This window comes from Oncorhynchus gorbuscha, linkage group LG26, assembly GCF_021184085.1.
Source record: "Oncorhynchus gorbuscha isolate QuinsamMale2020 ecotype Even-year linkage group LG26, OgorEven_v1.0, whole genome shotgun sequence".
In the NCBI taxonomy this organism is placed as follows: Eukaryota; Metazoa; Chordata; class Actinopteri; order Salmoniformes; family Salmonidae; genus Oncorhynchus; species Oncorhynchus gorbuscha.
Genome location: NC_060198.1, coordinates 38,786,074 through 38,930,252, shown reverse-complemented (window position 1 = coordinate 38,930,252; position 144,179 = coordinate 38,786,074). Strand labels below are relative to the sequence as shown.

The 144,179-nt window shown below is 42.7% G+C and overlaps 2 protein-coding genes and 1 long non-coding RNA gene across 7 annotated transcripts; all 3 read left to right on the top strand.

The window, feature by feature from the left end:
* The first annotated feature begins 40,539 nt into the window (after nucleotides 1-40,539).
* Nucleotides 40,540-108,045, top strand: LOC124015164 (protein shisa-6-like). 5 transcript variants are annotated; one of them, XM_046330163.1, is made up of 9 exons: nucleotides 40,540-40,656; nucleotides 41,208-42,203; nucleotides 48,316-48,464; nucleotides 54,281-54,373; nucleotides 55,177-55,248; nucleotides 97,995-98,060; nucleotides 99,208-99,228; nucleotides 100,327-100,467; nucleotides 103,733-108,045. In XM_046330163.1, the coding sequence occupies exons 2-9, from the start codon at nucleotides 41,659-41,661 to the stop codon at nucleotides 104,359-104,361; spliced, it is 1,716 nt and encodes a 571-aa protein (XP_046186119.1). In that variant the 5' UTR covers nucleotides 40,540-40,656; nucleotides 41,208-41,658; the 3' UTR covers nucleotides 104,362-108,045. The 5 variants fall into 5 exon arrangements, with proteins under 5 accessions (XP_046186119.1, XP_046186117.1, XP_046186120.1 ...); XM_046330161.1 differs by having other exon boundaries at nucleotides 100,327-100,494; XM_046330164.1 differs by lacking the exon at nucleotides 55,177-55,248 and having other exon boundaries at nucleotides 100,327-100,494.
* Nucleotides 108,046-130,882: 22,837 nt separating this feature from the next.
* On the top strand, nucleotides 130,883-132,617 carry LOC124015167 (phosphoinositide-interacting protein-like). The gene is made up of 2 exons (XM_046330170.1): nucleotides 130,883-131,009; nucleotides 131,614-132,617. The coding sequence occupies exon 2, from the start codon at nucleotides 131,639-131,641 to the stop codon at nucleotides 132,041-132,043; it is 405 nt and encodes a 134-aa protein (XP_046186126.1). The 5' UTR covers nucleotides 130,883-131,009; nucleotides 131,614-131,638; the 3' UTR covers nucleotides 132,044-132,617.
* A 959-nt stretch (nucleotides 132,618-133,576) lies between these two features.
* On the top strand, nucleotides 133,577-136,950 carry LOC124016259. The gene is made up of 3 exons (XR_006835332.1): nucleotides 133,577-134,146; nucleotides 134,655-136,637; nucleotides 136,743-136,950. It is a non-coding gene; the product is annotated as an uncharacterized LOC124016259 (long non-coding RNA).
* The last annotated feature ends 7,229 nt before the right edge of the window (nucleotides 136,951-144,179 follow it).

The window sequence follows — 144,179 nt, the reverse complement described above, 5'->3', positions numbered from 1 at the left end:
ATTATATATATCATTTTTGACAAAACAGAATGAGCAATAGCAGAAGGAGCAATTACAGAGTACGGAAACTAAATATACATGCATGTGAATGGTGTGTATTGACAGAATGGACAGTATATGAATAGAAAAGGTGTGTACAGCAGTAGTTATATAGGATGAGCCATGACTAGACTAGATTACAGTATATACATATTAAGTGCTATATTAAGTGCTATAAACATTAAAGTGACCAGTGTTCAATGACTCTAAGTACAAGGTTCAGGGCAGGGTACTGGGAGAAAGCCAGCGATTGCTGGCCTGGAGATGGTCAGTCTCTCTGTCCCAGCACTGATGCTCCTGTACTGTCTCCATCTTGTAGATGGTAGCGGGGTGAACAGGCCGTGGCTCAGCTGACTGAGTTCCTTGATGAGCGTCTTGGCATTTCTATGACACTGGGTGCTGTAGATGTTGCGAGAACAAAATTGCAAGATTAGGGTATTATAATGTTGTTATTGCATCAAATCGTTATTTTATGCAACAGAATAAGGGGTTGTTAGAACGCTCATCTATGTGTGTTCTACTGAGAATGGGCCTCTGGAAGATTTACGATGTCTTTGGGTGATAGCGCATTCCAGAGCATGAGTTAATGTTTCTGTACTCGGGTACCAGGGGGAGATGGCTCCAGTATAGAGTTGAGTGTCTCCACACAATGAGGACAGTTTTTACAGCAGATCCTTGTGACCCATTCCATACATCTGATGTTTGTCATGTAGACTGAAGGAGGATTGACTTTGCTATAAAATGCTGTGGCTCAAACCAGCTCGTTGAGTTCTCAGTGATCACCTATAGGGGTGATTACCGACCAGCTCCATTACTGCAGTAATTAAATAATAACGTTTGATTGTTTTGAAAAAATCCAAAAGTCTCTCCTTTTGATTATAATAATTCCAGCACAATGTCCCGGAGGGCAGGTAGCGTGCTTCCGGTGATGTGTTGGGCTGACCGCACCACCGTCTGGAGAGCCCTACGGATGTGAGCCTTGCAGTTGTCGTACCAGGCGGTGATACAGCCCGGTAGGATGCTCTCGATGGTCTCTGACAGACACGTGTATGCAGTCACTCGATCTTTCAAGTAGTGACAGAAATCCTGTAATTCTTGTGGGGCCTACTGCAGGTAATACTTCATAGTTACAGTACAATCATTACGACTTCCTATACAGGTTAGCCTGTAAAGAATAGCCATTTTATTCAATGCTCTAGCCACTAGGCTACCCTGCCGCCCCATACCATGTGTATGTGACCAATAAAATGTGATTTGATTCATACAATACTTGATCTAACAAGTGTGACAGTAATGCTGTCTTGCTTGTTCAGTTAATGCTTAACAGTTACAGTATAATGATTCATTCTTCCTGTACAGGTTAGCCTGCAAAGAATAGCCATTGTATTAGCTCTGCTTATTCAGCCCATGCTTTTCATGCTCCTAATTAAAGTGCATATCTCTATAAATTCCATTGCATTGTTTCCCATTGTCTTCCATTACTTTTACATTCATGGTTTTTCTTTCTTTCAGATTCAATACTAGTTTAATTGACAGTTTCGTGAAGGCAGCAGAAACTTAGGATTTATTTTTAACAAGAGAGAGAAAGAGAGAATGTGAAATGGAAAGGGTCAAAGCTAAATGAGTAATTCTTTATGAAGTGTTGCTCATCATGAAAGTATCTCAGTCTTCCTGTGTCCTCTGGATGTGTGGTGTCATGAAGTACACAAAGGAAAACCCCATTTGTTAATATAGTATTTGGCGCTGGAGGATTCCCCTTTATTTCTGTATACTTAAACATTTATCTCTGTGTCTTTGTGTCTGCTCCAAGCTGGATAGACTTTGCCCAGCATCGCAACTGGCGAGATAAGTCTAGCTCTACACATGAATGTAAAACTGTAATAGAGGTAAATCCCAAGTTTCTGCTGCCTTCAAGAAACTGTCAATCAAACTAGTCTTGAATCAGAAAGGAAGAAAAACCATGATTGTAAAAGTAATGGAAGACAATGGGAAACAATGCAATGGAATTTATAGAGATATGCACTTTAATTAGGAGCATGAAAAGCATGGGCTGAATAAGCAGAGCTAATACAATGGCTATTCTTTGCAGGCTAACCTGTACAGGAAGAATGAATCATTATACTGTAACTGTTAAGCATTAACTGAACAAGCAAGACAGCATTACTGTCACACTTGTTAGATCAAGTATTGTATGAATCAAATCACATTTTATTGGTCACATACACATGGTATGGGGCGGCAGGGTAGCCTAGTGGCTAGAGCATTGTACTAGCAACCGAAAGGTTGCAAGTTCAAATCCCCGAGCTGACAAGGTACAAATCTGTCGTTCTGCCCCTGAACAGGCAGTTAACCCACTGTTCCTAGGCCGCCATTGAAAATAAGAATTTGTTCTTAACTGACTTGCCTAGTTAAAAAAAGGTAAAATAAAAAATGGTTAGCAGATGTTAATGCGAGTGTAGCGAAAAGCTTGTGCTTCTAGTTGCGTCAGTCCAGTAATATCTAACAGGTAATCTAACACATTCACAACAACTACCTTGTACACACAAATGTGAAGGGATGGAATAAGAATATGTACATATAAATGTATGAGCGATGGCCGTCGGTATGAAATACAGTATATTTACACATATGAGATGAGTAATGTAAACATTATTAAAGTGGCATTATTTAAAGTGACTAGTGATACCTTTATTAAATCCATTCATTATGTTTACACGTGTCCTTCAAATGTAAATGTATTGCAATGATTTTTTTGCCACTATTTTATCCTTGTCTACAGTTGGTTGATGTAGAGTATGTGCATACAGGGTTACATTCCTTATAGATTTATACAGTATCTCACATTTGTAAATGTATCGAATGCTCCCTTAGCTCTGTTCCACCATTTATGAGTTCAGTCTATGGGAAGATGCCCTTCAAAGTTCTCCTGGGGTAAAGCTGAGAATGTGTATGCAGTTGATAAAGACAGTGGGCCTATTGCACTTGTCCTCCACACCATCACAGCCGTGCTTCTTGTTGCAGAGATAAGGAGGTGGTTGCCTTGTGGGATCAGACGCCGTCAAATCACAGATCAGGAAGAGGCTGTCGAGCAGGAAGAGGAAGACCGGGCAGGGAGTGTGTGTGTGTGTGTGTATGTGTGTCTGTGTGTGTGTGAGTGTTCACTCTGGTAATCATGAAGAGACACACCTATTGATAAGCTGCTGTCCTTGTCCACTGACACTGGACATCTGGCCTGACCTAGTATCCCCCAGCTAAGTGAACAGGGCTGAATGATAATCATGTTTTAACAGCCTCCCCACCCACATTAACCTTTATGAACAGGTGTTTGTACAGACCTCTGTTTGTTTGTCTACCCTTCTGCATTGTCGCTAACATTGTCCTACGAGGTCTAACTGCTGCCTGGGGGCATTTTTGAGTACGTATTGTGACTATTAAACTCTCATACTTAGTGAGGATGAATGGAATTGTAGTACTTAAATAGGATTATACAAGTAAAGAGGAAATAGCTGTAAAATATGATCTTGCCTGTTGTTTTTCACGGTGCAGCATGTTGACAGAATGGGCCAGAACAGGAGCACCTGTAACAGGAGCACCGGTAACTTGACAGCCGTGGAGGAGAGGTTTAAAAGAGGATGGTCTGGATGTGCCTGTCCTGGTTCTGCCAGCCTAACAGTGACGAACAGCTACATTAATCAACCCTGTCCAGCAGACAAGGGGTGAGTCCAAAATGAACACTTCACCAAATTTAGCCGCTACTGAAAGGTTACTTCCGCCTCCCCAGGAATACCCTGACCCACTTCTCCCTCTCCCTCCATATGTCTCCCCCTGCAATCTTCCTCTCCATTCTCTCCCCCTGTTTCTTTATTCAAGAGAATCTTCCCTTTGTTGATATTAAGGTTCACTTCCCTGAACAGTTACTATGGGAAAATATGAAGTTGGTTTTGGCAGACTGAAGCACTATATGGTATTGTTATGCTGATGACTTTGTGGTTGGATTGATTACACAATCTAGGCTACTTTGCATTGCTGCTTGTCATATCGAAATAATAGAGACTACATTGTCAGGGTCAAAATACTTAACCTGTAAACAACTGTATAGAAGAAGAGGATCTGATGCACCAATAGGATACCATTTAGGGTGTAAACACATTGGGTAGGTTTGGTGCTGCAGAGCCTGGCTCCAGAGTGATGGGCCTGATTGTTCTGGGGAGATAAGACTCAGGCTTCTCTGATGTAGACAGCTTCCTTTCACACAAAGACACAAAGAAGTGGATTGCATTGATTTAGTATTGATTCAAGGACCCAGACTTTGGAGATCTCTCCAGTTAGTTCTCGTCTAGCTGGGAGTGTGTTGAAGGAAGCAGATAATGTTGTGAGAGAGTGAGACAGCCAGATAACACAGTTAGAAAGCAATAGAGAGGAATTATATTATTGTGGAGCTATGATTTTCTCGCCCATCTAAAGGCTCCTGGTAGCGTCCCAATGGCCAATGAGATGTACTTTTGTCACGGTAGAATGAGCACCTGTCTGTTGAGCCTACAGGCTGCTGGTGGCCCGTTAGTTATGGTGAGAGAGAGTATGGCCATTTATCAGCTTGGGCGATTTCTTAAATGAGCACATATTGGGGCAGGTGACAGAGCAGCACGAGAGGAGATTAGGCCTGTAAATTGGCTGTAGCCAGAGAGCCGAAGTGACAGCAGGCATCTCCCCTGGATCTAATAGGAGCTAGGCTGTCTGTCTGTGGGCTCCTACTGCACAGGGTCTGTTCCACTATTCACAGTCAATTCCGGGGGCACTGGAGAGCAAGGTGCTGGGATCACGTTTTGAGGTATGACCCAGGTGCAGACAGTGTTGAAGAAACAAAAGCTTATTCTTTAAACTGGGGCAGGCAAATGACAGGTCAAGGCAGGCAGGGGTCAATAATCCAGAAAGGGTGTAAGGCACCGGAACAGTAGGCAGGCTCAGGGTCAGGTCAGGCAGAGGTCAGTAATCCAGAGTAGTGGGGCAAAGGTACAGGACGACAGGCAGACTCAGGGTCATGGCAGGCTGAACCGAGAAAATAAAAAACAGGAGCAAGTACAGGCGGGAGCAGGGAAACAAAACGCTGGTAGATTCTACAAACTAAAACGAATTGGCAACAGACAAACAGAGAACACACGTATAAATACACAGGGGATAATGGGGAAGCTGGGCAACATCTGGAGGGGGGTCGGGACGAGCACAAAGACAGGTGAAACAGATCAGGGCGTGAGAGCTGGAGTACCTACGGTATCCACGATAGGGGAAAACTGGGGACAGGAAGGGAGTTGTCGCTGTTGTAATAATGGCATGCATGAAGGGGCCCTGGCAGAATTTTTGTCATGGTTTCTAATGCTAAATCAGAACAAGGGAAATAGACAGTCCATCATGACAATGACCCAAATGTAGAGACTTTAATTCTGCACAAATGTGAACTTGGAATTCAAAGAACTGTGTATCCCTAAAAACAAATGCAAAAACAGGAACCTCATTGTATAATGGATGTTTTCATATTGCCAGATTTGTGACTGTGTCTGTTTACAGATGATAAATCCCACACTTGTATTTTGAGTATGACTGCAGTCAGCCTGTTATTAATTGGCGTAGGTTTTGCTAAATGGGGTACTTGAAGAACAGCACAGCCTTGGCCATGCAGAGCATGAGAGATGTGAAAAGGCCACTGATGAATTTAAAACAATAGAGTCGACCAAGGAAAGAGGATCATATATTAAGTCATACAGACAAGATAAGTATGGGGATCAATTATATTTGTCGCAGATACAAAGGTTGATGGATTATGGCTGTTCCCAAACAGTAAATTAAAATGCAGTATATTTACCTCTCCAAGTGCCTCTTCTGCAAAAACATGTGATTGGGGCAGTCAGCAGGATGGAATTATAAGTGTCTTTGGCGGTTGGTTAAGACTCATTAAAGAGTTCTATAGTTGGGATCCTACTGAGTCTGTGTGCTTCTGAATAGCCCAGAAAATAAATATTGTGTTTCACCCATACTTTTTTCTCTCCCAGGGATTTATATTAAAGAGAACGTGGGCGTGCGGCAATCAGCTAATGGCTAGGCTGGCCGCAAGCTGAAGGCTATTAGCTGTGGTGTTGCACGGCAATTAGCTTGTGATTGCAAGAGACAGCTGAGACATGGCTGGTTTTCTCTGTGGACGATCTACTGTAGCGTTCCACTTAATGGGATGCTACTTCAAATGTTTCCCTTTATTTTTACGAGTAAAACTTTCCCAAACGACATAACATGGACAACATGTGTATTCCTTCACAGCTCAAAGGGACATTTGCAGATCTCTTTCACAAAACAGCTATGAATTGGCAGTAATCATTTCGACCTGCAAAAACATTCCCTGATAATAGTATGCTGTTGACCTCCACTGGATCATCATGACTCTGTCATCCATATGGGTCATTCATGTTCACTACTCTCCATTCTCCTCCCTCTCTCCTTCTCTATGCCTCTGAACATAACATGTTCTCTGCCATCGAGCTGTCACCACTCAACTGTAACCATGAACCATTGCAATTTCTGCCTTTTAGAAACATGTGCAAGCTGTTAAAAAAATAAATATATATACATATGTACTGTATATGTATTTATATGTGTGTGTATATGTCTGTATTTATATGTGTATGTATGTATATGTGTGTATGAATGTATGTGTGTGTCTGTATGTACAGTTGAAGTCGGAAGTTTACATACACCTTAGCCAAATAAATTTAAACTCAGTTTTTCACAATTCCTGACATTTAATCCCAGTAAAAATTCCCTGTTTTCGCTCAGTTAGGATCACCACTTTATTTTAAGAATGTGAAATTTCAGAATAATAGTAGAGAGAATGATTTATTTCAGCTTTTATTTCTTTCATCACATTTCTATTGGGTCAGAAGTTTACATACACTCAATTAATATTTGGTAGCTTTGCCTTTAAATTGTTTAGCTTGGGTATAAATGTTTCGGGTAGCCTTCCACAAGCTTTTCACAATAAATTGGGTGAATTTTATCCCATTCCTCCTGACAGAGCTGGTGTAACTGAGTCAGGTTTGTAGGCCTCCTTACTCACACTCGCTTTTTCAGTTCTGCCCACAAATCTTCTACAGGATTGAGGTCATGGCTTTGTGATGGCCACTCCAATACCTTGATTTTGTTGTCCTCAAGACATTTTGCCACAACTTTGGAAGTTTGCTTGGGGGCATTGTCCATTTGGAAGACCCATTTGCGACCAAGCTTTAACGTCCTGACTGATGTCTTAAGATGTTGCTTCAATATATCCACAGAATATTCCAACCTCATGATGCCATCTATTTTGTGAAGTGCACCAGTCCCTCCTGCAGCAAAGCACCCCCACAACATGATGCTGCCACCCCCGTGCTTCACGGTTGTGATGTTGTTCTTTGGCTTGCAAGCCTCCCCCTTCTTCCTCCAAACATAACGATGATCATTATTGCCAAACAGTTCTATTTTTGTTTAATCAGACCAATGGACATTTCTCCAAAAAGTACAATCTTTGTCCCCACGTGCAGTTGCAAACCGCAGTCTGGCTTTTTTATGGCGGCTTTGGAGCAGTGGCTTCTTCCTTGCTGAGCGGCATATCAGGTTATGTTATGTTACTGTTTAAAGGCACAGTCAACTTAGTGTATGTGAAACAATGAATTATAATTGAAATAATGTGTCTGTAAACAAATGTTGGAAAAATGACTTGTGTCATGCACAAAGTAGATGTCCTAACCAACTTGCCAAAACTATAGTTTGTGAACAAGAAATTTGTGGAGTGGTTGAAAAACGAGTTTTAATGACTCCAACATACAGTGGGGCAAAAAAGTATTTAGTCAGCCACCAATTGCGCAAGTTCTCCCACTTAAAAAGAGGAGAGAGGCCTGTAATTTTCATCATAGGTACACTTCAACCACGACAGACAAAACGAGAAAAAAAATCCAGAAAATCACATTGTAGGAGTTTTTATGAATTTATTTGCAAATTATGGTGGAAAATAAGTATTTGGTCACCTACAAACAAGCAAGATTTCTGGCTCTCACAGACCTGTAACATCTTCTTTAAGAGGCTCCTCTGTCCTTCACTCATTACCTGTATTAATGGCACCTGTTTGAACTTGTTATCAGTATAAAAGACACCTGTCCACAACCACAAACAGTCACACTCCAAACTCCACTATGGCCAAGACCAAAGAGCTGTCAAAGGACACCAGAAACAAAACTGTAGACCTGCACCAGGCTGGGAAGACTGAATCTGCAATAGGTAAGCAGCTTGGTTTGAATAAATTAACTGTGGTAGCAATTATTAGGTAATGGAAGACATAAAAGACCACTCATAATCTCCCTCGATCTGGGGCTCCACGCAAGATCTCACCGGTAGGGTCAAAATTATCACAAGAATGGTGAGCAAAAATCCCAGAACCACACGGGGGGACCTAGTGAATGACCTGCAGATAGCTGGGACCAAAGTAACAAAGTCTTACCATCAGTAACACACTACGCAGCTCGGGACTCAAATCCTGCAGTGCCAGACGTGTCCCCCTGCTTAAGCCAGTACATGTCCAGGCCCGTCTGAAGTTGGCTAGAGAGCATTTGGATGATCCAGAAAAAGATTGGGAGAATGTCATATGGTCAGATGAAACCAAAATATAACTTTTTGGTAAAAACTCAACTCGTCGTGTTTGGAGGACAAAGAATGCTGAGTTGCATCCAAAGAACACCATACCTACTGTGAAGCATGGGGGTGGAAACATCATGCTTTGGGGCTGTTTTTCTGCAAAGAGACCAGGACAACTGATCTGTGTAAAGGAAAGAATGAATGGGGCCATGTATCGTGATATTTTGAGTGAAAACCTCCTTCCATCAGCAAGGGCCCTGAAGATGAAACGTGGCTGGGTCTTTCAGCATGACAATGATCCCAAACACACCGCCCGGGCAACGAAGGAGTGGCTTCGTAAGAAGCATTTCAAGGTCCTGTCGTGGCCTAGTCAGTCTCCAGATCTCAACCCCATAGCAAATCTTTGGAGGGAGTGGAAAGTCTGTGTTGCCCAGCAACCGCCCCAAAACATCACTGCTCTAGAGGAGATCTGCATGGAGGAATGGGCCAAAATACCAGCAACAGTGTGTGAAAACCTTGTGAAGACTTACAGAAAACGTTTGACCTCTGTCATTGCCAACAAAGGGTATATAACAAAGTATTGAGATTTGTTATTGACCAAATACTTATTTTCCACCATAATTTGCAAATAAACTCATTAAAAATCCTACAATGTAATTTTCTCTTTCTCATTTTGTCTGTCATAGTTGAAGTGTACCTATGATGAAAATTACAGGCCTCTCATATTTTTAAGTGGGAGAACTTGAACAATTGATGGCTGACTAAATACTTTTTTGCCCCACTGTAATTGTATGTAATCTTCCGACTTCAACAGTACATACAGACACAAACATACATATACATACAGTACCTGTTATGCAGGTGAATGAGGACCCAAAAGCGACTTGGCGAAAACAGAGTTTTTAATCCAGTAAAGTTACTTTACAAACAAAAGGCATAATACTACTCGTAATGACGAGAACAGACTGGAGACTTGATCAAGAACTGCAGGTTGCCTCGGGAAGGCACTTGAACGTAGCAGACTCAGACACCTGCTCACCACGCAGCATCTGAGGGAAACACGACACGACAGGGCAATACATAGACACAGCACGGTGAACAATAGACAAGGATCCGACAGGACAGGAACGGAAAACAAGGGAAGAAATAGGGACTCTAATCAGGGGAAAAGATAAGGAACAGGTGTGGGAAGACTAAATGATGATTAGGGGAATAGGAACAGCTGGGAGCAGGAACGGAACGATAGAGAGAGGAGAGAGAGGGAGGGGAGAGAGAGGGATAGAAAAAGGGAACGAACCTAATAAGACCAGCAGGGGGAAACGAACAGAAGGGAAAGCATAATGACAAGACAATCTAAGACAAAACATGACAGTACCCCCCCACTCACCGAGCGCCTCCTGGCGCACTCGAGGAGGAATCCTGGCGGCAACGGAGGAAATCATCAATAAGTGAACGGTCCAGCACGTCCCGAGACGGAACCCAACTCCTCTCCTCAGGACCGTAAACCCTCCCAATCCACTAAGTATTGGTGACCCCGTCCCCGAGAACGCATGTCCATGATCTTACGTACCTTGTAAATAGGTGCGCTCTCGACAAGGACGGGGGGGGAGGGAAGACGAACGGGGGTGCGAAGAAAGGGCTTGACACAGGAGACATGGAAGACAGGATGGACGCGACGAAGATGTCGCGGAAGAAGCAGTCGCACAGCGACAGGATTGACGACCTGGGAGACACGGAACGGACCAATGAACCGCGGAGTCAACTTACGAGAAGCTGTCGTAAGAGGAAGGTTGCGAGTGGAAAGCCACACTCTCTGGCCGCAACAATACCTTGGACTCTTAATCCTGCGTTTATTGGCGGCTCTCACAGTCTGTGCCCTGTAACGGCAAAGTGCAGACCTCACCCTCCTCCAGGTGCGCTCACAACGTTGGACAAACGCTTGAGCGGAGGGAACGCTGGACTCGGCAAGCTGGGATGAGAACAGAGGAGGCTGGTAACCCAGACTACTCTGAAACGGAGATAACCCGGTAGCAGACGAAGGAAGCGAGTTGTGAGCGTATTCTGCCCAGGGAGCTGTTCTGCCCAAGACGCAGGGTTTCTGAAAGAAAGGCTGCGTAGTATGCGACCAATCGTCTGATTGGCCCTCTCTGCTTGACCGTTAGACTGGGGATGAAACCCGGAAGAGAGACTGACGGACGCACCAATCAAACGACAGAACTCCCTCCAAAACTGTGACGTGAATTGCGGGCCTCTGTCTGAAACGGCGTCTAACGGGAGGCCATGAATTCTGAACACATTCTCGATGATGATTTGTGCCGTCTCCTTAGCGGAAGGAGGTTTAGCGAGGGGAATGAAATGTGCCGCCTTAGAGAACCTATCGACAACCGTAAGAATCACAGTCTTCCCCGCAGACAAAGGCAGACCGGTAATGAAGTCTAGGGCGATGTGAGACCATGGTCGAGAAGGAATGGGGAGCGGTCTGAGACGACCGGCAGGAGGAGAGTTACCCGACTTAGTCTGCGCGCAGTCCGAACAAGCAGCCACGAAACGGCGCGTGTCACGCTCCTGAGTCGGCCACCAAAAGCGCTGGCGAATAGACGCAAGAGTGCCTCGAACACCGGGATGACCAGCTAACTTGGCAGAGTGAGCCCACTGAAGAACAGCCAGACGAGTGGAAACAGGAACGAAAAGGAGGTTACTAGGACAAGCGCGCGGCGACGCAGTGTGCGTGAGTGCTTGCTTAACCTGTCTTTCAATTCCCCAGACTGTCAACCCGACAACACGCCCATAAGGAAGAATCCCCTCGGGATCAGTAGAAGCCACAGAAGAACTAAACAGACGGGATAAGGCATCAGGCTTGGTGTTTTTGCTACCCGGACGGTAAGAAATCACAAACTCGAAACGAGCGAAAAACAACGCCCAACGAGCTTGACGGGCATTAAGTCGTTTGGCAGAACGGATGTACTCAAGGTTCTTATGGTCTGTCCAAACGACAAAAGGAACGGTCGCCCCCTCCAACCACTGTCGCCATTCGCCTAGGGCTAAGCGGATGGCGAGCAGTTCACGGTTACCCACATCATAGTTGCGCTCAGATGGCGACAGGCGATGAGAAAAATAAGCGCAAGGATGAACCTTATCGTCAGACTGGAAGCGCTGGGATAGAATGGCTCCCACGCCTACCTCTGAAGCGTCAACCTCGACAATGAATTGTCTAGTGACGTTAGGAGTAACGAGGATAGGAGCGGACGTAAAACGTTCTTTTAGAAGATCAAAAGCTCCCTGGGCGGAACCGGACCACTTAAAACACGTCTTGACAGAAGTAAGAGCTGTGAGAGGGGCAGCAACTTGACCGAAATTACGAATGAAACGCCGATAGAAATTAGCGAAACCTAAAAAGCGCTGCAACTCGACACGTGACCTTGGAGCGGGCCAATCACTGACAGCTTGGACCTTAGCGGAATCCATCTGAATGCCTTCAGCGGAAATAACGGAACCGAGAAAAGTAACGGAGGAGACATGAAAAGAGCACTTCTCAGCCTTTACGTAGAGACAATTCTCTAAAAGGCGCTGTAGAACACGTCAAACGTGCTGAACATGAATCTCGAGTGACGGTGAAAAAATCAGGATATCGTCAAGATAGACAAAAACAAAGATGTTCAGCATGTCTCTCAGAACATCATTAACTAATGCCTGAAAAACAGCTGGCGCATTGGCGAGACCAAACGGCAGAACCCGGTACTCAAAATGCCCTAACGGAGTGTTAAACGCCGTTTTCCACTCGTCCCCCTCTCTGATGCGCACGAGATGGTAAGCGTTACGAAGGTCCAACTTAGTAAAGCACCTGGCTCCCTGCAGAATCTCGAAGGCTGATGACATAAGGGGAAGCGGATAACGATTCTTAACCGTTATGTCATTCAGCCCTCGATAATCCACGCAGGGGCGCAGAGTACCGTCCTTCTTCTTAACAAAAAAGAACCCCGCCCCGGCCGGAGAGGAAGAAGGCACTATGGTACCGGCGTCAAGAGACACAGATAAATAATCCTCGAGAGCCTTACGTTCGGGAGCCGACAGAGAGTATAGTCTACCCCGAGGAGGAGTGGTCCCCGGAAGGAGAGCAATACTACAATCATACGACCGGTGAGGAGGAAGGGAGTTGGCTCGGGACCGACTGAAGACCGTGCGCAGATCATGATATTCCTCCGGCACTCCTGTCAAATCGCCAGGTTCCTCCTGAGAAGTGGGGACAGAAGAAATGGGAGGGATGGCAGACATTAATCACTTCACATGACAAGAAACGTTCCAGGATAGGATAGAATTACTAGACCAATTAATAGAAGGATTATGACATACTAGCCAGGGATGACCCAAAACAACAGGTGTAAAAGGTGAACGAAAAATCAAAAAGAAATAGTCTCACTGTGGTTACCAGATACTGTGAGAGTTAAAGGTAGTGTCTCAAATCTGATACTGGGAAGATGACTACCATCTAAGGCAAACATGGGCGTAGGCTTGTCTAACTGTCTGAAAGGAATGTCATGTTTCCGAGCCCATGCTTCGTCCATGAAACAACCCTCAGCCCCAGAGTCAATCAAGGCACTGCATGTAGCACCCGAACCGGTCCAGCGTAGATGGACCGACATAGTAGTACAGGATCTAGATGAAGAGACCTGAGTAGTAGCGCTCACCAGTAGCCCTCCGCTTACTGATGAGCTCTGGCCTTTACTGGACATGAATTGACAAAATGTCCATCAAATCCGCAATAGAGGCACAGGCGGTTGGTGATCCTCCGTTCCCTCTCCTTGGTCGAGATGCGAATACCTCCCAGCTGCATGGGCTCAGTCTCTGAGCCAGAGGAGGAGATGGTTGCGATGCGGAGCAGGGAAACACCGTTGACGCGAGCTCTCTTCCACGAGCTTGGTGACGAAGATCTACCCGTCGTTCTATGCGGATGGCGAGAGCAATCAAAGAGTCCACACTGGAAGGAACCTCCCGAGAGAGAATCTCATCTTTGACCACTGCGTGGAGTCCCTCCAGAAAACGAGCGAGCAGCGCCGGCTCGTTCCAGTCACTAGAGGCAGCAAGAGTGCGAAACTCTATAGAGTAATCCGTTATGGATCGATCACCTTGGCATAGGGAAGCCAGGGCCCTAGAAGCCTCCCCACCAAAAACTGAACGGTCAAAAACCCGAATCATCTCCTCTTTAAAGTTCTGGTAATTGTTAGAACAATCAGCCCTTGCCTCCCAGATAGCTGTGCCCCACTCTCGAGCCCGGCCAGTAAGGAGTGAAATGACGTAAGCAACCCGAGCTCTCTCGCTAGAGTATGTGTTGGGTTGGAGAGAGAACACAATATCACACTGGGTGAGAAAGGAGCGGCACTCCGTGGGCTGCCCGGAGTAGCAAGGTGGGTTATTAACCCTAGGTTCCGGAGGCTCGGCAGGCCAGGAAGTAACAGGTGGCACGAGACGAAGACTCTGGAACTGTCCAGAGAGGTCGGAAACCTGAGCGGCCAGGTTCTCCACGGCATGGCGAGCAGCAGACAATTCCTGCTCGTGTCTGCCGAGCATGGCTCCTTGGATCTCGACGGCAGTGTTACGAGTATCTGTAGTCGCTGGGTCCATTCCTTGGTCGGATCCTTCTGTTATGCAGGTGAATGAGGACCCAAAAGCGACTTGGCGAAAACAGAGTTTTTAATCCAGTAAAGTTACTTTACAAACAAAAGGCATAATACTACTCGTAATGACGAGAACAGACTGGAGACTTGATCAAGAACTGCAGGTTGCCTCGGGAAGGCACTTGAACGTAGCAGACTCAGACACCTGCTCACCACGCAGCATCTGAGGGAAACACGACACGACAGGGCAATACATAGACACAGCACGGTGAACAATAGACAAGGATCCGACAGGACAGGAACGGAAAACAAGGGAAGAAATAGGGACTCTAATCAGGGGAAAAGATAAGGAACAGGTGTGGGAAGACTAAATGATGATTAGGGGAATAGGAACAGCTGGGAGCAGGAACGGAACGATAGAGAGAGGAGAGAGAGGGAGGGGGAGAGAGAGGGATAGAAAAAGGGAACGAACCTAATAAGACCAGCAGGGGGAAACGAACAGAAGGGAAAGCATAATGACAAGACAATCTAAGACAAAACATGACAGTACCAGTCAAGACACACCTACTCATTCAAGTTTTTTTTTACTATTTTAAAAAATAATAAAAATGTCAGGAATTGAGTTCTGAGTTCAAATGTATTTGGCTAGGTTGTATGTCATCTTCCGACTTCAACTGTATATATATTTGCAAAAAAATATATGGGGGATTGGAAGTGACGCAGACATTGATGGAAGCTACAATCTATCTGCAATATTAAAGCTGATCTACCCCCTTAAAAAAAAACATGCAAACTGTTAGACTCTTTCAAGGAACCATTATTTCTATGCGCAACACCAGTGTGTGTGTGTCCGCTTGTGTATCTTGCGTGTACGTGTGTGTCTGTGTGTGCGTTTGTGCGCATTTGTCTGTGTGTGCATGTGTGTGTTTGATTGCTATATTTCTCCTTTCTCCTGTAACAGTTATACAATATTAAAGCCACAGCACAGATGTAGAGGAAGAGGGTGATAGTCATGCTGATTTTTGTCTGGTACATGTTGTCAAGAAGGAGGACAAGGGGGACAGCTCCAATGTACCAACAGTACTGTAGTGGAGGGACCAGGGCTCCAATGTACCAACAGTACTGTAGTGGAGGGACCAGGGCTCTGATGTACCAACAGTACTGTAGTGGAGGGACCAGGGCTCTGATGGACCAACAGTACTGTAGTGGAGGGACCTGGGCTCTGATGGACCAACAGTACTGTAGTGGAGGGACCAGGGCTCTGATGGACCAACAGTACTGTAGTGGAGGGACCAGGGCTCCAATGTACCAACAGTACTGTAGTGGAGGGACCAGGGCTCTGATGTACCAACAGAACTGTAGCGGAGGGACCAGGGCTCTGATGTACCAACAGTACTGTAGAGAAGGGACCAGGGCTCTGATGTACCAACAGTACTGTAGTGGAGGGACCAGGGCTCTGATGGACCAACAGTACTGTAGTGGAGGGACCAGGGCTCTGATGTACCAACAGTACTGTAGTGGAGGGACCAGGGCTCTGATGTACCAACAGTACTGTAGCGGAGGGACCAGGGCTCTGATGTACCAACAGTACTGTAGTGGATGGACCAGGGCTCTGATGTACCAACATTACTGTAGCGGAGGGACCAGGGCTCTGATGTACCAACAGTACTGTAGTGGAGGGACCAGGGCTCTGATGTACAAACTGTACTGTAGTGGAGGGACCAGGGCTCTGATGTATCAACAGTACTGTAGTGAAGGGACCAGGGCTCTGATGTACCAACAGAACTGTAGTAGAGGGACCAGGGCTCGGATGTACCAACAGTACTGTAGTGGAGGGACCAGGGCTCTGATGTACCAACAGTACTGTAGTGGAGGGACCAGGGCTCTGATGTACCAACAGAACTGTAGTAAAGGGACCAGGGCTCGGATGTACCAACAGAACTGTAGTAGAGGGACCAGGGCTCGGATGTACCAACAGAACTGTAGTAGAGGGACCAGGGCTCGGATGTACCAACAGAACTGTAGTAGAGGGACCAGGGCTCGGATGTACCAACAGAACTGTAGTAGAGGGACCAGGGCTCTGATGTACCAACAGAACTGTAGTAGAGGGACCAGGGCTCGGATGTACCAACAGAACTGTAGTAGAGGGACCAGGGCTCGGATGTACAAACAGAACTGTAGTAAAGGGACCAGGGCTCGGATGTACCAACAGAACTGTAGTAGAGGGACCAGGGCTCGGATGTACCAACAGAACTGTAGTAAAGGGACCAGGGCTCGGATGTACCAACAGAACTATAGTAGAGGGACCAGGGCTCGGATGTACAAACAGAACTGTAGTAAAGGGACCAGGGCTCGGATGTACCAACAGAACTGTAGTAGAGGGACCAGGGCTCGGATGTACAAACAGAACTGTAGTAAAGGGACCAGGGCTCGGATGTACCAACAGAACTGTAGTAGAGGGACCAGGGCTCTGATGTACAAACAGTACAGTCGTGAAGGGACCAGGGAATTCAAGTCTTCCCGTTTTATCTCCAACAACTAACTTGGCTTCAAAGATAATGTCATGTTTGTCATTTATTGTCATGTCTTGTCCCTGTGCTCCCCATGCTATTCGTTTCCCTCTGCTGGTCTTGTTTGGTTCTATCCCTCTCTCTCCCCCTCCCTCTCTCACTCTCTCGCTCTCTCTTCTCTCTGTCGTTCCGTTCCTGCTCCCAGCTGTTCCTATTCCCCTAATCATCATTTAGTCTTCCCACACCTGTTCCCGATCCTTTCCCCTGATTAGAGTCCCTATTTATTCCTTTGTGATCCGTTCCTGTTCCGTCGGTTGTATTGTATTCACCATGCTGTGATTGCGTTTCGCCCTGTCCTGTCGTGTTTTTGCCGTGATTGTGTATCACCCTGTCCTGTCGTGTTTTGTGCCTTCATCAGATGCTGCGTGTGAGCAGGTGTCTCAGTCGACTACGGCCTGCGCCTACCCGAAGCGACCTGCAGTCTGTGGCCGCTTCTCCAGTTGTTTTCCCCTCTACAAATCTAGAGGATTTCTGTTATTCCGTTTTGGACTTTAATAAACTCTGTTTCTGTTAAGTCGCGTTTGGGTCCTCTTTCACCTGCATGACAGAAGGAACCGACCAAGGAATGGACCCAGCGACTTCAGACGCTCGTTACACTGCCGTCGAGATCCAAGGAGCCATGCTCGGCAGACACGAGCAGGAATTGTCTGCTGCTCGCCATGCCGTGGAGAACCTGGCCGCTCAGGTTTCCGACCTCTCTGGACAGTTCCAGAGTCTACGTCTCGTGCCACCTGTTACTCCCTGGCCTGCCGAGCCTCCAGAACCCAGGGTTAATAACCCACCTTGCTACTCCGGGCAGCCCACTGAGTGCCGCTCCTTTCTCACGCAGTGTGAGATTGTGTTCTCTCTCCAACCCCACACATACTCTAGAGAGAGAGCTCGGGTTGCTTACGTCATTTCACTCCTTACTGGCCGGGCTCGAGAATGGGGCACAGCTATCTGGGAGGCAAGGGCTGATTGCTCTAACAGATTCCAGAACTTTAAAGAGGAGATGATTCGGGTTTTTGACCGTTCAGTTTTTGGTGGGGAGGCTTCTAGGGCCCTGGCTTCCTTATGCCAAGGTGAACGGTCCATAACGGATTATTCCATTGAGTTTCGCACTCTTGCTGCCTCTAGTGAGTGGAACGAGCCGGCGCTGCTCGCTCGTTTTCTGGAGGGACTCCACGCAGTGGTTAAGGATGAGATTCTCTCCCGGGAGGTTCCATCAGATGTGGATTCTTTGATTGCTCTCGCCATCCGCATAGAACGACGGGTAGATCTTCGTCACCGGGCTCGTGGAAGAGAGCTCGCATCAACGGTGTTTCCCTGCTCCGCATCGCAACCATCTCCCTCCTCTGGCTTTGAGACTGAGCCCATGCAGCTGGGAGGGATTCGCATCTCGAATAAGGAGAGGGAACGGAGGATCACCAACCGCCTGTGCCTCTATTGCGGAGTTGCTGGACATTTTGTTAATTCATGTCCAGTAAGAGGCCAGAGTCCATCAGTAAGCGGAGGGCTACTGGTGAGCGCTACTACTCAGGTCCCTTCATCTAGATCTTGTACTACTATGTCGGTCCATCTACGCTGGACCGGTTCGGGTGCTACATGCAGTGCTTTGATTGACTCTGGGGCTGAGGGTTGTTTCATGGACGAAGCATGGGTTCGGAAACATAACATTCCTTTCAGACCGTTAGACAGGCCTACGCCCATGTTTGCCTTAGATGGTAGTCATCTTCCCAGTATCAAATTTGAGACACTACCTTTAACTCTCACAGTATCTGGTAACCACAGTGAGACTATTTCTTTTTTGATTTTCCGTTCACCGTTTACACCTGTTGTTTTGGGTCATCCCTGGCTAGTATGTCATAATCCTTCTATTAATTGGTCTAGTAATTCTATCCTATCCTGGAACGTTTCTTGTCATGTGAAGTGTTTAATGTCTGCCATCCCTCCCGTTTCTTCTGTTCCTACTTCTCAGGAGGAACCTGGCGATTTGACAGGAGTGCCGGAGGAATATCATGATCTGCGCACGGTCTTCAGTCGGTCCCGAGCCAACTCCCTTCCTCCTCACCGGTCGTATGATTGTAGTATTGATCTCCTTCCGGGGACCACTCCTCCTCGAGGTAGACTATACTCTCTGTCGGCTCCCGAACGTAAGGCTCTCGAGGATTATTTGTCTGTGTCTCTTGACGCCGGTACCATAGTGCCTTCTTCTTCTCCGGCCGGGGCGGGGTTCTTTTTGTTAAAAAGAAGGACGGTACTCTGCGCCCCTGCGTGGATTATCGAGGGCTGAATGACATAACGGTTAAGAATCGTTATCCGCTTCCCCTTATGTCATCAGCCTTCGAGATTCTGCAGGGAGCCAGGTGCTTTACTAAGTTGGACCTTCGTAACGCTTACCATCTCGTGCGCATCAGAGAGGGGGACGAGTGGAAAACGGCGTTTAACACTCCGTTAGGGCATTTTGAGTACCGGGTTCTGCCGTTCGGTCTCGCCAATGCGCCAGCTGTTTTTCAGGCATTAGTTAATGATGTTCTGAGAGACATGCTGAACATTTTTGTTTTTGTCTATCTTGACGATATCCTGATTTTTTCTCCGTCACTCGAGATTAATGTTCAGCACGTTCGACGTGTTCTACAGCGCCTTTTAGAGAATTGTCTCTACGTAAAGGCTGAGAAGTGCTCTTTTCATGTCTCCTCCGTTACTTTTCTCGGTTCCGTTATTTCCGCTGAAGGCATTCAGATGGATTCCGCTAAGGTCCAAGCTGTCAGTGATTGGCCCGTTCCAAGGTCACGTGTCGAGTTGCAGCGCTTTTTAGGTTTCGCTAATTTCTATCGGCGTTTCATTCGTAATTTCGGTCAAGTTGCTGCCCCTCTCACAGCTCTTACTTCTGTTAAGACGTGTTTTAAGTGGTCCGGTTCCGCCCAGGGAGCTTTTGATCTTCTAAAAGAACGTTTTACGTCCGCTCCTATCCTCGTTACTCCTGACGTCACTAGACAATTCATTGTCGAGGTTGACGCTTCAGAGGTAGGCGTGGGAGCCATCCTATCCCAGCGCTTCCAGTCTGACGATAAGGTTCATCCTTGCGCTTATTTTTCTCATCGCCTGTCGCCATCTGAGCGCAACTATGATGTGGGTAACCGTGAACTGCTCGCCATCCGCTTAGCCCTAGGCGAATGGCGACAGTGGTTGGAGGGGGCGACCGTTCCTTTTGTCGTTTGGACAGACCATAAGAACCTTGAGTACATCCGTTCTGCCAAACGACTTAATGCCCGTCAAGCTCGTTGGGCGTTGTTTTTCGCTCGTTTCGAGTTTGTGATTTCTTACCGTCCGGGTAGCAAGAACACCAAGCCTGATGCCTTATCCCGTCTGTTTAGTTCTTCTGTGGCTTCTACTGATCCCGAGGGGATTCTTCCTTATGGGCGTGTTGTCGGGTTAACAGTCTGGGGAATTGAAAGACAGGTTAAGCAAGCACTCACGCACACTGCGTCGCGCGCGCTTGTCCTAGTAACCTCCTTTTCGTTCCTGTTTCCACTCGTCTGGCTGTTCTTCAGTGGGCTCACTCTGCCAAGTTAGCTGGTCATCCCGGTGTTCGAGGCACTCTTGCGTCTATTCGCCAGCGCTTTTGGTGGCCGACTCAGGAGCGTGACACGCGCCGTTTCGTGGCTGCTTGTTCGGACTGCGCGCAGACTAAGTCGGGTAACTCTCCTCCTGCCGGTCGTCTCAGACCGCTCCCCATTCCTTCTCGACCATGGTCTCACATTGCCTTAGACTTCATTACCGGTCTGCCTTTGTCTGCGGGGAAGACTGTGATTCTGACGGTTGTCGATAGGTTCTCTAAGGCGGCACATTTCATTCCCCTCGCTAAACTTCCTTCCGCTAAGGAGACGGCACAAATCATTATTGAGAATGTATTCAGAATTCATGGCCTCCCGTTAGACGCCGTTTCAGACAGAGGCCCGCAATTCACGTCACAGTTTTGGAGGGAGTTCTGTCGTTTGATTGGTGCGTCCGTCAGTCTCTCTTCCGGGTTTCATCCCCAGTCTAACGGTCAAGCAGAGAGGGCCAATCAGACGATTGGTCGCATACTACGCAGCCTTTCTTTCAGAAACCCTGCGTCTTGGGCAGAACAGCTCCCCTGGGCAGAATACGCTCACAATTCGCTTCCTTCGTCTGCTACCGGGTTATCTCCGTTTCAGAGTAGTCTGGGTTACCAGCCTCCTCTGTTCTCATCCCAGCTTGCCGAGTCCAGCGTTCCCTCCGCTCAAGCGTTTGTCCAACGTTGTGAGCGCACCTGGAGGAGGGTGAGGTCTGCACTTTGCCGTTACAGGGCACAGACGGTGAGAGCCGCCAATAAACGCAGGATTAAGAGTCCAAGGTATTGTTGCGGCCAGAGAGTGTGGCTTTCCACTCGCAACCTTCCTCTTACGACAGCTTCTCGTAAGTTGACTCCGCGGTTCATTGGTCCGTTCCGTGTCTCCCAGGTCGTCAATCCTGTCGCTGTGCGACTGCTTCTTCCGCGACATCTTCGTCGCGTCCATCCTGTCTTCCATGTCTCCTGTGTTAAGCCCTTTCTTCGCACCCCCGTTCGTCTTCCCTCCCCCTCCCGTCCTTGTCGAGAGCGCACCTATTTACAAGGTACATAAGATTATGGACATGCGTTCTCGGGACGGGGTCACCAATACCTAGTGGATTGGGAGGGTTACGGTCCTGAGGAGAGGAGTTGGGTTCCGTCTCGGGACGTGCTGGACCGTTCGCTCATCGATGATTTCCTCCGTTGCCGCCAGGATTCCTCCTCGAGTGCGCCAGGAGGCGCTCGGTGAGTGGGGGGGTACTGTCATGTTTGTCATTTATTGTCATGTCTTGTCCCTGTGCTCCCCATGCTATTCGTTTCCCTCTGCTGGTCTTGTTTGGTTCTATCCCTCTCTCTCCCCCTCCCTCTCTCACTCTCTCGCTCTCTCTTCTCTCTGTCGTTCCGTTCCTGCTCCCAGCTGTTCCTATTCCCCTAATCATCATTTAGTCTTCCCACACCTGTTCCCGATCCTTTCCCCTGATTAGAGTCCCTATTTATTCCTTTGTGATCCGTTCCTGTTCCGTCGGTTGTATTGTATTCACCATGCTGTGATTGCGTTTCGCCCTGTCCTGTCGTGTTTTTGCCGTGATTGTGTATCACCCTGTCCTGTCGTGTTTTGTGCCTTCATCAGATGCTGCGTGTGAGCAGGTGTCTCAGTCGACTACGGCCTGCGCCTACCCGAAGCGACCTGCAGTCTGTGGCCGCTTCTCCAGTTGTTTTCCCCCTCTACAAATCTAGAGGATTTCTGTTATTCCGTTTTGGACTTTAATAAACTCTGTTTCTGTTAAGTCGCGTTTGGGTCCTCTTTCACCTGCATGACAGATAATCTTGAGCTGAATGCAAAGAGACCAAATTAATACTCTTCTTGAAGCTATTGTATAAAGCCCTCAAAGCATTAAGTCATGGTTTGATTAAGTCATTTAGATATTAGAAGTACATGAGATTTTGTCTTGATGATAATCCGTGGTCTCTGTGTAAATGTATTTTTATTGTTAAAAAAAGTTAAACTCTTTCCAGTGACTAGAAAATGACCACCTCTACCTGAACTGTCTCTTAATCTATATTTCAATTTCACAGTGACTGGTGATACCTCAATATTGTATTATAAATCATGCTATATAGGCATAATCTTTTATGGGTACCACAAACTCCCTAACACAAGCACACAATTATACGTGTATGTACTGATTAGCGAACCCGTAGCACTCACGTCTGTAGCCATGAAATGCTTTGAAAGGCTGGTCATGGCTCACATCAACACCATTATCCGAGAAACACTAGACCCATTCCAATTTGCATACCACACCAACAGATCCACAGATGATGCAATCTCTATTGCACTCCACACTGCCCTTTCCCACCTGGAGAAAGGAACACCTATGTGAGAATGCTATTCATTGACTACAGCTCAGCATTCACCTCCATAATGCCCTCAAAGCTCATCACTAAGCTAAGGACCTTGGGACTAAACACCTCCCTCAACTGGATACTGGATACTGGACTTCCTGATGGGCCGCCCCCATGTGGTAAGGGTAGGTAACAACACATCCCCCACCCTGATCCTCAACACGGGGGCACCTCAGGGATGCGTGCTCAGCCCTCTCCTGTACTCCCTGTTCACTCATGACTGTAGGGCCAGGCACGACTCCAACACCATCATTAACTTTGCTGATGACACAACAGTGGTAGGCCTGATCACCGACAACGATGAGACAGCCTATAGGGAGGTCAGAGACCTGACCATGTGGTGCAAGGACAGCAACCTCTCCCTCAACATGATCAAGACAAAGGAGATGATTGTGGACTACAGTCCGGAGCTGTAATGGAGCAGGTTGAGAGCTTCAGGTTCCTTGGTGTCCACATCACCAACAAACTAACATGGTCCAAGCACACCAAGACAGTCGTGAAAAGGACACAACAAAACGTATTCCCCCTCAGGAAACTGAAAAGATTTTGCAACGGTCCTCAGATCCTCAAAAGATTTTACAGCTGCACCATAGAGAGCATCCTGAAGGGTTGCATCACAGAGGGTAGTGCGTACGGCCCAGTCCATATCCCAGGGCCAAGCTTCCTGCCATCCAGGACCTCTATACCAGGCGGTGTCAGAGGAAGGCCCTAAAAATGATCAAAGACCCCAGCCACCCTAGTCATGGACTTTTCTCTCTGCTACCACACGGCAAGCGGTACCGGAGCGCCAAGTCTAGGTCCAAGAGGCTTTTAAAAAGCTTTTACCCCCAAGCCATAAGTTTCCTGAACAGCTAATCCAACGGCTACCTAGACTATTTGCATTGCCCCCCCTTCCCCCCATTGCCCCTGCACATTGACACATTGACTCTGTACCGGTACCCCTGTATATAGCCCTGCTATTGTTATTTACTGCTGCTCTTAAACTATTTGTTATTCGTATCTGTTGCAAGCATTTCTCTGTAAGGTCTACAACTGTTAAATTCGGCACATGTAATAAATATAATTTCATTTAATTTTAATTTTATTTATCTCCAACAACTCACTTGGCTTCAAAGATAATCTTGAGCTGAATGCAAATAGACCAAATTAATACTCTTCTTGAAGCTATTGTATAAAGCCCTCAAAGCATTAAGTCATGGTTTGATTAAGTCATTTAGATATTAGAAGTACATGATATTTTGACTTGATGATAATCCGTGGTCTCTGTGTAAATGCATTTTTCTTGTTAAAAAAGTTCAACTCTTTCCAGTGACTAGAAAATGACCACCTCTACCTGAACTTTCTCTTAATCTATATTCCAATTTCACAGTGACTGGTGATACCTCAATATTGTATTATAAATCATGCTATGTAGGCTTAATCTTTTATGGGTACCAAACATTCACTAACTCAAGCACACAAATATAAGTGTGTGTACTGTAGCTCATTATTCATTTACATTTACATTTAAGTCATTTAGCAGACGCTCTTATCCAGAGCGACTTACAAATTGGTGCATTCACCTTATGACATCCATTTAACTACCTAGTTACATCTTTCCCCTCACGGTTGCTCCACGCCATTCTGTTCTTAATGTAACCGAAAAGGTACACTTAGAGAAAAGGCTGTCCCCTTAGGAGAACCCTTTTTTGGTTCCATGGAGAACCCTATATGGTTACACATAAACCCTTTGGGGCTCCATTTAGAACCCTCTGTGGAAAAGGTACGACATGGAACCCAAAATGGTTCTTCAAAGGGTTCTCCTACGGGGACAGCCGCAGAACCATTTTAGGCTCTAGATAGCATTTTTTTTCTCCCTTTGATGTTACATGGTCTGATTGATTGAGTCATGTAGGCTGCGTTTAGACAGCTCTGAAAAAGATGTTAAAATATTTGATGTGATTTATGAAAAGACCAGTTGGTGGAAACAAGATCAGAATTGGGCTGCCTTTCTAAACGCAGCCGTATAGACCTGTTTCTTTATCTGCATTGTCTTCTCAGTAAATATTGTAGTTGTAGTAAGTAGAAGAATCCCACAGTGTCTTTACTCTAAATGCGAATCATCAGTGAGAGCCATCCATCTGGGGCTTCTCAGTGACAGGGGTAGGGGTGTGATAGACTTTCTTCAATAGGATCCACAAGATTCCTGTCTCTGTTGATGATTCCTGGGGAAATTACCCATGATGCAGCCCTTATCCTTGGGCCAATTCCTAAAACAGCGGAGGAGCCTAGTGAAGAAACCCAGATATTGTGTTTATATATATATTTTTTGTCTACATTCTACATTTCGTCCCTCCCTCTTCTTCCAGTGTGCCATGTTGAGGTGCCTGGGAGAGCAGCTCCATTGCCATCAGCTTCATTGTGTACCTTGAAAAGAGTGTACATGAAAAGAGAGTGAGATGACTCCCCTGCGGTGGTTTAATGATTTATTGCACAGCCTTCTTGCTCTTCTCATCTCACTTGTAAGGGGGGGAAGAGAGAGTTTAACAAGCACACTTGTTTTCACCCAGCCCTCAGATAGTTCCCATTTAGAGCAATGAGAAATGTGCCATGGTGCCACTCTGTGCAGCTGTGACCCAGTTCATAGACTCTCACCAGCACAGTGTCAGTGGGGAGGACACCAGATCCAGAGTGGGCACACACATTTGATTTGCTGGGGCATACACACCATCCCCCTACACTGGCACTGCCACAGCTTTCTATAGTGACAACCTTCTAATGACAGATGAAGGCAAAAACGGCATTTGTTGACTTCAGATGTGGTCATCATATCTTATTTAAAAAAAGTGAACTTAGTTCTTTTTAATTTCTTAGCTCGTCAAGAGACTTGCTGTATTTAACAGCAGTTAATTCTGTATAAGACTAGTCATGGCATCCATTTTGGCAGAGAACCTTACAACCTGGCAGAGGAACACTGCACTTTAGAGAAAGACTTTATTCATGGTATCTGTGCCCAGGTACTCCAAGTCGGAGAAAGGAAGTGACTGCACCTGATGAAACCGTAAACCCCATTGGGATTCTCATTAGCTGACAAGATTTAGCACTTAGAATAGTGCATATTGATTTCATACCAAGTCTAAGGGACTAGGGCAATCCAATTTCACATTTTGAAAGGAACATCAAATAAAATGAGCTTATTAAATAGAAAAAATACTTTTAAAATAAAGTTTTAAATAGATTTTAACAGTAAGAGAGATGAACAGGGCAATATAGCACCTTGCTGCTATGTCTGTGAACGCATATCTGCCTTGTTAAAATGTTAACAATTAAGTCCATATTTTCCCTTTGAAAGTTTGAGATCTTGAAGTTGAATGCAGTCTTGACCATTCACTCTGTTCTATCTTGTCTCATCCTGTCCTCAACTTCAACTCTTCGGAATAATAGTTGCTAGTGAAATATTGAAAATTATTTCCTTACCAGCATCTGATAACCATCCATTCTAATCCTTTAGTGTGATTAGACCCAAATTCAATCAGTTTTCTGGCTAATTATCTTTCATTCATTGTGGGAACATCATATCTTTCATCAGTAGTTTAGAGAGTCTCCATTATTAGAGCTTTAGAAACAGCTGGCCACAGGGTTGGTTTACTATGGGCCTTCTGCATTTAAACTGGGGGATAACTTTACTGACTCTGGCACAGGTTGATTCTGTGTCAATACACAATTACACTTGCGTGGATGTACTCATTTACATTTACATTACATTTAAGTCATTTAGCAGACGCTCTTATCCAGAGCGACTTACAAATTGGTGCATTCACCTTGTGACATCCAGTGGAACAGTCACTTTACAATAGTGCATCTAAATCTTAAAGGGGGGGGGTGAGAGGGATTACTTATCCTATCCTAGGTATTCCTTAAAGAGGTGGGGTTTCAGGTGTCTCCGGAAGGTGGTGATTGACTCCGCTGTCCTGGCGTCGTGAGGGAGTTTGTTCCACCATTGGGAGGCCAGAGCAGCGAACAGTTTTGACTGGGCTGAGCGGGAGCTGTACTTCCTCAGTGGTAGGGAGGCGAGCAGGCCAGAGGTGGATGAACGCAGTGCCCTTGTTTGGGTGTAGGGCCTGATCAGAGCCTGGAGGTACTGAGGTGCCGTTCCCCTCACAGCTCCGTAGGCAAGCACCATGGTCTTGTAGCGGATGCGAGCTTCAACTGGAAGCCAGTGGAGAGAGCAGAGGAGCGGGGTGACGTGAGAGAACTTGGGATGGTTGAACACCAGACGGGCTGCGGCGTTCTGGATGAGTTGTAGGGGTTTAATGGCACAGGCAAGGAGCCCAGCCAACAGCGAGTTGCAGTAATCCAGACGGGAGATGACAAGTGCCTGGATTAGGACCTGCGCCGCTTCCTGTGTGAGGCAGGGTCGTACTCTGCGGATGTTGTAGAGCATGAACCTACAGGAACGGGCCACCGCCTTGATGTTAGTTGAGAACGACAGGGTGTTGTCCAGGATCACGCCAAGGTTCTTAGCGCTCTGGGAGGAGGACACAATGGAGTTGTCATGGAACGGGCAGTCCTTCCCCGGGAGGAAGAGCAGCTCCGTCTTGCCGAGGTTCAGCTTGAGGTGGTGATCCGTCATCCACACTGATATGTCTGCCAGACATGACCAGATTCGCCACCTGGTCATCAGAAGGGGAAAAGGAGAAGATTAATTGTGTGTCGTCTGCATAGCAATGATAGGAGAGACCATGTGAGGTTATGACAGAGCCAAGTGACTTGGTGTATAGCGAGAATAGGAGAGGGCCTAGAACAGAGCCCTGGGGGACACCAGTGGTGAGAGCGCGTGGTGAGGAGACAGATTCTCGCCACGCCACCTGGTAGGAGCGACCTGTCAGGTAGGACGCAATCCAAGCGTGGGCCGCGCCGGAGATGCCCAACTCGGAGAGGGTGGAGAGGAGGATCTGATGGTTCACAGTATCGAAGGCAGCCGATAGATCTAGAAGGATGAGAGCAGAGGAGAGAGAGTTAGCTTTAGCAGTGCGGAGCGCCTCCGTGATACAGAGGAGAGCAGTCTCAGTTGAATGACTAGTCTTGAAACCTGACTGATTTGGATCAAGAAGGTCATTCAGAGAGAGATAGCGGGAGAGCTGGCCAAGAACGGCACGTTCAAGAGTTTTGGAGAGAAAAGAAAGAAGGGATACTGATCTGTAGTTGTTGACATCGGAGGGATCGAGTGTAGGTTTTTTCAGAAGGGGTGCAACTCTCGCTCTCTTGTGTGGTCCTTCTGTAGCTCAGTTGGTAGAGCATGACGCTTGTAACGCCAGGGTAGTGGGTTCGATCCCCGGGACCACCCATACGTAGAATGTATGCACACATGACTGTAAGTCGCTTTGGATAAAAGCGTCTGCTAAATGGGATATATATAAGACGGAAGGGACGTAGCCAGCGGTCAGGGATGAGTTGATGAGCGAGGTGAGGTAAGGGAGAAGGTCTCCGGAAATGGTCTGGAGGGGATAGGGTCAAGCGGGCAGGTTGTTGGGCGGCCGGCCGTCACAAGACGCGAGATTTCATCTGGGGAGAAAGAGGTCAGAGCACAGGGTAGGGCAGTGTGAGCAGAACCAGCGGTGTCGTTTGACTTAGCAAACGAGGATCGGATGTCGTCGACCTTCTTTTCAAAATGGTTGACGAAGTCATCTGCAGAGAGGGAGGAGGGGGGAGGGAGAAGGTGGCAAAGAGCTTCCTAGGGTTAGAGGCAGATGCTTGGAATTTAGAGTGGTAGAAAGTGGCTTTAGCAGCAGAGACAGAGGAGGAAAATGTAGAGAGGAGGGAGTGAAAGGATGCGGTGGACGTTAGCTAGCTGGCTAGCTGGCTAGCTGCTGGGCAGAGCAGTGAAGACTACGTTAGGACGGCGAAATACGATAATTACGCAATTATCTTTGATACAAAGACGGCTATGTAGCTAGCTAAGAAGAAATTGCTAAGATTAGACAAATCAAACCGTTGTGCTATAATGAAATGTAATGAAAAAGTTATACTACCTGCGGAGCGAAGTGCCGATGCGACCGCTCGCTCCAACCCGGAAGTGCTCAGTCACAACGGTGTTGGAGCCAAAACCTCTCAGCATTTTATAGTTTAACAAATGACCCAATACAGTGCTCTCTAAATGCCTAATTCATTCCTAGATCTATTTTTAGCTTCTTAAAAAAATAATTTCCTACAGTAGCAATACAGTGATCTCCCTCATCTCTATATGAACTATGACCACACCATTCAACAGATTCAACAGTGCATTGGATATAGGAACAGCTTGTGTGTAGAGCTCAGTCATCCATGGGGACAGAGTTGTTGATGCACCTGTCAGTTCTGTGTCCTGTGCCTGGAGCTGTCTGAGTGGAGATACCTGCCCTTATTAAGACTCATGTACAATCACTGCATCTGGCTGATGGACCTTTGTGTTTTGATGTCATTTCTCCATTCCATACAACACAGGACTCCCCCTTGATGATCCTTTTCATATGACATTGATTTATAAGGAGGTTATTACAACTGACAATGATGGATAATGCTCCTGTATTTATGATAATTATATTGAGATTGAACATGTTTCAGATATTTCAAAAGTCAAAAACGATTAAAAAGTAAAAGAAGTGAAAGAAAGACCTGTTGCTATGGTTCCGTGAGCATTTATTTATTTGAAAGTAAACATTTGAAGAATGTGAAGTTTCCTCTCAGGATATTTCCTCTTTACCCAGACACCATTTTCTTCTATTTTGTCTTGCCTGTAGTTGACAGCCTTCCAACAACTTCCACATGGCATAGACAGCAAAACCTATCCAACAACATATCATTTGTAAACACATTGCAACTACATGAAAATGACTCCTTAGTTTGCCTTGCCTGTCATGTGAAAACACAGTTTGTCACGTAGTTCAAGTTTCGCAATCAGAAAATATCTAGCTCTTGAAAGGTTTCAAACAGGCTGAATGATTGAAGTCTGTCAGAGCTGCAATTACTAGTGCAGATAAATGACTAGTGCAGTGACATGGGAGCAAAGAAAAGAGTGAAGTGGACAAGCCAAGTCCGCTGGGCTTCAGTGAGCCTGTCAATGAACCACATACTTCAAGAGAAAGCCTGAAAGTTTCCCGGGCTGAGAAACCTTCCCCTAGAATGGCATGGTCTTAGTGCCTAATTGGGCTGATTAAAAGAACTCCTAAGCCGGCACTTTTGATTAAGTGGAGTGATGGGGGTGATACAGCCTGCCTGTCAGGTGGGCCAGGCCTATTAGATGGACAGAATGAAGGGGAGTTCACATTTTCCTCCATCGCCACATTCAGGGAGAGAAAGAAATGAACACATCAATCGTTATGAAATCATTATGGGCTGTAGCCATCAAATGTACAGTTACATCTGCAGATATGAAGTCACATCTACATCTACACATATAAAGTTACATCTACAGTATCTACTTCTACAAATATAAAGTCACATCTCCACGGTACTTACATCTATAAATATAAAGTCACATCTACAGTATTTACATCTACAAATATAAAGTCACTTCTACAGTATCTACATCTACAAATGTAAAGTCACATCTACAGTATCTACGCCTACAAATATAAGTCACATCTACAGTACCTACATCTACAAATATAAAGGTACATCTACGGTATCTACATCTAAAAATATAAAGTCACATCTACAGTATCTACACCTACAAATATAAAGTAACTCCTACAGTATCTACACCTACAAATATAAAGTTACATTACAGTATCTACACCTACAAATATAAAGTCAAACTACAGTATCTACATCTAAAATATAAAGTTACATTACAGTATCTACACCTACAAATATAAAGTCAAACTACAGTATCTACATCTAAAATATAAACTTACATCTACAGTATCTACCTCTCCAAATATAAAGTCACATCAACAGTATCTACATCTACAAATATAAACTTACATCTACAGTATCTACCTCTCCAAATATAAAGTCACATCAACAGTATCTACATCTACAAATATAAAGTTACATCTATAAATGTAAAGTCAAATCTACAAATATAAAATCACATCAACAGTATATACATCTATAAATATAAAGTCACTTCTACAGTATCTACACCTACAAATATAAATCACATTTACAGTATCTACATCTCCAAATATAAAGTTACATCAACCATATCTACATCTAGATCTAGTCACTTCTACATTATCTACATCTACAAATATAAAGTCACTTCTACAGTATCTACATCTCCAAATATAAAGTTACATCAACCATATCTACATCTAGATCTAGTCACTTCTACATTATCTACATCTACAAATATAAAGTCACTTCTACAGTATCTACACCTACAAATATAAAGTTACATTACAGTATCTACACCTACAAATATAAAGTCAAACTACAGTATCTACATCTAAAATATAAAGTTACATTACAGTATCTACACCTACAAATATAAAGTCAAACTACAGTATCTACATCTAAAATATAAACTTACAACTACAGTATCTACCTCTCCAAATATAAAGTCACATCAACAGTATCTACATCTACAAATATAAACTTACATCTACAGTATCTACCTCTCCAAGTATAAAGTCACATCAACAGTATCTACATCTACAAATATAAAGTTACATCTATAAATGTAAAGTCAAATCTACAAATATAAAATCACATCAACAGTATATACATCTATAAATATAAAGTCACTTCTACAGTATCTACACCTACAAATATAAATCACATTTACAGTATCTACATCTCCAAATATAAAGTTACATCAACCATATCTACATCTAGATCTAGTCACTTCTACATTATCTACATCTACAAATATAAAGTCACTTCTACAGTATCTACATCTCCAAATATAAAGTTACATCAACCATATCTACATCTAGATCTAGTCACTTCTACATTATCTACATCTACAAATATAAAGTCACTTCTACAGTATCTACATCTACAAATATAAACTTACATCTACAGTATCTACCTCTCCAAATATAAAGTCACATCTACATCTACAATTATAAAGTCACTTCTACAGTATCTACATCTTCAAATATAAACTTACATATTCAGTATCTACATCTACAAATATAAAGTCACATCTACATCTACAAATATAAACTTACATCTACAAATATAAAGTCACATCTACATCTACAATTATAAAGTCACATCTACAGTATCTACATCTCCAAATATAAAGTCACTTCTACAGTATCAACATCTACAAATATAAAGTCACATGTACATCTACAATTATAAAGTCACATCTACAGTATCTACATCTCCAAATATAAAGTCACTTCTACAGTATCTACATCTACAAATATAAAGTCACATCTACATCTACAATTATAAAGTCACACCTACAGTATCTACATCTACAAATATAAAGTCACTTCTACAGTATCTACATCTCCAAATATAAAGTTACATCAACCATATCTACATCTAGATCTAGTCACTTCTACATTATCTACATCTACAAATATAAAGTCACTTCTACAGTATCTACACCTACAAATATAAAGTTACATTACAGTATCTACACCTACAAATATAAAGTCAAACTACAGTATCTACATCTAAAATATAAAGTTACATTACAGTATCTACACCTACAAATATAAAGTCAAACTACAGTATCTACATCTAAAATATAAACTTACAACTACAGTATCTACCTCTCCAAATATAAAGTCACATCAACAGTATCTACATCTACAAATATAAACTTACATCTACAGTATCTACCTCTCCAAGTATAAAGTCACATCAACAGTATCTACATCTACAAATATAAAGTTACATCTATAAATGTAAAGTCAAATCTACAAATATAAAATCACATCAACAGTATATACATCTATAAATATAAAGTCACTTCTACAGTATCTACACCTACAAATATAAATCACATTTACAGTATCTACATCTCCAAATATAAAGTTACATCAACCATATCTACATCTAGATCTAGTCACTTCTACATTATCTACATCTACAAATATAAAGTCACTTCTACAGTATCTACATCTCCAAATATAAAGTTACATCAACCATATCTACATCTAGATCTAGTCACTTCTACATTATCTACATCTACAAATATAAACTTACATCTACAGTATCTACCTCTCCAAATATAAAGTCACATCTACATCTACAATTATAAAGTCACTTCTACAGTATCTACATCTTCAAATATAAACTTACATATTCAGTATCTACATCTACAAATATAAAGTCACATCTACATCTACAAATATAAACTTACATCTACAAATATAAAGTCACATCTACATCTACAATTATAAAGTCACATCTACAGTATCTACATCTCCAAATATAAAGTCACTTCTACAGTATCTACATCTACAAATATAAAGTCACATGTACATCTACAATTATAAAGTCACATCTACAGTATCTACATCTCCAAATATAAAGTCACTTCTACAGTATCTACATCTACAAATATAAAGTCACATCTACATCTACAATTATAAAGTCACACCTACAGTATCTACATCTACAAATATAAAGTCACTTCTACATTATCTACATCTACAAATATAAAGTCACATCTACAGTATCTATATCTCCAAATATAAAGTCACATCTACAGTATCTACATCTACAAATATGAAGTCACTTCTACAGTATCTACATCTACAAATATAAAGTCACATCTACATCTACAAATATAAAGTCACATCTACAGTATCTACATCTCCAAATATAAAGTCACATCTACAGTATCTACATCTCCAAATATAAAGTCATTTCTACAGTATATACATCTACAAAAATAGTCACATCTACAGTATCTACATCTACAATTATAAAGTCACATCTACAGTATCTACATCTACAAATATAAAGTCACTTCTACATTATCTACATCTACAAATATAAAGTCACATCTACATCTACAAATATAAACTTACATCTACATCTACAAATATAAAGTCACATCTACATCTAGAAATATAAAGTCACTTCTACATTATCTTCATCTACAAATATAAAGTCACATGTACATCTACAAATATAAACTTACATCTACAGTATCTACATCTGCAAATATTAAGTCGCATCTACAGTATCTACATCTACAAATATAAAGTCACTTCTACAGTATCTACATCTACAAATATAAAGTCACATCTACAAATATAGAGTCACATCTACATCTACATATATAAAATCACATCTACAGTATCTACATCTACAAATATAAAGTCACATCTACAGTATCTACATCTCCAAATATAAAGTTGTGTCTACAGTACAGTATGTAGCCTGCTGTATCTGTTTCTCCAGGAGCTTCTAGGAACTGACAAACCACATTTCATTCCTGAGCTGATGCTAGAAGGTATCATTCATATAATATGCATAATCTAACAGCTCTCTAGTACATCTTGTTTTGGTCAACTCTTCACTATTCTCCGTATTTTACTCAAGTCTTGTGATTTGAGAGTAATCTTCTTTAATCCAACGTTTTTCATGGCACAATACAGCACTTGTAATTGGCAGATAGCATACCATTTTCTTTGAAAAAATATTGGAACAAAAATGTGATTCAATTTAAAAACAATAACAAGAAAAGGAGAGGAGAGGCTTCTATGAGATCCTGAGGGCATGTGCCATAATTAAATTTGGATGCCACAAAAAACAGTTTGTTACTTGGCTCTATTCCAATGACTTACTGTATGTGTGCTGTGTACTCTGCGACTTTGTCAGTGTGCCCCTGCACCCCTGCTGGGTCCGCCTGGTCCCTGTAGGCCAGAGCCTGCATGATCTTCTGGCCATCTTGATAGGACATTCTACGTTGCCAACACACAGCAGGGCAAACACAGACACACACACACTAACCACAAGGGGCAGTTTTCTCTTGAAGGGATGAAACTGAGCCTCTCAGTATAATTTAGGAACAGCAGTCTCTGAAAGACATTGGGTAGTTGGAAACTTGGCATTGACAGGTTGGGGTGGGATGAAGATTTGACATGTGTGGAGAGAGTCACATTGAGGCTGTGGGTCTAAGGTATCTCTCACACCTGGTTTAATTGGTCATTTCAGATCAGATTTACCCTGAAATATGTGCCTGCTAGTTTTTACACATTTTGTAGTGTGGAACTAATGCAGGTAAATTGGGTAAAAATATCTTGACCTCTGATCTGATCAGGACTTATTATGCGAGAGATTGGGAATCAAATCAAATCAAACTCAGCAAATGGTATGTGTGAAAGCTACATTAGACCAGAGAGGATGTGCTCTCTCTCTCCCCTTCCCTACTTTTCATCTCATCCACTGTCTGTCTTAAGTAGCACTTTGAAAACTCCGCCAGATGAATTTTGCAGGAGCTACTTAATAATGCCTTGTGATCTGAGGGAGAGGGAGAGAAAGAGTTAGAGGAAGAGAGAGAGAGAGAGAGAGAGAGAGAGAGACTGGGGTATAAGAATAGCTGGTAGTTCAGGATTAACAGATAACTACTCTTTCATATGAACCATGTGATGACAAGATGCCCATTACATGAATCATTGAAGTTTCAAAGATCTGTTTTGCTACTGCCGCAGACATTGAAAAAACTAAGTTAAAAATTCAGTCCAAGAACAATCTTTTGAGAAGACATGAGAGGAAATGGCCACTATGGAAACAGGCCTATTCCTACTCATACTACTGTAGCGGCTTGGTACAACCCTCTAAACTATCTTACTTCAACACCTCCTTACAATAACCATTGGCATTTCCCTCAGTTAACTTCCTTTTCTTCAATTAATTGACAATAGAAATATCTTATGAAATTCCTTTTGGCCCTATTTTTTATAAAAACATTTATTTGAAGAAGAAAAAAGCTTTACATTCCTGGTTGCCTATAGCCTCACTTGTCACTTATCTCTACACCATTAATTATTCATATATAAAGGCAGTGTCTTTTGTAAAGTTTTGATATGTACATAAAATCTAAGGAACTACCAGGGCTGGTCATGGTTACTGTCGCTCCAAGTGCCAAGGTAATTTGAGATGTATACAGTTTCATGCATGTTAAACTGTGTGCAAAGTCCCCCAGAGACTCTCTTTCCACCAAGCATTGGTATCCTCTCAGTCCTGGTCCAGCGACAGTTTGTGATGTAATTCCAAAGCTGTGACATTTACGTCCAAATGGTAATTGATTCAGAGGAAGCTGTTGGTATGCAGCTACAATTTAACAACCCGTCTCAGGGGGTGTCAAGCTGTGGGAAGGAGAAACAGGAAATGAGTTGTACTGAATGTTTACCGAATGCCAATTTGAGACTGCCCACGTTCCACACCACAGAGAGGGCAGCCAAGCCCGGGGAACTGTGTAAGAGGAGATTGGAACAGATTCCTTGTTCTCCACGTTCTGCTTAGCGGCTTACCTTACTATACAAACATCCAGGCCCAGCACAACCCTGGTAGTGAGACAACCCTGGTAGTGAGGCTACTATTGATTGGGGCCTGAAGGAAAAAGGAACCTAGTACATGCTATCCAAGCTCTGTGCTGTGTTTACTGGTGCGGCATAGACTCCACCACTGCAACGCCAAGCCGCCACAACAGGGACAGACAAGCAATAGTAATCCCCCAACTTCCACAGACGCTGTCAAGCTTTTCCCAAGGAAAGTCTGGCATCAACCTCAATACAAACCACCCAGGATTCCAAATAAATGCTGAAAGAGTCCCTCACAATTACTTCTCAACAGTATTGACCATGTTCATTTATGAAGCTGACATCGTAAAGACGAATGCAGTAATGACGGGCATTAAACATGACCCTTTGGCGATCATCAGCAGTGGTCATTTTGTGCTATTGTCCTCATTACACTTCTCTATAACAGCTGTGTATACCAATGTGCTTATAGCTACTCATTTATCATGAACCACATTAAGAGGCAATTAAGGAAACATAATGTTATCACGGCAGAAGAAAATTGTATATCTGTTCTCTTAATGTTGTTCAGAGTGATAACAAGAGAACACTCATAATGGTCCTGTAGACATTTTCACTGTGTTCGTGTGTCTGTAGCCTACTTGTGCTGGAGGTGATGGACTGCCAGTCTCAGTTAGTGAAGGACCAGGTTAGTGTACAATTGTATTTCCCTGCAGTGGTTGAGTTATTAAAATGGTGTTTTCCTCCAAACAACAACCAATCTTAGCTGCCATGATGCCTTCCCAGAAATGCATGTTTGTTCATCCAAAAGCAACTGTGACACAGTGCTGCCTGTCCTCTGTTCCCCCACAGAAATAAAATGAACCCCCAAGGTCGACAATATGTCCACATCCAATATGTCCACCTCGATTGTGCAATGATGTTGTTATGTCTCCATTAACTGTGTCCTGGACTTATCATGATGTTCAATACCCAAATAGTGAACTACATCACACAGTGTCACGTCAAGTAAGTAACAAAGCGGTCCACATGGAAGTTTAACTGACCCTTCTACTATGCCCTTCCTCTGAATCACAGAGCACTGACGTGTTGGAGGGAGATAAGGTTTTGCTGGCGTTAACCGCTAACAGCACACCACACAGACAGCCACTCCTTTCATGGTCTGAGCGTGCCAGCAGCAGCAGCAGTTGCCTCAGTCAGTGTTGGCTGTGCAGCTTTGCTGGGGCTGATAAAGAGAAAGAGGGAGAGAGAGGCAGTGCTGCTACAGCTTTGCTCTAATTTCCCCCAGACTGGCTGCTGTTCCTCTTTACTCTGTCTCTCTCTGATAGTATGGTGTGGTGGAACAGACACAGGCCAGAACCGCCTCCTCCTCCTCTCTCTAACCATAACACTTTCCCTCCGTCCCTCCATACTCACTTTCTCTCCACATGCCACATGGGTCTTAACTTTCTTTGACACATTCCACTGGACCATGTTGTGGTTCTTTACTATGTGTCGGTGCATTCCACTGGACCATGTTGTGGTTCTTTACTATGTGTCGGTGCATTCCACTGGACCATGTTGTGGTTCTTTACTATGTGTCGGTGCATTCCACTGGACCATGTTGTGGTTCTTTACTATGTGTCGGTGCATTCCACTGGACCATGTTGTGGTTCTTTACTATGTGTCGGTGCATTCCACTGGACCATGTTGTGGTTCTTTACTATGTGTCGGTGCATTCCACTGGACCATGTTGTGGTTCTTTACTATGTGTCGGTGCATTCCACTGGACCATGTTGTGGTTCTTTACTATGTGTCGGTGCATTCCACTGGACCATGTTGTGGTTCTTTACTATGTGTCGGTGCATTCCACTGGACCATGTTGTGGTTCTTTACTATGTGTCGGTGCATTCCACTGGACCATGTTGTGGTTCTTTACTATGTGTCGGTGCATTCCACTGGACCATGTTGTGGTTCTTTACTATGTGTCGGTGCATTCCACTGGACCATGTTGTGGTTCTTTACTATGTGTCGGTGCATTCCACTGGACCATGTTGTGGTTCTTTACTATGTGTCGGTGCATTCCACTGGACCATGTTGTGGTTCTTTACTATGTGTCGGTGCATTCCACTGGACCATGTTGTGGTTCTTTACTATGTGTCGGTGCATTTCACGAAAAACGGCATGAAAGCAACCATATAAATACGGCAAAAGTGTTTGAAGTCAGTAACAACTATGCCCTTCTGGCTTCACTCTGAAATTGGAGATAAGTAGTAGGCCACACAGAAGCTGCCTAGTATGCCCCAAATGACTAACTTTGATAACATCAGCGCTGATAACATCGGCTAATTTCCCCATGCCTATCTGCTCTTGAGAGGAGATCGCTTGGGCCTGTCAAAATGAGGGAGATAGGGTGCCATTACATATGTTCTCATTAAATTGAAAGGTGTATTGGTTGTTTGAAGTGGGTTTACTTCTGCATCTCAGAGGACATTCATGTAGATTTAGCATAACCCTTCCAGACTCAATGATTTTGTGACTTTGGAATACACGGATGTGGGCTGATGGTACTTCTAGGAATTCAAATCTTATAAAATCGCATACAAATGCCTTAAAATCAATTCATTTTTCAAAGAGTATTTGCTTTTTGATAAAAATTTGGACAGTTCCATTAACTCAAAAATACCTAAACATTTCAACATTACACACTACTCTGTTTAGCATAAGAACTGGGGCAGACATTTTGGTTATGCTCTGAGCTGAAGCCCAAAAAGAGATCCACATACAGTCCTCGATTGAAAGAGCCGGTTTTTAGACACACAGCAAACTGATGTGGTGCAGTAGGTGGGGCATATTTATGATGTCATAACAATGACAACTCATTATTGTCACTTGGTCTTCTGTTTGGAGAAAATATAACATTAGACAGTATTGTTTCCAATTAGTTGTTGTTTCAAGATGTTGCTCATTCCACTTAATTGGGAGAAAACAAGAGAGCAGAATTCCCAGGTTGGAACCCTAATGATTTCATTCTTCGGAGGAATGGTCTCATTATTCCTGAGCCAATGTCGACCCAGTCGTTACCTGTCAATGCTTTTTGCTGAGGCTAGCTTTCTCCGCACTAAGCTGTTAAACATTAATGGACAATCCTTCTTCCCTTTGTGCTCGATGTGACATCTGATGTGTCATTTTGACTGACAGAGAGTCGGGGGGCTAATTTGCAAATGCTGCCATCCATAGCATCCAGAAGAAACACATTTATCAAAAGCCCTGTGCCCTTTTCTTTTCTCCTTGTCATATTAGCTTCTGAACACTGTCAGGGCAGCGTGGAGTTTATGGATTTCATTTCAAAGGCCTCGCTGTTTTCAACATGCAACTCAACGTGTGGACAAGGTTAAAAAAGGCTACCTCATTAAACCATGGGCCACAAAGTAACTTGATGTGCTTGGAGAGTAATAGTATCTCATCATATCGTTATACTCATACTGTAATATGGGGCAAACACAACTGAAAGTACACAAACCTGTCAAATGAAAAATGAGGTGGGAAAGTACATCAAATATGTAGAGTTCTCTGAAACGATAAGGATTGTTAGATTTAGATTGCACAAGGTCTCCCAGGAACCTCCACTGAACTAGGGGCTGAAGTCAATTATGTAGGCCATTGTTCTTTTTCAGTCTCCACTGCCTCGTCCAAAATTACATGGAGGTTGAACATGATGCAGTGTCTTTCATTGAAAATTAGGCTACTGCGGTTTCTGGAGCCTCCTATAAGTAAGTGTGTTAGCTTTAATGCAGCTTTTTCACTGAATATTAACCAACTGCTTTCCGTTGTAATGTATGTGGTCTCTCTTTCCAGTGAGCCACATTCCAGATTAGATATCAATGTATTAGGAAATATAGCCACTTTTCTGAACACCAGAATGGAACATTCCAATAGCCTGGAGACAAACTCTGCTATCATGACATGTTAAACTGTGTATTAGCATCATATTGTGGCATGTTATTGTATTACCTAAAGCAGATCATTCCCAATCTCTCGCATAATAGGGCATAATAAAAGCCAACTATATAGAAGCACCAACAATTGCAACATGCTGCTGTTACATGGTATGAGTGAACGCATCATTGTGCAGTAGAGCGAAGATTTACACCACCAACGTTGCACTCTGAAAGAGAAAGCTCTAATGCAGTTCTAGAATGATCCAGATTACTGAGTGCAGCCTGTAGGCATGACCGAGCACACTGCTGTCAGGGGCCGATTTCTAATTAACTGAGGTACCTGTATTGGTGACGTAGATGCGCTCATGTGGAGGGGGGAGTGAGGGATGGAGTCGGGTCGGAGCAGAGCGGGGTCTCACGCGGAGCTGAGGTACTTTGGTTCAGTCTGTGGCAGAATCGAGAGAACCAGTTGCCGGACACCATCAACGGGTAAGTGCTTATCTGTTTCGTTGCTGTGTGATTTTGGTTGTCTTGTTTGTGCAAAAGTTTCGTTAGATTCGCCTTCTTCTCTCCATGAATGGAGCTGGAGGAAAGTAAACTTCGTACAAGAAAAGAGAGGGGAAACTACCAGCATTGAATATGTTAGGCTATTTCTCTGTAAAAATGAGTTAAGACGTTTTATGTGTCTGTGTTATAACTTTGAAGTGGACATTCAAAAATAGAAAGCATAGCACCAAGAACTACTCAAGGATATATCCGCATAGTGTCCGCGCTGGGTTGCGCTGTCCATGGTGCTGAAACAGTTCGCGCGTCTGCGAGGGAACGTTTGTTTGACTGAGCAGAATTGTTTTAGCGCGTTCATATGCGTCTGTTTAGTTGGCATTGATACGCAATTCATAAAATTAGATTTAATTTGGTGCAGATGGTTATGTTATTTTTCTTGTGCAAAATGTTTGTTCCTTTTTTTCTTTTAACAAAGTATTTTTTTTACAGTAGGAATTTACTGAATCCTCTGTCTTTCTCTCCTGCTTTCTCTACAGAAAACAATCAGCGTTCAACTGTGCAAGATTTAGAGCTTTGCTAATAAAGATATACTTATGGTAGATGGCATTGTCGGAGACAGCCGGAGGGGATTCTTCAGCCCATTTCTCAAGCTGAATCCAAATGACACTTCCTCCACCCAAAAGTCCCCCGATGACCACAGAACTCCACCTATATTCGGAGGATGCTGCATAGTGTGTGACACGGTCGTCCGACCGCAATCGACTGGTGCAAGAAGCGTCCTTCCCTCAACCAGAGCATGACACTCTCAGCAGTGGACAGTTGGAAAAGGGCTTCGGAAATGAACCCCTGTGGACAGCCGCAAGACTGGGTCAGTGGCAGGAGCACGGCTAGGTAAAGAAGCAGAGGTCTTCGTGTGAGGAGAGAAAGCATACAACTAAAAAGTGGGGGGCAAACGATCGCATCAGCAAAGACATACCACCTCAAATCATGGGGATACAGCATCTTCTGCTTCTTTTGATTTACTTGGACCCGCTGAATGTACTGTGCGCGGCTACAGCCAACAAGAAGAAAAACGCTCCAAAGCGGAATCAGAAGATGAAGGAGGTGAACGGCACGGAGGCGCCTACTGCGGTTCCGCGGCGAAACACTCAGGTCCAGGCACCTTCGATCGCTACCCATGACACGTGCCTGGGCTACTATGACGTGAGCGGAGCGTACGATAAAGTGTTCGAGTGCAACAATACCGAGCACCGCTACTGTTGTGGAAGTTGTTTCCTGCGCTATTGCTGTGCAGAAAAAGGGAAACGCATAGAACAGAAAACTTGCACAAATTATAACACCCCAGATTGGATCAAAACGCAGCCTCCCTCCCCGGCACCAACAGGTGACACTTACGACCCTGACTTGGATCAGACTAACACAACGGTATACATCACCTGTGGTGTCATAGCTTTTATCATCCTCATCGGAGTTTCTGCAAAAGTTGCCTACGACAAAGCAACCAAGCCCCCTCAGGAAATGAATGTCCATAGGTAAGTCACCCTGACATTCAGGTTAAGAAATAGTCATTTATTATGGGGGCCACTTTTTCCCTATGTGTGTGTGTAGGGGGGGGGGGGTATGATTGTGTGTGCAATCACTGTTATGAAACACCAGCTTCAGCTTTCACAGACATGAAAAGTCCGCTGATGACAGTAAAAAATGTGTACAGTGGGTATAGAAAGCTAAATTAGATTTGTGAATAGACTAAATCATGAGCACTTCATCCCAATGATGCATAGAAATCTGACCACATATATTCTCAACCTTTGAATAGGGATGAAGCCATAATTCACAATGGTGCTCAGTTTCATTCCTCTCTGGAAAATAGTGTTACATCACCTGCAAGCCATTACTCAAAGGACAACTGATCATTACAATCAACTCCTTTTCAAGTACCTCTCTTATGCAGATATACACAACCCCCAAGTGACAGTCAACCCGATTCACCACTACCACCACCACTACCACTACCACAACCACCACCATACATTGGAACATTAAATGCCTCTTGTCAACTAAAGTATTGCTCCGTTTTCATCAGCAGCACAAACAAACCTCCATGAGGCAGGTGTGGAATTGAATGTCTCTGTCAAAGTAAAGGCATCACATTCATGGTCACAGTATAACATTCAGACTAAGAGCAAGGTTGGGTTGCTTCACCGCTAACAACCCAGAGGACATACTGTACAGATGTCACTCTCCCTTCTTTTGATTGGCTTTGTATCTTACGGGATAATGGCCCATGGATGGACTGCTGTTGGGAAAGTATGAGATAAACACATTATGGTGGAATACATCTAACTGCCGAGGAATCAATGTCTCAATGTATTCATTATATTATGTTCCTATGAATGGAATGAATGCATACTGTTCCACTAATCCTTATAATCAGGCACTCTGAAGTCCAAACAATTTCCAAGTATTTGGATAGGTGCTGAAAATAGCGTATTGCCTCCAAAATGATTGAAGCTGGTGATTTTTTCCATGACACATTAGAAGCCTTGACTATATTGTTAAGCACGTCCTAGAGCTAGGAGAGTAACTAGTGTACCTTAGTCTGAATTGAAAGACAGTTAACCTTCTGAAGTGGAGGAGTATGTTAGGGATTTTGTGCTCGCCATGATGAATTTAGCAGATTAAGCCAGCAGCTATCTCATTCACTCACAGTGTTATATGTGAGTAGTATACCTATGCCTTGCAATAAAAACTATAACAAGACAGTACCCAAAGAGATGGTTTGGGTGGCGAAACCACATGTGGTTAGCCAATCATTGTGGTTGTCTAATGGTGCCCATAGCAGAGGGGGTTATCTACCTGTTCAGCCAAAGCTAAGATCTTGATTAAAGCCCATGTGAGGCTAATTGTGCCTTGCTAGGACTGGCTTCTGTACCCTCGTTACCTGCTGGCTCCATAAAATCAAGGTAGTGATGGGAATTCAGATTGATTGTTCTCAGAGTCCATGCAGCATGAATTTGTCCCCATTCTTAAGCAAGCCCCTCCCATGGCATCAACCCTAGATAGAAAATGTATGTTTCTCCACTAGAGATCATTTGTACCACACCCCTAATGGATATAGTGGCTGGTCTAGCAGACTGGAAGACCTTTGTCTGGAGTTAAATGCAGCTTGAACTGTAACGGTGGCCAGATGTTCAGTATGGGGTAAGCTCCGAGGATGACACTGTCATCTTGTCATCTACAACCATAGATCTGTCTCTCTTCCACAACATCCTTTAACCTCAGCACCTGTTTTCTGCATTAATACTTCTGCTGTTAGATGAGTCACACTCACACTGTTGTTAGAAGTCCATACTTCAGCCTGTCAAATGTCATTGACTCCTAGCTGAACAATGCATATCAAAGCAGTAGAAAGGAAACCTTTTTGTTCCCCTCAGTTTATTAAACATCTGGTTCTGAAGAGAAATCTTTCAGGTGGACGGTTCTGTTGACAAAATATAGATACGAGAACAAGGCTTGGATAAGTGCCCCCCATTCATTTTTCCTTTAGAAAACTCATGGTCATGTCAACAACCTCAATAGCTATTGATTTAATAGTCACACCAAAAGATGGTGTCAAGTACAGGTCTTTGGTTTAAGAGATAATGTTCTCAGACACATTTGTCTGCTCGTAGAGTGACATTCAAATATACAATCCTTAAATGCAAGCCAAGCCATTACCTTGACAGTTTCAACGATGACAGTACAAGTAGAAATATGATACCAATATCTGTCTGTCTCTAGTGTATTCCTACAGTTCTAGTCAAAGCTATTTCATGCAACCTACCAAACGACTCACTTTGATCCCACTGAAGACTATTAGACTTCTGAGGCTGTGGCAGTACCTCCATCTCAGTACTCAGAACTGAGGAGACTGTGAGGATTTCTGGCCCCTTAATGCTCTCCTATCCTAGCCATGGGGCATACTTTCAAATGGAGATGCTTACTGCCACCACCACATCAGTATGAGTGGTGGTGAGAGAGATGAGACAGATGCTGTCCAATTCTGATTTTTTTCTTTACTAATTTGTCTTTTGACCAATCAGATCAGCTCAAAAAATATATAATGTAGGGCCTCCCGGGTGGTGCAGTGGTCTAGGGCACTGCATTGCAGTGCTAGCTGCGCCCAGGCTATGTCGCAGCCGGACCCGACTGGGAGGTCCGTGGGGCAACGCACAATTAGCCTAGCGTCGTCCGTGTTATGGAGGGTTTGGCCAGTAGGGATATCCTTGTCTCATTGCGCACCAGCGACTCCTGTGGCGGGCCGGGTGCAGTGCACGCTAACCTGGTCGCCAGGTGCACGGTGTTTCCTCCGACACATTGGTGCGGCTGGCTTCCGGGTTGGATGCGCGCTGTGTTAAGAAGCAGTGCGGCTTCGTTGGGTTGTGTTTCGGAGGACGCATGGCTTTCGACCTTCGTCTCTTCCGAGCCCGTACGGGAGTTGTAGCGATGAGACAAGATAGTAACTACTAACAATTGGATACCACAAAATTGGGGAGAAAGGGGGGTAAAATTATATTTAAAAAATAATTATATATATATATAATGTAAAAATATCTCATGTGACTGGTCAAAAGATCAATTTTCAAATGAAATCAGAATTGGGCTGCCTGCGTAAATGCAGCCAGAGTAGGGATGACTAAACGAGGAGACATTGCATAGTGGACATTCAATAGCTTTTTTTAATGATTTATTTCCAACAATCATTTGGCACATTAGGTAATAATGATCTCTGAAAAAATTACTTCTGTGGCTGGCTTGAGACATCCATGCTGATCACCCTGTCGAGAGCTGTATTGGAACATGGGATTAACTATATACTAGGCAATGGTTTAAATGTATTTAGCCCTGTGAAGTGACTCAGAGTCTTATCTCAGTGACTGGGGATGGATTGTGAGGGGAATGCTAAGGCATTGGCAGACCTTTGTTGTTTCTTCTGTGACCTTCACGGAGGCACAATAAATGTCGAGTGAAAGCCAAAGCCAGGGATTTGAGTGGTCTATATTGATCACTTTCTCGAAAGCAAACCTGGATGCAATTTAAGATGGATCTGTTGCAAAAAACGTATCTACTCTCAGATTGAGTATGTATTAGGTTTTGTTAGGCCGGTGAGAGTCAGTTCCAATATATTCAAAAGGGATTTCTAAATTGACCTGCATGCAGTGAGATTGAATATGTATTTTTTGAGTGATTGTACAATAATATTGGGCAGAGAAAGGTAGGGGTAGGTGAGATAGTATGACTTTGCAATGTCTCTTGTATAACTTTAATGCATGTAAAGCACACCTACATGGATTTATTCATTCTCCACTTTCTGCTTCCAGTCCATTAGTGGTTGGCATGTCAGTGATATCCTTCTCTCTGCTCACATTGGGAATATTCATTTCTTTGGTGTTCCTGACAACCTAATCTCTCATGGACAGACTACATAAATCTAATTGGTACTGGTACTGGTCCTCGAGCATCTGACCAAATTACAAAATATTTTATTTCGGCGTCAACCGAGATTACTGACAACCTGATAGGCAGGGTCAATGCTGCAATTCTTTTCGAACATATTCATTCAGCCATTAATCATGGCTTGACAAACATTTTGTGGAGTTCAGGATTTGGTTTCCATTTTTTTCTCCCCAATGCTTTTGAACCTATTTTAATTGGAAAATGGCCCGGTGCAGCAAACAAAGACCTAGCAAAGCTGCAGTTGGCTCAAAACAAAGCAGCACGCCTTGCCCTTGACTGTACACACAGAACTAACATCAACAGCATGCATGAGTCTGTCATGGTTGAGGGTTGAGGAGAAATGTGTTACTTCTCTTTGAGTCTTTTTAAGAAATGTGTGTGTCTTGAAAATGCCTAACCACTTGTATAATCTATATGCATACACTTCAAACAGACATACTGTACATACTCCACCAGACACGGCACTATGGGTTTCTTCACAGTATCCAAACCAAAGACAGATTTAATGCATCGCTCAGTTACTGTATGTTTAGAGCCATGTCATTGTGGAATGCTCTGCCACAAGAGGTTACTCAGACAAAAAGTAAGTTTAGCTTTAAAAAACTGACATAAAATGTATGTTGTATCACATAATTTCTCCTATTTCTTGTATATAAGAATATGAATATGTATATACTGTATGAATAGTGTGTAAATACTGTTGTCTCTTGGTCCCATTCAAATATATAACTCTTATTTTTATGTGCATTTTCATTTGGGTTTAATGTAATATCTTGTGTTTTTCTTGTCTATAATGGTTCTGTACTTCGTCATGAATTTGTACATTGTATGTGTACCCCAGGAAGAGTAGCTGCTGCATGTGCAGTAGCTAATGGGATCCTAATAAACTAAACTAATCCGTTTAGAATGCAGATGATAGACTTGTTGAACATCTACGCCACATGCTCATAATAATTCAATATCTGTCTCAGTCTGAAATAACAGACTGAAATAACATGCTGCCATTTCTGTAAACACATTCTAGGCTTCCTTATCTCTTTTGACATTGTAGAAATGTGTGAAAATAGAAAAAGAAAGAGAAGAAAAAAATCTAATTTCACTGCGGAGGCCAAGTCCCTCTGATAACCAACAAGACTGAACTACATCCTCTGTCATGTGCTGCAAGTGCAGTGTAAAGGGAATTACAATTTATTTTCACTTCTCTTTTTTACAGTATTTACTTCACTCCCTCGATGGATGATGGGTGTATCGTTTGAAGATTATTTTATACGTTCCCATTTCTTGTAGATGTTTTTCCCCTTCCCATACATAGGAATGTACTGGTGCTATTGAAACATGATTTACCGAAGAGATTTTGTAGGAGAGGAAACTGTGACAGATCTAGACTTTGGGGTTTTCAAACACGATATTTTTTTAAAAGCACCTCTATTCCTCCACTGTGTGGGACTGGTTGAACGTGTTCCTGCCATACAAGATACAAAGTAGTCAACTGGGGCGATGAAAACCAGGTCGCCTCAGTCTGTAGAAAGGATATGGTTAAAGTGTGCCCATCCTAGAAGGGAAAGGCTATTAATACATAGCTCCCAAAGTCACAGAGAGTTATGGAAAGAAGTTGACTCAGGTCGACTTTGACACAGTTACATTACCCTTTCAGCTCTTTGAAGAAACCAATATGTCCACCATCCTCATCACTATACTTCAATGGGGACCAATGTTGAAAATGGTGATAGCAAGATGCTTTGTGTAGAGCCCTTGAAAATTGGTAACTTGGTAGGAGTTAGATTCCCATTTGAACCTTAGTAGTGGGGGCATATAACTCTAGCAGAACGTTCTTCAAGGAACATTGATGAATGGCTTTAGTTGTTTTCCCTTGGCCTGAAGGGAAAGGCCCACCTGAACTCAGTGTGGCTCAGTATTGAAACCTGGCCTATCGGCCACCTTGGGTGTAATTACACTTCACACTGTGCCTGGTTCTGGAGCTCCACCAACACAATTGGAGCTGTATGTAACTAAATAAATTAAGTAGACCTTCTGGGGATGTTGAGAATAATGGTTGACGGTGATTGAAAACAGGAAAGTATTTCTGGTTCTGTTTGTATAGTCTGAAAACGCAAAAATTACATCTGTGTTTTTACATTTCTTTTGCAGAGCCCTTGCAGACATTATGAGGCAACAAGGACTAAATAAGGAGAATGAAAATATTGCAGCATTGGAGGGTTCACCCAAAGACATGGACACACCTCTCCGAACATCCAAGAACCATTACACCCCAGTTCACACCATGCTAGCAAACCACGGTGGGTACCTGCACTGTTTTTACTTCACATATCCAAGAATATCTTGCAAAAATGATTCAAACTGTATTTGTCCTAAGCATAGGTTCTGAAATGGTCTTTACCTCTAGTAAGCTGCATGGTGCACTATGAGTTGAATCAAAGTCCTTTCTCTGTATAAAATCAATACCCAAGATGACAGAGTTACTATGAAAACAGAGGTTATGTTAAATAGTTAGATCAAATGAAACGAGGTTCAATGTAAATGTCATGAGAACATAATAGAGAAGGTGTTATTAAAGCCATATTCTTTGCCCTCAGTTACGTTCTCTGAGTGGTGGAGATACAGTCTGAATTTCATATAGACAGTAGTGATTGGTAGGAATTGTGGAGGTAGATTATAGAAATCCCATAAAAAACGAGACAAGCAGGGATGACTGAATAAGGAGACATTCTATTATGGACTTTCAATAGCTTTTTATGACTACACAGTAATCTCCATTGTACACACTTCTATGTAACAGTATATATAACTACTGTCATTATACTTGGCTGACATGTGTACAACAATGTTATTTCTATGGTATGCAACCTTTGCATGGTAAAGTGGGACCTTATTGCTTTCATTAATGGTTAAAATGGTCTTTGACACACTCACTGAAATAGATGATGGGCAGTGTTGGGGAAGCTACTCTGAAAATATCATTAACGAGCTACCAGTTACTTCACACTATTGTAAGTTAAACTACACTAAAGCTAACCTTAAAGTTACTTTTAAAAAGTAGGTCACTACAACCAAACTACTTAGCGAAAAAGTATCATACCTGAATCTGAAATGTCACAGACTGCAAATTGCAAGAACATATCACTCTGGAGTCAGATGTTAACAGAATGTGTATTCTGGCCTATTAAACTCAAACATGTGGAATTAGGCACACAACAAAGTGTTTCAAGTGAGAATTAGGCAGGTTTGATGCTGAAAAATAAGGGCAATTCTTGCCTACTTCACCAATATTTTATTTTTGAAAAGAAAGTGGTGTGTAGTTCCAGTAGTAAGCTACACCTCTACATGGCAAAAGAGTAGTGTGTAGTTACAGTAGTAAGCTACGACACTACATGGCAAAAAAAGTTGCCTACAAAGTTGCCTACTACATGACAACACTACCAAGATTTGAATTTAGGTCAACTACCACAAATCTGCTGCAAAAATGTATTTAAATTGCTAGTTAAACCACATGTAGTTCACTACTCCCCCAAACTGATGATGGGGCCCTGCTACTTAAGTATATTTTTTAAAGACTGAAAACGATATAGCAGTTTAGACAAAGGGCCTCGGCTGAGTCTATTTTCATGCTGGGGTTCCATAAGCCTACTCAGCATTGGCTCAAAATGGAGATGCAACTTAACATGTTCTTCGGGAGACACATGGCTTTTGTCCTGAGATAATTCTGTCTTGCATCGTTGTTCCTCCTTCTTTTATCCGGTCTCCAGATCCCTGCTCCGGGGATCGCTTGCTAAGTGCCCTAGTATGGTGTCCCAGATTCAGTGTTATGTTTCACTCTCGTGTCAAAGTAGAGACTCCTCCTCATCCAGGGATTGTGTCAGAGGAGAACTGTTACGTGCTACACCATGGGATGTGAGCCGCTTTTCTCAGACTTGACTCGAGCCACAAAAGCCACAGCTGCTGGTATGTGCAGTTTATTAAATGAAACTACTGTAAGGGCTAGCCAACAGAGGTAGTTACAGTTATGTTTGCCTGAATTCCAGCACTTGACACTTCAATAATTCTCATTGGAATCAATAACCACTTTGACTGCCATACAGTTGCCCAAAACTTGGATTGTCTAACCCCTTATTGGCTTTCATCCCCTCTAACAGCTTTCACTGTGCTTCGTTAATCAATAATGTTAACCCTGAAGTGACCTCAAGACTACCATGATACCCCGGTGTTTACCATTAAGAGATTGTGGACAATGCTGGATATTTCCCTGGTGTTTAACATTAAGAGATTGTGGACAATGCTGGATATTTCCCTGGTGTTTAACATTAAGAGATTGTGGACTATGGTGGATACTTCCCTGGTGTTTAACATTAAGAGATTGTGGACTATGGTGGATACTTCCCTGGTGTTTAACATTAAGAGATTGTGGACTATGGTGGATACTTCCCTGGTGTTTAACGTTAAGAGATTGTGGACTATGGTGGATACTTCCCTGGAGTTTAACATTAAGAGATTGTGGACTATGGTGGATACTTCCCTGGTGTTTTACATTAAGAGATTGTGGACTATGGTGGATACTTCCCTGGTGTTTTACATTAAGAGATTGTGGACTATGGTGGATACTTCCCTGGTGTTTTACATTAAGAGATTGTGGACTATGGTGGATACTTACCTGGTGTTTAACATTAAGAGATTGTGGACTATGGTGGATACTTCCCTGGTGTTTAACATTAAGAGATTGTGGACTATGCTGGATATTTCCCTGGTGTTTAACATTAAGAGATTGTGGACTACGATGGATACTTCCCTGGTGTTTTACATTAAGAGATTGTGGACTATCCTGCTAACTTCCCCAGTGTTTAACATTAAGAGATTGTGGACTATGCTGCATACTTCCCCAGTGTTTTACATTAAGAGATTGTGGACTACGCAGGATACTTCCCTAGAGGCTGACTATTTTGTTTGGGTTCATGTCAGTCCTGTAATTGGTCTTCATCCCTTGTAGCCTCCTTCTGACATGACTCATCTTTCTGTTGTGAAATACTGTACGCGTCTCCCCCAAGTCTGGCATCAGCTGTACTATATTGGGTTAAACTGGCCTTGACTGAACTAGCCTCAACACATACAGTAATCCATTACATACTGTATTACAGTGCTAGATGGTGTCTTTGGTGGCTCATGTAGATTATATGTGGATATACCTGGGAATCTGCAGTAATACATGAGATCCTCATATGAATATATCTGTTTTTCACAATTCAGATTGTATTCTACGTTGTTTTATTTTTACACTTGGAAATATATTATGTTCTAAGGAAAATCAGTTAAATGACCCTTTCAAGATAGTGTATTTCAGCATAAGAACATAGTCAACGTCTCATACAGTAGAACCTGAATTCAGCCCTTAGGTGCTGTCCTTAGAGTAGACCAAGGTTAGAAAGCTGATTAGGTGAACCTTCGCACCAGTCTGAGGTCCTGAGCGCTGTGGAGCAAGTTTTCATCAAGGATCTCTCTGTACATTGCTCTGTTCATCTTCCCCTCAATCCTGACGAGTCTCCCAGTCCCTGCCACTGAAAAACATCCCCACTGCATGATGCTGCCACCACCATGCTTCACCATAGGGATGGTGCCAGGTTTCCTCCAGACGTGACGCTTGGCATTCAGGCCAAAGAGTTCCACCTTTGTTCTCATGGTCTGAGAGTCATTTAGGTGCCTTTTGGCAAACTCTAAGCGGGCTGTCACGTGCCTTTTACTGAGGAGTGGCTTCCGTCTGGTCACTCTACCATAAAGGCCTGATTGGTGGAGGGTTTCAGAGATGGTTGTCCTTCTGGATGGTTCTCCCATCTCCACAGAGGAACTCTTTGCGCTTTCAGAGTGACCATCAGTTTCTTGGTCACCTCCCTGACCAAGGCACTTCTCCCCCGATTGCTCAGTTTGGCTGGGAGGCCAGCTATAGGAAGAGTCTTGGTGATTCCAAACTTCTTCCATTTAAGAATGATGGAGGCCACTGTGTTTTTGGGGACCTTCAATGATGCAGAAATGTTTTGGTACCCTTCCCCAGATCTGTACCTCGACACAATCCTTCCTTGCAGCTCTATGAACAATTCATCCGGCCTCATGGCTTTTTCTCTGACATGCACTGTCAACTGTGGGACCTTATATAGACAGGTGTGCCACGCCTTTCCAAGTCATGTCCAATCAATTGAATTTACCACAGGTGGACTCCAATCAAGTTGTAGAAACAACTCAAGGATGATCAATGGAAACAGGATGCACCTGAGCTCAATGTCGAAGTCTAATAGAATGGATCTGAATACTTATAAGGTATTTCTGTTTTTTTATGGGGTATTCTGTGTAGACTGTGTAAATGATTGAATCCATTTTAGAATAAGGCTGTAATGTGGAAAAAGGGAAGAGGTCTGAATACCTTCTGAATGCACTGTATGTGTTGTAGTTGATTTCCCTTTGGTATTATTCTAAGCCAAGAACACTTCATGAAGGCATACTTTAAACAGATTTTTTAAAAACTTGCACATAAACGCCTCTTTCTATTCAGCATAAATTGGACACAGTCAACTTCTTAAATCCTGAGAGTCATTAAGTATTTACTTGTTTCTTAGTATGAAAATCCCAAAGTAACAGTGATGGATAAAATGTTTCAGCAATCAGTTTACAGTATCCATTGGGCTTGAAAACAGAACCAAACAGGCTTTAGAGAGCTCAGGCCTGTGTCAAACGTCAGTGTAATGAGGACCAGGGCTAATGGTCCCAGGTGTTCCTTCTCATTATGATCATTTGAAATGCTGTTCGATCTCTGCCTCTATGGCCCAAAGGTCTGAGTGACACTATTGACTTTGAAGTTGCTCCATTGAGATGAGGCTGTTGAACTATTTGCCAGCTAATACAGACTGACACTAACAGGAAGGAAGAGAGCTAGGGGAGGGGAACTCAATAGGCCTTTCTAAGACAGACCGTCATGTTGTTTCTCCTCTACTTTCAGCTTAAGCTTTCACTGCCTGATACACACTCACTTTCTCAGCCTACCTGCATCTTTTTTGTGCACAACATTTTGGTGTTGGATTGGCAGGACAAATGGAGGTTGTCAGACTGCTGGCCGGCACTTTGACGGTCCATTGTGGATCTCTGCACTCTCAATTACAGGACTTGTTCCAGCCAGACACACTATATAATCTTGGAACAAATTATGTTACATAGTAATCGTTAAGACCAAGGAAATTCAGGATGAAATGTTTTGTTGCAAGGCACATTTTTTATAAACTGACATTTCATAGATACAGTACTGCAATGCAGCTGTCATGATTATGAAGATAGATAGATCCAATTACACAGTTTATGAATCAATTATATAAGGTCCCTCCATAGTGTAGGTCTATGTGGGGTAAAAGTGTTGTACTGTATAAGTTGAGGATGGAATGAATCCGTTTTAAAACACAGGAGAGTGTCTCGGTTAGAAGGGTTCTTTAGAATCTCATCACTGATCTTCAGGGTCACGTGCCCAAGCCTGAAAGACATTTTGCCATCCAATTAAAGTTTGAATGTTTTACCTGCTTTGGCAAAAGGGCAGGGCTTTTGACCCTGAATGGGCATCTTTGTTTAATTTGTGAGCGATATATGAGAAGGGAAGGTCTTCACTAGCTCCCCCAGCTCGCAGCTTTGGGGAGACCTTTTGCGGTGGTGATGATCCTGAGTGTACATCAGACAGCATAAATTGTTAATGTGAAACCTTCCTTTCCCTCTGTGCCCCTGTTCCTTTTCCAGTTGTCTGAGCCAAAGAGGAAGTGAAATACAGAGGCCTCCTCACTATCTGTCAGAGTACTGGCTGAACTGAACTAAGACTCCATAAAAGACAAACTGCCGTGAACACAGCTATTCAGCTAACTCAGGAATGAGGCTAATGCATCATGTAATACGTTCATTAACTAGGGTGGTTGGAGGTATTAAGAGTTTCCCAAACTCTGATATGTGTACACAGTTGTTTGTGATTTCGTGTGTGAGGGTTGGAACGAAAATCAGCAACGGATATGCTTAGTGAATTGTCTCGGTCAGATAAATGGTATTGGTCATCTCATGCTATCTTAACTCTGCATTTCTCTCACAGGGCACTATGGGAAAGAGAACTTCCGCCAAGGCCAACTTGATCATAACTTCATCTCCTCTGGATTCGTGACACTGGGACGACCGCACCTAAAAGGTATTGTCTGTTGGTCTGATGACAATGACTATTTCTCCAAGAGTAAAGACAGCGTTGACGTACAAACTTCTAACACAAATCTCACTCACATTTTGACCTTGCCTCTCACCTCCACACATTTCCTCCTCTCTTTGTCCAAAATGTCTTCCTTTGTTTTTCAAACCACTGTTTGAGTAGATCAGGGGGAAACAGTGCAATAGCCCATCCCAATTATTTGACTTGCTCACTTCTCATCTGGCAGTCACCTTGGGAAATGGGACTGAAGCTTTTGGCAGAACAATAACGGCATTTCTCAAAGCTAATTGAAAAGAGAAAAGCCTCAACGAGTTCCTGCTTTGTTCAGATGTGAAAAGTACTCTCTCCTTTTTGTTATGTTTTTCCCCTTGACTGACTCATAAAGGCATTTACACAATGGCCATGTGTGGATGAAATAACACTCAGCATTACCAGCACTGCATGCTGTACTTGTCACATCCTCCAACTGTTCTTCGTGCCAGATCACTGTGTACAGAACTGTCTACTGTACGAGAACAATGCAGTCAGTTGAGCTGACAGAGTCTCGTCTCCGCTCACTAAGGAGGCTTAAAATCATTGATGATAGTTGTACATAAGTGACTTCTTGTCAATTGCCAAGAAAACTACATTATGATATACACCTATTGAATTTATCAGTCGAAATATAAATAGACTGAATTGCAACATAGAAAACGAAATGTTCTTAATCTGAAAGTATAGGATGATAATAGCTAGAGTTGGTGCATAAAGCTAAGTAGTAAACAAGTGGCTGTTCTCTGTCTTTGCAGCGCAGCACTCTGTAGACGATTTAGGGCAACTGTCCTGGCAGGGAGATCTGGACGTTCCTAATATCTCCTACAGTATGTAACATATTCTCACTATGGAGACCCCTGCTTCCTGCCGGGGGAACAGCCACACACCTGCTTTCTGCTCCCGCCAGATAAGACCACTCTCACACACTTCACACACCTTGACCCTGGGCCCATAGAGTGGGTTTGGCGGCTAATCGCACCAGCTCCTCATAATGCAGGGCATCAGAGCAGACGCCCTGCCACTATCATTAACCAGCCCAGTACAGCTTTCAGAAAGCATGGCTGTCTGGCGTACCTGATGCTGAACATAGAGAAACAACTCCACAAGGAGGAGTGGAAAACAGGCTTGAATGTCTGTGCTGGTCTGTTCTCCAAAGTATGAAGCAGTCATGGGTTCTGTAGATGATTAGGATAGACAAGGAGGGTGACAAGCATTAAAATGGTTGCTATGTTATGATTAACAGCGTGTGTGTGTGTGTGTGTGTGTGTGTGTGTGTGTGTGTGTGTGTGTGTGTGTGTGTGTGTGTGTGTGTGTGTGTGTGTGTGTGTGTGTGTGTGTGTGTGTGTGTGTGTGTGTGTGTGTGTGTGTGTGTGTGTGTGTGTGTGTGTGTGTGTGTGTGTGTGTGTGTGTGTGTTATTGTGTTTGCAATTCCATAACCACTTCTTGTAAATTTTAGGTGTCTGCAAGGTAAGTGGTATTTTGCCATGTGACAAAAACAAATACTGTTTTACATTTGCCTCGAATTCAAATATTTCCTTGCAAATCTATATAGTTGTTCAATATGTTCATGTCTTTATACAACAAATGTATGTGAAAATTAGGTAGGCTAATTGGGGTTTGAACAGCAATCCTCGGCCTTCCTGTTAGGCCACATCACTGCTGCCTGGTGTTACAGTATCTGTCATTACAAAGCCGAGGGCTTTTCCACCTCAAACAGCTGGCTGTCAACAGGCTCTCTGTCTGCTCCCTGTACCTCCTGTTACTATCACCAGTTTGACATCCAGTATTGGCACTGACCCAGTATATAGCTTACTCTCTTATTTCTTATTTCTCCTGTTTTCTTTATTATATTTATATATATTGTAGTGACCTGCACAGACAGCTGTGTGTTATGTGTTATGCTGTTCGTTGGTTGTGTTGTACTTACCAGTACCCAGTTTTCACGGGGTCCGACATGCCAGTCAAACTGCTATCTGCCAACCACAGGAATGCCTGGAATGTTCTGGTGCCGGGCATCCTGATGGTTGGTGGAGCGGCGGGTGGCGGGTTTGGGGGGGTTTGGCTGGGGGGTGGAGCATCACCAGTTTAAGACCATGCTTAGCCATTGTTCTCTCTCTTACATCTGGTCTTATCCAGAAACAGTCACGGTTGATTTATACGGGTATCCTTATTCGGCGTGGGCTATGGCCAAACAGTAGCCTGTGTTGAGTTTGTTTATTAAATTTGGAATTTTTAAACTCAATTCTCTGTCTGGACAATTGTTCATTTATGATCTAGCCAGGTCGTTACGATTTATACAGTGCCTTGCAAACGTATTCACCCCTCTTGGTGTTTGTCCTATTTTGTTGCATTACAACTTGTAATTTAAATTGATTTTTTCATGTAATGGACATTTAAAAAATGTCCAAATTGGTGAAGTGAAAAAAAAAACGTTTCAAGAAAAAAAATAAGAAAAAAAGGAAAAGTGGTGTGTGCATATGTATTGACCCCTATGCTATGAAGCCCCTAAATAAGATCTGGAGCAACCAATTACCTTCAGAAATCACATGATTTGTTAAATAAAGTCCACCTGTGTGCAATCTAAGTGTCACATGATTTCAGTATATATACACCTGTTCTGAAAGGCCCCAGAGTCTGCAATACCACTAAGCAATGGGCATCACCAAGCAAGAGGCACCATGAAGACCAAGTAGCTCTCCAAACAGGTCAGGGACAAAGTTGTGGAGAAGTACAGATCAAGGTTGGGTTATAAAAAAATATCAGAAACTTTGAACATCCCACGGAGCACCATTAAATCCATTATAACAAAAAATTAAAGAACATGACACCACAACAAACCTGCCAAGAGAGGGCCGTGCACCAAAACTCACGGAACTGGCAAGGAGGGCATTAATCAGAAACAACAAAGAGACCAAAGATAACCCTGAAGGAGCTGCAAAGCTCCACAGCGGAGATTGGAGTATCTGTCCATAGGACCACTTTAAGCCGTACACTGCACAGAGCTGGGCTTTACGGAAGAGTGGCCAGAAAAAAGCCATTACTTTTATTTTTTTATTTTTTTAAAAAACATTTGGTGTTCGCCAAAAGGCATGTGGGAGACTCCCCAAACATATGGAAGAAGGTACTCTGGTCAGATGAGACTAAAATGTAACTTTTTGGCCATCAAGACAAACTCTATGTCTGGTGCAAACCCAACACCTCTCATCCCCCCGAGAACACCATCCCCACAGTGAAGCATGGTGGTGGCAGCATCATACCGTGGGGATGTTTTTCATTCGCAGGGACTGGGAAACTGGTCAGAATTTAAGGAATGATGGATGGCGCTAAATACAGGGAAATTATTGAGGGAAACCTGTTTCAGTCTTTCAGAGATTTGAGACTGGGACACAGATTCACCTTCCAGCAGGACAATGACCCTAAAGCAACACTTAAGGTGAAACATGTAATGTCTTGGAATGGCCTAGTCAAAGCCCAGACCTCAATCCAGACCTCAATCCAATTGTGAATCTGTAGTATGACTTAAAGATTGCTGTACACAAGCGGAACCGATCCAACTTCAAGGAGCTGGAGCAGTTTTGCATTGAAGAATGGGCAAAAATCCCAGTGGCTCGAAGTGCCAAGCTTATAAAGACATACCCAAGAGACTTGCAGCTGTAATTGCTGCAAAAGGTGGCTCTACAAAATATTTATTTTGGATACTCTTGCATACTCAAGTTTTCAGCTTTTTGTCTTATTTCTTGTTTGTTTCTGTCATGCAGGTGAAAGAGGACCCAAAAGCGACTTGGCGAAAACAGAGTCTTTAATCCAGTAAAGTAAATACAAACAAAAAACACAACTTTCACTCGAAATGACGAGGACAAACTGGAGACTCGATCTTGAACAGCAGGTGAACAGCAGGTTGCCTCGGGAAGGCACTTGAACCAGACAGACTCAGACACCTGCTCACCACGCAGCATCTGAGGAAAACACGACACGACAGGGCGATACACAAACACAGCACGGTGAATTCTAGACAAGGAACCGACAGGACAGGAACGGAACACAAAGGAAGAAATAGGGACTCTAATCAGGGGAAAGGATCGGGAACAGGTGTGGGAAGACTAAATGATTGATTAGGGGAATAGGAACAGCTGGGAGCAGGAACGGAACGATAGAGAGAAGAGAGAGCGAGAGAGTGAGAGAGGGAGGGGGAGAGAGAGGGATAGAAAGAGGGAAAGAACCTAATAAGACCAGCAGAGGGAAACGAATAGAATGGGAAGCACAGGGACAAGACAAGATAATAAATGACAAAACATGACAGTACCCCCACTCACCGAGCGCCTCCTGGCGCACTCGAGGAGGAATCCTGGCGGCAACGGAGGAAATCATCAATGAGTGAACGGTCCAGCACGTCCCGAGACGGAACCCAACTCCTCTCCTCAGGACCGTAACCCTCCCAATCCACTAAGTATTGGTGACCCCGTCCCGAGAACGCATGTCCATGATCTTATGTACCTTGTAAATAGGTGCGCTCTCGACAAGGACGGGAGGGGGAGGGAAGACGAACGGGGGTGCGAAGAAAGGGCTTGACACAGGAGACATGGAAGACAGGATGGACGCGACGAAGATGTCGCGGAAGAAGCAGTCGCACAGCGACAGGATTGACGACCTGGGAGACACGGAACGGACCAATGAACCGCGGAGTCAACTTACGAGAAGCTGTCGTAAGAGGAAGGTTGCGAGTGGAAAGCCACACTCTCTGGCCGCAACAATACCTTGGACTCTTAATCCTGCGTTTATTGGCGGCTCTCACAGTCTGTGCCCTGTAACGGCAAAGTGCAGACCTCACCCTCCTCCAGGTGCGCTCACAACGTTGGACAAACGCTTGAGCGGAGGGAACGCTGGACTCGGCAAGCTGGGATGAGAACAGAGGAGGCTGGTAACCCAGACTACTCTGAAACGGAGATAACCCGGTAGCAGACGAAGGAAGCGAATTGTGAGCGTATTCTGCCCAGGGGAGCTGTTCTGCCCAAGACGCAGGGTTTCTGAAAGAAAGGCTGCGTAGTATGCGACCAATCGTCTGATTGGCCCCTCTGCTTGACCGTTAGACTGGGGATGAAACCCGGAAGAGAGACTGACGGACGCACCAATCAAACGACAGAACTCCCTCCAAAACTGTGACGTGAATTGCGGGCCTCTGTCTGAAACGGCGTCTAACGGGAGGCCATGAATTCTGAATACATTCTCGATAATGATTTGTGCCGTCTCCTTAGCGGAAGGAAGTTTAGCGAGGGGAATGAAATGTGCCGCCTTAGAGAACCTATCGACAACCGTAAGAATCACAGTCTTCCCCGCAGACAAAGGCAGACCGGTAATGAAGTCTAGGGCGATGTGAGACCATGGTCGAGAAGGAATGGGGAGCGGTCTGAGACGACCGGCAGGAGGAGAGTTACCCGACTTAGTCTGCGCGCAGTCCGAACAAGCAGCCACGAAACGGCGCGTGTCACGCTCCTGAGTCGGCCACCAAAAAGCGCTGGCGAATAGACGCAAGAGTGCCTCGAACACCGGGATGACCAGCTAACTTGGCAGAGTGAGCCCACTGAAGAACAGCCAGACGAGTGGAAACAGGAACGAAAAGGAGGTTACTAGGACAAGCGCGCGGCGACGCAGTGTGCGTGAGTGCTTGCTTAACCTGTCTTTCAATTCCCCAGACTGTTAACCCGACAACACGCCCATAAGGAAGAATCCCCTCGGGATCAGTAGAAGCCACAGAAGAACTAAACAGACGGGATAAGGCATCAGGCTTGGTGTTCTTGCTACCCGGACGGTAAGAAATCACAAACTCGAAACGAGCGAAAAACAACGCCCAACGAGCTTGACGGGCATTAAGTCGTTTGGCAGAACGGATGTACTCAAGGTTCTTATGGTCTGTCCAAACGACAAAGGAACGGTCGCCCCCTCCAACCACTGTCGCCATTCGCCTAGGGCTAAGCGGATGGCGAGCAGTTCACGGTTACCCACATCATAGTTGCGCTCAGATGGCGACAGGCGATGAGAAAAATAAGCGCAAGGATGAACCTTATCGTCAGACTGGAAGCGCTGGGATAGAATGGCTCCCACGCCTACCTCTGAAGCGTCAACCTCGACAATGAATTGTCTAGTGACGTCAGGAGTAACGAGGATAGGAGCGGACGTAAAACGTTCTTTTAGAAGATCAAAAGCTCCCTGGGCGGAACCGGACCACTTAAAACACGTCTTGACAGAAGTAAGAGCTGTGAGAGGGGCAGCAACTTGACCGAAATTACGAATGAAACGCCGATAGAAATTAGCGAAACCTAAAAAGCGCTGCAACTCGACACGTGACCTTGGAACGGGCCAATCACTGACAGCTTGGACCTTAGCGAGGGTTAAAGGTAGTGTCTCAAATCTGATACTGGGAAGATGACTACCATCTAAGGCGAACATGGGCGTAGGCTTCTCTAACTCTCTGAAAGGAATGTCATGTTTCCGAACCCATGCTTCGTCCATGAAACAACCCTCAGCCCCAGAGTCTATCAAGGCACTACATGTAGCACCCGAACCGGTCCAGCGTAGATGGACCGACAAAGTAGTACAGGATCTTGATGGAGAGACTTGAGTAGTTGCGCTCACCTGTAGCCCTCCGCTTACAGATGAGCTCTGGCTTTTACTGGACATGAATTAACAAAATGTCCAGCAACTCCGCAATAGAGGCACAGGCGGTTGGTGATCCTCCGTTCCCTCTCCTTAGTCGAGATGCGAATCCCTCCCAGCTGCATGGGCTCAGACTCTGAGCCAGAGGAGGGAGATGGTTGCGATGCGGAGCAGGGAAACACCGTTGATGCGAGCTCTCTTCCACGAGCCCGGTGACGAAGATCTACCCGTCGTTCTATGCGGATGGCGAGAGCAATCAAAGAGTCCACATCTGAAGGAACCTCCCGGGAGAGAATCTCATCCTTAACCACTGCGTGGAGTCCCTCCAGAAAACGAGCGAGCAGCGCCGGCTCGTTCCACTCACTAGAGGCAGCAAGAGTGCGAAACTCAATAGAATAATCCGTTATGGACCGTTCACCTTGGCATAAGGAAGCCAGGGCCCTAGAAGCCTCCCTACCAAAAACTGAACGGTCAAAAACCCGAATCATCTCCTCTTTAAAGTTCTGGAACTTGTTAGAGCAATCAGCCCTTGCCTCCCAGATAGCTGTGCCCCATTCTCGAGCCCGGCCAGTAAGGAGTGAAATGACGTAAGCAACCCGAGCTCTCTCTCTAGAGTATGTGTTGGGTTGGAGAGAGAACACAATCTCACACTGCGTGAGAAAGGAGCGGCACTCAGTGGGCTGCCCGGAGTAGCAAGGTGGGTTATTAACCCTAGGTTCTGGAGGCTCGGCAGGCCAGGAAGTAACAGGTGGCACGAGACGTAGACTCTGGAACTGTCCAGAGAGGTCGGAAACCTGAGCGGCCAGGTTCTCCACGGCATGGCGAGCAGCAGACAATTCCTGCTCGTGTCTGCCGAGCATGGCTCCTTGGATCTTGACGGCAGTGTAACGAGCGTCTGAAGTCGCTGGGTCCATTCCTTGGTCGGTTCCTTCTGTCATGCAGGTGAAAGAGGACCCAAAAGCGACTTGGCGAAAACAGAGTCTTTAATCCAGTAAAGTAAATACAAACAAAAAACACAACTTTCACTCGAAATGACGAGGACAAACTGGAGACTCGATCTTGAACAGCAGGTGAACAGCAGGTTGCCTCGGGAAGGCACTTGAACCAGACAGACTCAGACACCTGCTCACCACGCAGCATCTGAGGAAAACACGACACGACAGGGCGATACACAAACACAGCACGGTGAATTCTAGACAAGGAACCGACAGGACAGGAACGGAACACAAAGGAAGAAATAGGGACTCTAATCAGGGGAAAGGATCGGGAACAGGTGTGGGAAGACTAAATGATTGATTAGGGGAATAGGAACAGCTGGGAGCAGGAACGGAACGATAGAGAGAAGAGAGAGCGAGAGAGTGAGAGAGGGAGGGGGAGAGAGAGGGATAGAAAGAGGGAAAGAACCTAATAAGACCAGCAGAGGGAAACGAATAGAATGGGAAGCACAGGGACAAGACAAGATAATAAATGACAAAACATGACAGTTTCACAATAAAACATATTTTGCATCTTCAAAGTGGTAGGCATGTTGTGTAAATCAAATGATACAACACCCCCCCCAAAAAAAATCAAAATTGGAAAATGCCAAGGGGGGTGAATACTTTCGCACGCCACTGTATATATTCACCTTTTAAATTAGTTATACTTTTTGATATTGATTGCTGCACTGTTGGGTAGAGATGGCAAATTAAGCAATTCACTGTACTTGTGCATGTGACAAAAAAACATATATTTGAACTTGACATACATGTTACGTGTCTCCACCACATCATTATAATCCTGCTACAATTCACCATACTGTAACCCTGCTACAATACACCATACTGTAACCCTGCTACAATACAACATACTGTAACCCTGCTACAATACACCATACTGTAACCCTGCTACAATACACCATACTGTAACCCTGCTACAATACACCATACTGTAACCCTGCTACAATACACCATACTGTAACCCTGCTACAATACGTCATACTGTAACCCTGCTACAATACACCATACTGTAACCCTGCTACAATACACCATACTGTAATCCTGCTACAATACACCATACTGTAACCCTGCTACAATACACCATACTGTAACCCTGCTACAATACACCATACTGTAACCCTGCTACAATACATCATACTGTAACCCTGCTACAATACACCATACTGTAACCCTGCTACAAAACATCATACTGTAACCCTGCTACAATACACCATACTGTAATCCTGCTACAATACATTGTACTGTAACCCTGCTACAATACACCATACTGTAACCCTGCTACAATACACCATACTGTAACCCTGCTACAATACACCATACTGTATCTCTAGCATCTCTCTTCAGTCCCTAAATTCCTTTCAAGTTCATTTCAAGTGTGTGTTGTGATATTCTGGATCTTTTCCCCATGCATTCACGTGGAACTGTAAATATGTATTAATGAATATCCATATGCTAATAGGGAGACATAACAGAGTCTACAATCAAGATAGTTACAAGAAAAACAACTGCTTAGCACAATAGGAATGACCTCAAATTTTATTGAGCAAAATCCTTTAGTTCTCTGTGGGGGCGTACACTCTACTCATACAGACACTATAGGACTGCAGGCTAACGTTCAGTAGCAAGCTCATATAGCTCACGGTAGGTCATTTATGTGGTTGGCTGGCGAAGTGTCTGTTGGAAGGCTTGTGCAGTGAGTGTGATTTATAAACGATATCAGTGAGTGGTTTGAATTGGCAATGTCTATCCATCTCCACTCTTCCATGATGGGTTGGCCAGGCAGACGTGTCCCTTAAGCCACTGTGGACCACAACAGATTTATTAGACACAGCTAAAGGCCAAGCCGCTGCCAAACAGGAAATGCTTCAGGAGATTCCACTTCATTCATTTAAATGACAAACATTGAATTGATAAAATGTGTTTTTGAAGCGGGTGAAGATATCTCTGCCAGCTGATATAAGAATCTCCATTTGGAGGAGTTTGAGGGGTGAGGTTCTTCCTGCATTGTTTGGAGGTCATTGCGAGGTTGTTGGAGAATTTGAGAGAGAGAATCTTATTGTTACAATAAAACTATCCAAGATGTTTGACAGATTAGAGGTATGTTGGAGTGGAACAGCCATAAATCAGAGTTAGAAATTATTTGTCCTCAAATGAGACATTAACTTTGCAAATGACTAATTGGTTGTGAAAATACAAATATGGCCAAAGCTAAGTTGTGTTACGAATGTAATAAATGCTAATCTGTTTGTCGTAACTGACTTAAGACAATAATGTGAGGTCATTGCCAGTGGGCGTAGACTAATGTGGGTCGACTATTTCATAATATTGTTTCAAATGTAATTTCGTCATTCTGAACCCCAGGCCTTTTTCCTTCAGAAGTACCTCCTTTCACAAAACCTAACTGTTTTTGAGGTCCAAAAAATTATCCTTTGTCCATCGTGCCAATTTCAGATATCAAGTGAACAAACATTACCCTTGTCTTAAGGATTTTTTATGTCCCCCTTCACCCTCACCCCTCTGGCTGTGACATCCACTGACGTGCATCCTGCTTAATTATTTTTTCACAAGTTGCTCCCTGATTTTGTCCCAGGGGGAATTGGTTTCTTCTCATCCCAATCCATTTAAGGTGACCTTGTCTCATAGGGACAGTGCTGCAGCCCTCTCACTCCCTTTTTCTCTAATCCCTGAGGCTCCACATTGGTAGGGGAGGTCAAGTACACCAAGCAGGTGTCACCTGCATGACAACCTCCATTATGGGGATCTCTCCAAGTCTCAGGTCTAAAGGCAGACATTTCAGCTAAGTGATATCCCAGAAAGGAGGGGTACTGAAGAGGAGACTGTATACAGTATATTATTATTTAACTAGACAAGTCATTTATGAACAAATTCTTATTTACAAAGACGGCCTGGGAACAGTGGGTTAACTGCCTTGTTCAGGGGCAGAACAACAGATTTTTTACCTTGGCAGCTCAGGGATTCGATCTCGCAACCTTTGGGTTACTGGCCCAACTCTCTAACCGCTAGGCTACCTGCTGCCCCACTATATCACTAAGAGAGACAGTCAAAGACCCAGTGCAGAGGAGTAAGACAAGTGGAAAAGGAAATGGCTGGGCAGAGTGTCTTAGCTGTGACCTCTACTGTTCACTCCAGACTGGGAGGGTGTTAAAAGCTTGACCCCTGAGTAACCTCCCAGTAGCGTGAGCCCCCCAGCCGCCCATCACCCCTCCTGACCAGTCTACTGTGACCACTTCACTGTATCTTCGGCTGCCAGGGGCAGCCAGGGGAGGAGGAGAGGCATGCCACGCATGGCCCTGCCAGCTAGATCCTAATGGACAGGCCTGAGCACCAAGACGGACTGTAATCCAATAATAGTGGGCCATTGTGACTGAGGCACAGAACTCTCTACCTTCACACAAATACGACTCTCTCCCCACTATTGTGAGTTTTCTGTCTATAAATATACAGGAAGAAATTCTAAAGGATTTATTCATGGTGATATAGTTGATGGGATAATATTCTCTTTGTTGCCTGTCTTTGGAAAGAGGCGCAATCCATTTTTATTTTAAGAACCAGGGCACTATTCAGAGTTGGGGCTCTTGCAAGACATCTAAAGTGCTTCTTGTTAAGGTCATGTCTGTTGTGACATAACAGTTTGTGTCATAGCATGCCAAATGTTGCGTTATAGATATGGAAATGTGAACAAATTGTTTGCAACTGGTCATTTAGATAATCTTCACATTATTTTCGATCGTAATCCAAAATCAATCAGTCAATCAATGCAGCATGGTGAAGGTAAATCATAGATGAATTCAGATGTATAAAAGATGCTTGTGAATAGTTCACAAACCCATAACGGCTATCGAGCGACACTGCTCTCACTGACCTCGTTCCTTTCTGTTCTCAGCAAGAGCCACATTGGTAGAAGCTGTGTTTTCCTCCTCTCTCCTGATGAGCATATCTCTGAGCAGTCTCTGCTCTGTGCTGTAGGAATCTGGAACAGTCAAATGCACAATATCAATTGATTAGAATCCTTATTCAGCCTGTCTATTAAAGAAGCAGGCTAAAGGAAGTGATTAGGTTGGCTTCATGAGTCTCATGCTCTCTTAGTCCCACATGCCTTTAACAGTGGGCTGGGTGGCTGTGGGCTGGGTGGCTGTGGGCTGGGTGGCTGTGGGCTGGGTGGCTGTGGGCTGGGTGGCTGTGGGCTGGGGCTCAGCTCTCTATCCACTCGCCTTCTGATTTTGTATTATTTATTTTATTAGTTTAATTTTACGTTTATTTAACTAGGCAAGTCAGTTAAGAACAAATTCATCTTTCTTTATCTTACTGATAAACACACTGATACCCTCACATCACCTCTAGTGATCCATGGTCATTTCATGCATTATGCACTGCTGTTGTGTGTATTTGTCCAGTGAAATCACATTTGAAGGGCCGGAGATGGATCAGCATGTACGGTGTGTGTGTGCGCGTGTGTGCGCGTGCAAGAGCAATATGCATATTGATGCCATCTGAGTTTTGATGGTACTCTGCATTATGAATTGGCATGGAAACAGATAGATATGCATTAATTAATTGCTTACTTAGTGTCTTTAAAGTGTCTTTATGTCAAATTGGAAAAATAATGATCTTTCTTCCATCTCCATATCAGGAGTTGGTGCATTTATTCTTGAGAACGTATCACTTCAGAAAAGAATCGCAGAGCCTCCTTGAATTCCAATGTGCCTGTTGAGCATGAGTTGGGATTCAGTGTGTATGACAGTGTTTACTATTCAGTTAAATTATTTTCACATTTGTATCATGTTGTGTGAATGTGCTTTGTGAAAATGATACACCAACTTGCACAGCAATACAAACATAACTGTACAGCCTTTTGTAGGGAATTTGTATTTGTGATCTCACACATTAAAGCACATGTTAAGTGTGTTGCAGGTAAAAGTCCTTGGGAGGCTAGTATGCCTTATTATAGTTCTCCTCAGGTTTAAGAGACTCCTATTCATTCTATCCTTTACATAGCATTCCATTCATAATGGAGACAGCAAGGAGGGGACAGCAAGGAGGACAGCAAGGAGCCATCAGGCCAGGTAGTCGTGAGGCACAGTCCTAGGGTCCTAGGGTTGAGAGAGAGAGAGAGAGAGAGAGAGAGAGAGAGAGAGAGAGAGAGAGAGAGAGAGAGAGAGAGAGAGAGAGAGAGAGAGAGAGAGAGAGAGAGAGAGAGAGAGAGAGAGAGAGAGAGAGAGAGTATATATATTTAAATTCACACAGGACACCAGAAAAGACAGGAGAAATACTCCAGATATAACAGACTGACCCTAGCCCCCCAACACATAAACTACTGGAGGCTGAGACAGGAGGGGTCGGGAGACACTCCGTTGGGCAAGTAGCTGAAAGGTCACTGGGTCAAATCTCTGAGCCGAGTAGTTGAAAAATCTGTCGATGTGCCCTTGAGCAAGGCCCTTAACCCTAATTGCTCCTGTAAGTCACTCTGGATAAGAGCATCTGCTCAAATGTAAAGCATTCCTCCTGTCTTCCCAGCATAGCTTTTTATTTCATTAGTTTGCTCACACAGTTGGAAACATCACACCATATTAAAGACAATGTCAGGCGGGTTATTTGAAGGATTCATTTACATCTATATATTGTATATAGATACACAGCCTTTTATTAGGGCAGGGATATATTGCTGTCTCTATCTGCATTAGGGTTGCATGCTCTAAAGGTCATTAATAAGAGACATGCATTATTCACCAACTGTGAATTTTGATGGCAAGGTATAAAACAGCATTTTTGATGTAAACAGGGAAACAGTCGGACACTAGCGAGAGATGACGGGATCACGCAGCCTTCAGCTTGGGGGTTGAAGTAAAGATGAAGTATAAGACCACTGGCAGGGCTTATTACCTGCCGGGCTGGAGCACGAGGAACCAGAGAAGAGAGGAAGGGTGACAATTACACAGCCATTCAGCTACAGGGCACGGCGTATGCTAGCATGAAATGCTATTAGCGGGCCGACAAAGTTGTGAATTGAATGCTATAATGATGAAAAATCCCTCTATGACATATCCAATCATGTTAGGATGGAGATGAGTGTTATCTGCACTCCACCTGTCAATATCTATTATGAGGAGAGAGCAGCACAGGGCAGTGGTGGACATGGAATTGCTTCTGTCAGCATGACGCCAACGAGCTAGCCAACACCAGAAGAGCAGCAGTGACCATACCACACCTGTCTGAATACTAATACCAGGGAGAGCAGATCTAGCATGCATAGCAGGACAGCTACAGTACTGTATGTGGCCCAGACACTCAGTGCTACTATTGAAGAAAGGCTGTTGTTCTGTAAAGGGAGGTTCTGCCATTACGTTGAAGGGATAGCTCATTCAAAGCTGGACCAAAGCTGACACAAATGGAGCAAATGGCTGAGAGATACAAACCATCTGACACCCAAATGCCAAAACGCTGCAAGAAGCCCAGGCAGGGCTGTGTATTTGGTGGTTTGTTGGCTGTGATGTGTACAGGGAGGGACAATGTCTTAGCTAATGTGGAAAGCCGATGGAGTGTCTACATTTTTCAGAATGTATTTACTCATAAATAGAGACACAGGTGCACGCAAACACACATGCACATACACACACACACAGGAATATCCACAATCAGCTCATCAGAGAGAGAGAAAACAGCAGTGAGTGCAAATCAGTGCCCAGTAGGGTGGAGAACGAGCAATGAGATGTGTGTTTTGTTATGCACATCAAATCCTCTAGCTTTTCGGCATAATGGTGGTGGTGGTACATTGAGCTGCAAGCGACAAGCTCTCATTCCAGCCACAAATGGCTGGTAATTGCAGCTCGGTGGGAATGGCGTCCCAAAATCACAATTGTGGCTGATGCATAGTCATCACACACTCTCTGCTGGCTGCTTCATTAGGCAACACCTCAGAGTAGATTTAGTGTGACGAGAAGAAGAAGGACAGGCCCATACACACACACACACATATATATATATATATACACACTGAGTGTTCAAAACGTTAGGAACACCTTCCTAATATTGATTTGCAGCCCCTTTTGCTCTCAGAACAGACTCAATTCGTCGGGTATGGACTCTATAATGTGTCGAAAGCATACCACAGGGATGCAGGCCCATGTTGACTCTAATACTTCCCACAGTTGTGTCAAGTTGGCTGGATGTCCTTTGGGTGGTGGACCATTCTTGATACACATGAGAAACTGTTGAGCGTGAAAAACCCAGCAGCGTTGCAGTTCGTGGCACACTCAAACCTGTGCGCTGGGCACCTACTACCATACCCCTTTCAAAGGCACTTCAATATTTTGTTTTACCCATTCACTCTCTGAATGGCACACATACACAATCAATGTCTCAATTGTCTTGAGGCTTAAAAACCTGTCTCCTCCCCTTCATCTACACTGATTGAACGAGATTTAAAAAGTGACATCAATAAGGGATCATATCTTTCACCTGGATTCACCTGGTCAGTCTATGTCATGGAAAGAGCAGGAGTTCCTGATGTTTTGTTCACTCAGTGTATATCCTCTGTATCCTGTAGTGTTCACTCAGTGTATATCCTCTGTATCCTGTAGTGTTCACTCATTCAGGGAAGCACAGCGTGTTTACTCTCTCCCAGACCTGTAACACGAACATAGTATTGACATCCTAAACAAATCCATAACCCATTCAGAAACACAGCTCTGTGTTGTTCACATTGAAGACACCCTGATGAAGGGAGTTGTTGCTTAGGGAAATGAAAAATCTCATATTTGTGGCATGAAGGAAAACGCGGGTTGACTTCAGAACTGTGTTATTGAATAAAATAGAGGTGTGAGAGCCGAGAGTGGGCCAGTATGACAGGCCTGTTATCAGTAGATCGTCCCTTGGGTGTTGTCCTGGAAAAGCAGGAACCAGGCTTCAGCAGCAGGCAGAACTGACAGAGAGAATGAGAGAGAAGTAGAGAGAGATGGAGAGAGAAGGAGAGGGATAGAGATAGGGAGAGAGGGCAGGAGAACCAGGCAGAAGACAAGGGTTTTGGATTTCTGAGGGGTGCAATCCCCAATAATGTGAGACATCAATCAGGACCATTTCCTCGTGCTGTGTGGACACTTTCTATTAAAGCTCATTAAGAGTGCCAGATAGAATGCAAGGAGTCTTTTATGCTAATTTCCCGTTCATCATGTTGCAGTGTGATATCGGCTGGTCCCATTAATCTGGCAATGGAGAACAGTGGCTTTGAAGGCCATATCTTATAATAGCAGCTATTTGTCTTCAAACAAATCATTGTGGTGCACATTCTCATGAACTGTCGACACCGCCCATCAGTAATGGCATTTTCTAACACCAAAATCTTGAGAATCTTTATTTTTTTATATAGCCAAGTTGATTACAACGGCAAACTATGATTTACTGGCAAAAACAAATACCTTTCAACTATAATTATAAGTCAAATTACAGTCTTATGCATCGGCTTGGGTTTAGATTATCACATATCAGAATATTTTTGGTGTGATATGGTTCAATAATATAGAGTAAAATACAGAAACATGACTAAAAACATCTAAGATGTTTTTATGGGAAAGGAAAATAAATCATTTGCCTTTATGGAGCAGTAATGATGCATTTAGCACTCTCATCTCCTCTTGTATCCTTATCATTTCAGGTGTTTGGACACTCTCATCTCCTCTTGTATCCTTATCATTTCAGGTGTCTGGACACTCTCATCTCCTCTTGTATCCTTATCATTTCAGGTGTCTGGACACTCATCTCCTCTTGTATCCTTATCATTTCAGGTGTCTAGACACTCTCTTCTCCTCTTGTATCCTTATCATTTCAGGTGTCTGGACACTCTCATCTCCTCTTGTATCCTTATCATTTCAGGTGTCTGGACACTCTCATCTCCTCTTGTATCCTTATCATTTCAGGTGTCTGGACACTCTCATCGCCTCTTGTATCCTTATCATTTCAGGTGTCTGGACACTCATCTCCTCTTGTATCCTTATCATTTCAGGTGTCTGGACACTCTCATCTCCTCTTGTATCCTTATCATTTCAGGTGTTTGGACACTCATCTCCTCTTGTATCCTTATCATTTCAGGTGTCTGGACACTATCATCTCCTCTTGTATCCTTATCATTTCAGGTGTCTGGACACTCTCATCTCCTCTTGTATCCTTATCATTTCAGGTGTCTGGACACTCATCTCCTCTTGTATCCTTATCATTTCAGGTGTCTGGACACTCTCATCTCCTCTTGTATCCTTATCATTTCAGGTGTTTGGACACTCTCATCTCCTCTTGTATCCTTATCATTTCAGGTGTTTGGACACTCTCATCTCCTCTGGTATCCTTATCATTTCAGGTGTTTGGACACTCTCATCTCCTCTTGTATCCTTATCATTTCAGGTGTCTGGACACTCATCTCCTCTTGTATCCTTATCATTTCAGGTGTCTGGACACTCTCATCTCCTCTTGTATCCTTATCATTTCAGGTGTCTGGACACTCATCTCCTCTTGTATCCTTATCATTTCAGGTGTCTGGACACTCTCATCTCCTCTTGTAATCCTTATCATTTCAGGTGTCTGGACACTCTCATCTCCTCTTGTATCCTTATCCTTTCAGGTGTCTGGACACTCTCATCTCCTCTTGTATCCTTATCATTTCAGGTGTCTGGACATTTTTTTCTCTGTGTCTGGACACTTGTAATATGTGGCAGACAGGCAAGCAGGAAGGCAGGCGAGTGCAGGCAGGCAGCACAGCGGTTCTATCAGACCAGATCTGTCCCTGGGCGAGTTGAGTCTTCATGGAGAGAGAGACTGCAGCTCGAGGCAGATCATATTCTTCCATCTCTCTCCAGCCCCAGACAACAGGCTGAGCAAAAGGACTGTGGGTGCTGCCAACTGTGAAATGAATTGAACTTGTGATCCGAGGGGTAGGGACTAGTATTCACCCTGAGGAGGCATGTGTGTGTCCACGCAAACATTAGCCCATGACAAAGGAACAACAGAACCCAGAGGCAATGCATCCCAGGTCAGTTTCTTTCCACACCAAGATGACTACGGACATGGCTGGATTACTGCACCAGTTGACTTGGGTGATATTGCATCTTTTTCATTTGGCTCTTGTGAGGGATAACATTTTTGGGAAGAAATTGTGTTCAAATCTGTAATGTTAAACATGTCAGATATTTTTCAATCATTAATATTCTCTCAATGATAATCTTTCAAAGAGCCACATTATTGTTGTAGGAATAGACTTTCAACCAGTAAATCAATAATTACACAGGGGACCAGAAGGTTAAGAACACCGGCTGAACACATGCTCACCATTTTGGGGATATAATATAATTTTATCAGTGGACTCAAGAATTCAATTACACTACAGCTTGCTTCTGGACACACTGATAAATATTTGTAGGAGGCTGTTACATTTTAGTGGAAAATGTATTTTTATTGTCTGCCCACCCGACACAGAGGGGATGGATGGAGGCTTGAAACAGACTGCCGATGCATGCAATACAGAGAATAGGCCATCACAAGTGCATTGCTTTAAGCAGTTTGTGTCCCTCCAAAGGGTCCCAGAAATGCAGTCTCTGGCAGGCCCCATGGATACAATGCAATCTCTGCTGCCCCACATTAGAACTACCCTGAAACCTACTCTGAGTTCAAATTGCACCAGTCACACAGCAGCAGCACTGAAATCCTTAAGGTGGATGGTTGTGGTTTAGAGTTTAGAAGTGACAAAAGGCTCTCTTCGGTCAAAAAAGTGTCTAAAATTGCAACCAATAGAGCATGATTTCACTAAGTATATATTTACATCCACTGATTCAGCTCAGTGTAAAGCACTTTAAAGTAAGGATACATGGTGAGAGGAGCAATAATATAACAGCTATCTAGAACCTGGAAGTTTTTTTTGGCTGTCCCCATAGTAAAACCCTTTGAAGAACCCTTTTTGGTTCCAGGTAAAACTCTTTTGGTCCCAGGTTTTAAAATAACTATTGGGTTCCATGTAGAACCTGTCATGAATTTACCTTCATTAATCTGATGACTGTTATTTATTTAATCCACTAAATATGTTTAATTGTTACCCGATTAAATTAATCATGTAACAATTAACTCATTAGGATTTGGGGCACCACGGAAGAAGTTGTTAACTTCTTGCGTCGAGCCAACCCGGATCCGGTATCATGACTACAGCCTCAAGCCCATTACTTGCAATGCAACGTTAACTATTCATGAAAATCGAAAATGAAATGAAATCAATATGCTAGCTCTCATGCTTAGCCTTTTGTCAACAACACTGTCATCTCAGATTTTAAAAAATATGCTTCTCTAAGAATATCGCAAACTAGCATTTAGCATTTAGCGTTAGCATTAGCATTTAGCGTTAGCATTAGCAGGCAACATTTTCACAAAAACCAGCAAAAACATTCAATAAATAATTTACCCTTGAAGAACTTCGGATGTTTTCAATGAGGAGACTCTCAGTTAGATAGCAAATGTTCAGGTCTTCCTGAAAGATTTTTTGTGCAGGAGAAATCGGTCCGTTTGGTGCGTCACGTTTGGCTACCAAAAAAAAAAACCCAGAAAATTCAGTTATCCAAACGCCAAACTTTTTTCCAAATTAACTCCATAATATCAACTGAAACATGGCAAACGTTGTTTAGAACCAATCCTCAAGGTGTTTTTCACATATCTCTTCAATGATGTATCGTTCCTGGAAGTATGCGTCTCCTTCTGTATCGCATGGTAAAATGATTGCCACTGGGAATTACGCAACAATTTAGACGAAGGACACCGGATGGCCCCCTGACAAATGTAGTCTCTTATGGCCAATCTTCCAATGATATGCCTACAAATACGTCACAATGCTGCAGACATCTTGGACGAATGGCAGAGCGCATAAGCTCGTTCACAGCATATTCACAGCCATATAAGGAGACGATAGTAAAACAGAGTGTCAAAAATCCTGCTCATTTCCTGTTTGAAGTTTCATCTTGGTTTCGCCTGTAAGATCAGTTCTGGGGCACTCACAGATAATATCTTTGCAGTTTTGAAAAACGTCAGAGTGTTTTCTTTCCAAAGCTGGCAATTATATGCATAGTCGAGCATCTTTTCGTGACAAAATATTGCGCTTAAAACGGGCACGTTTTTTTTTATCCAATATTGACATAGCGCCCCCATAGGTTGAAGAGGTTAAACAAGTTACCATCTCCTGAATTAAACTCTAGAAGATATATAAGTTATACATGGATAACAGTAATTTATTAATCATTACCTCATATGTCTCATATTTCTGAACGGTCGCAACCTTCTTGGGTACGCAAAAACCCCAGCCTTGAGTACTATACAAATTGGTTTAAATATTTATTTACTAGCTAACTAAATAATAACACAGAATACACATACACACTTCCATGAGACAAAGGTCCCTAGTGGACTGACAAGATATGATGGCGTGTTCCATATATGGAGAGGGGGTGGGTAAAAGAGTGAGAAAAAGGGACATTTATCATGGATACATTCTAGGACGGTCCTCACATGAATCACATACCTTGCACACGAACCACCGGCCATTTAGAATAAGTAATGAATAAGTAATGAACGTATTTACATGTTGAATGCCGTTCGCCATTTCTCTGTCGAAACGAGCCCGCCTTCGGAAGAATGTAGGTTTGGTGAGCCTTTCCTGTGGGCCACTTGTGCATGTTCTGATTGTCCACCAGAGCTCAAAATGTCCTTCTTCTTAGTTGTCTGGTCTCCAATGAGCTGTTTCCTAAGAACAGCTACACAGCCGTACCAGTGATTGTCTGAGAGGGGAGTTTTCTTCTCCTCTTACTCAGGTAGATAGTCAAAGGTCCAAACCACTTTACATTCTCAGCTGCAGACTGGTGGCGTCTTGGTCTAGTCTAGTGAGTTTCTTCTTGACCTCATGTTGAGGTTAAATTCGAACCATTTAAAACATTTGGACCACGGTCTCACATCTTTCTGGTCTGATATGTTAGTTCTTGGCCAGTCCTTTTAAGCACTCTGGTCGAAAAGGGTGGTTCCATTACATTGACATGCTTTTCTGACCTCACTCGGGGAGTGGCTAGTTACTGTGCAAAGGAAATGATTAGAAGTTATCCCTTATGATTCCTAAAATCCCATTCCTGTCTTAACACAACTATGATTTGTTATATCCTATGCACAACATATTGGATGGAAACTTGACATATAAAGGGGGTATCCATTTCAAGTTACAGTATTTGGTCCATACAGTTTTTAATAACATCACAAAATAAAAAGCAATATCACATTCGTTTTCTACATCTCCCCACTGACCATTTCCCACATTCTTTATGATAGAATTATTGTTCCATTTTCCACTTTTTGGATGTCAGAGAGTAAAGTTTTGGCGAGTAAAAGTCTTCTGGAGACTAAGGACATCTCAATCCCAATACTAGAGAGACAGAAAGAGAGTTCTCTCCTGCTTAAATTTTACGACGAGGTGTGAAGGTGTCAAAACCCCCACCGTTCCCTTCACCCCCCCCCCTTTTGCAGGTGGGAGAGGGTCTGGTGATTGTCAGTCTTTGCCAAGCTGATATGACCCATTGTGATCCTCGCGTGTAGAAATGTCCTTCACCTGGAACCGAAAATGGTATTCTTATGGGGAGAGAATAACTCTTGAAACCATTGAAGGGTAACATTTTGTTGAAAACTGTCAAACCTTGCAAGTAAGAGCATCCTGATGAAAAAGGGTAATGCAAATATAATGAGACAAGTCTTTAACAACTCTAAGTATAGTGGAATTGCAACATAATTAAGACAAACTAACAACAGTGTGTCACGTTCTGACCTTTTTTCCTTTGTTTTGTCTATATTTAGTATGGTCAGGGCGTGAGTTGGGGTGGGCAGTCTATGTTTGTTTTTCTATGTTTGGTTTCTGTTTCGGCCTAGTATGGTTCACAATCAGAGGCAAGTGTCGTTAGTTGTCTTTGATTGAGAATCATACTTAGGTAGCCTGGGTTTCACTGTTGGTTTGTGGGTGTTTGTTTCCTATGTCAGTGTTTGTGCCACACGGGACTGTTTCGATTATATTCACTTTGTTATTTTGTATTGTGTCGTGTTCAGTTTATACTATTAAAACATGGACACTTACCACGCTGCGTTTTGGTCCGATCCCTGTTACTCCTCTTCATACGAAGAGGAAATCTGTCGTTACACAGTGATAAAAAAAGCTGTGACATTAGACTGGAGAATGAGTGGTAAAATACCCCTCTACCTCAATAGTCTGTACTCCAGCCTACCCTACAAGTCATGATTAACAACCTTACTGCTTCTCCCAGATCTGAACAGTATTTCAGTTCAAAACTGACCACAGATCATTTGTCAAGGAGAGATTTTTACCTCCAAAAATGGCTTGTGCATACATCAAATATTAATACCTCTCCAGAATACATTGTTATGGAAAATGTTCAGGAAGGTAGTGAATGAGTTGCTTTACTAGGCATATGATGTTCATGTCTCAAGGCGATGCTGGTCGAATATCATCTTGGTGTTACATTACCAGGACTAAGGAAAGGCAGCATGACATTCATTTATATACAGTCCATTTGGACCCCTTGACTTTTTCCACATTTTTTTACGTTACAGCCTTATTCCAATATTGATTTAAAAAATAAAATAAATCTACACACAATACCCCATAACGACAAAGCGAAAACAGAAACTACAAATTTAGCTCAGGTACATCCTGTTTTTATTGATCATCCTTGAGATGCTTCTACAATTTGATTGGTGTCCACCAGTGGTAAATTCAATTGATTGGATATGATTTGGAAAGACATACACCTGTCTATATAAGGTCCCACAGTTGACAGTGCATGTCAGAGCTAAAACCAAAGCCATGATGTCGAAGGAATTGTCCGTAGAGCTGAGAGACAGGATTGTGTCTGCAGCATTGAAGGCCCCCAAGAAAACAGTGGCCTCCATAATTCTTGAATGGAAGAAGTTTGGAACCACCAAGACTATTCCTAGAGCTGGCTGCCCAGCCAAACTGAGCAATCTGGGGAGAAAGGCCTTGGTCGGGGACGTGACCAGGAACCCGATGGTCACTCTGACAGAGCTCCAGAGTTCCTCTGTGGAGATGTGAGAACTTCCATCTCTGCAGCACCACCAATCAGGCCTTTACGGTAAAGTGGCCAGACGGAAGATGCTCTAAAGTAAAAGGCACATGACAGCCCGCATGGAGCTTTCCAAAAGGCAACTAAAAGTTACTCTCAGACCATGAGAAATAAGATTCTCTGGTCTGATGAAACCAAAATTGAACTCTTTGACCTGAATGCCAAGCATCATGTCTGGAGAAAACCAGGCACCGCTCTCCACCTGGTCAATACCCTCCCTACGGTGAAACATGGTGATGGCAGCATCATGCTATGGGGATGTTTTTCAGAGGCAGGGACTGGGAGACTAGTCAGAATTGAGGGAAAGATGAACGAAGCAAAGTACAGAGGGATCCTTGATGAAAACCTGCTCCAAAACACTTAAGACCTCAGACTGGGGCAAAAGTTCACCTTCTAACAGGACAATGATCCTACACACACAGCCAAGACAGCGCAGGAGTGGCTTCGGGAGAAGTATCTGAATATCTCTTTGAGTGGCCCAGCCAGAGCCCGGACTTAAACCTGATTGAACATCTCTGGACAGACCTGAAAATAGGTGTGTCCTGTGACGCACCCCATCCAATCTGACAGAACTTGAGAGGATCTGCAGAGAAGAATGGGAGAAATTCCCCAAATACAGGTGTGCCAAGCTTGTAATGTCATACCCAAGAAGACTCGACGCTATAATCGATGCCCAAGGTGCTTCAACAAAGTACTGAGTAAAGGGTCTGAATACTTACGTGAATGTAAGATTTCATTTTATTTAAATTATTTTTTGAAAACATTTCTTAAAACCTTGTCATTATGGGGTGTTGTGTGTAGATTGAGGAAGGGGGGAAAACGATTTAATCCATTTAAGAATAAGGCTGTAATGTAACAAAATGTGGAAATCAAATCAAATCAAAAACGTGAAGGGGTCTGAATACTTTACAAATGCGCTGTATAGCATTCAGAATATAGCGATATTTAATTAGAAGGCTTGAATATGGCGTTCAAATATTATGACCTTCATGAACACAACCATCTGTGTTGCAAATGGAGGCTGCTTTACTTAATCAATTATAATGCCTAAGCTTTTAAGCCGCATTCCTCCAAATATCTGAGATATGCATAATAATGACCTCATTACAGAAGGCACGGCAGAGTGATTGGGCATTGTGTTGGGGAGATTGGATGCAAAACCCACTTTTATCATTTGTAATCTATCCTTCATAGGACCCCGAAGAAGAAGAAAATGGAGGAAGGCAGATTGTAGGGGAACAAGAAAGCGTCAGGCTTTTCATTGAGAAACCAGCCAGTCAGTTCAAAATTGAAACCAGACTGATTCATTCTAGGCACGAATGCAGCTCCAGCCATCTACGGTGTTTGTGATGCAGTCTATTGCAAGGTTCATGAAAAGACACTTTATCAATGACATGGGCTACAGCATCTACAAAGAAAATGTATCAACTGTTACCAATTTTGAAAAAGAAGCTAGGAAAATATATCAGAAGAAAATAGTGGTGTTCACTGAGAATATCTTAGATATTTCCCCTTTCCCCCTAGACTTCTCCCAGATCTTTAATTTCTCTAACTTTAAATGTTTTGCAGCTATGTTTTGGTCTTAAACATTTAAACCATTCATTGACATGTGCACATTTGATTTGACATCACACTTGTATTACTCAAACAACAATTGGTAGTTAGAGTCTTGTCCCATCGTTGCAGCTCCTGTACGAACTCGGGAGAGACAAAGGTTGAGAGCCATGCGTCCTCCGAAACATGATCCTGCCAAGCTGCACTGCTTCTTGACACACTGCTTACTTAACCTGGAAGCCAGACGCACCAATGTGTCAGAGGAAACACCGTACAACCAAAGTCACACGGAGTCACTAGAGCATGATGGGACAAGGAGATCGCGGCCGGACGACGCTGGGCCAATTGAGCGCCGCCTCATGGGTCTGCTGGTCGCTGCCAGCTGCAACACAGCCTGGAATCAAACCCGGGTCTGTAGTGATGCCTCAAGCACTGCAATGCAGTGCATTTCCACTTACAAGTCTGTGTGTTTGTCATATGTGCAGTGTGGTAATGCCATATATAAAAAAAGATGTATCAAAAGTTCCTGTTTTCTGCTTTACTTCGAGGCTGAAGCATCTCCACGAGCCAAACTAACAAATTCTCTCTCCTCTTCTCCAATGCCCTCTGACTCCAATCATCTCTTCACCACATCTATCTCCATAACATTATTTCACCAAGTGTTCCACAGAATACCAGGTATGGTCCACTTACTTCAAAATCTTGTTACTTGTGGTGCTCAATGACCACTTTAAAGTCTTTCATACACAGCATGAGATTGACAATTGCCAGACGTGCTAGACGAAAAGTGATCATCATAAGCCCTATTTTGCACCAGAGAATGACCAGATGATGGGAAGGGCTATTCATTGTGGTGGAGGGAAGTGAATAAGAGTATCTTTCTTCAGTCATCTCAACATCTCAGTACATAAGATAATCACCCCACTCCTACTCCACTTCTAAAGCTTAATCGTCATTTCATCTGATCCATTAGTTCCAGTCAGCAGATGAAAAGTCAACCTGAGGCCTGATCCAGTTGACCATGCCTTAACATGTCTCCTAATGGGATCTCAAACATGAATCACTTTCACATTCATTCCAAAAAATGACATTTACAGTATTATAGCTTAAATGCCCAATGCAGTCATTTTTATCTCAATATCAAATAATTTCTGGGTAGAAATGAAGTCCATTACTGTGATTGTTTTCAATCAAAAAGTCAAAAAGAAACAAAAATAACTTCTTACCAAGATTGGTCTGGGAGTGTTCTGAGTGGGGAGGGGAAACTTGTGAAAACTATTTAACTAATTTACGACCTGGTGATGTCACCAGGCAGGCCACAACTCCATCCCACCAAAACAGGCTGACATTTCAGGTGGTCTTTTCAAACAGCTCTTACATTAAAATGGCATTATCACCGTTTTCTTTGTTTTGACTGCACCAGGTTTTTGTGTGTATACACACACACACACACACACACACACACACACACACACACACACACACACACACACACACACACACACACACACACACACACACACACACACACACACACACACACACACACACACACACACACACACACACACACACACACACACACACACACACACACACACACACACAGTACGCAGCATTCCAAATAATTTACAGAACTTGTTCTGGAGTGTTGAACTTTTCATAGTAGTTCTCGCAATTAGCCATAAATGGTTGGCAGGGATCCAAGATAAATGGAGTAGAACATCTCATCCTATGATCATTTGTTCTGCATCCCATTGCAGTGATGTCCTCGGTGACAACGTAAAGTTTGATCAGCAACGTTGTTGTAATATCATAACCATTGACAAACAGCCAGGGTTGCTCATGAGAGTGTGTAGTTTATTACAGAAAGACCTCCGGCTGGCCTACATAGAATAGTGTATCACAACACATCACATTCAACCCCATCTGACGAAACCAGTTATGCTCTGCTGGTTTTAACATGATTGTCTTCTCTTTGAAGACATCACCATTCTCTATTGGACTTGATATCATAACCTTAAAAGGCCTCAGACTGTCGCCAAAGTTTGCTGTTAGCCCAAAAAGTCAGGCAGAGCGAACCGAATTTCATTAGCATCTGTCTGTTCACGTCTTCTGAAGTTGTATGCATTGAGGCACTGCTGTAGTCGTATAGCCGTGTGAGCATCTCTTCTCTGAGCACGGCATTGCATGCACAGTTAATTAAATGTGTACACACCCTGGTTTGATTAATCTGCCCACAGGAGTTTGTCAACGTTATTTATGATAACCAAAATAATGCAGTTCATCTCTACACATCCATGTTGGGATGTAAGAAAGCAGAAACAACATTTGAATATTGCCTAGCATTTTAAATGCATAACGTTTTATATATGAAACGAATAGTAGACCAACAACAAGAAAGACTCCCTCAAATTGTATAGACGTACTGATTACTGCATGTTACATCAAAGCGGTGTTGGTCTTTAGCAAATTAAAGCCATTTAGAATACGATTACACACATTACAATTTAAAGGACTTCATCGGGATGCATAGGTGTCTGACATTTTGCCTTGGCAATGCCAGTACTCAGTGGAAGTGACTAGACAGACAATTAAAATGTCCTAGCCAAGGAAAAGGCTTAAAAACGCAGACTGACAATAAGACGCAATGAAGCCCAAGTCAGATAACGAGATCAGGGAGAGGAAATGAAATCTACAGTGAGTGCTGGCACTTGACCCCATTATTCAGAGTGAGCGGAGAGGTGTGTCTCGGCTTTATTGCCCTTTGCACTGACTGCGTTCGTTTGAGAAAATGATACGATCTTTGTTGCTGCTCATGGCCTAGTTTCAACACTGAAACGAATTAAGTTATGATTGGACACCTCATTGGAGATTTTTATTTGAAATTACCTCAGATTGGATTGTTTTAGACTGTTCAAAGTTGTTCAAAGTTGTTCTGTTTTACCACTCGAACTACCACCAAACTTTCTGATTCATGTGTTTTTGAGGAAAGTTTTAAACCTAACAATTACCAATATTGACATAACTTGTTTATTTAGGTGTGCGCATAGAGATCATACAATTTATGACATGTTTTGATTTATTTCTGTGGGTGTGTGTTTTTCAGGGTGCAGACTATCACAGCAGCTGCCGTTCTTATTTCAACACCTCTATCAGAGGCTGTCACCATATATGAGGTTACCATAGAAACACAGCCCAGGAAATTGTGTTTTCATACTGTTTTGCAATAGATTGATGTTTGATATACCGTACTTGGGGTTGGGTGTGGACCTGAAGTTTACACTCAATATGCATGGTAATATCCCTCTGGTCCTGCCTGGGTTGTGTGCCGAGAGGCTCCAAGACATGTTCTCACAGCTGCAGCCAGCCTGTTGACATACTGTGTGAAATGGCTGGATTCTAATGAAACCAGGGGATCCACAGGCTTAATGAGGTGGAGAAATTATCGAGTTTTCCCACCACGCTGCCAGGGAAGACAGATGCTCAGTAGGCAGAGGTTTAGCTTTTCATGTCGAGAATGCAGAACACATTTTAATGCACACTACGTTGTCTGGAGTGGTTATTGCATGAAACATATTCTCATTACCATGTCTTAATGGAAGATAGAGTGATCTGATGATAATTGACATTCACGTTGGCTGTGTTGCATCGGCTGAACAGGGGTACATTTATGGCAAGGTTTGGTTACTGGGGGACCACAAATCCATTAAACTCTTCAATTGGTTGAGAGCAGTTCTTTTTATAGCCTGCCACAAGAGATAATTCAGCCAACCATCCTGTTTGTTTCAATAATGTAAATGTAAACGCTGAATATGAGAGATCTCCAGATTTTCTACATTTGAAGGTTCTTATTATTATGTGGCCAAATAATTATCCTAAAATAAGTTCCTCTGTAAATTCGATCTGATGTAAACAAATGTTTTTATTATATATTTACAAACGTATTATACATAAGTAAACGCATTAAATGAATATTTATATTAAACTTGATCTTCTTAGTATTACCAGCACCATGCTCCTACCAGCGGAATCATTTTGACCTCGTTGATCTTTGAAAAGGACTGGTAAGAATTGGGTGGGTGTTTTTGTGAATCTTAGGTAATGTAGAAGAGGCCAGGACCAGCCCATGGCCAGCACTGTGTGGAAGACAAGTCAACAGAGTTTTGTGGAGTGTAATGCCAGGCCATTACCTGGAGCTGGGGAAAGCATGACTCACATTAGATTAGAACAGTCCTCTTTCATTGTTCCCAAAGGAACACATTTGTCTTATGGCAGTCACAAAATATTGGCTAATTGTGACAAACGCGTCCTGCACAGCACAACACTTTACAATTTATACTGTATTCTCCTGTACAGCGCCCGTTCATTACTAGAATTCATTATGCACTGTGGACAGGCCAGGCGGACAGGCCTGGCGAATTGAAAGGTACCAATTTACTTTAACAATATGCAGGGCATCCATAATCCCTTGCTAGACCTCATCAATGAAATGGATGGCTGTGAATGCGGAGCCCATGCATCTTTAAACACCCTACTATATCAGCTGGGTTTAGAGGCCTGATTATAGAACTTGCTTAGTTGGCAACCTAAACTTTAAAATGGAAGTTCCAGACTTTATCTTTGGCTCTGCCTGGTCGCTTTGGGGGCAGCTCACTTGTATTTGGGTTCCAAAGCCATGACATCTGTGAGTGACTCGTGGCACTCACCCCTCCCTTTGCACCTTTCTATGGACCATAAGGTCCTGAGACGTGTTGTGTGTTATGTAAGTGCTGTCCTGGATCCAGACAAATCTCGAAATGAGCTCGTGAGATCAAGTTGCTGGGTCTGTGGACAGGTTGTTGGCACTGCGGGTCGATGCGGGTAGTGGTAGTGCAAATCGACCCCAAGCCTCCTCGCGCTGCACAGGCTGCCCTAGTTAAAGGGGTATTTTAAGACTTCCCAGACGGGTTTATTTGCCCTCTAACGGCGGTCTGTCTCTTTCTTAAGTTCAGCCTCTTCTTCCATCTGAATCATCCATCTCCTACAGATTGAAGGAATCAGCGTAAGAAAGTCAGCCTCGTTGTACATATTGTGGCACCATGTACCTGTCTTCTCTCAGTGAATTGTACACTACAAATACTGCTACCAAAACAGAAGGTCTCCCACTGGGCACACACTGGTTGAATCAACGTTGTTTCCACATCTTTTGAATGAAATAACGTTGAACCAACGTGGACTAGACACTGTATAGACATCTGTGCCCAGTAAGCTGTCACTGTCAGTGATTTTCTGTTCTACTCAATAATATTGCTCTCTGCTAAACAAAGAAATCAAAGGGAGTGTGTATTACAAGAGTGAGATTGGGAAGGCGACATTGTCTGGCAATGTTGAAGTGCTTGCATGATTAATGGTATGAAAAGTAATTAAATGACTTGCAAAAACTGCATGATACATCAATAACTGAACCCGAATCAGAAGAAAAATGTTCGATGCTGTGAAACCCCTTTAGAGGGTAGTTTCTTTAATAAGTAGATAAACGTGCACATTTGTTGTTGAATACTGAGTCATCTGGGTGAAAGCCCTTGCATTAAGTATCCTGATGAAAAAGTCCATTGATGATCGTCATGACCCAACACAGCAGTGGCTTTCAGTTCAAGTATTTCACATAGCACCATTTTGTCTTCTGATGAGTTTCAGACAAATGTGATTTCAAAATCAAATCAAATCAAATTGTATTAGTCACATGCGCCGAATACAACAGGTACAGTGAAATGCTTACTTATAAGCCCCTAACCAACAATTCAGTTTAAAAAATACGCATAAGAAATAAAAGGAACAAGTCATTAAAGAGCAGCAGTAAAATAACAATAGCGAGACTTTATACAGGGGCTACCAGTACAGAGTCAATGTGCGGGGGCACCGGTTCCATAACGCCACGGGTCCATATTGCACGGCTCCATATTGCTGTCATTTTGAATAGCCTTTACCAGACTTACATATGAGAACATTTCATTAGCAGGGCGTTGTTTGAAATGGTCTCTCCCATTGAGCCCTGTTATGTGTGTCTGTTTCCATGCTCAACTCTCTCTACTCTGACTCCTCTGTGAATGATGAGCCGCTCCCCGTTTCCTTTTCATAACATATCCCAAACGGGGATGTGAATGATGAGCCGCTCCCCGTTTCTTTTTCATAACATATCCCAAACGGGGATGTGAATGATGAGCCGCTCCCCGTTTCTTTTTCATAACATATCCCAAACGGGGATGTGAATGATGAGCCGCTCCCCGTTTCCTTTTCATAACATATCCCAAACGGGGATGTGAATGATGAGCCGCTCCCCGTTTCCTTTTCATAACATATCCCAAACGGGGATGTGAATGATGAGCCGCTCCCCGTTTCTTTTTCATAACATATCCCAAACGGGGATGTGAATGATGAATTTCCATATCCACCGTTGATTGTTTCATCTGAGAGACTGATAATAGATGTTTAATGGCATCAGCAGAGAGGGCGGTGTCAGCCAGTTCAGTTCTTAAAGACCCATTGTCTCTAACACACTTATGATCAGCGTTTCCAGAACGTTTCCGAAGACCTTTTGTAATTGGATTCACATCGCCTTCTTTGACTATTTGGAAGTCCTGACAGGTGTGGAGTGTCAGCTATGTCATTTCCAACTCTGGTGTTTGGAGTGGTGTATTCTGTACCCTATGAGACATGCTGTGTGTAAGACTGACTCAACAGGAAGTTCTTTGTTTTCCCCCAAGTTCCCCTTAGTACGTTGTGTTCTGAGTTCTAAGGCAGGAGCAGACAGCACAGCTATGAGATTGAATGACCAGATAGATCATAGTCCTTTTATGCCTGTTGACTATTCATCTCCGAGGAGTCAAAACCCACAAAACCAATGGATAGATGTGCCTTACACCACAAAATGTGCAAAAAGGAGTGTGGTGGAAATACGAGACTTTGAGGAATACCTGTAAAATCCGCCCACTCATAGTCATAGGGGCGCTTTCGCCTCCAAAACCCCATGCCCTCAAGCCATGTTAGCCCATACAGTCTGTGTTCAAAGTCATCTCAGCTCGATGAGGTGTCATTTCCTATTAACACAGATTTGCAGCACCCTCTATCTCTCTCTGATCAAAACATATTAGCTACAGACCTATACTTTCTGTAACCTTGCTGAGCATGGTCTCTTTTCAGTGGAAATGGGGTTTTCAGGGACATCTTGAAACAAGCAGTCTTGAAAAGGCACAGTGAAATGATCTCTTCCTGTTGTCTAATTAAAGAGCTGAGGTGTCTGGCTGGAAGAAGAGAGAGAGGGAAAGAGAGAGGGAAAGAAAGAGAGACATAAAAGAGAAGAGCAACATTTGACCTGTGCAGGCATATTGACAGCAGAAGTCTTCAGACGGAAGACAACGAGAGCAGTGTAGAGATAGCAAGTACTTCAATTACCCTGCAGTTTCATGCCTTCCTAAACACGTCACAGCTCAAAACAAACCGTTCCCTCAAATTGTTGTTTAATTTCTTCTATATGTGTGGTTAACCCTTTACACTCGTGGAAATTGGCCCATGTGGACATGGACTAATTCAAAAGTTTCTAACAGGAAAAACTACACAAAGCATATCAACGACCATGGTAGCAATTGAAAGAGAGCACTTTGGAGATGATGAGGAAATGATCAGACCAAAGGTTAGGACACAACAGTTCACCTGACACAAGACTGAATTCAAACGTTACACTGTTGATTTCATGTGCGTTTTACATTAACTATACTTTTCACAGAATTTGTCAATAACGAAATCTGAAAATTCTCTGGATGCATTCAGTAACATAATAAGACCATTTATTGACATTTTGGAGTAGGTGCAAGATCAGAAAAAAACAATTACAAGGGTTTGAGGGAGAGGTCTAACTGGTGGTCCAAGTGTCCACACACCTCTCCAAACTCCACATTTCCTGAGTAATTCTAACTCACTTTTATGACAAGGGAAGAGCCTTCAACTATAAGGTACATTTCTGTGCTTTCCTAGCTTTCCCATTGAGGAACTGAAGCAAGCATCCTTGTAACTGCCCACACACACTGGTTGAATCAACTTTGTTTCATCGTCATTTCAATTAAATGTGTAGGGGTTGGTTGAAATAATTATGTCAAATTAGGTTATATCTACAGTAGCTTTGATTGGACTGATACTTTCAAAATCTTACCTAGCGGTCATCATCATGAATCAAGTCGACAATCTACTGGCAAATCCTTTTTAATCCTTGTCATATGAAGATAAATAATGGAGAGAAATTATAGACAAAACGTAGACTTTGATGACAAAGTTTGATTACAAACTTTGACCATGAAGGACCGCCGCTCCACCTTCCTGTTCAAGTGAGCACAGCACAACAAGGTGAGTCCAACAATGTATTGTATGCTGCTGCATAAATGATGTAATATGCCAGGGAGATATGTATACTGTAACAAAGTAATAATAAGTGTATGTTGTGTAGTAAGCTGTTAGTTGTCCATGTGCCTTACCCTAATAATTTTGCCTATTGTTCTGATTTGGTGGTGCACAAGTAGCCTATAACCTGTTTTAGAGAAACGTAATCAATGAATATTGTAAGAGCTTTCATTTTCTGCTTATATGCCCCCTTTGTTTATCCTACAGTTCTGACTTGGTGTACAGGGAGAATATTGTAAGAACGGCCCATGTTCTGAATTCTGTTGCTGTACATTTCAAAATTGCTGAACAAATACTTATTTTGTCTACGTCCGTCCTAGCTTGCTCATTAATGTCAATCGAAATTACAGATTGCCTCTTATCTGCTCGTTATCCCCTTATGCCATAGTTTGTACATCTCAATTGTCAGTAGAAACCACATTTGTTTAAGCAAGTCAGCCATATCAGCAATGTTTTTTAAAAGAATAAATGAGGCTGAATGATTTGTTTTGGTGCCAGACAAGGCTCTGCTGATAGGCAGGTGTAGCAGTGGTAAGGTGTTGGGACTGCTGTTGGGACTCTGCTGTTGGGACAGCTTTATGTAGGGCCCTAACAGTTTGTGGGAACTGTTTGTCACCGTTATAGTACAATTCATGTATTGTTTAGTGTTGTGTTGTGATGTGTGGTGGCTTTGCTGGCATGCAAAATAAAAATGTTTGGGGGGTTTGCACCACCAAGATTTACACTCTAAAATCGCCACTGGCGGGAGGGATAAGGACATCACCTTGTCGTGCGCAGTGCTCAAGTTTATAACTTGGGACGGCAGGGAGCCTAGCGATTAGAGTGGTGGGATAGTAACCGGTTGCTTGTTCAAATCCCTGAGCCAAAAATATTCAAAATTTGCCATTCTGCCCTTGACCAAGGCAGTTAACCCCCACAACAGCTGATCCCCGGTTGCTGATGATGTTGATTAAGGCAGCCCCCTGCAACTCTCTGATGCCTAGGGATTGGGTTAAATGCGGAAGTTGTGCAACTGACTAGGTATCCCCCTTCCCTATCCCTAATGGCTGTCAGTCAAAACCAGATGAGCAGAGAACCTGAGCTCTGATGTCATGTATATCATTTTACTGTACAGCCACTGCAATTAAAGCGCCTATTAATGACTAAATCTGCCATTTTCAACCCGTATAAAGGATGACAAGGGCTGTGAGTGGAAAGGGCTACTGAGCACTTTGGGGTCTCCCAGTGTAAGTAACGTGTACCTTTCAGGTAGAGACTGGGATGCAGATAATTATGTGCGATGAGTAAGCATGGTTTGTTGTAGCTCATAGGCATTGCTGAAAATGGTGTACCGCCACATTTGTAAGTTTAATTTAACGCCCAAACTTACGCTCATCATAGAGGTACCTTTATACGTATATTAAATAACATTATTTAAATAGCCGCAATCACACAGAACATCACACAGATTTTTTTTTTGTGATGGATGTCTGGCTCAATCTGGAGGTGAAAATCGCCTCTCAGAAATGCTTTTAGGGCCACTTTGCTCTTTGATTTTCCCATTGAGTCGCCACATCAGGTATCTGACTCAGGCTCTCCTGAAGAAGAAAAGAAGGTTGCAGGGGGGATGTGGTGATCAGAGAAATGCCATTACTAGAGCAGAACATAACAGAGAATGCTCAATTCACTGATACTCACAAAGAGATGTGACTTCTCTGGGGTTTTCTTGTTAGAAATATTGATCCCTTTCAGACTATGTTGAAAGAACAGAGCAAAGCAATAATGGAGACTGACTGCTAATCATTGACGTCAATCACATTAACTTCAGTTTGTGAACTGACATAAGCATAATATAGATCATGACTATAGCTAGAGAGTTGTGTAAATTACAAGGTTCCACAGTAAATTACTTGGTTCCACAGATTTTGTTTTTGTATGATTACTCCATTCAGAGACATGTAGACATGAGTATTTCTGCTTCTTTCACAATCAGATCACATTTCATCCTCTCCTCTCTTCATCCCCCTTAGCAGACAGCAAGCATATGCTCAATGTATTCACCTTCTGGCATCTCACCATAAATCGAAATTGTCTTTAGCTTCTCTATGAATGTCCCCTTATATTGCTGATTGACTTGGCTGCCCTTATCCGCCCACAAATATTTCTGATTCTCTTCTGACTGCCCTCATCCCCTTCACCTCTCTCCTCTCTGATCCTGTCAAACTCTCCTCTGCTGCGATGCACAGCCGTCCACCCACATCAGTCTCTTTCATGCACTCCGCCCTCCTTCTCATCATTTCTCTAACTTCTCTCTCTCTCCTATCCCTCATCTCCCTCATTTCCTCTTGTCCCTTTTCTCATCTCAGCTTCTCTGATTGAACCTTTCACATTTCAGAATAAAAGTGTTCTCATGATACGCTCTCCCATTTCATGAAAGCTAATATTTTTTACCCCCATCCCTCAACTCACCCTCAATCTGGCAGGACCTGTCTTTTCCTGTTTCCCTCTGAAATATTGTCTGTCCATCAACATCTTGGCTTCAACATGCATACATTTAGATAAGCCTCAACCTAAGAACCTAAGAATCTTCTCTGATGTTATGCTAGTTAGATTTTAGACTAATGCAGTCCTACTATGAAAACAAAAAGGACAATGTTACAGTGACAATGTTCTATGTGGATGGAATCAGCCCGTATCCTACCAGTCTGGTGTGAAAGCCCCTAAAAACATCACTGCATTTATCTATGTTCGATGAATATCTCCCAGTGCCACCTATCAATGTTTCTCCCTCAAATATAATCAGCCACTGGTTCAATCACTTCCATCTCCATCTCATCAATACCATATCTTGAGAAACAGATTCTCCCTTTCGGTCTCTCTGCCTCCCCAGTGGTAAGGAGATCATGTGATTATAAGAACTGTTATGAGGAGAGGAGTGGTTAGATATTTGAACAGGTACCAGGCCTGTGTTTCTCAGAGCTACTCCGCTGTTATTTAATTAATTAGTCACTCCTCAACACAGCATCAGAGAAGGGGTTACTGGGTAGAACACTGGACACCCAAACAAACACTCCCCCACCAAACAAGTCAATTAATGAGCCGCCTCTACGAGCTGACAGTAGCCAATAGTTATCACCTTGATGTATGCACATTAATAAGTGCCTCGTGATGCCAAGTTTCTGTGGTTGTACATTTAGAAAGCATGGGGATAGAAGGGTGACACAACCCTCACCATGGGATGTGGAATGCCAGACGAGCTGCAGCGCATCGTGCCACCACCCGCTACGGTAGCATGGGGGACAGGCATATGGCGTCAATTATTTCCCTAGTATGCTAATTAAAGGGAGACCCACCACTTTCCCAAGAAGCCTCTCCAATCCTGCCAGTGTGCAGGATCTGTAATTAATATGGGCAGAACTGCGCTGGAGTGCAGATTGCAGACACTGTTAATCTGAGATACGTAGAAGTGCGCTCATCATTATGGGCGAATGCACATGGAAAGGCGACTAATCAACGTGGTCCATATTTTCTCGAGCGGCGCTCAAGTGTGGCCTTCTCTCCATCACTCGAAGTCTGGGGCTGCAGCTCTGGCTCTCACCCTATCAGAGGACAGCACACCATTAATCACGAGTGTCTTAATAAACGCTAGGAGACGAATGTCATGCAGTGCAACACGTCACACGTAGCGCCTCACTGCGTCCAACGACTATTAATTAGCGTCATCAGCGTCCCCAAATGTTTGCGGGCTGTGAGCGATCATTTCATTAGCGAACTTTAGATGGGAGATACGAGGTAAATATTTTGAAGACGGGATAACAAGACGAACAGCAAACAATTCATGCAGATACTTGGCCACGATAAACAAGCTTAACTCTGTAGGACTAGTATCTATCACAGTCCTTATGTAAATAGATACAATCACCTCGTGTACTCATCTTGTGGATTGATTGTTGCAGGATTGGTTACTCGCAGAAGGGCTGGGTAAGAAATTGGGTTGGGTAGGAAAAAAGGCCAGCCATCATCTGGAAGGGATAAAAAAAGCGAGATGAAGCGACTGATAAACAAAGGGATACTGAGCCAAGTCATCTTTCACTGCCTGAAAAAGTAGTAAAATAACACAAAGCTTCCTGCTAAGAGTTTCTATAAGTTATTGTCAAACGGTTGGGCATTGATGGCATATCACCATCCTTTATCGTGGAGTGTCAAGGTGATTGAAGACTATTTTTACTAAGGGGCCTAAAACTTCCACATTGCTCTTAAAGTGCGGTTTAAAAGCTATTCTGTCCCATGCTCAGCGTTAGATGTGATTCCCTCAAGTCCAATGATCAGCGTTAGATGTGATTCCCTCCAGTCCAATGATCAGCTTTAGATGTGATTCCCTCCAGTCCAGGGCTCAGTGTTAGATGTGATTCCCTCCAGTCCAGGGCTCAGCGTTAGATGTGATTCCTTCCAGTCCAATGATCAGCATTAGATGTGATTCCCTCCAGTCCAATGATCAGCGTTAGATGTGATTCCCTCCAGTCCAATGATCAGCGTTAGATGTGATTCCCTCAATTACAGGGCTCAGTGTTAGATGTGATTCCCTCCAGTCCAAGGCTCAGTGTTAGATGTGATTCCCTCCAGTCCAGGGCTCAGTGTCAGATGTGATTCCCTCCAGTCCAAGGCTCAGTGTTAGATGTGATTCCCTCCAGTCCAGGGCTCAGTGTCAGATGTGATTCCCTCCAGTCCAGGGCTCAGTGTTAGATGTGATTCCCTCCAGTCCAGGGCTCAGTGTCAGATGTGATTCCCTCCAGTCCAGGGCTCAGTGTCAGATGTGATTCCCTCCAGTCCAGGGCTCAGTGTCAGATGTGATTCCCTCCAGTCCAGGGCTCAGTGTCAGATGTGATTCCCTCCAGTCCAGGGCTCAGTGTCAGATGTGATTCCCTCCAGTCCAGGGCTCAGTGTCAGATGTGATTCCCTCCAGTCCAGGGCTCAGTGTCAGATGTGATTCCCTCCAGTCCAGGGCTCAGTGTCAGATGTGATTCCCTCCAGTCCAGGGCTCAGTGTTAGACGTGATTCCCTCCAGTCCATGGCTCAGTGTTAGATGTGATTCCCTCCAGTCCAGGGCTCAGTGTCAGATGTGATTCCCTCCAGTCCAAGGCTCAGTGTCAGATGTGATTCCCTCCAGTCCATGGCTCAGTGTTAGATGTGATTCCCTCCAGTCCAGGGCTCAGTGTCAGATGTGATTCCCTCCAGTCCAGGGCTCAGTGTTAGACGTGATTCCCTCCAGTCCATGGCTCAGTGTTAGATGTGATTCCCTCCAGTCCATGGCTCAGTGTTAGATGTGATTCCCTCCAGTCCAGGGCTCAGTGTCAGATGTGATTCCCTCCAGTCCAATGATCAGCGTTAGATGTGATTCCCTCCAGTCCAGGACTCAGTGTTAGATGTGATTCCCTCCAGTCCAGGGCTCAGTGTTAGATGGGATTTCCTGTACATGAGTCACAAGGTTAGGCTGAAGGGGAGAGGAAGGCTTTAGCCTCCCACTGACTGGAAGCAGTATGCCACCAGAGCATGAATTCACCTCAGCCTAAGATAGTCAGGAGGCGTTAGGGAAGGCGATACAGAATCGATGGAAATGAATCAAAGAGTCTCATTCCCGGGGGCCCATAATGGGATGACGTCATGTGGAACGCTAGACCAGCACTCTCAACCCGCTGTCATTGGCCTCTCTGAGGGAAGGGAGGATTGACAGAGAGCTTCAAAGCCTCACAGAGTCAGAGACACACTGTTCTGTCATTGTAATAGATGGACCTCACAGCGCAAAGCTGCAGTAGAGGTGCTCAGAAATCTCAATACTCACGCTCAAGGTTGTTGACCGGGCTACCTTAGCTACACAACTGACTTTGTCTCTTCAAAATGTGGGTGGAAAAAAAATAGCAGAGCTAAATGAGAGCAAATTGAACTGAAACGTGTAAATGTTTACACTTTGCATTCCATACCTTTGCAGTCAACTCAAGCTCATAATTGCAAAGTCATTTCAGTTGTTATTTTTCCAGCTTGTTGTGTCTTCACAAAGCCTGGCATTTCTCCCTCATTAAAGTGTTTCCTCACCTCCCCCATTAACAATTACCTTATACTGACAATACAAATATAATTGCGGGAAAACATAGAAAGTAATTATTCAAACAAAAAAATCAAGAAAGGGAAATTAAAAGGGAAATTAATTGATTTGTATTCGGTGTTATTTTTACATCTCTTTCATGAAAAACCGACTCCTTTGATTTTTTAATTAGCGTCACTGAAAATGAAATGAATTTGGTTGTTGAGCATTCTTGAATATGGCTTATTCAATGAGTATGAGAGCTCTTTAGTATAGACATCTAGAGAGGGTGTGCAAAAGGCTGATATTAGTCTGCTATCCTCTAATCTTATCTGGGGAAGGTTGTGGGAGAAATGTTCCTGTATGCAAAACATTTGGTCCGTTCTGGATGACCACTTCATACGTAGAGCTCAATGGCCAATTCTGTGTCTTTGAGCTTCATGCATTTCTTTTCAGAGTTTGAAAAGAACCTTTCCATAGAACTGATCCAATCCCATCAATTCATATCATATGACTCTGTTTAGCCATTATAATTGCAGGTTTTTAAATGTTTAAAAAAAAAAATGTTTAGTTACATATCCAATCTATATATAGAGAGCTGTTTTTGCAAGTGGATACTGTATGCTTCTCTCCCATGACTCCTACGTGATTCCAGGTGTTGCTGTTCCATTCAACTTGGATCCTTCAAGAAGATGATAAGATGCTAAGGCAGGGATAAAGGCAGCTTTGAATGATGTTACTTCTTTCCAATTGAAGGAGACATCAGATAAATCTGTGCTTATCCTTGTTAGCGAGTCACGAGATCAACAAACTTCAGGCCACCGGAGGAGGTTTGGTAAAGTTGCAACATGTTTTTGGTTAATGTCATGCAACTGTTGGTTTTTATGTCTCTCCCAATATGGTTGTTACTTTTTTACACGATGCAATTGTTTGTATCACTGGGATCTCTTTGCAGTAGGTGACGCAGAAAACTAACAGGCGTTGTGATGGTATTGGCAGATGAGCTGGATGAAAAATGGCCCGACCCCCTAAAGATTTGTCAATGTAGGGCAGATACAGTTATAGACCAGCATTAGTTGAAGCTCATGTTTCTTAAAGCAACAGTGATGTATCCAGACATGCCTTGGAACCTGTTCAAAGTGTCATCTTTCATTGTGCCTCATGACGTGTGCCACAGGACGTGAGGTTTACTCTCACAATATTGTTTTGTCTTCTCTTCCGAGCTTTATTGTTGTTTTGTCTGTAGAGTGACTAATACTCTTTCTTCGAAGCACAGGGATTCAGTTAGTCATCTTGAACTTAACAATTGGAAGTCCTGGATTTCTTCTGAATTTGTGAAGAGCTGAGATATTCACTTGTTCAGAATTGTCGCAACAACTACACTGCTGTACACTGAAAGAAAGCAGCGCCTGCAAACCATAATCACACCCCAAAAACATCCTGCAAGCATTGTGCACAATAGAACCTCTGGTCACAGCACATATTTTACTTATTTAACCAGGCAAGTCAGTTAAGATCAAATTCTTGTTTTCAATGACGGCCTAGGAACAGTGGGTTAACTGCCTGTTCAGGGGCAGAACGACAGATTTGTACCTTGTCAGCATGGGGATTTGAACTTGCAACCTTTCGGTTACTAGTCCAACGCTCTAACCACTAGGCTACCCTGCCGCATATCGATACAAAGCCCACATCCATGCAGAACCTGTCTGCGTTGATGGTAGGTTCTTGCAGTGTATCTTCCCCAGCAGGCTCCTGTCCCTCCCTCTACCATCGCAGGGTGTAAGGGGGAGAGGTGAGTTGAGGTAAACCCCAGCCAGCCACCCTGCAGGACCCACATGGCACTTTACACACGGCCAGGATAATGACACAGCGTGGGCTCTCATCGTTACAGGCAGTCCATCAGGTTTCACTGACAGAGGCAGAGTGAGGCTTTCAAAATGGATCTGGGTAACAGTGGGATCCCCTCTGTCTTGTCCAGCCACTGGAACCTGGAAGGGTTTCACTCAGTGGTGCCCAAAATTCCTGCATTATGTTCAACCAAGTATGTTTGACACGTTGAGGGGATGTTAAACCGTTCGATATGTAGTATGTATGTAGTTCCTATGTAATAACGTTTATTCATTATAATTACCAGAGATATCGGTTTGAGGGTTATGACAAAGTACAATGTGGACTCATAATGAGTAAAATGCGAACAATTGTTGGTATCAAGTAAAGCATTGACCTGTCACATCTGAATGAAGACTTTGACACACCAGAGCCATTCTAAGTGAGCTCTATTACAGTAGATATACATATCTGCACTTCAGGTGTAGTCTAACTCCAACAATACTGTTTTATGGCATTCATTATTTCAAATTCTCACAAAGCCACTCCACTGACAGGCTCCAAAGCATAGAAATATGAATAAATAGAACGGGCTTTCCCATTCAAGCCAATGAAGGCATTATAGGGTGGGCATGGCAGTCTTTGCGAGTGTAGCCAGGATTTTACCAGTAAAATTGCCAGATTTAGAGGTTCCAAGCCTGTTCTATTCATTGTTATTTGTATGATCTAGAGCCCTGCAGGCAGTACAGCTGTTCATCCAAACATTCCTGTACCTGTTTCTGGACACGTTACAGACTGGAATTAAATGACTGGACACCTCTGAATTTCTGAGAGTCGTGTGACTTTTCTACTGTACATCTGATTCATGGGTTGATGCATTTACATAGTGGTGGGTGGATATGGGAGTCCTGGGGCATGACATCTTCCCACCTCCTTACACACAACAGACAGGATGTGGGTGTTCTTCAGCAAACAACATCATCTGCGGTTGTTCACATTTGCTTAACTTTTTAAGTCGTGCAACTGTAGAAGGTCCACTCTGAGAAGATAATCAATGGTGATGCAATACAAAATGGATGCACATGCTGTATAAGAAAAACGGAATGTTACCAACGTTTATGAAAAGCCAAAGGAAAGCCAATACAACAGGAAGGCAGATATAGGAGCAGTCACTCCAATCAGTTTTTGAACAACCTTTAGAAACCTGAAGTATTCCAACACGTTTTTTGGGGACGGCTTGATTGTTAGACCGTTTGTAGATAGCAGTAAACCTCTTTCAGTGTAAAACTTTTTCCCTGGCAAGCTCAAAGCAGGTTAGTTTAGCTCAGCCATCTGAAGATCGTGTAATTGGTCCCTTGATCAAACAGGGTGATTGAACAGGGCAATACAGCTATAGTGTGAAGGGAGATTGGGCACAAATCTTGTTTTATGTTCGTAAAGGATATTGGGATTTGGAATACCGGTACATTGCCATTTAATTGGATGATGTTGTCCATTGGTTGTTGTTCTACTCCGTTGTATTGTTTCTAAAAAGCTATTCCTTTAGAACTGTGGTAAAATCCAGTTTAACAAGGTACTTTACCCTACTGTGCTGATTGCTTTGACATAAATCTCTCCAACAGGAAGCAATTTTCCCTGCAAAATGTATGTTATGCGCAGTTCCAGCTACTTAACCGAAACCAGAAGATGAAATGAAGGCTTGTGTTGCCACACATCTTTTTGTAACTGTCACAACTCTCCATTAGCAAGTCACAGTAATGGAAAGAAAGCAACTGTTTTTCTAACGCCACGGAGATGCTCTCCTGTCACTTCACGTTAAACATTCGAAAGAGTTCACATTTTATTTGAGTTTCTTTTGTGTTTAGGGTTCTAATGAGATGATCAATGAGTTTGTTGAAATGCAAATAAGGTACAGTGTCCTGCATCTGCTGCTGTAGTAGAGGAGAAGCTGTGAACAACATTGACCAAATAGACCTCGTCGAATAAAGGGAAGATATTCACTCCCTCACATGACATGTGTCACGCCTTGGTCTTAGTATTTTGTGTTTTCTTTATCTATTTGGACAGGCCAGGGTGTGACATGGGTTATTGTGGTGTGTTTTTTGTCTTGGGGTTTTGTGGGGTGTCTAATTAGTCTATGGCTGCCTGAGGCGGTTCTCAATCAGACTCAGGTGATTTATCGTTGTCTCTGATTGGGAACCATATTTAGGCAGCCATATTCTGTGAGTGTTTTCGTGGGTGATTGTTCCTGTCTTTGTGTTTGCACCAGATAGGGCTGTTTCGGTTTTCATTATTTCATTTCATTACTTTTGTAGTTTCTGCATGTATAGTTTTTTCTTTATTAAAATATATCATGAATCATCATCACGTTACATTTTGGTCCGATCCTTATTCTACCTCTTCGTCGGAGGAGGAGATAGAAGAACGCCGTTACAACATGGAGTCCCACAGATGTCAGGAAGTTGACGATTCTGATGAAATCTGTCTTCCCTCATTCTTCGTTGCTCAAAAGGGAATAGCACAAAATGCCTGCCTTAAAATGTGACTGTGTAGTAGAGTAAAGATGCACAAAATCCACTTTAATCTTCTGTCAGATATCAAAGCACACCACTGCTATCTCTGGACAGATCTCCTACTTTGAATTTGGTATCGCAAAGACAATTTACTGAAATGTCTGTCAATGGGACATAGGTTTATGTGATCATTCACAGTGGAGTCCAGTCAGCCTGCATTAAAAGAGTCAATGATCACAAAAATGAGGGAAACGTTGATAATATTGTCATGTATTAACAGCCATTTATTTGACATGAAATGCACATAATGTGAATCTATGGTAATGTTTCATTTGATTTCCAAACCTAACCTTTTCTTTGTTTTCCCAATAGGCAACCACCAACATGATTATCAACATAGTCACCTGGATCTTACCCAGGCCCACACACCTAAAATTGGTAAGGATATTCAAGGTTTGCATGTTCACATAAGTACAGTATATATAATATGACTGTGGTTGGTTGCTAATATTTCACTCTTTCCAATGAGTAATAAAAATGTTTAGATAGTAACTAACCGTCTGTAGAGATATATGGTAGATGGAAGTACATTATGGATACTAGCCATGCCCTTTTAAGTGTGAGATTATACTGCCACACAACACACAGTGGCTCTTGGGTATGCTACAAAGATGTCTTCATTTACCCCAATAAAGGTGAGGGAGGATTAAGTCATATTGATTTCCTGAGTTTATGGTTTTATCAGCTCCAGTACGACACATGAACTTTGACTAAATTCGAAATAAGTCAAAATATGCTTTAAAAAAAAATCAAGCAAGGGCAAAACATTTTTTCTTGACGGGAAATGAATAGCTTGGATAGCAAATGAAACGGGGTCTTGTGGAAAATGAATTAAAATGGCATCTGTATGGCTTTCTCAAGTTATTGAAAAACTTCAATTACTTATATTGTGCCTTATCTATTTTCCTAAATGAGACTTTCTATGAAAAGAGAGGTGCTTTTTAGCATGAAATTATTGAGTGGTCACAGCTCTAACACTGCAGTGAAACACCATGAGTTCAGAGAGAAAAGCTATTTGTGCATTGTTGCTAGATGCCTCTCCATCTATCCTACATAATTGGCTAAGAACAAAGTTCATATTTTGATATTTTTACGCTAAGAGGTCTGCACTGAAACGTAACACCATGCTACACTGTCTGTTTCAACATCAGTGGAGTTGTGGACTCCAACCTCATGGCAGGATATTTTTCCAATTGTATGTTTTGAGGCCAACATTTTCAAAGGCAAAGGGACTTTTGAAAGTACCCATAAATAGATAGATCTCTCCAACACAGACACCAAAGGATAGCTTTCAAGGTGGATCCAACCAGAGCTGATTATGAATAACTACTATTGAGAATGGCCACAATACATAGGAATCTGATTACTTTATTTGACTAGTACGATCATTATAAATAGCATAGACTTTCATCAACTAATTTGAAACAGAAAATGTCAGACACATTGGTTTGGTTATTAATACGTACTATGAATAATGTTTGTTATTGTACTGATCCATTTTCTCTTACTTGGATTTGTTATGTAGCCCACAGACAAATGAGACATGGTAAGTAATACGCATATACACCTGCTGTACATGTGTATTCCCTTTCTCTTTTACGTATTGTATATGTCGACCTCTTGTTCTGACAGTTGGTGACAGTGACGTCTTGTATATCGCTGGGGTCAAGGCGGGGGGTCACTCTTCCTTTTTGTTCAGACTGAATGAACCAGAGTTGACACACCAAACTCTCACTTACCTTCTCACTCTGCTCTCTCTCTCTTTCTTTCTCTCTCTCTCTCTCTCTCTCTCTCTCTCTCTCTCTCTCTCTCTCTCTCTCTCTCTCTCTCTCTCTCTCTCTCTCTCTCTCTCTCTCTCTCTCTCTCTCTCTCTCTCTCTCTCTCTCTCTCTCTCTCTCCAGTATCTCTCTTTGTTGGGTTATCTGCAACACACTGTTTGCAATGGTAGAGTCTCATTAAGATCTGTGGTAACGCTTCAGAACCGGACCTTTGTTACACAAAATACACATTCTACTCCCTTCCATCTTTTCTTGCTCACACTCACACTCTCTTTCACTCTGTCTCTGTCTCTCACGGAATGCCTCACTTCTGTTCCACATGGTCCTTGGTGTTGTGTGTCCCTGTCCTCTCTATCACAGTAGTCACCCAGCCCTATTTTTAAACCTGCCACCGCTGACCAGCACCTCAGAGGACTGGTAACGCTCCACCCCACCCTAACGCTGCTAACGCTCCAGCTGCCTGCGCCACGACCACTTGTCCCACATAACCATGGCCACAGCAGGCAGGCAGGCAGCATAGCCACCCGCAATGGTGCCACGCATACTAGTGACAGCTAGCGTGGCGAGTGCACTTACAGTCGCAACCAATCCTAGCACACCAGAATTGCACTCTGAAATAAAAAAATAAAAAACCCACAACAAATCATGTTAAATCCCGGTTAGAAGAGTCGAACATAACAGTCCCCACTTCATCTATCCTCACCCACATACCCCCACCGCACCCACACACCCACACTCTGTATCCCCTTGTCTCCTCCAGTGAAGACCCCCTGTGTACGCGCCCCTCTCTGTGGCATCCTCCAGACTGTCGGCTGTCTGATTGTAGTCTGATTACACTGCGTCAATCTCTCCTGTCTCCCCTGCAGAGAAGCCCCAGCGCATGAACAACATCCTAACCTCGCAGACAGAGCCATACGACCTGGACATGTCCTTCTCACGCTCCTTCCAGAACCTCACCCACCTGCCTCCCAACTACGAACTGGCGGCAATGAGCAAAGCTGACTTAAGTAAATACTCCTCTCTCCACAAATTAAGTAGGTGGTCTTTCATTACATACACCATCATGTTTGTTTGATCTCCTGCCTGGACCCCGCCAGTCCACAGGGGGGAGAAAAGGTTGATCTTAACACATTGTGTTGAAGACCACATTGCATTCAAAGTACTGTGATGCAATAGTAACCCTGTATGGATGCCTATTACAGGGATGCAAACATAAGTCATGAGCACAAAGTCATTGGGGTTATGAGCTGAATCCAGAGGAAGACATCTCTGTGTGTGAGATGGGTTTCTTGAAATGCACAAGCACATGTTAAAGTCACTGGATTCAGCCCCAGTGTCCCCATCTACCGACCCATTGACTGACATTAATTGTCATGTAATTTGGCTCCATCTGTGGCCCGTGTCATGTAGCTAATGTCTGGTAATGACATATTAACAGCCATATCTCCATACCCACATGAGTCTCGACGCCAACAAGATGGGACTAATGTCTCTGAGATGAGATCTGGGTCAGCCCGATTATTATCATTACACTTCCTCTGCATGATGGCTTGACTTTCACCATTCTCCATATCCCCTATGACAGCTGCATGCTCTACAGTATGCTCCTCCTCTAGTATCCTGTGGTTGGTTGCGTTGCATGTGTCAGGTGTCATGCAAAAGCATTAGTTCCTTGCTGCTCGAATGTTCAATAGTGCTGTATTAAAATAAGTAGGGTGTGGTATTCTAGCGCAGGCTTGTATGTTATGCTCAGTGTGGACACAGAGAATCAATGTGACGAAACCTTTGACGCGGACAACATTGATAACAACTGAATTGTCTATACTCAGCAATGTGTTGTACTGCTTCTTCATCTGGTACTGCTCAATAGAAACATTACCCACTGGGCACACACTGGCTGGATCAACATTGATTCCTCCTCAATTCAATGTAATTACATTGAACGTGGAATAGATGTTGAATTGATGTCTGTGCCCAGTGGGTAGATAGAAGACCATAAAATAATCCACCACACTGAAATCACAGAGAGGAATCCAATTAAACAAAAACCCGTTTGAGCTGGGACCCATAAACCCTAAAGTATTGGTCAGAAAAGGGAATATTTCAGTTCTCTACCTACCTAGAGTACAGTGACAGCTCTTCTGAGAGGAGAGTTCCCTCATACCTCTGATAGATGCTGTGGCTTTGTGCAAGGAGAGAGGCTTTGGAAAAACGCCAAAAACGTATATAATGAGTTGCTTTTTTAATGAAACATCTGGAGAGATGACGAAGAAAATCAAATGAATATGGTTCATTTGTGATTCTAAATGCACATACTGTAGTCTGTGTGTGATCCCTCCTCCTCCTTCGTTCTCCCCTGTCCGTCAGACAGGACTGGAGGGAGCCGGGGATGGAGATGGAGGACACGACTCTAAAATAACCTGCTCAGACCCTCCAAGGAGCTAGCGGGTGGAGGGAAGGGGAGGAGGCAGGAGGAATCTTATTTGGCTCGGTCTTCTCCTTCCCTCTGTAATCAACTTAAAAGGCATTAGAACACTTGTCAGAACAACAGAGCCCCTTTAATCCCCATGCCAAGCAAAAAGCTAAATGATATTATTGTGGGCCCCTTTCTCTTACCACGTCTTATCTTAATCCCCTCTAAAGATCCCTTTATAATTGATGTTTCACAAGTTTTTCTACAAGTCTATGTGCATTATGTGATTACTGCTCCGTCTGGGCCGGATGATGGCGTATTGTTGATGATGGCGTACCACAGATGAATATACTCACCACATTGAATCTGGGTGACTGGAGACTTCAGTTGAATTAAGAGTAAGGAAAGGGAAAGGGGATACCTAGTCAGTTAGCCACAGCTAGCAGGTTTGTGGTTTCACCTCACCTTCGAGACCCCGTGCCCTCTCAAAATCAAATGCAAGTTCAAGTGCAACGTCTTATTTGAAGCGGCAAAGAAATGAATCCAGCATATATTTCTTTAACATAAAAGTAAAAAGGAAGGAAATACATTTGTTCTTTGTAACATCATGAGCATGGACACAAAAGACACAAGGTTGACCTGCCTATGGATTGCCTAGTTTAGTGAGCTGTCACACTCCATGCTCGCCATGATAAGAGTTACAAAGTTGCATCTTTCATACTAACAATGTGGCCTAATGCCCTATGTGAATTATTTACAAAAGGCCTAACATTTTTAACAGCAGTTAAAATGTCCAATTTAAATTGATTTTGAAATGTCAAAACTAATGTCAAAACTAGAGTTGGTGGAAATGTATCTGGGTACATCATGAAATCAACCCCTATTTCAACATGGCATAGTATTTTCAATGCAATGATGTAAATTCTAAATTTGTCATCTATAGCCATAGGATATACTGAACCCTAATCCTTATAACTCTTGGCAACGAAGAGGAACTTAAATGAAGCTAAGGGACATGTCATGTCTATTGTGGGCAAGCTATAGTGTTGTTGACATTTCTTACCATAATGTCACACCCAAAGTGACCCCTGAAGAAGAATACAAAACGCTATTGCCAGAAGCCTAACCCAGGTCTTCTTCATTAGTGATGCATGCTGGGGAAAATAAATCCCTTATGGAGAGAAAAAAAAGTGATCTTCTCTATCCAGGCGTGGCATCTATCTAAGGAGGAGGGTTTAAATATCCATACCAAAACAAAATCCTTATCATCCAAATCTTAGTCAAGCACAGTCTTGTCCTGACATTTTTAGACCACCTCTGTGTGTTCCTGAGGCCTTGGGAAATTAGCTTCCGCTGAGGTATCTAACCCCCAGAGATGACAGTTAGTCACAGTAGTTTCAGGGTGCCATCAATCTGATGTTTCCAGGCCCAGCCAGTCTAAAAGCCTGTTTAAAAGTCATTTGAGAGGAGCCTGCCGCTTTCCTCATGCAGATGTAATGACTTTAACATCAGGAGAGTGTTGGCACTCGCTGTAGAGCCCCTCTGCTTTTGGCAGAGTCAAACCACTGGCTACCCTGCAGTGCAACACTCGCATCACTGACACTTTGATTGTTTTGCATCGCGGCAGGCATATAGTCCTTTCTACACCAGAACAGGAGTGGAATTATTGTGATGCGAAAGAGCCCCTGCCTTCTCCTATGAAAGCAGGACAGAAAATGCAATCATAATCAAAGGGGAATTGTAGTAGAACTGCTGAGCTGATCCACTCAGGAGAAGGTATAGAATCATTCTTTATATACAGTGTAATGTTTCTCCTGTCCTTCTCCCTCTCTCCTCCCCCTCCCTCCTTTCCCACTCAGGTGATAAGGACATAGATGAGTACTACATGCGGAAGCGACACCAAGACTTGGCAGGTCGGCAGATTCTGCAGCCGCCCCACATGGTGAAGCTGAACACAGAGCCCCACCAGCAGCACCGTCAGCGGCCTCACCGTGTCCAGAGGGCCATGTCCCAGGACCATGTGCTGTCCCCAGAGAGGACCCCACGCCATGGCTACGGCCTCTCAGCCTACAACATGGGTGTCTCTTCCTACGGCAGCCGCATTCTCTCAGAGGAGCAGCTGCTCTCCGCAGATCGCCTCCAGTCCCAGGACCCCCTGCTCTCGCCGGACAAGATGCTGTCGCTGCGGCGCTCCAACTTCCGGGAGAAGGCCATGTCGCGGGCCATGTCCCATGTAGACATCAACTTTGTGCCCACCACACCTGTCATAGACCGCAGTGAGCGCTACGCTAAGATGCAAAAGATGCACTCCCATCCCACTACCATCAACGACTCATACAACACGCTCACCGTCAACCACCCGACCACCAACAAGAGGCAGCAGTTTGCCTCGCGACGGACACACACGGTGGACCATCTACAGTACATCCCAGGCCACCAGCACAACAACCAGTACCGCACGGCCAGTAAGAACGAGGTAACTGTTTAACGAGAGGGTGGCTGGCCAAGGATTCCTGTGTCAACAGACTGTCAACAGATGAAAGCAGCAGATACTTCCAGAGGTGTGCAACCTCACCTTAGGTCTTCTTTTCAAAGTAGCCAACACATAACCCTTCTTGCTTTCAGCTCAAGCTCTCAGTTTCATTCAGATTTGGATCATCACAACCAGAATCAACCACAAAGACATCAGTACTTTATCTATAGGGCAACATAAGGGCTTTGCACGTTGACACATAAGGAATGCTTTATGTGAGGTTATCTGTAAGAAGACAATTTTTTTTTTTAAAAAGTGGAATTGGAAAGGAACTGGATCAACTTTATAAATATATACATATATTTACTATTTGTATTTTCAGTCCTTGTTATAGCTTTAGAAATTCTTATTGAACTTAACTGGTGTTAGAACTTCAAGAGGTGCCTCTCGAAATTGTTCCCATTTCAACGATGAAGTGGATTTGTTGGTTAAAAAGCACAATTAATGGGTTTCTTTCTCTGTTGGTTTATTCTTGTTTTTTGGTAACGGCCAGCACATATCAGCTTATTAGTGGCTATAGTGGCAATTTCCATTGCATAAATGATTGTAAATAGGCTATATTAGCAGAATTATACACTAAATGAGAAGAGCTGGACAAGTGGAATTGTTGAGTTTCTACCCAAGAGTCTACAGTCTTTTCACAATTAAAGATCACAATTTCAGATTAGTCCAACCCCTCAACAAATACTTGATACTAACAAACATGTTCAATAATGTGTGTGCGTATGTGTGTATATTTTTGTAACTGTGCTTGTAGGATGATTGTGTATGGCTAGGGTTGAATCAACCTCATGCCACTGTTAATTAGCAGCTTTAGACTGTAGGCACACTACTCCACAGGTGACTATGTAAACTAATGCTTCTTTCAATAGCTTCATTTTCTGCACTCATTCCCTCGCTATATAATCCAAGTGGATGACATCCATTTTGTTTTGAGTTAGGAAAAGCTGCTTTCATTTTGATATACAGTATTGTCGTATATTTGACTCCATTCGTCAGAGTTGAAGAATAATAGTTGTTGTTATATGTTTACAATTGTTACATTGTTGCAGGTGTGTTGACGTACCTGAAACAATCGACAAAGAGGACATCAATATAATCACTAGCTAAGCAAGGATTAAAACTGTGATTCTTATGTCCAGATGTTTTCATTAAAGCAATGCCTTATTGTGTGGAAGCCCATACTCATGTTCTTAATTGTACAATCACGCTTGTGTTTTTATGTCTTGTGTCTAACATGTTGATGCGTAACCAACTTTTTATGTCATTTTTTTTCATCATAGATGATTTACCAGCACTATAGAAGCACAGAAGGACAGAATCAGTTTCGGTGATATACCTCAGAAATGATAGGGCACACATTTTACAAGGATGAAATTCTTAAATTAACAAAAATGTTCTTTGAAAAGAAGCAAAGGAAGTGATTATTTTAAGCAAAAAAAATTAAGAAACTAGAATTGAACAAAATATTTCACATGATAAAAAAAATGTCTTCCACATTTTCAAATTCATCCAGACTTCTTTGTGGACTCCCACTGTGTCCTCTTATACTTATAGAGTAACAGACCCATCAAGTACATGATTTGTCATTGTTTTTACTTTTCAACTATCTCTTCAGTTAACAAGAAAGTCAAAATATTATTGTAAAATCCTGGGTCATGGAAATGGGTATATAGACATTTACTGTAGAGATGTTGTTATATAAATTTGCTGGTCATTAACAATTTCAAACATTGTCACTGGTGTACTACCTTAAATGTTAGGAGCTTGCATAATATTGTTACAACTTGTGCAGTGTGTCCATATTTAAGACTTGATTTTGCTTAGAATTTGTCATTACAACAGAGGCTAACATTGCAATTTTTCTTAGCAAATTATATGCTTATATCATTATATGCCTAGCTATACTATACTGTATGTTCACATGCAATGTAGACACAGTAGAAATTGATGCACTTGAAATATTAAGAGCAATTATTACACTAGTTTCAAGCCCCTGTATCAGCTAAGATATTGAGAGGATGGCAACTAAAATGTCATTTCTTTTGAGGTTCAATTTAAGGCCAGAGTACCAAAAGAAACCGTGATAGTTCAATATGGAGTTTCATAGTCCTTGTCAAGCTCCAGTGATAGTTCAATATGGAGTTTCATAGTCCTTGTCAAGCTCCAGTGATAGTTCAATATGGAGTTTCATAGTCCTTGTCAAGCTCCAGTGATAGTTCAATATGGAGTTTCATAGTCCTTGTCAAGCTCCAGTGATAGTTCAATATGGAGTTTCATAGTCCTTGTCAAGCTCCAGTGATAGTTCAATATGGAGTTTCATAGTCCTTGTCAAGCTCCAGTGATAGTTCAATATGGAGTTTCATAGTCCTTGTCAAGCTCCAGTGATAGTTCAATATGGAGTTTCATAGTCCTTGTCAAGCTCCAGTGATAGTTCAATATGGAGTTTCATAGTCCTTGTCAAGCTCCAGTGATGGTTCAATATGGAGTTTCATAGTCCTTGTCAAGCTCCAGTGATAGTTCAATATGGAGTTTCATAGTCCTTGTCAAGCTCCAGTGATAGTTCAATATGGAGTTTCATAGTCCTTGTCAAGCTCCAGTGATAGTTCAATATGGAGTTTCATAGTCCTTGTCAAGCTCCAGTGATAGTTCAATATGGAGTTTCATAGTCCTTGTCAAGCTCCAGTGATAGCTAAAACAACAAAAAAATGGCTGTAAAACTATGTCAGAGCAACAAGAGAATTGAGCAACGAAAAAATGACATTTGATGGCCCTGACTCTGACATGGTGGGAGCTGCAACACTGTGTTATACTGACGTTGCACCACCAGAATCTTACAGACATGTCTCTAAGCAACCATCTATCTGGCTCAAATACATCCACCCCATCGCAGAGCTCCGGCTCAGTTTTTATCGTAGGTTCTGAGACTAAGGTGCTGCTAAGTTGTTCTGTCCCATGATCTATCTGCTGTAAAAGCTCAGTTTACTTTTGTTGCAAATATTCCTTGCCATTTATTAAGCTTGTATTTTTATGTGTCAATGTGGTATGAATGAAAATTCCTTTGTGTCTTTGTTGCACAAACAATGGAGGACTCATTTAAAAAGCTTCAAAGCAAGCAGTATACGACTGTTCCTGTGCAAATGTTTTTGTTTACAAATGAATTATTAAAGCACATCCCATGTGTATTGTGCAAAACAATAATCCGTTTAGTAAATATGGAGTCTGGGGGAATTTTTTCACATGTTCATTTAAACAATATTCATGAATATTCGTGAATTGGTTATATTGGTATTATTATTTTTTATGGCTGAGGTATAAACATATATTAACTGTTTGTAAAGAATGACAGAACTATAACCCACATCTACTGTATATATGGAATTATACAACTTGTTTGACAGTCTAATAAATGTATAAACCTAAACAGCATATACCCCATAGATATAATACTATGGACCCCCAGGTTAAGTTACAAATCGTTGTTATCCTGTCACCTATATTAACTAGACTAAATGCTACTCTGAAATTTTTGCAAGAAGTTGCCCAAATTGCAACCTCACCCACAAGGTCTTACACACCACACATTTGGAATACACATGAAACAAGATAAAGAAACGACATCTTTATCCAATGCAATGCATTGATGACAAGACATGCTATAGTTTATCCCTTTGTCATTAAATAAAGCTTCCAGTCAATTTGCCGTTTGCATTTCCACTGTCGCAGTTTGCATAATTCTATTGGTATGTAAAAGTTGATAACTACACATTAATGATTCAAATCAATAGGGGAGCATTATCAACTATTTTTTCCCCTCCACTTCTTCTGAGAGCTTGAATCTACTGTACTGTACTATCGACAGAGGTCATTGACCTAATGGCACTCACCGTAACAACAGGTACATTATGACTGCCATTACTCTGATGACACACATATTAATACCCACTGTTTCCAGAACAGCCAGTACAATTTCAAAACCTCTTTAAATTCATAGAGTCAGAAGAAAACATTTCCTCGCAACATGAAAACAAAAGCCTTGTGGTTACAATTGTGTACAGATAAATGGGAAACAGCTATGGTTTTCACTTTGTGTCGGACCCTCCCATTTGCATTTAGATGGGAAAAGGTCATGGCTATTGGAACATGTGAGGTAAGAAGGAAACAGCAGTGGTCAGACACATTAACAGACAGAAAGGAAAATGAATAAGCGCAAATTGGTCCATGGCAGAGTACATTAACCAACTGAACTTGTTTTTCCACTAATAGTTTTTAAAATGAAAAAAAAGGTCCTGCCAAAAACGAACTTAGGATCAATTCGATCAGTCTTTTGTTGCTGAGATTTTTCCTGCACCGCTTCAGGATTGACATATATTCACTGAAAACCCACACTAACAGTATTGCATTTTCATGTAGTCTACTTTTGACCAGCTAATAGCCTAACCACCAATCAAGCAACATTATAGAATAAATGTTCACCTCCTGTTGCTGCAGGATTATTTTGCTCTGACAATATAGGTCAAACATCAGTATATTCTAAGCCATACAACTCAAGGGAGTTCTCTGATATCAGAGAAGTTGTGGCTTTACCTCAGGGTAAACAGTTCAAAGGAAATGCCACTGCCAACAGGAAAACGGCCATGTTGTTTCTGCCATGGCACTTGTCATTCACTGCACATTTTGCCAGACTACTGCTTTGAGGCCAGGTTTTTTATGGAGTGACCTTTCTATCCTTCTGGGAAGAATTTGAGCAACATGACAACTTAAGAGTATGACAGACTTCTCGCTGTATTTCATTCCTCTGTATTACAGTTGGACCTGTTGGTTAAGCTGACTTGTGAGGTGAAGGAATTCAGAGAACTGGGGTTGACCTTCTGTCTCAGCACCTACGTACCTGATCAGATCAGAATCCACAACACCATGGAGAATAGGCTGTCTAGGATTGATAGCACAGTACAGGGAAGGAATACTATGAGGAATGGAGACGGGGGTACCACACTGCCCTGTCACTTATAGTAAAAACAAAAATGACAGGTGTTGACCAACCAGAACGGAAATAGTAGCCATTTCCTCTAAAGCAATTACACTTTAATAACCTATTCAGAAACATAGCAAAGATTGGACAACATTTATTGGATGTGTGTAATGTATGGGTCACCACTACAGCTCCAGGGCTCATGGGTACAATGTAGGCTATGAATGTGGGCAACATGTAAATGCAGAGAGTAAGTGTCGGTGCTAAGGGAGGCCTGTGTGTGAGGCGTGTTAACAGCATGACATTCAACGCTGACCAGCCGACCATGTGTGTCAGATGATGAATGCACCAAATGGGGCCCGGCACTGCTCCCAGCACCAACTCCCCAAAGCTCACACACAGCCCCACACAGCCCCACACAGCCCCACATAGCCACACACAGCCCCACATAGCCCCACACAGCCGCACACAGCCCCACACAGCCCCACACAGGCTGAAAGTATTGATCCCCCCCAACACTGCCTCGCCACCACTTAAATGAGAGCAGTCAATTGGATACCGTGCAGGCTTGTAGGCGGCCAAGGTATTCTCTCTTGGGAATGGTGTGGTTGGGTGGAGGAAGGAGAGGGGAGAGGGTAGAACGAGTGTAACTACAGTTGGTGAGGTTTGGTGTTGTAAAAGCCTTTAGGCGTCTATGATGATGTTCGACTTTCAGTTAAAACAACAATGAACCTTCAGTCAACTCAAGCCATCGGCCACTCAGCTGCTTAGCCAGCCAGAACTTCCCCTCATCGAGTGGTAAATTAATGGACGATCATGAGAAGTGGCTGTATGCAGGTAATGATACATAATGGATATACTATTAGGGTCATTTCATGATGAGGCTTGACGAAGCGCCACCAGACCACGGGCGGCCAACCATGTTCTCTCATATCGTTGATCTGGGACCTCATCACCTTGGCTGCTTTCAGCCACAGTGTGAGGTTAAGAGCCTACTGTGAGAGAGGACTAAGTGGGAAAGGGCATCTGCCCAGCAAATGATGATGATGATTACTGTAATAACCCTAATTACAACAATCAGGGGAGTAATTATGGAAAACCTTTCTACTGTACAGCTCATGAGAATAGCTGTTCAATGGAGCACTGCAGTAAGAGAGAGGGGTTTAGGAGAAACCACATTACATAGACCATAATAATAAATAAAGCGTCATCACATAAACATTACAGCCGTGGGTTTCATCCTTGTAGCTATGTTGGTTAATATATTAAAACGTTACCTTGGGGTAAATTGAGCCAATGGCCATAGGGTGTAAGGTGAACCAATGTTTGAGCCAATGGCAAGTTGAGCAAATTGAAGTGTTTTCTTCCCAGGTGTAATGTAAGGCATTATCGCTGGGATATGAGGTAACAACTGGGCCTGGCCAATGTGAAAAGTGTTTTTTAAAAGTACAATGTCTTTGTTAGGTGTTAATCCTGTGTTAAAATATGCTTAAAATTATTAAAAGACCAAAAAGTGATTGTGGTCATGTTGAATTGTGTCTGGGAAATAAAGACAGACATGGTTTTAAAAAGGTTGATTTAAAATTTAATTCAATTTGTAGGCGACTCAACTCACCCTGTCCTAGGCTCAATGTACCCCGTACCCAGAGTAAGTTGTGCCAATAGATCACTTTTTGGGGAAAAAGTTTATCGCAAATCCATAGGACCTGAATCGACAGTCTTAATGTAGGAAAACACTTCCTATTAGTAGCAAGTAGCCTAGTCAAAGAAGCATCAATGCAATGTTGGCACACACTATTTTGTTACAGACCAATTGAACAAAAGTAAACCTTGAATTTGTAGATTTTAAATGTTCCTGTAGTGGCCAGGGTTGACCTATTTTAAGAAATTCCATTGGTTGGTCAATATAAAACCTCAGATCTTTGATAGGCTGATGAAGAATTTGTTTAGGGTTAACATACAGTATGTCATGTCATCTGATGGGACCAGCTACAATTTAGCGTTCTGTCACATGCAAGTAAATCAAGTCTGCAATGCATTTTGTACAGGAGAAAATGTTTAAATGTAAATGTTCTCTTATGTTCGCAAGTAGGCCTATGGACCTCATGCATTTGGGTCAGAACACTCATAGAGATATATTACATCATATGGTGTTACATTATATTAGCACCTTTCTGACACATGAAATTCCTATATCAAATACAGTGGAGGGGGAGGTTTTTGTCAATGTGCCCTTGGGCGGGGCGCTTGACCCTGGTTGCTCCTGTGGGTCGCTCCGGATGAGTGTCTGCTAGATGACTGAATGTAATGTAAATGTTGAGTGGCTTCACTGCAGGTAGATTGTATATTTTAAAATTCCCCCCACCCCACCCCCAAAAGAAAAGAAAAAATAAATGCATCTAAATATATGCATGTTCGTCTCTGTTTCAGCACCAACTGGTAGATTAAAAATACTCTGATTTTGTAGATTATTGAAGCACATTTTGGGGTGAGGAAAGTATGCATGAATCATTAAAAAAACAGGTTTGGTGAGCCTTTAAACACAAAGTATATTGATTAATCAGGAATACGGTGTTTGGCTCATCATGAAAGTTGTCATATTCAAGTTCAAACCATTAAATATTGGAAGTTGGAAAAAAGTGTACAATAAAGGATGAACAATAATCTTATGAATGTACCTTAATCCACACTAATCATGGAATTGTGACGTCAACGGTCCAGTAGTTGTGAACCGTCCACCAGGCTCCAGGTTTAAACTGCTACATGTGGTCTGAGTTCCATAATGATTCAAATAGGCTATGTGTCCCCATTTATCGCACAACGTTAGCTTAATATGATCCAGTATTGCTAGCAATCCTCAGGAACATGCACAGGTCGACAGAGGAAAGAAAGGTAAATGGAATGGAATGATGCCAAATGTAAGCTACGAATTGAAGAAAACTAACGCTAGTTAGTCATAGTTATAAATGTATGTGGGTATTACTGACGGTGGCTCCTGATAGTGGCTAAAATGTAATATGATATAAATTGTAAAATGGATTAAAGTCCGGGCATATAATTTTAACATTCTAAAGTGCATTCATCAACTCGGCAGGTTCAGCCCTACAGAAGCCTCTGGCTTGGGTCTCCGAAATTTCATCCACGCAAATTATGAGGGCATACAATAAAAATTCTGAATAATGGCACAGCTATTTATAGCCTACTTCACTTTGGAAATGGGGCCGCCACACATGTCATGTTAATATGATTTTCAGTTAGCTTCCATATGACTGGTTTCACATTCGTCTCCAGGGATCATAGGGAAGAATCATCTAAAACAATTGCTATGTGTATTTACAATCCCCTTCTCCAAACAGATGACTTATTTAACTAGCTCTTATCAACAGCTCTTATCATTTTATAAATTACAGTAAATTACAGAAAAAATTAAGTAGATGCTTTTTCCACTGCTTTTTCTACAAAGTTGGTGGAATTATGAGGGAATTAAGTCAGGGTCAGAATACGACATATCTGTAGACACACCTCCACCACACCTTCATTTCTTAGATCTACACCCCGACCGAATAGTGTGTGAATAGCATGCTATTCTTATGCTTCAATTCAATGTCAGAATAGGCATAGAGTGAAAAGTGCAGTGGTGACCCGTCATTCGTGGCAGGTGGGGCAGAGCCGTCATTCTGGGCAGGTGGGGCAGAGCCGTCATTCTGGGCAGGTGGGGCAGAGCCGTCATTCTGGGCAGGTGGGGCAGAGCCGTCATTCTGGGCAGGTGGGGCAGAGCCGTCATTCTGGGCAGGTGGGGCAGAGCCGTCATTCTGGGCAGGTGGGGCAGAGCCGTCATTCTGGGCAGGTGGGGCAGAGCCGTCATTCTGGGCAGGTGGGGCAGAGCCGTCATTCTGGGCAGGTGGGGCAGAGCCGTCATTCAGAGCAGGTGGGGCAGAGCCGTCATTCAGCAGGTGGGGCAGAGCCGTCATTCAGAGCAGGTCATTCGGGGCAGGTGGGGCAGAGCCGTCATTCATTCTGGGCAGGTGGGGCAGAGCCGTCATTCTGGGCAGGTGGGGCAGAGCCGTCATTCTGGGCAGGTGGGGCAGAGCCGTCATTCTGGGCAGGTGGGGCAGATCATTCAGGTGGGGCAGAGGTCATTGGGGCAGAGCCGTCATTCTGGGCAGGTGGGGCAGAGCCGTCATTCGGGGCAGGTGGGGCAGAGCTGTCATTCGGGGCAGGTGAGGCAGAGCCGTCATTCAGGGCAGGTGGGGCAGAGCCATCATTCGGGGCAGGTGGGGCAGAGCCGTCATTCTGGGCAGGTGGGGCAGAGCCGTCATTTTGGGCAGGTGGGGCAGAGCCGTCATTCGGGGCAGGTGGGGCAGAGCCGTCATTCAGGGCAGGTGGGGCAGAGCCGTCATTCGGGGCAGGTGGGGCAGAGCCGTCATTCAGGGCAGGTGGGGCAGAGCCGTCATTCGGGGCAGGTGGGGCAGAGCCCCACATGTTTTGAGCACCACATTTTTGGGTTACCTGTTTTGTCATATATCAGTTTGCAAACAATGTAAAAATATATATATAAAAAAATCATTGAGTTAATAAAACCGCATACAAAGATGGTCTATTTTATGCCTTTAGTAAGGCAGCTCAAAATGCAGGTGTTTCAGCCTAGCTCAGTGCTTTATGTGGTGGTGGGGCAGCCAGCGGAAAATATGGAGCATAGGGGTTGGTAATGTTTTCTAGTTGCATCGTGATTGGCTCAGTGTTCTGTCACTCATGGGACACTACGTCACAGCCAAATCTAAGGGTAGGGCTCAAAAGATCAAGCCCTATAGAGTTACATTAGAAGTGCTCAAGGTCATTGGCCACAGAAAAAAAATATGTCAAATCACGTTATATCTACAGTAGCTTTTATTGGACTGATCATGTCAACATCAAACTTTCAAAATCTTAGCTAGCAGGCATCATCATGAGTCAAGTCGACAATCTACTGGCAAATCCTTTTTAATCCTTGTCATATGAAGAGAAATTATAGATAAAACGTATCAGTGGTCATTGGCCATTGGACATTACACAACAAGTTTGTAATCGCAAATTCAACAATGCGTGGTTTGGATGGAATCAGTGGCTAACTGCAAGCATTGCACAAAAATCACTAGCCTGCTATTCAGTAGAGTGTGTGGTCCTAAGTCTGGGTTTAGGGATCTCTTTTCCAAGCTTAAAATGATAAACATCCAACATTGGCAATGCTGTCAATCCAGCATGACTTCTGCCGCGCTCAAAACAACTGTTAACTCTGAACTGGGAAATCTGACTTTAGTGAGTTCAAGACAACTGGGAACTCAGGAAAAAAAACTAACTCTGAGGAATTGTAAGTCGGGAACTCTGGCCTCTTTTTAGAGCTACGACCTGAAGATCACTGGGGTCATCATGATTCTACCTTGTTTTTTTTCTAATTCCTAGTTGTCTTGAAAGCCCCATAAATCCAGAGAATGCAGACTTTGATGGCAAATTTGCCCACAAAGGACGGTCGCACCATCTTCCTGTTCAAGTGAGCACAGCACAATAAGTCCAAAAATGTATTGTCTGCTGCTGCATAAATGATGTAATATGCCAGGGAGATATGTATACTCATCCCCTTGTGCCATAGTTTGTACATCTCAATTGTCAGTAGAAACCACATTTGTTAAAGCAAGTCAGACATATCAGGAATGTTTTTTTAAAGCAGTAAATGAGGCTGAATGAACTGTTTCGCTGCCAGATTGGCTCCGCTGATAGGCAGGTGTAGCAGTGGTAAGGGACTGCTGTTGGAACTCTGCTGTTGGGACAGCTTTATGTAGGTCCTAACAGCTTGTGGGCACAGTTTGTCACCGTTATAGTACAATTAATGTATTGTTTAGTCTTGTGTTGTGTAGTGTAGTGGCTTTGCTGGCATGCATTCCCCCTCCCCCAAAAATGGTTTGCCCCACCAAGATTTATATGCTAAAATCACTACTGGAAAAGTGCATAAAAAGGGAATTACGTTGCATTTACATGCACTTAACTCAGGTCGGAATTCCCCCTTAAGGGTTAACTCATGTTTAACAAAGTCAGTCATAAATTCTGTAATGTTGTGACTCAGAACCTGTTAAAACAACTGCAGTCATATGGATTAATTATGCATGTACTGCTGAAGTCAAAAGTCTCGCAATTGCTTACATTTCTCCACTCTCGACTTCTCCACTACTCAGGAAGTGTTTTTAATTATTGTCAGTGGTTTCTGCCACCTTAATGAATACGCTGTCTGCTTTGTCTTATTGACAACCACTTCCATTAATCACCACACATACATACACAGTCCACAATTCACTCTCCATCTGGTCCTCCTCCTCTCCCTCTCTCTCTCTCGCTCTCTCTATTTTTCTCTCTTCTCACTTCTTTCTTTCCTTTCATCTTTTTTTATCATAGCAAAGTCACTTTGAATTTCCTTGCTAAACTTCAAGTCAGGAGCTTCACCTCCCATCCAGACTTCACATGGCCAGGGTCAAGCAACAGATCAATGCACCTCAGACTGGAGATGAGGCAATCCCTCAAGTCATTGGTGTGTGATTGGCAGATATTTCCATTTGATTATATGGCAGCAAGAATCATTCAACGAGAAGGCCCCACTCACCTTATGATGCAGGAACATCATCAGGAATGTGATCAACCACTAGCATGCTATTTTGTTAACAACAAACTGATATGTGTCATTCCTTGGTGGGTATTTTCTTTACCGTTTCTTATGTAATCCCAGGCAGGTAAATACATAAAAACCCATTTGGAATACTATAAAGTGAGCTCCAAAGGTATTGGGCCAGTGACACAATTTTTGTTGTTTTGGCTCTGTACTCCAGCATTTCGGATTTGAAATGATATAATGACTATGAGGTTAAAGTGCAGACTGTCAGCTTTAATTTGAGGGTATAGCCTAGTAAGGCATTTCTCGTTTCATTATAACTTAACTTTGAGTAATTATTTATAGGCATGTTGTTGAAGTGCTGTTGTTGATGTGTTGTTGAAGTGCTGTTGTTGATGTGTTGTTGAAGTGCTGTTGTTGATGTGTTGTTGAAGTGCTGTTGCTGATGTGTTGTTGAAATGCTGAGTTCTCCTGCCAGCCTGTAGCGCGTCACAAACGCTTCACAATTGATTTCGTAAATGGCAGGCTATAGCCTTGAAATAATAATATTATAAACAAAATGATTTATTTCCGTTTCTTCTTAGGCTATCTGGCTTGCTCCTGACTGATGTAGAGTCAGTATGTTGTTATATAGCCTGTTGAAATGTCAAACATCAATTGATAGTGACAGAGTCACACATTACTTCCCAAGCAAAGTACATGTTTTATCTCCTATCAACGGTTGTAGTGCAGCCTCTGAATATCATAGAGACAATTCCTAGATATCTTATATGCATCTGTCACATCTTTCGCCACATTGTACAGCTTGTTTCTTACTTAAAACATTGCGGACTAAAGTGTTGTTCCAGATCGCGTTATATAATCAGCCATTTCCTCACATACCCCCCCAATTCAGCCCTGGTTTTAACTCAACACACCAAGCTCTTCACTGACACTGGGATATTAAAGGAATGCATGGAGACTAGGGTTGAATAGCAGGAACTGGGTTACCGAGATTTACCACCCAAACCCACCCCCTTTTCCAGGAATAAATAACTGAGAAAATGGTAAATTATAATACATCATTTATATGAACAGCATGATGTAAAATAGAACTGTTAAATCGTTAGCAATGTCAAAATCTGGCTTCTCAATGGCCTTCTCTCTGCTATCTGCATGATCAGTCATCAACGCCCAGGGTGGGGACAGAAAGCACATCTCAGTCTGGAACGCAGTTCACAATGCATTTAACCTACCATCTCATCATGGTAACTTTTTTTCTTGTGACTGGTAGGCCTGCATTTTCTGCAGCATGGTCTATGCTACAGTAATACAATATAATATAATATTGTAAACATACATTTTTTGATTGCAGCTGCAGAGTTTTAAAACAGCCTATCACACGCCGGCTTCCACCCGGTTACGTAACCCTGCACCTTAGAGGCTACTGCCCTATATACATAGACATGGAATCACTGGCCACTTTAATAATGGAACACTAGTCACTTTAATAATGTTTAAATCATTTTTACATACTGTTTTATTCATCTCATATGTATATACTGTATTCTATTCTACTGTATTTTAGTCAAATCCACTCCAACATTGGTCGATCTAATATTTATATATTTCTTAATTCCATTCTTTTACTTTTAGTTTAGTGTGTATTGTTGTAAAATGTTAGATACTACTGCACTGTTGGAGCTAGGAACATAAGCATTTCGCTACACCCGCAATAACATCTGCTAAATATTTGCATGTGACCAATAAAATATGATATGACTTTCTCTCTCCATCAATTCCATTCAAATTGCATCCAATATATATATATATACATATAGATGTCCTAGATGACCTCTTTCAGGTAATACATTCAATGCAGTATTATCATAATATTTAGCTAATAAATGATAGGTTATGCATATTAAGCTTCTAACTTCTCCCTCTCTCTCTTTCTCTCGGAGGACCTGAGCCCTAGGACCATGCCTCAGGACTACCTGGCCTGATGACTCCCTGCTGTCCCCAGTCCACCTGGTCGTGCTGCTGCTCCAGTTTCACGTGTTCCGACCCTGCTGACACTGCTGGTCATCTATAAAGCGTCTGCTAAATGGCATATATTATTATTATTATTATTATTATTATTTGAACATCTTGGCCATGTTCTGTTATAATCTCCACCCGGCACAGCCAGAAGAGGACTGGCCACCCCTCATAGTCTGGTTCCCCTATAGGTTTCTTCCTAGGTTCCGGCTTTTCTAGAGAGTTTTTACAAGTCTCCGTGCTTCTACAAATACATTGCTTGCTGTTTGGGGTTTTGGGCTGGATTTCTGGACAGAACTTTGTGACATCAGCTGATGTAAGAAGGGCTTTATAAATACATTTGATTGATTGATTGATTGATCTAACATTCTCAGCCCTTCGGCACAGGATTTGCATCGCTGCTGAGGTCAGCGATCAATCTTTCAGTGGGTTAGGGTTCACTTATTAGTGAGGGAATGGGTGGCACCACATCTGACAGCTTGCTCATTATTATGATTACTAGCTATTTAAATGTATGTAAAGTTTGGTTTGTTGGAAGCAGTACAAACCATTTTTATCAGTTTATAGATGTCAATGAATCATCAATGCTGGATCAGTAATGTGGGAGTAGGGCTATCAATTTGAATTGATTAATCAATGTTATTGATTAATCATACCTGTATAGGCCATTTGGGAATTAAACTTTAATTAACCTGAAAGCGTCGCTGTATCTCGGTTAATGTGGGAACGTTTAAATTGTCTCATTGGTTGGAACAAACTAATTTGGTCCTTATCCAAATGATCAACCTGGAAGAAGGTTTGTTTGGCAATTTAACTTCCTTGTTAAATTGAATGAGACAACATATCCAGTCAGTTGAGATTGGTTGGATATCATACAGTGTAACCCGTTGTAACAGAGGTGAGAAGGCGTGTGCCCTCACATGAAATGTTTTTTTCAAAAATGACTGGCGAACCTTCACCACCAGTGGTCACTTATCCCTGAAAGCTGAAATCAACGGGATTTCCACACGGTGCAGGATTTCAGTGTGAACAAAGGAAATATGGCTGCTCTCCCTTTTTTAGCTTAGCTACTAGTGCAAAGCTAGCCCTTGTACAGGAATCCCATTTTCAAGCACAACAGGGTTCCCTTCATCAGACTCAGGTAGCATCAGGCTGGAATTTTCATGTCAATCAAAGCTCTAATCAAATCCAAATATACAGTAGTTATTTGCTTTTGAATGACACTTCTGGTTTTGTCAGGAAATACCGGGAGAAAAGTGATTCATTTTCAGGGTGGAACATTTGTAAAATACCAGGAAAATATTAAACCCTAATGGTGACTGAAGGACTTGGCTGACAAAATCTATGGATAGTCAACTATAACTTTGTCTGTGAAATATTTTATTGAATAGGAAGAAATAGACTCCTTTACAAAGCCCTCACGTTGTTAATAGCCTAAAGTCAAATTAAAATGAAGACTGTTTAAATGAATTAGGCCTCCTCGAATTAGCCTACTTTTAGCACCCATGTGCTCTCATCTCAGCGACTGCCGCTTCATAGTAATAAAGTAAAGTAGTAAAGTTATGTAAAATACTAGAATATGGCTTATTGTGAGGTCAATAACTCTGATAAATAGCTTCATTGTGGGCAACGAAACATATTGTTTTTATTTTAATTCATTATAGGTGTAGCATGCTTACCTCTGGTCCGCATGCTTACCTTCGGTCCTCCTTCTCATCTTCACACTCTCCCTCTCAACCTGAACAGGACATCAGTCGGCCTAGTCAGCGTGCACAGATATTGTTTCTTTTTTTGTTGTTTTTGTTGTCGCCTCCTGAAGTGCCACCATACACAGCACAATCATTGGTTTGGCAGTACAAAGCAAGAGAAGGGCAAGCTGAGGCTCATAATTGGGAATTGCAGTGTGTAAAGTAGTGTAGCCTATTTTATATACACGATCCCAGCAGCTCAAAAACTCGGGAAGGAAGTACAATTTCTTAGGAAATGTCTTCTCCGAGCATGCTCTTCGTATAACCTAGGCCTATAGCCTATAGAATAGGCTATGGATCATTTAATTGAGACCACACTAGGCACAGTTGATATTGCGCGCCCAGTCGAGAATCAGGGATGTGGAGCATCATCGGGCAATAACCAACTAATTCTCAAACCCTGAGCATTTAAGTGGGCTCCTGAGTGGCACAGCAGTCTAAGGCACTGCATCTCAGTGCAAGAGACTTCACTGCAGTCCCTGGTTCAAATCCAGGCTGCATCACATCTGGCTAAGTCCCTTAGGGCAGCACACAATTGGTGCACAGTGTCATCTGGGTTTGGCTGGGGTAGGCCGTCATTGTAAATAAGAATTTGTTCTGACTGACTTGCCTAGTTAGATTTATAATGTTTAATCAACTACATAATCCTCCCCCGGACTAAATTTAAAAAATATCATTTTCCTCCAGGTAACTGCTGTGTAAATTTCCATCTCTCCTTAACTAAGCAGGATTGTTTAAATCAACTACACTGTTTATGATGGTAACAGAGGAGCAGGGGAGCTGGGACCTGTTTCCTCTGTCTAAAGAGACAACTAAAGTGCAGGTGTTGGCCTCCATGTAGTTTAATATGCTGTAAATGGAGCGTCCACAGCACCTTCCTCTGTCAACAAGATGTGGGACTAACCACCAACAGAGGTGTTTTTCATTGTATGTGTGTGTGCGTGTGCGTGTGCGTGTGTCTGTGTGTGTGTGTGTGTGCGCGTGAAGAGAGAAAGAGAGAGAAATCCTCTCATGACTCACTGTATTACATAACTTCTTGTGGTTCCACTTGTGTGCACAGCATGCAACAAACACATTCTCATCAAGGGCCATGAAGGTCTTAAGAAGTGTGTTAACTCTCTATTTTTTTTTATTTGCAAAGGGGGCAATTTACTTTTGCAAGAGCTCTCTGCTAGTTTAACAGCTCCCCTCTACGGCAGAACAATTTCATCTAGGGAACTAGGCTGAGATCCCTCAGAGGAATTCACTGCGGAAGCACACAAACGGAAAAATACTCTTGTTCCCTTTTAAGTTTCTCTAAAGCAAACAACGCTGAAATGCCTCCAGCAGATCGGTAGTTTAAAAGTTCAAATCCAATCCATTAATCAACAATGCTGGAGTGGAGAGTACAACATGAGGCCTAAGACCCATTCACCAAGCACTGGGTATATTTAACACACACACACGCACACACAAATGCACACACAGGTTTATGAAATTCAGCTAGAATGTTTGGCATATATGCACAAAATTACACTTCAATCTACCAAAACTCCTATGTCCCCATGTCCCATTTCACTATTCCCTGTGCAACAAATATCCGACTAACATTTGAGCAGATTGCATAGTAAACTTTGAGGCGGTCTAACCATTTCGCCTACACAATGAACATCCTGTTATCTCCCCAGTTGTAACTGACATAGCAGTATTGTGGTACACACGGTCTACACGTGTTGGACCCACCGTTCTGCCACCACACCATGATAATAGGTGTGAGATGAACGGCAGGTCTCACAGGGCGAGGCGTCCTAGATTCTGAAGACACTCCGTGACCTTGATTTCTGCAGGAGTGAAATCCATGGAGTGCGGATTATTAAAAAGTCTAAACACCACGGCTAAAAGACTCAACCTTCCTTTGTCACTCTTTCACCATTATGAGTCCACACTGGAGAACACACCTTTCATCTTCTCTTAATTATCGAATGTGAAGAATCCCTTTAGTTTTGAGTCAAAGTACACTGAAGCTGCTCCGTCAACTCTGGAGGGAAAAGGAGAGGGTAAAACTTAAGATCTTGTAGCTATGACTAATATGTTATTTGATAAACACCACAACACCACACAGAAGTAATGAATGTGCGTTTCCCATTGTGAAAAGATAACAGCGTTAAGGTCAAATGATGTTTTTTTTATTATGGCTGAGCTGTCCCTGAAGTCTGAAGAGGCTTAACAATGCTTCAAATGCAGGATGACAGTTTGTAGAAGGCAAAATCTGATACAAAGGAAGAAAAACACTCATGAATTATTCAGTATCTTAGTCCCTCAGTAAACACTACTTTATAATGAACTGTGAGAGGAGAAAAATTAACGCTTCCTAGAATATGTTAATACTGACAATGTTCAGCACGTACCACCAAAAACTGTTTCTCATAAAACAAATCCCCAGAGTACATTGACAAGGCTATAAATCAAAACGCTGTGACCATCATATTTTAACCCAATATGAAATGTATTACAGTATGATACTTAGATTACATGATAGACATCAGTTATATTCAGATTAAGAAACAGATATATTATGTGAGGAGATTTGACTTGAGGGGTCACTGTGATGACATTTTAATTCCCTTTTTGGTGAAGAAATAAAGAAATATATTTTCCTATCAAAAAAAGGATGAAAATAAGAGACTAAATCTATATTATCGACATAATCCTGGGGCATGAGTGTTCCTTTGTCTGGACAGATCAGAATTGGAGCCTGAACAGAACAACAAATCTTTAAACTAAAATATGAGTCTTCCACAGCCAAAGGAATTGGTCAATGTGAAATATTACCCAAAAGGTTCAATGAGTAGATCAAACATTGGACCATTCTTGATACACAAGGGACACTGTCGACCGTGAAAAAAAACAACAGCATTGCAGTTCTTGACACCTCGTTCAAAGGCACTTAAATATTTTGTCTTTCCCATTTACCATCTAATGGAACATACTGTAAACACAACACATGTCTCAACTGTCTCAGGGCTTAAATCCTTCTTTAACCTGTCTCCTCCCCTTCATCTACACTGATTGAAGTGGATTTAACAAGTGACATCAATAAGGGATCATAGCTTTCACCTGGATTCACCTGGTCATTCTATGTCATGGAAAGAGTAGGTGTTCTTAATGTTTTGTATTCTCAGTGTATACATTTCATAGTGTTGTCCAATAACGCACTTGCCTGACAACATCCACCATGAGGCTATACAGTATATCTTGGAAGAGGTTGATAGTTACCTGTTTTGACATGATCAACATTCACTTGTTGTCTTAGAACCATGTGTTGCTATTTGTAGGGTTTTTAATCATTGAGGCTATTGGTGCGATCTAAACACTTTGTAAATGGTTGTGAAAACAGTCTGTGAAAAACTGTGAATGTCAGCCACCTACATATTTCAAGGATGAATAAATGCTGACAGCAATAGTTAGACTTTGCTGAATGGGAAGACCAGCATAATCTAACAAGATGTGAAACAATGTAATGAATTCACCTAATGACGACACACATCGGTTGGTGGGGACAGAGAGCCACATCACCTGGCCACCTCTTATTGTTATTGAAAGCTAGTCTCCAGGGTTTCTGACTGGGCAGTGTAATATCCAACTGCCATGTTGCCTCTCACTTCAAAATGGAGGAGGTTGCACTTGGACACAAGGATGAACCTTCCCCTCAGACTGACATTCAAAAGCATTTGAAAATAAAAATACGTCCACTTACAAATCTATTTAGAGAAGCCATTGTGACAGAGGCCATGTGTTCAATATATACCAAAATGTTGCAAATTCCCTTTAAAAGCAATACTTTAGAGTGAAAGCTTTATATTACTTTCTACATACTAACACAGGTATTTTTCTAACAGTTCCCTGTTAATGTAAATTCTGCAAGGCTAAATACCCCAAACAGAGAATACTAACAGGTAACAGTCTAGCTGCCATATTGGATTTTAAGCATGAGGCAAAATAGGCCTCCTTTGTCTTTATTAGGCTTCAACATCTGCACTGCCTTAGCCACCAAGCTGTCATTCCGTGCCCCTTTTGGTGCATACAAGTCATCGAGGCCTGTAAGAATGAGGAGGGATGGTAGAGCACTTTCCCATGAGAACGAGGGACCTTCTCCACAATGCTGATGGGCATGTTGGATCAATACCATCGACTGGACCCACCGCTCACAGGGGGATTAGCATTTCAAAAGCTTCTATAGTTACGGCTGGGGGGGGCACAGTTTGCAGTGTTGAGACAAACAACCCCTCCTCCCCACACGGTTGGTAATATACTGTACCCTTTGACCTCTAGTGTCACAGGCAGACCTTTCCTCACTTCATGGGAATCCTTCAAGAGTATAAATCTACAGCACTGGCATGATAAAGTGTTGTTGGTCAGAGAACAGAGATATTTACAGGCAGAGATACGTACTTCTGGGTTGCCTGCACCTTGTTTATCTCTTTGACCCCTTATCGATTGCTCTTATTTCCCATGGCTCAGGAGGGTCTGACCCTTTGATACCATTAGCCTTTCTCTTAATACCTGGAATTAGAGGTCAGATTCTCATGAAGCACAATCATAACTTGCAGTATATTGCTTTACCCGACGTGGACAGCTTGCAACCTCTGAATGAAACTCTCTCAACCCCACTTTGGTGCTGACACCATACCGGCTTTATTGCTTTTAAGGGGATTACATGGAGCAGAAAGGATGGCAGACAATAAAAGTTTGTTAACCACCAAAGGCCATTCAATCTTTTTGTTTGGGACTCAGAGTGGACTGAGGTCTGTGTGAACGGGAGTTGGATGTACGGCAGTCCTCTAAAATCGTATTGTCTTTGCTAAATTCATTTTCAAGTGTAAGGCTGCAGAGAACATCGGCATCGGCACTCTTGAAAGCGTCTTGACCTCAAATGACATCTAAGGGATGCTGACAGTAGTATAGGTTGAGCTGACTAGAGCTTCTCAGCCTCTTGCTCCACATGTCCACCAACACTGGGGCCAAGTGGTGCAACTGACAGTAGGAGTATATCCATGGCCCATCTCAACCACTATGGAAGATGTCGAGTCACCACAGACTAATTAAATGAAAATATTTTGAATCTTCTAACTTTAGAATCTTCCGGAGTGAGTTCATCTAGGACTCTGATGGTGCCATACGGGCATAGCCTCTGCAATAAATAAAGTCTTCTGTTCTGCCCGAATGGTTGTATTTCTCATTGAAAGAACTGCACTCTTGCAGAACAGCAGTGACAGAGTTTAAACTGAGATGACACCTACAGGGCACGTCCCAAAAAGTTACCTAAGAAACTCACTTTCAAAAAGGCTATTTAGAATCCCTGGAACTCAAAACTGACTATGACCTGCAATCAAACCTTTTTCATAACTCTGTTTGCATAATGATTCTTATCTTCTCTGTCAAAGATCCATTCAGAAAATGTAATCCGAGAGACGTAACCTGAAGGGTTTGGTTTTACCCATGATAGTAACCACTCAGCTAGAGAGAGAGAAAAAAATGCACTGACAAAGATGTAGAGATGGGTCTGATCCTTCACCATTACTAATAGATAAGGCCAGGCTCGTAAGAGATTTAAAGATTCAAAGAGGATATAACGAAAGACAGCTTTCTTAAACTTAATTCTCAGTGAGCCCCCATACTTTAATATAGAGCCAAACCATGTGGCCAGTCTCAGTTCAATCGGAAGCCATCAACAACCTTCAATGAACAATCCAAGGCAGACATCAACGAAGAAGGCAAACAGAGCACCTTGAGATCAACCAGGGAGTGTGGCGGGCTCCATCCCTGCCAATTACCAGACTGGGAAAACAAATCTGTCAGAAATAAGACCTGCCTGAGCTATTGATCTGTTTATACAATTCACACCTTCCCAACTGCATGCATTAGTGCTCTCTCTCCCTCTCTGTTTCTCTCTCTGTTACTCCCCCTGTCTCTCTTTCTTTCTCTCTCTTTGTCTATCTATCTCCCTGACACACTTTAGCAGGGGTGGCACAGTGCAAGACATTGACTTTACAATAGCATGGGAGCCAGGAACAAGAAGCATCAGGAAACTACATATGCCCTCCTTTGAGTGCAACCTGGTCTTAAAGCATTTCGCATTATTCCTTACGTAAACCCATGATAATCCATTTAGTATGATATGTTACATTTAGTATGGTATATATTCATTTGTGGATGTCCATCACCCATTTCGTATGATATGCTATGAATTACAATTTGTATTATATGTTACGAATTTGCTAAACTTATGATATGTTATGAATTCTAGCTAGGTCGATAACGTCAGCTAGGGTTAGGGGTTAGGGCTAAGGTTAGGGTTAAGTTTAGGAGTTAGTTTGAAGGGTTAGGGTTAGGGGAAGGGTCAGCTAAAAGGGTTAAGGTTAGGGGAAGGGTTAACTAACATGCTAAGTAGCAAAAAAGTAGTAAGTAGTTGAAAAGTTGCTAATTAGCTCAAATGCTAAAGTTGCCCATGATGAGATTTCAACATGAAACCTTTGGGTTGCTAGATGTTTGTGTTATACACTTACCCTTCCACCCCGACAAACCACCCACCTTAAGTTTTTGCCTTAAGTAACCATCTGTCTTGTGTAACCATACCAAACGTAACCTATCATACTATATGGAGTGTCCCAGATTTACATACACAATAATACGAGACTGTTGAGTGGTGTGCTACGTGTTTCTCTTCAGTAGCGATGAATAAATATGAAGGCCTTGTCAAAGGATATGGGAGAGAATTAGAGTATAAGTAAATCCAGCCTACCAAATAAATGTAATATGATCTATTTCCTTTGAGGAGAAGGTGAGACAGAGGGGACATGCCGAGTTTGGATCAAATAAGTATAGGTGAATAAGAGACAAATGAATCTACAAAACCTGAAGGGTCTCCTCCCATGCAGCTTCTCTCAGCAGTCGAGTGGACAAGTTGAATTAATGCTGCGGCTGTTGTTTGCCATCAACCAGGGTGCATGGCTCCTCCAGTGGGCCTTTCTAGCAAATGATGCAAACTTGCCATAGAGAATAATTAGTCACCTGGGTGACCTGGGTCTGCAGTGATAGTGAGACAAATCAATGTATTCTTCTGAATGCTATTTATGTCTGAGGCTGAGTGGATGTAGCTGACTCTGGAGGGTTCATCGATATTTAATGATGAGCTGTTTAGGATCAAGAGTCAGTGTTACTTTATTCGTCCAAATGTATTTTTCTCTTTCATCCTCCCTCCGCAAAAAAACAGGGAGTCTTACCATGTATCTTTGATGCGCATGTCTGCAAATAGTATACACACTACAATTGACCAGTCAACAGTCATGTCTTTTCTCTCTTCATCCATTTATTGACTAAGTTTATTGAGAGAATATGAGGTGATAATAAATGAATGTCAGTGCGTGACTACTCTAGGTGTCTACGACCAAAGTAAATGGACCATTTAAGATAGATTTAACACATCATAAGCAGAAGCTGGCACATTAGAGGCTAATACATGTCTCACATATAGAGGTGCACAAAACTGTTACATTCTGAGTAGTAATTCTGCTAGGTAGAGGACGCAAGTATGAATCCTGGTGCACAATCTCTAATGCAGAGCCGAGATAGCAAAACCTAGTAAAGACCAGCATTGCCCTCTAGTGGGAAATATTGCCTACTGTTATTGACAACACAATATGGTATTTTTGCTTAACATTGTAAGAACACACCCAGTCAGGGAGCACGAGTCATTCACATGGTGCAGTCACGACTCACGACAGAGAAACATGAGAATAATTCAATAGAGAGCACTTGTGCAAATGTAGCTTTTCTATAGCAAATTCTAGCCAATTCGAATGAGCCATTTTCCCTGCCAAGGAGCTCTTTGTGAATCCTGATTGAATTAAACAAAGGGATTATGTTGCAAAGATCAATCGTCACCAACTGTCACCAAGTTTTTTCCCAAGTCAACATACAATGTGTCAAGCTAAACTAACTGTAAGCGATGAGATCATAACAGGGCACTTCAATGGAACACCAATGAGGAAGGAATGTATACGACCCAACAACCTGACGAAAGTCAATTGTTAGCTATAGGTGCATTGCAAAGAGTTTAGACAATGATCAAGTATTGAAAATATCATTACCTACACTCTAACAGAAAACTGGCATTTATACCGTAATTTTTGTTATTATCGACAGTAAAAAAAACTGAAACATTTTACTCCATCATACTCTAAATGATGGTGCATTGTGAGAGGCAAAAAACTTCTGACCACTAATGGGTGCACGGTATTGTTGTTTCTGGCTCATTAACACATTATGAGGCGGGTCTTGTAAGAGGCTATGTTTGTTGCACCCACGACTGAGAATGCTGTACCAATATAACTCGTATGTGGTTATAATGCCCTATGAACTTAAATTGTTTAGGGGACAGATTGGAGTCTTAAACCTTAAACGCCATGTCATTTTGGTCTGTTTGGCACTGTAGTCGTAACCAGTTTGGAAGATTTTCTTAAGGCTCCTAGAAGTGCAAGTTATATAAAACACCAAATATTAATTGATGTGCTGTAATGTGTAAACACTTCACCTAGCAGCTAACCAAAATACTCTGAAATACAAACCCTTCCCCTCAATGAATTCCAGTTATCCATTCATTCTGATTACGCCAGCATTGACTTGTTTACATTATAATACAGTCACAGTATTGTACAGTGTCATTACACAGTACTTGCTTCGATACCGTATTTATATTACAGCAGGTAATATGAAATACATAATTTTACTTGCCACGAACTGCCTGTAAGTTACTGTCAAATTCATGGAAACCACTTTACAGTGTACCTTTAATTAAAACAACACGGAAATTAGTACAGTTAACAGATATTTTTGCACCTATTGATGCATCTGCTGAGTCTTAGGGCAATTTCTCCAGTCTGATAATATATTTAATTGATCCTTTTTTCTCTGAACAGTATTTACATCCTCCAATATATGGATATTGTTTACATGTAAGCCTCATCCAGCACCCTTAAGATACTGGACACTGTGTATCACGGGGTGCTTAGATTTATAACAAATGCATGACCACTCACCCATCACTGTGATCTATACGACATGGTGAAGTGGCCCTCCCTTCCTATGAAAAGTCTGAAGCACTGATGCATCTTTGTGTAAAAAGCAGTGCTTGGACTATTGCCTACTTACAGTATCTGTGCCCCTAACTAATTTATAGTCTCCAACCTGTTCTCAGCTGATACTATCTTTCAGTTTCTAAGGCCAGGACTGAAAGTGGAAAATTTTCATTTTCTTACAATTCTCCTTGGTCTTGGAACGAGCTGCAAAATACCTTAAAATTGCAGGAGAAGGTATTTCTTGCTAAGTAAAATGTTGATGACCATTGTGAATGTATTGTATTGTGCAGTGGGAACCGTCAAGGCCTTCTACCAGGGTGCCAGGGTTCCGGTCTGGAAGCACACTTTCCACTGTGCTCAGAGGGCACTTTCGGTACTGCAGTTTAGCTGAAGTTTAGCCAAAAAAAATATATTCCTGTTGATGGTCCCATAGTACAATAAAAAAATCCACAAAATAAATGTTGTTATCACCTTTGTGCCACCTTTGGTAGTGCACAGGCATTATAAGCTTTGTAAAGCATGTGGCAGCATCCACGAAAATGGGTATGCGAACGCGAGTAGATTAAGTTGAAAACAAGGGCGTCCATTCTGGAAGCGGTCTTCACTTCTTTTGTACATCAATGCCTTCTACACCTCCAGAGAAGGCCAAGGATTTATAAAATAATTGTTGTGTTTTTTAAATATAAATGTTGTTTTAATTTCTATTTCGACTCAATAATATTATTATATTATTATTTTAAATGACATTCTGATTTAATCTCTTCAGTTTGTGTTGGATAGGAAACGGTTCAAACTGAGGAGAAAAAAAGATCCAATCAGGGTTATTGTTATTGTTAGTGTTTAGGGTAGGGATGTCTCAAGGATCCTGGATAGCACTGATCATTTTTCTTTGGTGCTCTGGGGAGATAAATCTAGCTAGATATGTCACTATTGGCAAGGCCTTCAGAAGCTTGACAGAAAGAATCTTCCATTCAACTGAGAGCAGAATTTTGGAGTGACTGTAGAATCAATCAATCACATCTTTATTTGTAGTGGGTGAGACTATTTTTTACAGAAACGTATGGAAACTTCCACCTTCTCAAGAGCAGTAGTTTTCCCAAGGTCTAAACTAGATCGTTTTTGTTGTAGACTGGTAGCAAGATGGCAAGATGCAGTAGATGGTATCCTTTGATGAGTCACTGTTGTTGTTTTTGGTGATAGTGTGATAGTGATGGCGTTAGGCTACCATAGATTGTGTAAGAAGTGTGGTAGTTGTGGCTGGTAACGTTAGTGTGGGTGCTGTCTCTGTGTTTTTCTTTATTTTTTTGTTTGGTACAATTTTTTGGAAGATTTTATCCCCAACTGAAGGCCCAATAGCCACAGTTTACCGCTGGCATTATGCTCTTGTGTTGAGTGTACTTCCTAGTGACCTCTTGCCAGGTCCCCCCTGCCAATGAGGTTTCTAACCTCAAGGGTATTTTCCTGGTTAAATAGAATTAAATAAGAACTACTAGCTGATTTCCATACAGAAGCATTGAGAAGTCACAGTGGTGGGTGATGTCAGCCATTTCCAGTACCCTGCCCTGCTTTCCCCTCTCATCTCTTATAGTCTTCCTGTACATTGATTTCTTCTCTCTCTCTCTCTCTTCTGGTCAGTTATAAAGGCTTTCAGACATTCAGATCAACAAACACTACACTGTGGATCTGGGGAAGAGGTTTCTCTAACCACGACATGCATCTTCACATGAATTCTGAAGGCTCAACTCAATACTTGGGAGACTGGATGAAATCTCTCTAGGGACAGCAGGGCAAGCCCCTAGCCAAGGCAGGAAGCATCATCAGTACTAATTTAATACCAGCCATGGCAGATGCTGTGAGGGCTAGCATGAATAGGAGTCAGAAGGGTCTGTTGAGGAGGTGGAGAAACCATAAGTGGGGGGAGGGGGGGGGTTGTTTTCTGGAGGTTATCTGCAGTGCATTCAGCTGGCCACACTGGGCTTGCGGTCCACAAACATCCACACCCAAAGCTTTTTATTCATTTTTTTCTCTCTTTTGGAATGGTCTCTAAGATCACTGAGATACTGTTACCACCGCAGGGATAACATCAAAGCAGCAAGTTCCTCAGCATCTCAAAGGTAGGTCTTTATCTGATCTCTTTAGATTTTGGCCTTGATTTGTATTTTCTCAAGACTTGCCAAGAGCAAATACATTCTAAAAGTTGGTCATATGCTCTGTGCTCGATTTATGGCTTGGAAAGTAAGACGCAAACTTGAATTTGCAATCTGTTGTATCGTATCATCTCGCCCCTTTATCATGACATTGAAGTATTAAGTGAAAGTGATATGATATGATACACTGATGTGTATCACTGAGGTGATACGATATCGGCTTCATGTTGAACTCACAGAGGAGAGATCCAGGATAAAATAGGGTGCGTCCATGAAGCACAAGAGGCCATTTCCTCTTAATGGATGTATTCTAACGCACTGGTGCCGTTCACATTTTCATTAGATTTTTTTTACATTCCTTTCATTTGAAACAACAAGGAATGTAATGTGAAATGCAGACTTGGAAAATATGACATCAGTAGAAGCTATTCCAACCTGGATCCCTTATCCTTTAGGTAATAATTAATGAATTAATTCCACTCTAAATTCCAGCATCAGGTGAAAATAGACAGAACGAGATAGGGATGTATGGGTCATTGTTGAACCTTCACCTTCTTCCACTGACTCCCAGGTGAGGAGGGGTAAGGCTAAAGGCTATGCCTGGACTACCAGAGAACATCCCCCTTGGGGAGTGCACCCTACACTCCCAGTCCCAGGAGCAGCTCACTCCCCAGACAGAAAGCACCGTGTTCAGCCTGTCCCGCAGCGAGTCCCTCTGGACCAACGAGTCGGCCCGCAGCACATGTGAGATCTACTGGTTCCCATTCCACCTCATGTCCACCGGGGGCAGCATCTTTGCCTGCGGCTTCATCCTGAGTGGCCTGTATTTTGCTGGCTACTGCAGGAAGGCCACCAACATCCTGGGCCCGGCCTTGGTATCCATTGGCCTGATGGTGCTGGTGGTGGGCGTGGTCCTGATCCCCATCACCAAGGAGAACAGGAAGCAGCCCACCATGAAGAAGCCCTTCAGCTACTACAGGCAACCAGTCTTTAAATTATGAAGTGGGCCGGGGCGGGGTATCCCTGTCTTGTATGCTGTGATCCTGGAGAGTCCTCAGGCTCAAAGTCTGGTTGTCAGACCATTTAGTTTCCCAAAAGCACAATGGAGGATTTGATACTTACATTTACATTTACATTTAAGTCATTTAGCAGACGCTCTTATCCAGAGCGACTTACCCTGTTGAGCATGGCTACACGTTCACATGATGCATGTTTGCTCTAAAGACAATTAACTTGTAGGGGAACATGAACCATTCTACTTTTTTCGACCACTACGGATGTATACAGTATTTTAATATCTGCATGACAAAGTATACATTATAACCAAGTTACAGGTGGTTCTTTGGCATTTGTTCTTAAGCATTTGAAAGTACTAGAAAATTACCATGCTGCCAAATAACACAATTATCAATGTAGTCCACTGATTTTATGCATAATTGAGAAGAAATGTGTGTGCATGTACATTGACGAGAGCAGGATTGAGTATTGACAGCATGCCTTTGTGGTAGGCTACTGATTCATGAATAATTAAATAAATAACACAAGTGCTTATTTTGGTTGGCCTAGTGGTTAGAGTGTTGGACTAGTAACCGAAAGGTTGTAAGATCGAATCCCTGAGCTGACAAGGTCAAAATCTGTCGTTCTGCCCCTGAACAAGGCAGTTAACCCACTGTTCCTAGGCTGTCATTGAAAATAAGAATTTGTTCTTAACTGACCTGCCTAGTTAAATAAAGGTAAAATAAATAACATTTGGTGATGGATGCATTTTCTTTTCAGCTGCAGGCTATACTCATCACATCCACAGCCATGACAGACTTCCAGTGATGTGTGTGTGTGTTAGATGTCATCTCTGTGATGGCAGTGTGACACTTGACTGGCCCAACAAATGGAATGTTTTTAGTGCCAAGGGGAAGTGAAGACATCACACTTTTCATAGCATTTGAATGTCCTTCTCGTGACTGGACTGAAACTTTGATTTTACACAACCTCAATTTTAGAGTGACTATAAAATACTATTAGAATAATTGTGTTTCTGTTTCTGTTCAGAATGCTGTATGTGACTGACTAGGTTTGTCTAAATGTTGCAAATTATATCAACGTGGTCGATTTTGTTTATGTATAGGGTAGGCAGATTATTATTTCCACGACATTCCCTTATGTATTTTCACTTGTAGGTGAATACTCATTTGACTGGCAAATTACATTACGTCGAAAGAACTGAGTTGGCCTGCACACAAGCTGCATCATTTGCATCAAGCAACAACACCATATGCAAGACAACCACTTCTGGTGAATAGGCTACTGTAAAATAAGTGCGCCATAAGAAAGTATAGCTCTTTTTGTTTGTTTATTTTATGTGTTTGCTGCTCAATTAAATTATAGTCTGTTATCGTGACAAAATAACTTTATTTTTTAAAGAAGAAGAAAATAATTGGTGTTCTGCCTACCTTCCGCTCTGAACACGTCACGTTGGGGCGGCTCTCAAAGCAGGTGTGCTCTCTGGGTGCGAGAAGAATAGAAGGAACAGAATAGACGCACCTTCCGTTATTTTCAGGGTGTATCGACACAATGATGGACTTTAGACGCATAGGCGGGTGTGTGCCGTTATTTTTTCTGGCTATTGGTTTTGATGTTATTGGTTTTATTATCCTGTTCATTGGAATTTTTGCCAATTTGCGTATCGATGGCAGGTTTTATGGTGATTTCTTGATTTACAGTGGTTCAATTATAATTTTCATAAGTTTGGCTTGGTGGATTATGTGGTACGTGGGAAATATACAGGTCTCAGAAGACAGCTTTGGAACAAGCTTAATGAAAAAGAAACAGAGTTTTGTACAGTTGGCCAGAAAGTTGTCAGAGAGGCTTTCCAAAAAATGCAAACATGAACATGTAGCCACAAAGTATGCCGAGGAAAACAAGGTTAAAGCTGTGACGCCTTCACCTGTTCACGTCGCCTCTCGAATAACCTGGGGGAAATATCAGAATGGCGGCTATGACTCCAGCTTGGACTCCTTTCAGATGGTGAAGGAAAAACAGACACCAGATATACAGAACTTGGATGCGCAGACCCTCTCTAGGGGTAATGTTGAAAGGCTGTTCTGATTGTAAGTTTTGGGATACGATGTAGGCTTCTAATAAATTGTGCATAATTTCAGGAAAATAAACTATATTTCATTTTCAATAATGAAAAATAAGTCCTCTCTGATAAACACACTAACCTCATTCAGCTATTTTCCTCAAAAAACATCATAAAACCAGTAGGCCTAGGTAACAATATTAGCTTTACTATAGGTAACTCATATTAGGGAAAGGGTTACCAAACTCGGTCCTGGGGCCACCCAGGTGCACGTTTTGGTTTTTGCCCTAGCACTACACAGCTGATTCAAATAACCAACTATTCCTCGAGCTTTGATTATTTGAATCAGCTGCTTAGTGCTTGGGCAAAAAAACTAAATGTGTGTGTGTGTGGTGGGGGGGACCCTGAATTAGGGGACTATATTGCCTAATTGTAAAATGTAAAGTAAAATGATAATCTGGAAAATGTATACACCTGTATTCGGGATGAAACATTTTCAGTCTATTGATTTGGTATTTTCTCATTTGAATTTCAAGGTTCTCCGTAGCACTTTCTGATCCCAAGACTACCTTCAACACTATACGCTTCACGGAATGGGACTACAGACAATTCAGGACATTAATCAGTACTGGTCTGGACGTTAGTTCTTGACAACAAAGACTCATCATTATGGGGTGAAATGACCTATAGTCCTAGGGATATAGGCCTACTGTAGATATTGCTCTAAATGCATGTTATATTGTTTTAGTTTTTTATTTACATATCAATTATTAATGTAATCTCCATGTGATGTTATGTGAACTTTTTATGTTCAAGGATCAATATTATGTGGAAAGGCTATATTTTGTCATATAAACATATCGACATGTGAAGGTTCATCGTAGCCATTTTCTAGAATAGTCTCCGACGGAAATCCTAGAGGCCCCTGTCTGAATGGCAGGTAATTGAACACAGACTCTCCCCAAGCTAGACCCAGAAATGCAATCATCTGCATTTACAATTGTTTTACATAAAAACAGTAGTCAGGCAGGTTTGCCTGTGCCACAACAATTGCATTGCCAAAGCAGGCTGTAAACCCTCAACAAAACGTTGTGTGGCCTGGGGCACTGAGCTTGGTTTCACCTGTATGTTGACATTACATGGACATTTGGGCTATATTCTTTTAACTGTTCACTGAGTAGGCTGATTTTGTTTTTATTCATTTGCGCAAACTTCTAAAATGCATATTCCACCAGACTGCATTTTTTTTAATGTTGTGAATTATTTTATATTTTATTTCTTAATATTCTTTAGATTTCAGTTGCCTTACCAACATATAGCTTTTGTCTAACATGACTGATAATGAGCGTGTGCATATCAAGTCATTGTACTCAGGGCGTTGCCTGTCTGTATGCTAAGTATTACCTAATCCTGGCCTGTTGACTCTGCTTTGCGGTCCTTGGTTGAATAGGTGTTGCACAGAGGTAAACCAAACTCCCACGACTGTCTGACTGGTCAAACCAGGTACTTAAAGAGTGAGGTTTTTCACTGCAGTTCCCCTTTCTGTCATGATGTAGGAAGCATGAAATACTACATAATTGTGGAATGCGTCCAGTAGGCCTTCTGCAGGCTAAATATAAACTGCTGATAGAATCACTGAAATATATCTTCCCAACATACAGTATATTTTCCCACACTGTTCATAATGTTAGATGTTATACATATATGCTGATGTCATAATATTCATATGAAATGCATTATTATTTTATACACAGGGGCGTGGTGCATTAGTTATTTATTTTAAATATACATCCAATGATCTTGATAAGCATACAAAATAAAAATAGTTATCTAATGAGATGATCCATTTCAAGCACTGTCATTACATTGCTGCAAGTCAGGGATTGCTAAGGAATGAGGTTGGACCATTTGGCCTTTAAGTGTTAATGGATCATTCAGAGTAGTACAACCTGTTGTGCTTGGATACCAGTTCTGCTGCTGTTTCCCACAATGGAAGAATTTGAAGGCTTGCTGAAAATCAGAAGAATGCGACTTGCGTTTTAAAGAGGTTGTGGCTGTAAAGGCCTCTCCTCATTCTTGTAAAGTCCTCAGCCGGCAGGAACCCAGACTGCGTCCATGTCCCTGCTATGGATACCTCTTCTATGGGTCGCTGTGTTTTCTTTCTCATCCTGGCTTTGGTCTTTGATGTTGTCGGTCTGATCCTATTTTTCCTGGGGATCTTTGCTCCTCTGAGTTTCTGGGACTTCTTTGTGCTGTCGGGGCCCCTGCTCATCTTCCTCAGCCTGGTCCTCTGGATATTCTGGTACCTGGGGAGTCTCACAGTGCCTTACGAAGAGCTCATCTTGCCAAAGTGACACCCAAACATGGTCAAAGGTGACCCACCTGACCAATGGCTGGTCCCCTGAACTGACAGCTTGACCCTCACAACTTTAAGGAGTTGACAGAATTCTGGATTCTGGGTGTTTGACCATGTTTCTCATTGGACTGTGAACCGGAGGCACTTGTTTTCTTTAAAGAAGGTTAGAGCATTAGTTCAAGCGGTGTGTGTTTGTTTCTAATGATGATGAATAATGATGAAGACATGGCTGTTGTTTAAAAAAATACATATACTTTCCTCTGTCCAGGAACCTGTTGGACCCTGGAACAACTCCAGTTGGAAGTGAAGAATGGCATATGCACCCTATTCTACCCCTATGATGAAGAATGACAAGATGTCATGTACAGACAGCCAGGATTTCATCTGTGCTGGGTTGAAGTAGGACATGAGCTCTAAAGCACTTGTGCCCATCCTTAAAGACTGCATCAGCACATATAACTCATTTTATAGTATGTGTAAAATAATAAATATTTGTTCAAATAAATGTTTCTTTTTAATGTTTTATCCTCAAAAATAATATCATAACGAGAGGCTTCAAAATGTGACAGACTCAACATTTTGAATGACTCATTGATTCATGAAGTGCCTTGAGAGACTAGTCAAGGATCATATCACCTCCACATTACCGGCCACCCTAGACCCACTTCAGTTTGCATACCGCCCCAACATGTCCACAGACGACGCAATCATCATCACACTGCACAATGCCCTATCCCATCTGGACAAAAGGAGTACCTATGTAAGAATACTGTTCATTGACTACTGTTCAGCATTCAACACCATAGTACCTTCCAAGCTCATCATCAAGCTGGAGGCCCTGGGTCTCAACCCCGCCCTGTGCAATTGTAAAATTCAAATTGATTACAAGGAAGCCAAAATAGAGATTGTATTTTCAAATACAATCATTTCATACCTTGGTTATATTGAGACACGATCACATATGTCTCTCTTTTTAGGGGAATAATTGGAAACAGATAATAATTGGAAACAGATAATTGGAAACAGATAATAATTGGAAACGGGTAATAATTGGAAACAGATCATTGGAAACAGATTTCTACTTTAAAGATGTTTTTATTTATTTTTTAACTTGGGGGGGGGGGGATAAATCACTTGTGGGCCGGTTTTGGCACACGGGCCCGCCTGTTGCCGACCCCTGCTACACATTAATTTGTCCAAATACTAATGACAACTCCTAATGGGGGAACTAGACACATCCTTTTTCTTTCGTCTAATCGGTAAAACAGATATGTATGAAGATACCCTCAAATAAAAGGTGGCATTTTCTGTCACCTCATATAAAACCTTTGATCTCTAATCCAAAATGTTGGAGTGTAGAATCAAATTAAAAGTTTTAGCTTCACTGTCTAAGTAAATACATACGGGAGTGTATTAGTAGTGAGGCTGTCTGGAACTAGTCTAACTAGCAATGTAGGTTCTGCTTTAGGATGTGACAGTAGATCCACCCAACCAAGAGACAAACAAAAAGAGTAAACATCATTCTCCAGCAATGACTAAGGATTTCTAAAAGGACGGCGACAGAGACAAGTCTAGCTGAATAAAGCAGGGAGACTACAGAATCGTTTGACTGACATATCAACCCTAGTGTGCACTGTTTTTAGTGACATAAAAGTAGATTTGTGTGACATGACAGAGACCACAAAATAGTGTTATAGTCAAACTTATTATCTCAAAATTATATTGAAAAAAATTTATAAACACAACATGGAACATTTCAACGATTTTACAGAGTCACAGTTCATATAAGGAAATCAGTAAATTGAAATAAATTCATTAGGCCCTAATCTATGAATTTCAATTGACTGGGCAGGGCTTCAGTCATGGGTGGGCCTGGGAGGGCATAGGCCCACCCACTGGGGAGCCAGGTCCACTCACTGGGGAGCCAGGCCAAGTCAATCAGAATGAGTTTTATTACAGACAGAAATACTCCTCAGTTTCATCAACTGTCCGGGTGGCTGGTCTCAGACAATCCCACAGGTGAAGAAGCTGGAATGGAGGTCCTGAGCTGGAGTGGTTACATGTGGTTGTGAGGCCAGTTGGACGTTCTGCCAAATTCTGAAAACGACTTTGTAGGCGGCTTATGGTAGAGAATTGAACATTAAATTATCTGGGAATAGCTCTGGTGGACATTCTTGCAGTCAGCATGCCAATTGCACGCTCCCTCAAAACTTGATACATCTTTGGCCTAATGATCATGCTGTTTAATCAGCTTCACACCTGTCAGGTGGATGGATTATCTTGGCAAAGGAGGAATGCTCACTAACAGGGATATAAACAAATTTGTGCACAACATTTGAGAGAAATAAGCTTTTTGTGCACATGGAACATTTCTGGGATCTTTTATTTCAGCTCATGAAACATGGAAGGTACACGTTGCGTTTATATTTTTGTTCAGTATAGTAGCATCTATTGTAAGTACAGAATATTACACAATAGACGGTATACAAACATTCAGAATATTGATTCAGTCAAACTCAAACAAGTAACAATTACATGTGTGCTTGTGTTAGTTATTGTATGTGTATACAATGTGTGTTCCCTTTACTCACTCTGAGTTGAAGTTTGACTAAGAAGAGGAAGTTTTCATTATACCTATCCTCTGCTTCTCGCCCCCTGGGATCCCCTTGCCCTAATCAGCACTCTGAGCAGCATTAGCTCCCTCTGACGCCCTCATGGAGAGTGTTATTAATGAGTCCATTTGGCTGTGGCCCCGGCCAGAGGAAATGGAGGAGAGGCATTAGAGCAGCTTCTCCCCAGGAGCAGTGGTATGGAGTCCACGCTGCTCAGAGCCTCGCGGGACCCTGGGTTTCCTGCTAATGCTCGATTTCAGGTTGTCATGGTGGCGTGAGTCATAAACATCAGTAGCACATTATCACTTCACACTCCAGTGGCAGCATATTATAAGGCCTTGACATGTTGGAGAGGTGAGGCAAGAGTTATGTTTCCTGTTTTACACATTGTTTACAATTGTTTACAATTATGGGCTTGTCCATCAACCTACCACAAATACATACTCTAGCACACAGTGGAGGCAGTCTTTTAATACACCTGCGTATCACTCTTTGGTATACAAGCAGTTTGTATACAAATAAGTACAAGCTGTTACATACGAACCATAACAAAACAGAATAATCCTTTCACAAATATTTGCTCTTGTACCATGAAATATCAAATCCTTTCGATGGTATGATTGCCAAATCTATTGAAAGGGTTACTGCCTACTGTATGTTGCCAGCATGTAAGATCATGTAAGCATGTAAGCATGTAACCATGTAAGCATGTGAGATCCATATAGGAAAAATAAACATGTGTTGTAATGATCAACATTGTTCATATGGCTTCTGACTCAAACACAAACAGTTCAAATGGAGAGTGCACGTCACATTCTATGGCCTGCTAAAACAATCGGGTTCTTAGCTAAACACTAGCTGATGCAATACTGTCGTGTTTTTCATGTTACAAAAACAGTAACATAAGTCTTCAAAGCATTTCATGTTCATAAATAATGTTATGAAATGACTGAACATGATTTATCAAATCAGTTATTATGCCAGGATATGCATTATTCCTGTAAACCTCTGGTACAGTTTACCAGCATTCTGCTGCGGTTCTCCCATCTTGTGAATATTGTTAAGGAAGGTGCATGCCTCCCTCCAGTGGTAGCTGGATATTCATATAGTTTATTGGTGCATGCATCTAGAAAGAATAGTTTCTGTGGTGGTCTGTCCAGAAACAACCACTCACCCCTACCCCTTGGCACTTGTGTAGCTCTTAAAGAATTTAGGCATTTGTAAAATAAGAGACTTTCTCTGCATCTTGGACAAACAGAATCCATCAGATTTGGTTCCAGAGTAAAGATTTCAAGGTTCCCTGGTTTAAGTGTCAAAGGGGGCTACTCGTGGTCTGCTACCATGGATTTGAATTGGATTGGTAGGACTGGTGATACAATGGACATGAAAGCTTTAACAAAGATAAACCAAAAAAGTACATTCCTAGCTCAGACCTAAAAACGACTTTATAGTGACCGTGGCATGTACACCGGTTCAGTGTCACCTTAATTATGCATGCACATAATGGTTCACCAGCATCCAGAAACATCTAAAGAATAAGCTACAGACCAGCCAAAACAAGCATGTAAGAAATGTTCTTAACCCAGAGCCTCTGATATTGATTGTTTAAAACGTAAGCGTCTATACGTAAGAATACCTTTCTATATATGGAGCTATGGAGTGGAACAAACTACCACAACAACTTAAAGCCATACTGACCATAACTTAATTTAAAAATAACCTCAGGCCTCTTGGGTGGCACAGTGGTCTGCATTGCAGTGTTAGCAGTGCCACCAGAGACTCTGGGTTTGAGCCCAGGCTCCTGTTTGAGCCCAGACTCCTGTGGCGGGCCGGGTGCAGTGCACACTGACCAGGTCGCTAGGTGTACGGCGTTCCTCTGACACATTGGTGCGGCTGACTTCCGGGTTGGATGCGTGCTGTGTTAAGAAGCAGTGCGGCTCAAGGTCATCTGTGGCCAATGACCTTGAGCCTTCTTGGATGGGCACTTATTATGTAACTCTATGGCAGCACACAAGGGGCTTGAATTTTCAAGCTCTCCCCGTGGATTTTGTGGTTACGTAGTGTCCCCATGAGTGACAGAAGACTGAGCCAATCATGGCGCAACTAGAGAACATTACCAACCCCTACACCATGTATTTTCCGCGGACTGTTCCACCACCACAGAAGCACTGAGCTAGGCTGAAACACCTGCATTTTGGAGCTGCCTTACTCAAGAAAGCAAAAAAGAGACAATGTTTGAATGTGGCTTTATTAACTACATTTTTAAAAATTGTTTTAATTTAAAAAAATATATTTTTAGCTAAACAGGTGGGGCTCAAAACAGGTGACCTGCAATGAGTGACGGGTCGTCACTGGTTCAGAATATAGGATAAGTGGAAGCAATATGGCAGAGACCCACCCAGGGGATTTCCTTCCTGTGGTTCTTCAATATCAATGCTCTAAAGGCAAAGATAATTTGCCTCTTCCTCTCTGCTAAAGGTGAGGAATAAGGCTTAGGCCTGGTCCAAAAACAACCCCTATCCCCATACCTTAGGCACATACCTTAGGCACTCTTGACCTTCGTCTCTCCCAAGCCCGTACGGGAGTTGTAGCGATGAGACAAGACAATTGGATACTATGAAATTAGGGGGTAAAAAAAAGAACCTCAATAGCTAGCTGATGATTGAACAATAGAACTATCTTAATGTCTGTACCTATGTATTTATGTCTGTACCTATTGTATGCAAGAATGTTTCTATGTCTGTATCTACTGGTTGTAATGTTTTTGCACCATGCACTTTAGGGACCTCAATGGAAATAAGGCATTGACTTTTTAAAATTTTATTTAACCTCTATTTAACTAGGCAAGTCAGTTAAGAACAAATGATGTGCCTAAGGTATGGTGCTAGGGGTTGTTTTTGGATCAGGTCTGTCTGTTGCCAGTTTGTCAAGCTTAACAGTGTTTGTTCTGTCAGCTCCTGTCTTTTTCACTACCTTGCTTTTGATCGTCCTCCTGGTTTTTGACCCTTGCTTGTCCTGACCTTGTACTCGCCAGCCTGACCACTCTGCCCGTCCCTGAGCCTGCCTGCCGTCCTGTACCCTTGTCCCACCTCCGGATTATTGACCTCTGCCTACCCTGAGCCTGCCTTCCGTCCTGTACCCTTGTCCCACCTCTGGATTATTGACCTCTGCCTGACCCTGAGTCTGCCTGCCTTGACCTGTCATTGCCTGCCCCTGGTGTTACAATAAACATTGTTACTTCACACGGTCTGCACTTGGGTCTTACCTTGATTCCTGATATCATGTCAACATCACACTTTCAAAATCTTAGCTAGCAAGCTATACAAGCAGTCCTCATCATGAATCACGTTGACAATCTACCAGCAAATCCTTTTCAATCCTTGTTATATGAAGAGAAAGTATATGTAAAATATATTGGTGCTCAGTGGCCATTGGACATAAACATTACACAACAAAAAAGTGTGGTTTGGAAGGAATCAGTGGCTAACTGCAAGCACTGCAAAGCAATCAATAGCCTGCTATTCAGTGGAGTGGGTGAGTGGTCCAAGTCTGGGTTTAAGGGTCTCTTTTCCAAGCTTAAAATGATAAACATTGAACATCATGGGCCAGATAAATTTGAATACATTGGCAATGTTGTCAATCCTGTCACATTCAAAATTGGAAACTCAGAACTGGGTAATCTCAGACTTCAGTGAGTTCAAGACAACTGGTAACTCAGGGGGGATAAAAACAAGCTCCGACTGGGAAAATACGTTTTGAACGGCCATCCAACACAGAATTCCAAGTCAGGAACTCTGGCCTCTTTCTAGAGCTCCGACCTGAAGATCACCGACGTCATGATTCGACTTTGTTTTCTTTTCAGTGTTCCTAGTTGTCTTGAAAGCACCATAAATCCAGAGAATTCATGTACGAAAGACTATTAAGAGTAAATATTAGTAGGACATAGGAGAACTGTAGCTCCGCCCACCGGTAATGTGGAGCAGAGTATGCTGGGCAATCTCTAACAGAGGAGAAGGAAGTAACTAGAGAAAGTACACAAGCCAAGTGATAAGTTCCAGCCATCTCCTCTGATTGCCTATAGTTAGCATTCTTTGTTTTAGCCAATGCCATTGTGTGTCTTTCAGAAATAACCACACACACTCTTGGTTAACACAATTGTCAAGCCATACACTGTGCTGTGCCATTCCTGCTCTATGTGAATCAAGTGTCATTAAATGACCTCAACTGGAATCTATGTCATCTGTGTATGTCATCTGTGCCCTTACAAGCACCTGGCATAGTGCTAAGAAAACACTAAGAATAAACAGTCCAACACTACAATGCCAGACTTTGATGACATTTTCCCACAAGAACCACAGCGCCACCTTCCTGTTTTTTAAATTGTAACTTTATTTAACTAGGCAAGTCAGTTAAGACTAGTCCAACAGTTAAGACTAGTCCAACACTCTAACCACTAGGCTACCCTGTACATTTCAAAAGTACTGAACAAATAGTTATATTGACTAGGTCCGCCCTAGCTCGCTCATTTATGTCTTAATCGGAATTAAGGATGGCCCCTTATCAACTCGTCGTCCCTTTATGTTTGTACATCTCAATTGTCAGTAGAAACCACATTTGTTTAAGGAAGTCAGCCATATCAGCTATGTCTTAAAAAAAGACAGTAAATGAGGCTGAATTAACTGTTTTGCTGCCAGACAAGTCTCTGCTGAAGGCCAGGTGTAGCAGTGGTAAGGATTCACTCCATGGTGCTGAAAAGAAAACAGTTTGTGGGAACCGTTTGTCACCGTTATAATGCAATTACTGTATTGTTTAGTGTTGTGTAGTGGCTTTGCTGGCCTGTATCTAATAACAAATTTGGGAGTTTGCCCCACCAAGATGTACATGCTAAAATCGACACTGTTTTGAACAATTAAGGAGAGGAGAGATGAGGAAAGCCACTGTAGGATACTCCGATAGACCCCAGGAATGGTGTTCCAAGGCGATCATGTAAAATGCCCTTTAAGAAAGATATATGTTACACAATGTATAATTCAGTATAAAGCAGGGATGGGCAATAATTTAGGCTCCAGGGCCACAATTGGAGGTCAAAATTC

What these genes read in the sequence shown, in the direction of transcription:
- LOC124015164 (XM_046330161.1), top strand. Translation starts at nt 41,659, where the DNA reads ATGGGGATACAGCATCTTCTGCTTCTTTTGATTTACTTGGACCCGCTG. An exon ending in GGGACGACCGCACCTAAAAG is followed by an intron (nt 54,374 to 55,176) that starts GTATTGTCTGTT and finishes CTGTCTTTGCAG; the next exon opens with CGCAGCACTCTGTAGACGAT. An exon ending in CGTTCCTAATATCTCCTACA is followed by an intron (nt 55,249 to 97,994) that starts GTATGTAACATA and finishes TTTTCCCAATAG; the next exon opens with GCAACCACCAACATGATTAT.
- LOC124015167 (XM_046330170.1), top strand. Translation starts at nt 131,639, where the DNA reads ATGCCTGGACTACCAGAGAACATCCCCCTTGGGGAGTGCACCCTACAC.